Here is a 144,179-nt window from a genome sequence, read left to right as displayed (position 1 = left end):
CCTCACTGTCCACAACTCCTCCGACATTCGTATCATCCGCAAACTTGCTCACCCAACTTTCTAACCCCTCCTCCAGGTCATTTATAAAAATGACAAACAGCAATGGTCCCAAAACAGATCCTTGCGGAACACCGCTAGTGACGGCACTCCAAGATGAACCTTTGCCATCAACTACTACCCTCTGTCTTCTTCCAGCCAGCCAACTCCTAATCCAAACCTCCAACTCACCCTCAATGCCATACCTCCGCATTTTTTGCAGTAGTCTACCATGGGGAACCTTATCAAACGCCTTACTAAAATCCATATATACCACATCTACTGCTTTCCCCTCGTCCACCTCCTTAGGCACCTTCTCAAAGAACTCAATAAGGTTTGTGAGGCACGACCTGCCCTTCACAAAACCATGCTGACTATCCTTGATCACATTATTCCTATCCAGATGTTCATAAATCCTATCCCTTACAATTCTCTCTAAGAATTTGCCCACAACAGAAGTGAGACTCACCGGCCTATAGTTACTAGGGTTATCCCTACTCCCCTTCTTGAACAAGGGAACCACATTTGCTAGCCTCCAATCTTCTGGCACTACTCCTGTAGACAACGAGGACATAAAAATCAAGGCCAATGGCTCTGCAATCTCCTCCCTTGCTTCCCAGAGAATCCTAGGATAAATGCCATCAGGCCCAGGGGACTTATCTATTTTCACCCTTTCCAGAATTTCCAACACCTCTTCTCTACATACCTCAAAGCCATCCATTCTACTTAATTGTGACTCAGTACTCACATTGACAACAATGTCCTATTCCTGATTGAATACTGACGAAAAGTATTCATTCAGTGTCTCCCCAATCTCTTCAGCCTCCACACGCAACTTCCCACTACTATCCTTGACTGGACCTATTCTTACCCTAGTCATTCTTTTATTCCTGACATACCTATAGAAAGCCTTAGGGTTTTCCCTAATCCTACCAACTAAGGACCTTTCATGTCCCCTCCTTGCTGCTCTTAGCTCTCTCTTCAGGTCCTTCCTGGCTACCTTATAACTCTCAATCGCCACAAATTAACCTTCACGCCTCATCTTTACATAGGCTGCCCTCTTCCATTTAACAAGGGATTCCAATTCCTTATTAAACCACGGCTCCCTCACACGACCCTTTCCTCCCTGCCTGACGGGCACATACTTATCAAGGACACTCAATAGTTGCTCCTTGAACAAGCTCCACATATCAATTTCACCCTTGCCTTGAAGCTTACTTTTCCAGGCCACACATCCTACGTCATGCCTCACAGCATCATAATTTCCCTGCCCCCATCTATAACTCTTGCCCTGTAGTGCACACTTATCCCTCTCCATCACTAGAGTAAAGGTAATCGAATTGTGGTCACTGTCCCCAAAGTGCTCACCTACCTCTAATTCTAACACCTGGCCTGGTTCATTACCCAGAACCAAATCCAGTATGGCCTCACCTCTTGTTGGCCTATCTACATATTGTGTCAGGAAACCCTCCTGCACACATTGGACAAACACTGCCCCATCTAACGAACTTGAGCTATAGCTTTCCCAATTAATATCAGGAAAGTTAAAGTCCCCCATAACAACCACCCTATTACTTTCACTCTTCTCTTGAATCATCCTCGTAATCCTTTCTTCTACGTTTCTAGGACTATTAGGAGGCCTGTAAAAAACTCCTAACAGGGTGACCTCACCTTTCCTATTCCTAACCTCAGCCCAAACTACCTCAGATGGCGAGTCTTCATCCATCGTCCTTTCCACAGCTGTAATACTATCTTTGACAAGCAATGCCACACCTCCCCCTCTTTTACCCCCACCTCTGACCCTACTAAAACATTTAAACCCTGGAACCTGCAACAGCCAATCCTGTCCCTGTTCTACCCATGTCTCCGTAATAGCCACAACATCGAAGTCCCAGGTACCAACCCAAGCTGCAAGTTCACCGAGCTTATTTCGTATACTTCTTGCATTGAAGTATACACACTTCAAACCACTTTCCTGTTTACAGGCACCCTCCTTTGAAATTGATGCCATGTTCCTAACCTCCCTACACTCCAGGTCCTGCACCCTAAAGCTACAGTCTGGGTTCCCATGCCCCTGCAGAGTTAGTTTAACCCCCCCCCCCCCCCAAGAGCACTAGCAAACCTCCCACCAAGGATACTGGTGCCCCTCAGGTTCAGGTGTAGACCATCCTGTTTATAGAGGTCCCACCTTCCCCAGAAAGAACCCGAGTTATCCAAATACCGGAATCCCTCCCTCCTGCACCATCCCTGTAGCCAGGCATTTAACTGTTCTCTCTCCCTATTCCTCGACTCTCTATCACGTGGCACGGGTAACAAACCAGAGACAACAACTCTGTTCGTTCTAACTCTGAGCTTCCAACCTCTCTCCCTGAAAGCCTGCCTAACATCCTCAGCGCTCCTCCTACCTATGTCATTGGTGCCAATGTGGACCAGGACTTCGGGCTGCTCCCCCTCCCCCTTAAGGACCCGGAAAACACGATCAGAGACATCACGTACCCTTGCACCTGGGAGGCAACATACCAAACGTGAGTCTCTCTCGTTCCCACAAAACCTCCTATCTGTGCCCCGAACCATCGAGTCCCCAATTAGTATTGCTCTGCTCTTCTCCACCCTTCCCTTCTGAGTAACGGGGACAGGCTCCGTGCCAGAGGCCTGAGCCCCGTTACTTGCCCCTGGTAAGTCCTCCCCCCCCCCCCCCACAAGTATCCAAAACGGTATACTTGTTCTTGAGGGGAACGGCCGCAGGGGGTCCCTGCACTGGCTGCTTTCTCCCAGTCCCCCTCACTGTCACCCATCTATCTGCCATCTTTGGAGTTACTACTCCCCTAAACCTCCGATCTATGACCCTTTCTGCCTCCCGAATGATCCTAAGTTCATCCAACTCCAGCTCCAGTTCCCTAACACGGTCTTGGAGGAGCTGGAGATGGGTGCACTTCCTGCAAGTGTTTTCAGCAGGGACGTCCATGGCATCCCTCACCTCAAACATGTTGCAAGAGGAATGGTATCAATTTATTATTAAAATATGGAAAATCCCCATTGGGATGATTAGAATGCAGTGAGACTGATATTAATCACAGTCACGGAACAAACATTTTCAACTGACGTAATTATCACTTCACTTTTCATCTCACAATAAATGAGAACATTTTCTCAGTCTGGAGTAAATGGACGTGTGTTGCTGAACGACCAAACATAAACACTCCAATGTTTTTTCATCTTTCTTCCTTATGTATGGGAGTAGTGCCAGGGATATGCAAGGTTGCATATGTTCCAACCTATTTGTAAAATAAAACAAGGATAAAATAATTGACCAGCTGCATAAAGTGACTGTACAGTACACTGGTTAGGCCACTTTTGTAACATTGTGTGGAATTGTGCTCTGCTTCCTATAGGAAAGATATGGAATTCGGAAAGTTACAGAAAAGAATATTGCCAGAGTTGAAGGGTTTGTGCTCTTGGGAAAATCTGAACAGGATGGCGCTGTTTTTATTGGAGGTTTGGTGGCTATAGACGATTATAAATCCAGGAAGGGCAATGATGTGGGCCATAGACATTGTCTTTTTGCTGGGAATGGCAAGTCCAGATCTGGAAGGGAACGATTTAAAAGGAACCGTTGGGACAACTTTTATCATGCAGAGGATGGGGCATGTATGAAGTCAGTTGACAGCGGAAGTCATGGCAACTGGGATAATTTTAAAATTTCACAATACATCTAGACGATTATATGAATAAGAAAGGAATTAGGAATATGAGCCAATTGCTGGAAGTTTGGACAGATAATAATATTTATTGTTCTTTGACTTTGTGTAATCCTGATCCTAGTTTTAAGAGAGATGTTATATTTGTTTTCACAAAGTTGAGACATCATTCAGAGGATTGCCACTGCTGCTCAATGACTAGAAAAAGCAATTATGTCCCCATGTGCCTGGTCCGGACGGATAGGAGGAGGTAATTCAGCCCACTGTCGCCTATTACTGCACCAGCTGAACAGACAGAAAGTTGGACTGTTGGCAAATATTTATATGGTAATATTGGAAAGATAAGGAAGAGATACTGCAGCTGCATGAGGTCTTAGTGAGACCGTACCTGGAGTACATAATCTTAGCGTTTTAGAGACCTACAGGAGATAGATAGAGCCTTTGGCCCAAGTATGTTGTATTATTTGCACTTTTTTTGTAACTGAGAAGGAAGGGAGCATCATCTGATACAATTTAAGGGTTATTCATAATGCGGGGTTGATGTGTCATTTATATGTATCGACCCTGTTACGTTTAGCGTCTTGAGTCTGTCACACAAAAATCAGAGGAGGCCGTTCAGCGCATTGAGAGTGTTACACGGGAAAAAGTGGGTTCCTTTAAGCCTGTTAATGGGAAGAGGAAGAGGTCATTCAGCCTGTCGAGTCTATTATATGGGCACATGAGAAGGTCATTCAGCCTCTCGTGCCTGTGACATAGGTATTGCAGGAGGGCATTCAGCCTACCTGCAATTATATTGGAACAGGAAATCATTTAGCCTACCAAAAATGTGAAACAGGAACACAGCCTGCCAACTCAACCTCTTGAGCCGAGTATGGGGAACAGGAAGAAGATATTCAGCCTCTCGAGTCTCTTACACACAGTAAGAAGGATGCTATTTGGTCTCTTCAGTCTGTTTCAGAAGGGCAGGAGGAAGCTTTCCAGGCGATCTAGTCTGTTACACAGCAACATGAGGAGGCCATTCAGTTTCCCAAATATTTCTCATGCATAGCCACTCAGCTTGCTTGCTCAATTACAGATAAAAGCTATCAAATACATTCTTCAAGTTTTGATGAAGTTTTGCAGAATAAAAATGAAAAGCTTTCACTAAATAGAAGCTCTAAGGCGAGGAAGCAATTCAGTTCATCAATTCCATTGCACAGCAGCAGGAGGAGACTACATAGCAATGTGAGCCTGTTACTCAGCAGTGGGAGGAGAACATCCATTTTCAACAACCAAGGGCACCGACTGCTCGGGATTGTTACAACCAAAGCCTCGAGGCCGGTGAGCCTCCATGGTCTTGTTGACCTGGAACTGAATGAGGATGCTCACTCCCCACAAGAAGAGATGTAGAATTGGCTTGTCACAAACAAATGTAAATGAATAACTTGCATAAGCAGACTATTTAATTCACCTTTCAGACCCAAGTAAATCAATAACAATCACTATGACTCATCCAAATTGGGTCACCGAAAGACCCTGCTTTTCCCGAATGTGCACAGTGGTTTTCAGCACGACAATCTGGAAATTATTGCCAATTTTATCAGAAAATCCAATAGCAGGACCAAGTCAAACAGCATTTAACTCCATGTTCGAAGACTGTCCGAATCAATAACACTTTCTCATGTTTTCCATAGAATGCAATCTCATGTTTTCCATAGAATGGAACAGGACATACGGCTCAATTGAGCCTCCAAAGAGCATCCCACACAGATCCATTTCCCGATCTGCTGCCCCGAATTTCCCATGCCTACCTCAGCTCATCTACACACCCATTAACATGATGTGATATTTAGCATTGCCAATCCACCTATCTTTTGCATCTTTTGGACGGTAGGAAAAAACCAGAGCACTAGGTAGAAACCTTATTGAGACACAGGGAGAGGATGCAACTACCACACAGTTGCTGGAGGCTGGAATAGATTAGATTAGATTAGATTACTTACAGTGTGGAAACAGGCCCTTCGGCCCAACAAGTCCACACCGACCCGCCGAAGCGCAACCCACCCATACCCCTACATCCACCCCTTTAACCTAACACTACGGGCAATTTAGCATGGCCAATTCACCTGACCCGCACATCTTTGGACTGTGGGAGGAAACCGGAGCACCCGGAGGAAACCCACGAAGACACGGGGAGAATGTGCAAACTCCACACAGTCAGTCGCCTGAGTCGGGAATTGAACCCGGGTCTACAGGCGCTGTGAGGCAGCAGTGCTAACCACTGGACCACCGTGCCGCCTACAAAGGGGTCCCTTTCCACGCCATGTTACAGAACAGGGAACAGGAGAATCGACGTTTCGGGCATAAGCCCTTATGCCCAAACGTCACTTTCGTCATTCCTGAAGAAGGGCGTATGCCCGAAACGTCGATTCTCCTGTTCCCTGGATGCTGCCTGACCTGCTGCGCTTCTCCAGCAATACATTTTCAGCTCTGATCTCCAGCATCTGCAGACCTCACTTTCTCCTCATGTTACAGAACACACCATCAGTCGAGAGACAAGCGTTCAGTCGGTCGGCGTAGAACAAGTTACAAGTGTGTCAAAGTTACTGACAACACTGTGTACCATATGAAGCAATGAGCAGGATAACACTAAATGAAAGGAAGAAAAAGCTATGTTTTGTTTTTGTTGTTTGAGCTCTCTTTTACAGTGGAAGCGGGTTCAACACCAAAGGCCAGAAAAGCATACAGGACAGTACAGGGCAATGGGCAACTATTCAATGGATAACAAACTGCAAATGTATGGGGTAGACAGCGAAATTCGACTAGCTGAAGGGGTTAGACTGTGGAGGGTCCAATCATAAGACTGAGAAAATAAAATAGAGGCATTGCCACATCAACTGAAGTGCTCAATTAGAACCATATCCTCAATCCATCTCATAGAGCCAATCCAGATACTAGGAAAGCCAGATAAAATAATTATTCACCACGGAAGCCTGCGCAGATCGGCCAAGTGTTTTAGTAAATACAACAGGCAATCTATCCAGAGTAGAACACTGTGGCAATTATACCAGTGCATTGATGTAAAAACCAAATAGCTGTCCAATATAAAGTGCTTTGCACAGCACAAGAATGTGTTAATCAACAAAACCAGACGAGATATTACACCATCTCAGGAGCTGCAGCAATCGCACGAGTGCATTTTTTGAGAAACACGCACGAGACACATTTCTAGTACCGGAAGATGTGTGGCCCAAGCAAGTGCATTGGTCAATAAACCTCGACTAGATACCTGACCAGCACTGGGAAGTATGCAGCATCCAGCGGTATAGCTCTGTGATGTCCTGGATCTGGGGGTATGAGACGGCGGCTGTGTGGAGCCTGATTGTTTTAAATTGTGCTGACTTTGCACATGGCCTGTACATTTGACAAGAGCCAGTGTAGTGAGAGGATCAATTTGTGTCTGAGTATGACTGTCCATGTACAGGGAATGTTTGATGTGAGAGGAGAGATGATGCTTCAATTTACATCGAATCTCGTGCTGAAACTGTTCTGAGAGTATTTGCAATGAATGAACTAAATTGGTGTGTATTTGTTGTCACGTGTACCGAGGCACAGTGAAAAGCTTTATCTTGCGAGCAATACAGGCAGAGCACATAGTTAAATAGCACAGATAAGTAAATAATATGCAAACAGCAGCAATAAACCAAAGGACAGGTACAGGCAAATGTTAACAGTTTGTGAGTTCATTCAGTATTCATAAGGACAATGCAGAAAGAGATAATAATCTGTACCTAAATCTGTCCTTCGCCTGTTAATGTGGACAGATCAAGTGATTATTTAATAATTACCCGATGTTGACCATGGGCTAAAAATGTTAATATGGCCTTCAACCCCTAACAATCTCTATAATCTATCTGTCCTGTGAGTGACTGACGAATGGGAGAAAGTGAGGACTGGAGATCAGAGCTTAAAAATGTGTTGCTAGAAAAGTGCAGCAGGTCAGGAAGCTTAACCCGGAAACGTCAATTCTCCTGTTCCTTTGATGCTGCCTGACCTGCTGCGCTTTTCAAGTGACTGACAAATGGCAATGTTGATAGAGATTGAATCTGCATCGAAACTTATATTGGGCCTGTACTGGGAATATTTGATGGGGATGAATGCAAGGATGCTTTAATTTGTATCTGACGCCGTACTGCATTTGTCCAAGGAGTGTTTGATGGGGGTACATTGCACGGATCTGTACTGTCAGCTTTAAACTGTTAAAAAAAAAGCAGTTTACATTTTCGTAAGAAGAGTGGCGGATGATTGACTTCCAGTTAGAAAGAGTAGAAGCTGAACATGACCTTGGGTTTGAAAAACACGACGTCACTGGCTGCTCGACTCTATACCTAACACGGCATTGTACTTTCCGTGAAGGACATAATGGGGTTTGATGCATAATGAGCTCCTCTCTCTGTCTACTAAGTTAGATTACTTACATTAACGAAACAAGCCGTTCGGCCCAACAATCCCCACCGACCATCCAAAGAGTAATCCACCCAGACGCATTCCCCTACATTTACCACTGACAAATGCCCATTACACTGGTCAATTTAGCATGGCCAATTCACCTGTCCTACAAATTATTGGATTGTGGGATAAACCGGAGCACATGGACAGGCACAGCGAGAATGCACAAACTCCACACAGACAGACAACCGCGATAGAGAATTGAACCTGGGTCCCTACTACTGTGATGCAGCAGTGCTAACCACTGAGCCAACGTGCCACCCCAGTTCGCATGCTGTATTGTCCCTCAGTGTTTGATGATGACAATGCAGATTTTTTTTTTCTGTATGTGATGTAGCACTGCAGCTGTTCAGAACTCTGTTGATGAGGACAGTGTTGGGTCTGATTTACGATGCTGAATATGTCTCGCGTATTTGAAAAGGACCAGAGTAGAGTGACCTTTACTCTGTATCGAACACTATGGTATGCCTATCATGGCAGTGTTTAATGGATCAGCTTGCAGAATCAGCATTCTGCTGTATCGAGCTACGTGCTTTACCTTTTCTGACGCTGTTCAATAAGAACACTATCGAGGGAGGTTTATTCTGTGTCGTGGGGACAGTGCAGACTAAGTTATATTCTGTATCTGACACAATGGTGTGACTATCCTTTCAGTATTTGACGGCAGAGATGTCAGAGAGAGCTTTATTCTGTATCTATTCCCGTGCTGTCCCTGTTATGAAATTGCTTGATGAAGAAATCGCACAGGGAAATTTACTCCAAGTTTGAAAGAGCAGAGGGACCTTAATTGTCTACCTAAATATGTCCCTGTCCTAATGCGTTACTTTTTTGCAATCAATATGGAGGGTGCTTTATTTAAGTTTACTTTAAGTTTAAAAGAATGGCGGTTGTGTCCCATGCTGTCTAATCCCTTGCAGTCTCTACCATGCCAGTGTCTAATAGGAGTAATACCGAAGGAAATTTACTTTCATTAGAAGATTAGAGGGCGATTAGTTCCTTCGTACCTTGTGCTATATATGGGAATGTAGGATGGAAACAATCTGTCGCATGATTTGGCAAATATTTAATTTCATGTTGAAATAGATCTGTCAATTTGTAAACAACTAATGCAGAGATATCTTCAGCTGTAAGTATATACATGCTACATCTATTATATCGTGTTTGATGTGGACAGCAAGTAGGAAGGTATTTTTTCCCACTTATTTTTACTTTAAAAGAGAAGGATGTTTACTCTCTACCTAACAATATGCTTCCACTGACCTTGAGGTGTTCTTTGGAGAACAGTGTAGATGAAACAGTGTAGATGTTCTGTGCCTGTCCTGAAACTGTTTGATGGCGATAGTGTACAAGGACATTTACTCTTCATCTAACCCTATGTTTCACTTGCCCTTCAGTGTTTGGTGGGGATTGTGCAGTGTGACTTTCAATCTGTGTCTGATGCTGCAATTAAATTGCTGTAAGAATTCCTGATGTCGCAAAATTTAGATAGTATTTTAACTTGTATCTTTTTCTGTCCTGTACTTGCCCTTCAGTGACTGATGTGTGCAATACGGGGGCTGATTAAATCAATATATAACCCCATGCTTTGCATAGATCGGAAATTTGAGAAGTGCTGGTCTGGTGAAATATTCACTCTGGATCTAATCCCGTGCTGTTCCTGCCTTTCAGTGGTAATTGATCTACTGAATATCTTAAACCATGCTGAAAGTGCACTTGAAATTTGAAAAGGTCTAATATACAATTAACTTTATTTTGTGTGTAAACTCGTACTGTCCCTATCTTGGAAAGACAATGGGGGCAGTGGAGTGTGAGAATTATTCTGCATTTAACTCTTTACTGTACTTGTTCCGTTTGCCTGTATCAATGCAGCTTTATCTCTCAACAAACGACACTCAATTGCAGTAATGTCTACTATCTACAAGAGCCCTGCAGAACTTACCGAGGGGCATTTTTGCAGTACTTTTCCAATTAACAGCAATCGAGAAGGGCATGGACAGCAGATACATTGGATCACCCACATGTTCAATTTTGTTCCAAACCACTAGTCATTGCAATTTGCAAACCTGTCGCCGTTTATTCAGTGTCACTGTTTCAAAGTGTCGTCCAATCACTCTGTAGGACTTCCTTAACACAGAGAGATAAATGTACAAGAAGGCAATTCACCAACACCTTCACAAAAGATTCGAAGAAATGGTAAAGGAATCCTAGCCTAACTAGAGATATACACATTTTATAAATGCTTTTAATCCCATATGAAAATTTGGCACGAAGTGTTGGGTTTTGTTAGAGCAGGCTGGTTGGGTCCAGTCATTGTTTTGCTTATTGTCAGCAGGTGAAGGGATGTGTTATTTGAAACAACGTTAGTTTTTCAGAGGCATGGACCATACCGCTAACGTGACAAGGCCACCGACATTCACATACTACACCACTCAGTTGTGAATAAGGCAGGATAATTCAAAACATCCTCGTATCTGGATTTTAGAAATGTCGATACATTTTTGGTCTTGGGAGGAAAATGATTGCATGTGAATCTTTGCATACAATGTTCGTGCAAGGGAAATTATTGTATATTTTCAAAGACCTTGCACTTAAGTATAGTTTTGTATTGAATGCAAAATCATATGAATCATTTCAATGTACTTTATTGTTATTCGTGCATTGTTTTCATCATGAGCCGATCATAAAACTACACAAAAGAAATGAGTGGATTCATGCTATTAGAAAATCAAAAAGTGGGTATTATCAAGCGATGACAAATCTGCAGGGATGAATATTTATTGTCAAACTTCAGAACAATGTTAAAAACAATTACAAGGTAGTTTCTATTTCGAATCATTCACAATCATAGCGGACTGCGTTCCTGCTGGCCATCAATGTAGATGCACAATTCTGTTCAAATACTGAAGATGTGGAGCTGACATTCACAGTGTATAGTGTATGAGGGATTTAAGGTAAGAGATCATGTGTTTCATGAGTCTATCAGCTTCATTCAGGATCGGGTCCAACGTGCAGAATACCGTTGCTTAGGTGGCACACAAGAAATCAATAGATCTTTGTGTGAGACATGTGTTCTTGACTGGGCCAGAGCACTCAAAACATTCTTAAGCAGGCAGGCCCAGACCATAATTTTGCAAATTACCCGGATTACGTTAGCTAGGTTGACTGCTAGATTTTAAAACAGACAAAATATATTCGCTAAATTACAAAATGAAACACAAAGAACAGAATAAAGAACCTGTACAGAACTCAGCCGACCCAGCTAGACTTAATTATGCTGTTCTGATTACACGCAACAGTCCCAATAAGCAAACTCCTTTAAAAAACCAGTATAAATGGAACACATGCTTACAGATTGAGTTTAGAAGGGCATAAAGCGAAGTGGTTTCCACACAGCTCCCTATTCAACTTCCGAGTTCAGAACTGAACTAAAACTGCTCAGCTCAGCTAGCAAAAGAGCTGACCAATCCCCTCTTTACACAGGTCACTTCTAAAGCATGACCACTTTAGCCTGAAGTCTAAACTGTTTACATACGAAAAAAAGGATTCTCAAAATCATTTTCATCTCTACCAAACCAGACTGATCAGAGCTTGGGCCGGTTTACTGCCCCTCCGAGATAATCAAGGGCAGAGTCTCCTTGAGCGAAGGAACAGCTTTTAGAAAAATGGACTTCTTGACACCTTCCACCTTAAAAATGAAAGAACCATCAATACCAAAAGATAGTTTCATTTTAACCCATCAAAACCCGCTAAGTAGCCTAAACAAGCATATGCACTAGAGTAACCATAAACTTGCGCAACCACATTCGAATTCAGGCCCCGGCACACCCGCCACTAAACACCTCTATACCACTTCAAGTCTTGATAACACATTGACAATCACATTTTTGTGAACTACCACATGCACAATTGTCAGATTGAATGTCTGCAACAACAAGCTCCATCTCAGCAGACTGGCATTTTTGTCCTTATATTTTTCCTCAAATGTCAATGAGTTGTGATCAGTGCATACGCTTATCTCAGATGCATTGCTGTTAACGTAAACTCTGACATGTTGTAAGGCCAACACCAAGTCTCTTTCGCCACCGTTGAATACTTCTGTTGATGAACGCTCCACTTCCTGGAAGAATACCACATGGGTCTTTCTCTCCCTTGGCCATCCACCTGCAGGAGCGCCGACACCCACATTACTGGCATCGATAGCCACCTTGAAATGCTTTGTGTAATCCAGTGTGGCGAATATTGGGGTAGTGGTCCACACAGTTTTTGAGGCTGTCAAATGCCTTTTGACAGCCCGCTGTCCACTGAAACTTGTTGCCCTATTTCAACAATTCGATGAGTGGAGCAGCCACAGTACTAAACTATTGGTAAAATCCATTGGCACAATCTATTGGTAAAATCCATTCAATCCCAGTAACCATAGTACCGCATTTTGCATTAATGGTACTCTTTCACTGTGTGCTTGGTACTTTGAAACGCTGTCTCGTCGACTCTCCAGCTCTATTTAATATTTTCCTAGAATTTGACACATGGTCCAAACAGGTGGTCGCTGAATTCTGACTTATTAATTTCTGCTTTCAATCAATTGTAACTGTCATCTTACATCATGACACAAAATTAATTCAATCGTATTGAATTTGTCGATTTATTTGGTGCATCTCTGAACGCAAAAGTTACAAACGGAACTCCTTCATTCCAATTATCTGGATAATCCTGATCATAAGTCCTCAACATGGTTTTTCGTGTCTGATGCCCAGTACTACCTGTGATTCCGGATTGTACGCAGCAGATTTGAATAGCTTTATTTCCAAGTTAACCATTATCTCCTTGAATAGTTTGGATGTGAGCTTTGATCCTTTATCGGACTGGATTGGTAGTCCGTATTAAGTAAAAATGAATAAGTAATTCTGCTCTAAACCTTTCAGCAGTGATGTTGCATAATGAGGTTCCATCTGGAAATCTAGTCGACACATACATTATTGTTAATAAATGGTTATTACCACGTTTTGTATGTGGTAGGTGGCCAACACAATCAATCAAGACTCTTGCGCAAGTTTCCTCAAATGTTGGAATAGGTGTTAAAGGTGCAGCTTTTATTACTGCCTGTGATTTTCCAATTAGCTGACGTGAATGACACATCTGCCAAAATTTAACTACATCTTGGTGTAGTCCAGGCCATTAAAAATGTCTTTGCATTTTAGCCTGTGTTTTCCTCAACTCTATTTGACCTCCAAGTGGTAGCTCATGTGCCACTCGCAGCATCTCCTTCCTGTACCCGACTGGCAAACAATTTGATGAATCTCCGCCCATGTCTCATCTGCTTGAATGTGTGATAGTCTCCATTTCCTCTTTTAGACATCATTTGATATGTAATAACACACAAAGGTGCATTCACATTCTTTGTTTTTAAAAATGCATTTTGATGTTTCAGTTCCTCATCTTTCTGCTCTATTTCAATCTACTGATCAGAGCAAAAGATGCCTGCTTGCTTAGCGATTTGCTCCTTCTCTGTTCCACTTAAGTGATCAAAGCCGGTTTTGGATTACACTGCGTCAGCTTCCTTATCTCTGCGTTTTGGTCTCTCCTGATTCAACTTGTGCCTCTATTATCTTGTGATCATACAATCACGGAAAATTCCTGGATAGACATTCTCCAGTTCTTCAGCTGCCTGTGTCACCATTGGCTTTTCAACGCGAATATGTAGCAAACCTATTGGTAAATCATTTATGACATTTGCAAGGACAAGCAATCCTACCACAAATTCTCCACTCTTCTCTGGACTTTCCAACCTCACTTCACATAATTGAGTACGTTTTTGTCTCGCCATGAATTTCTGTTAACAGTACTTTCTATGGCAATAATCTGTCAGGGGTACGTATCTCATGATCCTTCAGCACTACACAGTGAGAGGATCCTGTGTCCCTTCATATTATAACCCCCTTAATTGCTGCTCCTGGCATACGTGAAGAAACTCTACCCTTGCATTTATATTTTTGAGCAGATTTGACATTTCCTCCTTAATCAACCTTTAATCATCTTGTGCACTCTGAGACAGTTAAACCGACTTTGAATTTTCCTTAATCCTGTTTGCCAAAGAGATTTCCTGATACCTTTTCGCCCTAACTCCTTGGTTACATTTCCCTGTTTAGTTTTTGTGTTTTTAAGGCATTCCAATGCCGTAAGTTTCTAAACTCTGACATGAATATCCTTTTTCTCTTTGTTTGAGCTCACAATTTCTCTTGTCATCAAAGGTTCGCAAAACTTTCAATCGTTACTACCCTCGAGTATGTGGCGCTGGAAAAGCACAGCAGGTCAGGTAACATTCGAACAGCAGGAGATTCGACGTCTTGGGCATAGGCCTTTCGTCAGGAAACGCCCCAAAAATTGATTCCCCTGCTCCTCGAATGCTGCCTCACCTGCTGGCCTTTTCCAGCACCTCACTCGCTCCTCGGATCGCCAGCATTTGCAGTCCTGACTTTCTCCATCGTTGCCACCCTGTCTCGGCGACGAGATCTCATTGTTGTGGTTCTGTTCGCCGAGCTGGGAATTTGTGTTGCAGACGTTTTGTCCCCTGTCTAGGTGACATCCTCAGTGCTTGGGAGCCTCCTGTGAAGCGCTTCTGTGACGTTTCCTCTCTTCTCAGCTTAATAGTGCTATCACGATAAATGCAGGAGGAAACATCACAGAAGCGCTTCACATGAGGCTCCCAAGCATTGAGGATGTCATCTAGACAGGGCACGAAACGTCTGCAACACAAATTCCCATCTCGGCGAACAGAACCACAACAACGAGCATCCGAGCTACAAATCTTCTCCCACACTTTGGACTTGATCTCATATTCTTAAATTCAGTAACATTGAGAATGGTCTTTTGAGTTTCTCAGACAGTTCTCCCCAGATTCATCAGAATAAGCCAGACTGCTGAGGTCTCTTTCAGTTTCAATCCAAATTCAGAACCATAACAAATCTTCACATGTGGTTTCTATTGTTTGCCTTTTATATTCCGAACTCATTTTCTTTCTCTGTATTGAAAAACAACCTGCTAAAGATCGCCTGATATTTCTTGCCATTATCATTTCGCACATACTGTTTGCTTTCTAATTTCATTTTTTGTCTCACCCCTCCACAGACCACACTCCTCTCGGGATTCTGTAGTATTGAATTGGCACTGTCTGATGTAACATTTCCTGTTCTATGTGTTCCTAGATTTCCAGGAATTATGGATTTAGCAGCCTGACCCTTTTTTTTTTACTTTTGGGAACGTTTTGTCTGAGCCATAATAATCTCCCTCAGAATATCTGTCACCCTCAGATTCTGAGTTATGTTGTCATTATTGTCTCCGATTCAATTGAATGAATCTCTTCTCAGCTTAATGAAACATGACAGGGCCATACAAAGACTCAAGCTCTTAGTCTAACTGTCTCTTCACAATACGTATATTCAAATTAAATGAATTATGATCAATATTCCGTAAGTACTGCTCTTTTACTTCCAGATTGAATTGAATTGCAATTATTTTCACGTGTACCAAGGCGAGTAATACAGGCAGATCACAAAATTAAGTAGTATGGATATGTAAATAATAGGTAAACAGCGGCAGAACAAAATACAGGTACAGGCGAAAGTTAATAGTTTGTGAGTCATTCAGTGCTGCAAAGCAGTGGAGTTGCGACTGTTTCGAAACCGACAGGTACGTGTGTTCAGGCTTATATACTTTATCCCCGAGGATAGAAGTTGTAGAAAAACATCTCCAGGGCGGGATGGATCTTTGAGAATGCAGCGGCCTTTCCTTGATGGATAGGATCTATACATGTGAGGTCGGCCTTTGTGTTTGTCTGGGCCGAGTTCCCCACTCTCTGTAACCGTCTCCAGTCTCCATCTCCAACTCTAATGGTAATGAGTGTGTTAATGAAGGTAGAAGATGCTGTCTAAGGAGTAAGTGAGGACTGCAGAAGGGCTCATGCACGAAACTTCGATTCTCCTGCTTCTTGGATGCTGCCTGACCTGCTGCGCTTTTCCAGCAACACTTTTTCAGTGCCATTCTCAAACCTTTTTGCTGAGTGTCGGTCCTGGAGGGCGAGAGTGATTGTGGATTGGGATCATTCAAGTGGGCTGCTTCGTCATTAATCGTGTCAAACTCTTTGAGTACTGTTGAAGCTGCAATTATTCATAAAAGTGGGGATTATTCAATCATATTTTGAATTGAACCTCAGAGATAGTAGACAGTCAATTGAAAGGCAGGAGAAAAGTCACTAGCAACAGAATAACTAACTTCTGACCTGATGTTGCAACCATCGCAGCTACATGTTCTGAGAGAAACCTGATAATGTTGTTGCCAATGGATTCATCAATAGTGATGTGTTTGGATACTGAATAACGGTGAGATGGCAGATGATGGCCCTTGTATGATATTCGTGTGACACGAATGTTACTTACCACTTTTCAGCCACCGAGATTGGCTGTTGTCCAGGTCTTGCTACACTTGGACCGATTTTGTGATCTGAAGAGTTGAGAATTGTGAACTCATGAGCAAACATCATCACATCTGACCATATAATGAAGCCAGTTCGTAAGTTTTCCAAAGTACCCGCCTGTCTGTTCTTCTCGATGCAGTCGGTTTTGATGGTGCCGCCTGATAAGACATAGCAGTGAATCTTGTAGATGGTATACACTGCTACTGCTGAGCATCAGTGATGGAGGAGATAGATGTTCGTGGAAGTGATAATAATTAAATGGGCTCATTGTGTGCTGGCTTATTCCTGGCATGCAATCCATCACAGGCTTTGGGGAATCAGCAGGTGAGTTACTGACTGCAGAATTCCTAGCCTCCGAATGGCTCTTGAAGACAGTGTTGCAAATGTAGCCTGTCCAGGGAAATGTTTGGTCAATGATAGCACCAAGGATGCTGATGAACACCGTACTGGGACTTCCTGACGGTCATGCTATTTAAAATCAAGAAAGATGTTTTAATCCTTCATAGTCTTATTTGTCGAATATTTATGTGGCGTGAACATTACTTGCCATTTGTAAGACTGAGCTGGCAATGTGATCAGGAGCTGTGTGAGGTTGACGGGACACTAACTGCACATCCCTTTCTGGTTATTGCTGACCAAAGGTATTGTTGTATTTGAATATGGACTCTTTCAGGAATGGTATAATTAAAGAACATTCACACTTCTCGCCTGATTATTGAAAGAAGGCCATTGCAGCACCTGGAAAAGGTTGAGCGTTGAACATTCTCGATCCTGAGAAATAGCTGCAGAGTTCCAATTACTGACACTGACAACAATAATCATTTTACTGGTTACAATTCCAACCAGGAGAGTACCTCCCCTACATTCCAACTCATTAAAATTTTATTCGGGATACTACTGAGGATGTTAGGCAGGCTTTCAGGGAGCTAGGTTGGAAGCTCAGAGTCGGAACGAACAGAGTTGTTGTCTCTGGTTTGTTAGCCGTGCCACGTGATAGAGAGTTGAGGAATAGGGAGAGAGAACAGTTAAATGCGTGTCTACAGGGATGGTGCAGGAGGGAGGGATTCCGGTATTTGGATAACTGGGGTTCTTTCTGTGGAAAGTGGGACCTCTATAAACAGGATGGTCTGCACCTGAACCTGAGGGGCACCAGTATCCTTGGTGGGAGGTATGCTAGTGCTCTTGTCGGGGGGGGGGAGGGGTTAAACTAACTCTGCAGGGGCATGGGAACCCACACTGTAGCTTTAGGGTGCAGGACCTCGAGTGTAGGGAGGTTAGGAACCTGGCATCAATTTCAAAGGAGTGTGCCTATAAAGAGGAAAGTGGCTTGAAGTGTGTATACTTCAATGCCAGAAGTATACGAAATAAGGTAGGTGAATTTGCAGCTTGGGTGGTACCTGGGACTTCGATATTGTGGCTATTACAGAGACATGGGTAGAACAGGGACAGGATTGGCTGTTGCAGGTCCCAGGGTTTAAATGTTTTAGTAGGGTCAGAGGTGGGTGTAAAAGAGGGGGAGGTGTGGAATTGCTTGCCAAAGATCGTATTACAGCGGTGGAAAGGACGATGGATGAAGACTCGCCATCTGAGGTAGTTTGGGCTGAGGTTAGGAATAGGAAAGGTGAGCTCACCCTGTTAGGAGTCTTTTACAAGCCTCCTAATAGTCCTAAAATCGTAGAAGAAAGGATTGCGAGGATCATTCAAGAGAAGAGTGAAAGTAATAGGGTGGTTGTAATAGGGGACTTTAACTTTCCTGATATTGATTGGGAAAGCTATGGCTCAAGTTCGTTAGATGGGTCAGTGTTTCTCCAATGTGTGCAGGAGAGTTTCCTGACACAATATGTAGATAGGCCAACAAGAGGTGAGGCCATAGTGGATTTGGTTCTGGGTAACGAACCAGGCCAGGTGTTAGAATTAGAGGTAGATGAGCACTTTGGGGACAGTGACCTCAATTCGGAGACTTTTACTCTAGTGATGGAGAGGGATAAGTGCACTACAGGGCAAGTGTTATAGCTGGGGGCAGGGAAATTATGATACGGTGAGGCATGACTTAGGATGTGTGGCTTGGAAAAGTAAGCTTCAAGGCAAGGGCGTAATTGATATGTGGAGCTTATTCAAGGAGCAACTATTGAATGTCCTTGATAAGTATGTACCCGTCAGGCAGGGAGGAAAGGGTCGTGTGAGGGAGCCGTGATTTAATAAGGAATTAGAATCCCTTGTTAAATGGAAGAGGGCGGTCTATGTAAAGATGAGGCGTGAAGGTTCAATTGGGGCGATTGAGAGTTATAAGGTAGCCAGGAAGGACCTGAAGAGAGAGGTAAGAGCAGCAAGGAGGGGACATGAAAGGTCCTTAGTTGGTAGGATTACGGAAGCCCCTAAGGCTTTCTATAGGTATGTCAGGAATAAAAGAATGACTAGGGTAGGAATAGGTGCAGTCAAAGATAGTCGTGGGAAGTTGCGTGTGGAGGCTGAAGAGATTGGGGAGACACTGAATGAATAATTTTCGTCAGTATTCACTCAGGAACAGGACATTGTTGTCGATGTGAATACTGAGTCACAATTAAGTAGAATAGATCGCTTTGAGGTATGTAGAGAAGAGCTGTTGGAAATTCTGGAAAGGGTGAAAATAGATAAGTCACCTGGGCCAGATGGCATTTATCCTAGGATTCTCTGGGAAGCAAGGGAGGAGATTGCAGAGCCATTGGCCTTGATTTTTATGTCTTCGTTGTCTACAGGAATAGTGCCAGAAGACTGGAGGCTAGCAAATGTGGTTCCCTTGTTCAAGAAGGGGAGTAGGGATAACCCTAGTAACTATAGGCCGGTGAGTCTCACTTCTGTTGTGGGCAAAGTGTTAGTGAGAATTGTAAGGGATAGGATTTACCGAACATCTGGATAGGAATAATGTGATCAAGGATAGTCAGCATGGTTTTGTGAAGGGCAGGTCGTGCCACACAAACCTTATTGAATTCTTTGAGAAGGTGACTGAGGGGAAAGCGGTAGATGTGGTGTATATGGATTTTAGTAAGGCGTTTGATAAGGTTCCCCATCGTACTCTACTGCAAAAAATACGGAGGTATGGCATTGAGGGTGAGTTGGAGGTTTGGATTAGGAGTTGGCTGGCTGGAAGAAGACAGAGGGTTATCGTTGATGGCAAAGGTTCATCTTGGAGTGCCGTCACTAGCGGTGTTCCGCAAGGATCTGTTTTGGGACCATTGCTGTTTGTCATTTTTATAAATGACCTGGAGGAGGGGTTAGAAGGTTGGGTGAGCAAGTTTGCGGATGATACGAAAGTCGGAGGAGTGGTAGACAGTGATGAAGGATGTGGCAGGTTACAGCGGGATATAGATAAGCTGCAGAGCTGGGCAGAAAGGTGGCAAATGGAGTTCAATGTAGCTAAGTGTGAGGGGATTCACTTTGGTTACAGTTACAAAAAGATGGGGTATTGGGCTAATGGTCGGATACTTGGTAGTGTGAATGAGCAGAGGGATCTTGGTGTCCATGTACACAGATCTTTGAAAGTTGCCACCCAGGTAAATAGTGCGGTGAAGAAGGCATATGGCGTAATGGCTTTTATTGGTTGAGGAATTGAGTTCCGGAGTCCTGAGGTCATGTTGCAGTTGTATAAGACTCTGGTGCGGCCGCATCTTGAGTATTGTGTGCAGTTTTGGTCGCCATACTATAGGAAAGATGTGGAGGCACTGGAACGGGTGCAGAGGAGGTTTACCAGGATGTTGCCTGGTATGGTAGGAAGATCGTATGAGGAAAGGCTGAGGCACTTGGGGCTGTTTTCATTGGAGAAAAGAAGGTTTAGGGGTGACTTGATAGAGGTGTACAAGATGATTAGGGGTTTAGATAGGGTTGACAGTGAGAATATTTTTCCACTTAAGGAGTCAGCTATTACAAGGGGGCACAGCTTCAAATTAAGGGCGGGGGGTAGGTATAGGACAGATGTTAGGGGTAGGTTCTTTACTTCGCGAGTCGTGAGTTCATGGAATGCCCTGCCAGTAGCAGTGGTGGACTCTCCCTCATTCTGGGCATTTAAGCGTGCACTGGATAGGCATATGGAGGATAGTGGGCTAGTGTAGGTGAGTTTGGCTTGGATCGGCGCAACATCTAGGGCCGAAGGGCCTGTACTGCGCTGTATTCTTCTATGTTCTATGTTCTATGTACTGTCACACACTGTTCAATGATTCCTCGGTGTTAATAGTAATTACTCCCACTGCTCCTTTGTAATTCCTCTGTTTCGAACTGAGCTGGCAACGTGGTCAGTAGCTATGTGAGCTTCCCAGGAGACCAACTGAACACCCCTGAGTAGGTTTTTAATGATTGATTACATTACTGCTGACACCTTGCTTCACATTTACACGGTCGACCATACCTCGATGTGTCAATGACTGACTGCAATGCAAGGCGTCCTACTTTTGTTTACAGGACATAGTTGGGCCGTTTCTCAAATTGTTAGTAGGTGTCAGTGTTCTTGATGGAATGGAACATCTAGAGATGTGTCAATCTCTGGAATTCAGTCCCAGTTTCAAGTGTCTCGAGCCATTTCTTGATTTCGAATGGATTGAACCGATTTGTCTGAGGATTGGGGTCTCTGGGTCCTACTGAATGAGGCCGAAATGGATTATCTGCTCAATCCTTCTGCCTGAAGGTTGAGATTTTTTCTTTTATTCAGGCGAGGCAGCATTTCTTGCCAATCGCTAATTGCCCAGAGTAAGAGTCAACCACCTTTCTGTGTGTCTGGGGTCACATGTAGGCCGAACAGGGAAGCATGGCATTTTCCTTCCCTAAATGACATTCGTCGCCCAGATGGTATTTTTCTGACAATAGACAACGGTCCATTTTAGACACTTCATGCCAGATTCTTATTGAATTCAAAGTCCACCATCTGCCCAGGTGAGATTCAAAACTGCATCCCCAGAACATTAGTGTGGTTTCTTGATGATAATACCGCGAGGTCATCACCGTCCTTATGTTGTAAATGCAACAATTTTATTTGTTCCCTGACGTCCCCCCATAAGCGGACATTCCCTTGATGGAGAGAAGCCTCCTCCTCCAATGTCCATTATATTTTATGACTACATGAGGCAAGAACACAGATCTGAACCATTGTTTGTGGGATCACTGAGCTCTGTCCAACACTTGCTGCTTATGCTTTTTAGCATGCATGTCAGCCTATTTTGTAGGTGAAGACAATAAGAGTTTTTCCAGTTTTACCCCACATCTCAAGGTCTGGCTGGTGCTGCTCCCGGCACGTCCTTCTGAATTCTTCACTGACCCACAGTGGATCAGTGGCTTAACGGTTGCCGCAGAGCGGGAGGTATGCTGAGCTGTGAGGTTTCAGACTGTATGAGTTGTGCATCGCACAATTTAGCTGCTTGGCGATATATTAAATGGAGAGTTGTACCTACAGCAGAACAATTGGTTATGGTGCGGTCAAATATATGTTTTCTTTTTACTGATTCCCCCATAATCTGCCTCAGAGCAGTCCAGCAACTACAAGGTCCAGCATCAATGCTGAGAACTTTATTGACTACGTACCAAAGAGCTGCCTCCCTCTGTCTGGCTGCGTCTTGTCAGTGGGACAAATCCGACCAGAGAGGGTGGTGCTGTTGTCTGGGACATAGTCCTGCTCACAGAATCGTGTATTACAAACAATGTCTGACTGTTGATTGATTGGTCTGTGGGAAATATATGTCAGGTCACCTTTACACTTTTTACAATGAAGAGATAATATTACATTATTTCTTATGTATATTAAAATAAATCAAACATCATTGTTTTCGGACAAAAATGGTTGAATTGTACAATAATTAAATTACCACAATACACAACTAGCTATGACAGAATTCCTACTATTACACCACTCAGTGACTGTAATAAACAGCTGATTTAGGTTCAGGTCAGAGAACACACCATCTTGCAGTCAGCAAAGCTGTTGAAAATGGCATTGAGGAAAGCATCAATTAAGACACAGTGCCACTGAGCCTCACCACGACATCTATGTGACCATCTCCAATACCTGTCCAAACAACTTTCAATCTGGAGCTGGACAGTTATTCACATAATCCCTCAATATTTTTTATGACCATAATATGATGAAAGTCGTGTACAAATCACAGTGAGGGCCTTTCAAATGATGGGTCTCGTTGTCACACCCAAGAGCAAATTATTATTAAGTGCAAGGACTTTGAAAATATACAAATATTTTGTTGTACTAATATTGTGTGTTAATAGTCACACAAACATTTTCACATAACAGCACCACTGTGTGTTTGAACATTCTACAGTCGCATACGAATACATTTTCAAATGATTCTATCCCTTTCACAACTCAGTAATATTAGATTAGATTACATACAGTGTGGAAACAGGCCCTTTGGCCCAAATAGTCCACACCGAACCTCCAAAGACCAACCCACCAAGACACATCTCTCTCTGACTAATGCAACAAACACGACGGTCAATTTAGCATGGCCAATTCACCTGACCTGCACATCTTTGGACTTTGGGAGGAACCCCATGCAGACACAGGACGAACGTGCAAAGTCCACACAAACAGTCCCCAAGGCAGGAATTGAACCTGGGACACTGGTTCTGTGAGGCAGCAGTGCTCATCACTGAGCCACTATGCCAGTCAATATGACATGTGAATGTCAGTGTCTGTGTGATGCTCAGTATGCAAGCCATGCCTCTGAACAATTGACAGATTGTTTCAAACAGAATATCACTTCATCAATTCACAATAGGCAAGGCACTGACTGGACCCAACCATCCTCCGCTCACAAAAAGCAAAACTTAGTGTCCAGAATTGATCATGTTTATGCAACATTTTTCATTCTGATTAATCGTGGAAGGTTATTGGGCCAGTATTTACTACCTGCCCCTTGTTGCCCTAGAGAAAGTGGAGTTGAGCTGACACGTTGAGCCGCTGCATGTGCTTTCGGCATGAAGTTGAAATAATGACACTGAAAGGACAGCAATGTACTTCCAAGTCAGCGTGTTGGGTGGCTTGGAATGGAACTTCTATATAGCTGCTGCCCTTGTCCAATTATGATGGTCTTGGTTTCTGGGGACGTTGTAAGAAGCCTTGGTAAATTTCTGCAGATTACCACGGAGATGGCAGGCACTGCTGCTACTGAGTGTCAGTGGATGAGGGGCGAACCTGCACTCAGCCAGGCAAATGGGGGATTGTGTATTAACACACGCATTCAACTTGTGTCTTAGAGATGGTGGGCAGGCTTTTGAAAATCATGATGTACGTTATTCCGGCCGAATGCCTAGCCCCTGGCATTTTGTTGTTACCAATGAATGTATATAGATCAAAATGTGTCGTGCTGGAAAAGCACAGCATCCAAGGTTCAGGAGGGTCGACGTTTCTGAGATAAACCCTTCACAGACATGGGGAATTAGTTCATCTAGTCAGTCCAGTTCTGGTTAACATTAATCCCCGGGGTATTGGTAATGGATGATGATTCAGTTCTGTATCGTGTGTAATGTCGATGTTACTTGTCACTTTTGTGCACACGCTTACATGTTTTGCATACAAGCATAATCGCGAACATTGTCAAATCGTGAACATTGCGCAATCATTGGCGAACACCCACACTTGTTTATTGTAGATGGATGGCTATTTATGAAACACTTGAAATCTGCTGTGCCGAGGACAGAGAACACTCTTATATCTCACTGATAGTGTCCCTCCATCAAAGCGAGGAAGCTCTTTTTTAAAATTTCCCTACACTGTGGAAACAGGCCCTTTGGCACAACAAGTCCGCACTGATCCTCCGATGAGTAACCCATCCAGACCCATTTCCCTCTGACTAATGCACCTAACACCTAACACCATGGGCAATTTAGCATGGCCAATCCACCTAACCTGCACATCTTTGGACTGTGGGAGGAAACTGGAGCACCCAGAGGAAACCCACGCAGAAACCGGGCGAATATACTAACGCCACACAGACAGTCGCCCGAGGCTGGAAGCGAACCCGGGTCTCTGGTACTGTATGGCGGCAGTGCTAACCACTGAACCACCGTGCTTGCTTCATGTTCAATTTGCTCCAAAGCTGTATAATGGCATTTCTGAACAGATTAATATTCAATTATCTACCCGAAGGAGCTGAGTGGGGACTTGATTAGTTCAATCAGGTAGATGTCTAGTTTGTCTTGCAGGTAAATGCCAAGACTGTGGATTCAATTACTGCATTAACTGAGATAACGATAAGGACTGTCCTACTCAACCTTTCCCTTACTTGAGCATGATGACTTCCAGTTAAACATGGTCTCTGTCAAACGAAAGAGCAACCGTAACTCCCCAGAAGAGTATGGTGCCTTACTTTTCCATTTTAGTTCTACAGGCGCACTCAGAAACACCGCTCCTGGGAAACTCCTGCAGAGGTGTCCTAGAGATGAGATGGCTGCTCTCCACCAAACCCTACCATCTTCTTTTATGCAGCGTATATATTCAGCCAGTGCAGAGGAATCTCTGGATTACCATTTGCTCTTAATCCTTGATGCCACAGTTGGTCAAATGCAATTATGATGATGTTAAGTGCAGTGACTCTTGCCTCACCTCCAGAATGCAGCTGTGTGTTTTCTTGCTGTCCGTCTTTAAATCAAAGCTTCAATGGAGTCACAGGATGAGTGGCCCTTGCAGAACACACACTGCGCTTCAGTGAGCAGGCTAGTGATGAGGAATTGCTGATCATGTCACTGTAGATGGCATCTTCCATCAGTTTACAAATGTGGATGAGGATAGGGCAGTTAACGTGGTATATATGGTAGGCTGTTGTAGAACATGCAGAGACATGGAATTGAGGGTGATTTACCAGTTTGGATTAGCATCTGGCTTTCTGAAAGAAGGCAGTAAGTGGTGGTTAATGGATAATATTCAGTCTGGAGTCCAGTTACTAGTGGGGAGCCATTAGGATCTGTTTTGGTAACACTGCTATTTGTCATTTGTATAAATGACTTAGACGCAGGCATACGTGGATGGATTAGTAAATTTGCAGATGACACTAAAGTCGGTGGAGTAGTGGACAGTTTGGAAGAATATTATAGGTTGCAGGGGAGTTGGATCAACTGCAGAATTGAGCTGAGAGGTGGCAAATGGAGTTCAATGCAGCTAAAGGTGAGGTGATGGACATTGGGAAGAATAACAGGAAGGCAGAGTACTGGGTCAATGGAAAGATTCTTGGTAGTGTGGATGTGCAGAGTGATCTTGGAGTCCATGTGCATTGATCCCTGAAAGTTGCCATGCTGGTGCATAGTGCTGTTAAGAAGGCATATGGTGTGTTAGGTTTCATTGGTAGAGGGATTGAGTTCTGGAACCGCAATATCATGCTGCAACTGTACAAAGTGTGGTGCGGCCACACTTGGAATATTGTATACGGTTCTGGTCGCCCCATTACAGGTGCGGAGGAGATTTACCAGGAGGTTGCCTGGTCTGGAGGGAAGGCTTTATGAGGAAAGGCTGAGATTCTTGGGTCTATTCTAATTGGAAAAAGAAGGCTAAGTGGATATTTGACAGAGACATACAAGACGATCAGAGGATTAGATAAGGGAGACAGTGAAATACCTTTTCCTCGGATGATGACGTCAGCTTGTACGAGAGGGCATAACTACAAATTGAGGGGTGATAGATTTAAGACAGATGTCAGAGGCAGGTTTTATACGCAGAGAGTGGTAAGGGCGTAGAATGCCCTACCTGCTAATGTAGTCAACTCAGCCATATTAGGGTAATTTAAACAATCCTGACATAAGCTCATGGATGATTTTGGGATAGTATTGGGGAGGACAGGCGAGCTGAGAATAGTTCACAGATCGGCGCAACAAGGAGGGCTGAAGGGCGTGTTCTGTGCTGTATTGCTCTATGTTCTATGTTCTAAACCAATGGGACAGTCATTGATTGTCTGATGTTCTGTCTCTGTGTGTCCAGTTTCCCACATTGTCACCAAGGTCCAGTGCTGTAGCCTAGCAAGAACAGCTTGAATGGAATGTTTTCAGGGACCAGAGCCTTTGCATTCTCCAATCTTTCCAACCGCTTGCAGACACCATGCAAACTTAATCGATTCAGCTGAAGATTGTCATTTGCAGGAGACTAAAATATGTAAGTGCATCGACACTTCTGTCTGAATATTTTTGTGAATGTTTCAGTACATTTTTTATATTGTTGTGCTGGGCTGTTCCACCATTGAGGAAGGCAATATTTGTGTGTCCACTTCCTCGAATGAGTTGCTTGATTGTCCACTACTGTTCACCTGACTGCATGAGACAGGATTGCAGAGATTAGGTGTGATTGGTTGGCTAAATCTTTGTATCACTTGCAGCTTACGCGATTTGGTGAGTATGTGGTCCTGTTTGGTAAATTCAGCTCATTTTTAGATGTACCTGGTACTGCTTTGACAGGCCCTCCTGTATTCTCCTTTGACCGAGGGTTTATGCCCTCGCTAAATGGTCAGTGTAAAGTGCAGCATATGCCAGGCAGTGGTGGTCAAAGTTGTGCTGGAGTCCAAATCTGCTGCTGTTGGTACTGACCCGAATCATCACATACAGCCAAGAGTTGAGTTACTAGATCTACTCGAAATCTGCCCCGTTCAGCACAGTGAAAGTGTCATATAATGAAAGAGTGTATTTATAATGTAAAAGTGGGACTTTGTCTCGATAAATACTGTTTGTGGTAGTCACTGTTATCAATATGGTCACTGAACAATGTGTCTGCAGCCGGTAGATTGAGGTCAAAGATGTTTCCCCCTCTTTGTCTTTCCCTCACATCCAGTCGGTAAAAGCAATGACTGCAGATGCTGGAAACCAGATTCTAGATTAGGGTGGTGCTGGAAAAGCACAGCAGTTCAGGCAGCATCCGAGAAGCAGTACAATCGACATTTCGGGCAAAGGATGAAGGGCCTTTGCCCAAAACGTCGATTTTACTGCTCCTCGGATGCTGCCTGAACTGTTGTGCTTTTACAGCACCACTCTAATCTAGAACCTCCCAATCTGGTGCAGACCGAATCTAAAAGCTATGTTCTTTTGGAAACCAAACATTTCGATCAGCAATACTGCTGCTGAACACCTCTTGGTGGTGGTTTTGAAATGGCCAACCCAGTATACAGTTTCCACTTTCGCTACTCTCTCAGTGCTTCCCGAAAGTGTTTTTCAATATGAAGGAACACGGATCTTTCAGTTGAGGGAGGGGAGTCAGCAAGAGTTTCTGTGTCGCTGTTTGATCTGAAACCGTGAAGCTGAGGGAGCGGAGTCAGCAGGAGTTTTATGTGTCAGTGTTTGATCTGACACATGAGGCTGAGGGAGGGGAGTCAATAGGATCTTTCCGTGTCAGTGTTTGTTCTGACATCGTGAGGCTGAGGCAAGTGAGTGAGCAGCGGTTTTCCGGGTCAGTGTTTGATCTAGCACCGTGAGGCTCAGGAAGGGGAGTCAGCAGGAGGTCTCCGTGTCAGTGTTTAATCTGACACCAAGGGACTGAGGGAGAGGGGTTTCCAGGAGGTTTCCGGGTCAGTGTTTGATCTGACGCCATGAGGCTGAGGGAGAGATTCAGCAGGAGGTTTCCATGCCAGTGTTTGATCTGACATCGTGAGGCTGAGGGAGGGGTTTCAGGAGGAGGTTTCTGTGTCAGTGTTTGAACTGACACAATGAGGCTTCCTTATGGCACACTGTTGCTTGAACAGTCTGTGGGGCAGCTCTCCCAATTCTGGCCCGAGCACACAGACGTTGGGAAGGAGGGCTTTGAGGTGTAGGAACGGCTTTTTACATTTTACTTTAACTGAATGGCCTCGCCTGTGTTGTGTGACATTGAATCTATGACTCCTGTGATTGGACCCTCTTTCAGTTACTAACAGTCCCTTGTCTGTTAAACAGATGTGTACAATTTGTTCTCCATTGAGTCATTGTGGAATTCTGTTTTTAAGCTTCCTACCTGGCGATCTGTATCTTTGTTTGCCATTGCCACCAGTGGTTATATCTATCTCTATCTCAGCAACCCAACTTACCTCCACAATATTCATCATCTACCCCAGACCTATCGATTATCGGAAATTCCTCCAACATTTACACTCTTCTCTAAATCTCCTCCCACCACCCTGGTGTTGCACACTTTCATGTCTTTCTAACTTCGTCCAATCTCTTTACAACTTACATCTCTCTGACACCCTCAGGCCCCTTTCGCCTTCCCTACATTTCTAACCACCTCGAGGCCCTATACCTGTCCCAATCTCTGCCACCTCTTCCAGACCCTAAACCACTCCCTCTTTACTTTACATCCTCCAGCCCCTACACTCATCGCTATCTCACTAAACTCTTTCCTGCCCTTCCATTTGCCCCTATCTCTGTCACCTCTAATAGGTCCACGACCCTCCCTATCTTTGTAACCTGTTCCAGCCACTATGACCCTCACGATGCACAAACTCCTTCAAGGCGGACCTCCTCTAGGTCCGACAAGCCTGCCTGCATGTGTCACTTCCTGCAGCTCCTACACCAATCCCTATCCCTTTCTGTCAGCTTTACAAGTCCCTACGTTCATACCTATCTCTCTCACCTCCGACCTATCTCTTTCAGCTTTTACAGAACATACACTACTCCCTATCTCTCTCACCTCCATGCAACCTCTGTCAGTTTTCCAGCCCGTAAAGCACTCCATATCTCTCTCACTTCCTCCCTACCTCTGTCAGCTTTTCCAGCCTCTACACTCCCTAGCTGTCTAACTTCTCACCCGTATACTCACTCCAGATCTCTGTCCCTTCCAGCCAGTACACCCCCTTCTTAACTCAGTAAACTCTATTCCCTACACCCCTCCTTTTCTCTGCAACCACCTCCGACCCTTACACCCCCTCCCTACCTCCATAACCCCCTCCATCCACTACACCTTCTCCCTATCTCTGTAAACCCCTCCAGACTTTACAACCTCTCCTTATCTCTGTAAACCCCTTCAACACCAACACACCCTCCCTTTCACTAATCCCCTCCAGCCTGACACCCCGACCAATCTCTGTAACCCCCAGCACCTTCACCCACTCCCTATCTCTGTAAGCTCCTCCAGCTCCTAAACATCCTCGCTATCTCGCATTCCCCTCCAGTCCCTCCACTAATTAGCTCTCTCTGTAACCCCCTCAAGCCGCACACCCCCTGTCTATCTCTGGAACTCCTTGCAGCCACCACAACCCCCATCTCTGTTACTCCCTCCAGCCCTCACACCCCCGCCCTATCGCTATAACCTCCTCCAGCTCCTACACTGCTCCTCATCTCTGTAACCCCCTCCAGCCCCTACATATCTTCCCTATCTCTGTAATCCCCTTTAGCCCCTGCACCCCTCTCTATCTCTGTAACCTCGATCCTCTACACCCCTCCCGTTCTCTGTAACATCTAGCCCCTATACCCCAGTCCCTCCCATTTCTCTAACCTCTTTAGTTTCATTGTCACAAAGCTGGTCCGTTTTTTTTCTAACAGCCGTTCCCTTTCTGACACATACAGTGATTTTGATGCTTTTCGTGGTGTCGTTTAAAAAGTTCGGGCTTCGAATCGACTGATTTGGAACAGAGTTAGAAGGGTTTACAGAGATGCCTTTTTGTTTATATGTGAACGGATGAAACTTTTGGCAAAAGCTTTCGTGTTTTATGACTCAACTGTACAATGAAAGGGGAGTGGTCAGTCCTAAAAGCTGAAGTCTTTTTGAAGTTAGTTCAGCAATGTAGCTCTTTGAGACTCCCACTCTGCTTCTCCCTTTCTAACTTTGACTGGAAGTCGTTTCTTCATTTTGACTTTGTGTTTAAGGGGGTTTGGTTTTTCGACTGTTGTATATTTCAGGAACAGCATAATTAAGTCTACTTTGGAAAGAAACTGTTCTTTAAACGGTTCGTTATGTTTCATTCAGTAATTTTGTGAATAAACATTTAAATAAACATTTAAACCTAATGTGAGGAATGATGAGATGATTTCAGCAGTAGCTCAGCGTTTAAATTTGCTTCAAACACCATCAGAAAATGTTAAGATTACAATAATTCAACTGCAAATAAAGCGGTTTGAGTTAGAGATGAGAGAGAAGGAAACGGCCGCAGAAAATAACCCGTTTAAGTGACGGTTAAAAGCAGAAGAGAAAGAAAAAACCACAAAGAGCTTTCACAGAAGAGATAGAAAAAAGAGGGACTTTGAAATTCAAAAATTGACGCTTCGAAAGGAAAATGCGCTTCAAAATATTGAGAAGAAGACTGAAGGCAACTCTAGTGAGGAAGAGAATGGGGCTCAGCAAATCCATGGTGGCCGAAAATCTGATGGAAAACTGTTTATGTGTGTTCAATCATTGCGTAAATTTGATGGGAAGGATGCCGAGACCTATGTTAACATATTTGAAAGAATGGCGAAACAAATGCAGTGGACATTGACTACGTGGACTTTGTTGATCCAAGCAATACATGTCGATCGCGTTAATTATGTCTTCGCATTGCGATCAGACGATGCATCTGGCGAGTATGAGCAGGTGGAAAAGGCCACTAAAAGTACGTATTAGCTTGCACCAGAAGCCTATAGACAACGTTTCAGGAATCTAAGGAAGGTCTCTGTACAAACCTATACTGGGTTTAAAAGGATGGAACAGACTAATTTCAAGTGATGGATTAGAGCTTTAAAAACAGAGCAAATCTATGATGCCCTTGGAGAAGTAATTATTTTGGAGGAATTCAAAATTTCACTGCCTGAAAAGCGTCAACTCATGTGGAAGAGCAGACAGTTAAAATAGCAAGGTTAGCAGCAGAAGTGCAGATGATTATGAGCTGGTCCATAAAACACGGTTTGGCTTCCAGAATCAATTTCAGTCCATGAGGGACAGAAACTGGGGTAAAGAGAAATCCTCAAGTGGAAAAGGAAAGGTCGATCTCAGTGAAGATCATAAGGATAACTTACCACAGGGAAAAAATTAAACGCTTGAATAGGATAAAGAACGTAAAAAGCTCTGGTGTTTTCATTGCAATAAAGTCGGTCACACGAAATCACAATGCTGGGTTGGGTAGGAGAAAGTAAAATGTCGGAAAACCAAACACGACTGGAAGTTTAGTTGGACTAATACCAAAAAGCACAACGGAAGTTAAACAACTGTGTCAGAGTGGGCAGGATGGTCAGAGGTTGATTAAGGAGGAAGTGTCAGATCTGCTCAAAACATGCATGCAAGGGTCGAGTTTTTCACATAGGCCAAGAGCAGTAGGTAAGGAGGTTATAACACAGCATCCTCTCACTCTGTGATGCTGAAGAACGATAAGATACTAAGTCCTGAATGATTATTGCCAGAAAAGATATTGGTAAGTGGAATTCATGGTGAGACATAAAGCGCTCAATTATGTGAAATGAGGCCAGAGAATCTAGAGAAGAGTGGAAAATTTGTGGTAGGAGTCCTGGACATGTTCTCAGATCTACGAATACAATTTGTCCTTGCAAATGATAAAACGCATTCAGCAGTAGGTGTGATGCCTACTCTCATTGAAAAGCCAGTGGAGATGCAGGCAACTGAAGACCTGGAGAGTGTTTATACAGGAATTATCCTGATTGTGTGATCACAAGATCACAGAGGCATAAATTGAAGCAGGAGTGGATAAAAGGCACAAATAAGCAAACTGACGTCGTGTTATCCAAAACCTGTTTTGATCACTTAATTGGAATAGAGAAGGAGCAAACCGGTTAACATACAAGCATCTTTTGCTTTTCTAACCTGATTGAATTACAGCAGCAAGATGCAGGGTTAGAACACTTATATCAAAACGCATTTACCTAAGAAAGAAAACGAATGCATTCCTGTCTGCTCTTACGTAAAATATGATATTTTAATGAGGAAATGGAGACAATCATGCATTCAAGAAAATGATAATAGACAGACATTTATCAAATCGTTTTGCCAGTAGGGTATAGAAAGAAGTTGCTGCTAGTGCTGCATGCGCTACCACTTGAAGAAAGCACAGGCTAAAATACAATGACATTTATACCGGCCTGCACGACACAAGGATGTAGTTGCATTTTGCCAAGTATTTCATCCTTGTCAGATAATCGGAATACCACAGGCAGAAATATAATCTGAACGTTTTAAACTTATTCCAGCATTTGGGTAACCTTTCACACAGTCTTGATTGAGTTTTTTGAAGCAGTCACAAAGAGGACTAATGAGGGCAAAGCAGTAGACGTGATCTATATGGAGTTCAGTAAGGCATTTGACAATATTCCCAATGGGAGACTGGTTAACAAGATTAGATCTCACAGAATACATGGAGAACTAGCCATTTGGATACAGAACTGGCTTAAAGATAGAAGACAGAGAGTGCTGGTGAAAGGTTGTTTTTCAGACAGGGGGACTGTGACCATTGGAGTGCCACAAGGATCGCTGTGGGGTCCTCTACATTTTGTCATTTGCATAAACGATTCGGATGCGAGCATAAGAGTAATCTTTGGTAAGTTTGCAGATGACATCAACATTGGACGTGTGGTGGACAGCGAAGAACGATATCACAGATTACAACGGGGTCATGATCGGATGGGCCAAAGGGCTGACAAGTGGCAGATGGAGTTTAATTCAGATAAATGCGATGTCTGTATTTTGGGAAAGCAAATCTTAGCAAGACGCATACACTTAATTTTAAGGTCCTAGGGAATGTTGCACAACAAATAGACATTGGAGTACAGGTTCCTAGCTCCTTGAAAGTGGAGTTGCATGTAGATAGGATAGTGAAGACGGCGTTTGGTATGCTTTCCCTTATTCGTCAGAGTCTTGAGCCCTGGAGATGGGAGGTCATGTTAAGCACATTGGTTAGGCCACTTTTGGAATATTGCATGCCATTCTGGTCTCCTTCCTATCTGAAAGATGATGGGAAACTTGAAAGAGTTCAGAAAAGATTTACAAGGATGTTGCCAGCGTTAGAGGATTTGAGATATAGGGAGAGGCTGAGCAGGCTGTGGCTGTTTGCCCTGGACCGTCGGAGGCTGAGGCGTGACCTTATAGAGGTTTACAAAATTATGAGGGGCTTGGATATGATAAATAGACAAAGTCTTTTCCCTGGGATCGGGGAAACCAGAACTGGAGAGTATAGGTTTCGGGTGTGAGCGGAAAGATATAAAGAAGACTTAAGGGGCAACCTTTTCACGCAGAGGGTGGTGCATGCATGGAATGATCTGCCAGAGGATGTGGTGGAGGCGAGTACAATTGCAAAGCCTAAAAGGCATCTGGGTGTATTTTGAATAGGAAGGGTTGGAGGGCTATGGGCTGGGTGCTGCAGGTGGAAGTAGATTTGGTTAGGATATCTAGACGACATGGACCGAAAGGTCTGTTTCCATGCTATACATCACTATGACTCTATGGCCTCCCGTTCCAGCTGACTGTTCCAAAAGCTCGCATTCTCTCTTGTTATATCTCCCTGTCTCTATCTATTTCTAATCATCACTTGTGGCATGTGGCATCAAGTAGGGCATCAGTTAAAGGACCTTAAAATGAATCTACAGCAGTTATCCAGAATGCCCGTGGCATTCTCTGTATCATTGCAGGAGGATTTGTACAAAAATAAGTAACAATGTTCTGCTCTCTGTTACATTACCCTGATTCTCTCTTTAAACCTCTCGCTGATCGCAGAGTTTACTACAACGCTGGGAAAGGGATAAAAAGTAAAGTAACATTGACTTTCCCATGCATGACTTTGAAATGTGAATTCTTGACTTTCCCGATGTCTCTAATATGACGGGCGTTATTCCAAGTAACAGATCTCAAGCTGGGCCCACTGACACTGCACAGAGAATGTTTCACCCAAAGTCCAATTCCTGACTTGCACCCTAACTTTACCCCTTTCAGTTTCCGCATTGCGGTTGGGCACCTTGCGTGTGATTATGGGAAAGGACGTTTCGCCTTCCTGCTGGCTTTACCTGCTTCCTCGTGGAGAAAGACCTACTTAGATGTAGAGCTGAACTCCCGCATATCAATACATGTTTTTATTACCTCCGATGTGAAAATGTTCCTGAACTACGCAGGTGGAAATGACCTCGCTGCCTTCCCGAACAGCGGCAGTCGTTGCCCAGAAAGTAAATTGCTGAACCACGTCCAGATCGACATGAACCGCACCATGGCTAAGCTTTTCCCAACTCTGCTGAATAACAGAACCCAGCCCAATAACCAGCCAGTGGGTTGTATCATTCTCTATACCACCTACAGCCCATGTCTGGATCACTGCTTCAGTAACACGGGGAATTGTCAGATCATCCCTGCCTTGCAAAGTTCTCCATTTCGGGACATATGGATTGAACCAGACAATCACAAGTATTTTGTCTTCAGTAAAATATTTGCACATGATGCGGATTTGAGCTGACATCAGGAAATCCGGGAAAAGCTGGCTGCAGTGGAGAATACCGGGTTTCATGTGAGAAGGTGTGATGTGGAATGTCCAATCAGGTGTAGAGTATGCTCCGCACTGGTATACTGCATCGAACAGGTTCCAAGAATTGATTTAACATGTTAAATGATCTAGGAATTTCTGTAAATGGGTGCCGTGCCTATTCAAATATATCTATCATATTTCACTTCACTGAAAAGAAGTTAGTGAAATACATTGATGTTGTTTCTGCTGATCGGTAGGAGATGTCATCAGAGAAAAAAAAGTCAGTTATCGACTCAATAAATTCAAAATCAATTCCATTCACAAGGTCGTCTTTTGCCCATCAACACATCCGTAAATACAACACAATACTGATCCCACATTCTTAGTGTCAGTCTTATTCTGACCCTGCTGATCACTGCAGACAGAGATAGAACATAGATACAAAATGTTTGAGCGACTGAACTACCTTACAGGGATAGGGTGTGTTAGTACATAGAACAACACAGTGCAGTACAGGCTCTTCGGTCCTCGATATTGTGCCGACCTGTGAAATCAATCTGAAGCCCATCTAACCTATGCTATTCGATTATCATCCATATGTTTATCCAGTGACAATTTAAATGCCCTTAAATTTAGCGAATCCTCTACTGATGCAGGCAGGGCATTTCATGCCCTTCCTACTCTCGGAGTAAAGAATCTATCTCTGGTATCTGTCCTATATGCATCCCCCGTCAGTTTAAACTATGCCCCTTCGTGCTAGCAATCACCATCCAAGGAAAAAGGCTCTCACTGTCTGCCCTAGTTATTCCTCTGATCATCTTGTGTGCCTCTGTCAAGTCACCTTTTTACCTTGTTATCTCTAAGGAAAACAACATTAAGTCCCTCAAGTTTCTTCATAAGACCTTCCCTCCGTACCAGGCACCATCCTGGTAAATCTCCACTGCACCGTTTCTAAAGTTTCCATATCCTTCCGTTAATGGGGTTACCAGAACTGTGCGCAATCCTCCAAGTGCGGCCACACCAGAGTTCTGTACAGCAGCAACCGAACCTCATGGCTCCAAAAAGCAGTGCCTCTGCCAATAACAGTTAACATACTGTATGCCATCTTAACAATCCTTCAATCTGGGTGGAATCTAACTTGGACATCGAGATCTCTCTGCTCATCCACACTACCAAGAACCTTACCATTAGCCCAGTACCATTGCTGTTACTCCTTCCAAAGTGTATTACCTCACTCATTTCCACAATAAACACCATTTTTCACCTCTCAGCCCAGCTCTGCAACTTATTTATGTCCCTCTGTACCTGAAACAACCTTCAGCACTGTCCACAACTCCACCGACTTTAGTGTCATTCGCAAATTTACTAACCAAAATTCTACGCCCTTCTCCAGATAATTCATAAAAATGACAAACAGCAGCGGCCCGCAATTAGATCCTTGTGGTACATCACTATCTCCAGAATGAATAATTCCCATGAACCATCACGTTTCAGCTTTCAGCGTTGAGTCTTCTTTCAGCTCGCCAATTTCTGATATAAACAGCTAAATTACCCTCAATCCCATGCTTCTGTATATTCTGCAATAACCTACCATGCAGAACACTACCAAACGCTTTACTGAAACTGAGGTGTGTGACAACAATACTTGAAAGGGTTCAGAAAAGGTTGCCAAGGCTGTTGCCAGGGTTATGGGGTTTGAGCTATCAGGAGAGGCTGAATAGACTGTATTCCATGTGATCACACTTGATAACCGGCTTACCATGAGGAACCTTGTCAAAAGCCTCACTGAAGTCCATCCAGATCACACCCACCACTGTTAAAAATCATTTGGATGGGTATATGAATAGAAAGGAGTTTGAAGTATATGAGCCAAATGCTGGAAATGGCACTAAATTTATTTCGATATCTGGTGGCCATGGACGGTTTGGACCGAAAATTCTGTTTCTGTGCTGGAACTGTGTATGACCCTATGACTGTGACTCTAACAGGAAGGATACGCAGTAACTTTCAAGCACAGTGCTGGAGATGCACGTGAAATAACTGCACAAAGGCTGTTTTACTTCTCTTAGTCACACTTTATTTACACATGAACTGTCCTTGAATTTATTTCTGTCTCATACAGAGACCGCATCTCTGACAGTGACCCTTCTTATCTGTCAGCCAAGTCTCCCTACTTGGTCCAGATTAGCAGTCCTAATCAGGGAACTCATATTAGATTAGATTAGATGAGATTCACTACAGTGTGGAGACAGGTCCTACGGCCCAACAAGTCCACACCGACCCTCCGAACAGCAGCCCACTCAGACCCATTCCCCTGCATTCAACCCGAATCATGCACCTAAGACGACAGGCAATTTTAGCATGGCCAATTCATCTAACCTGCACATCATTGGTCTTTGGGAGGAAACCGGAGCACCCGGAGTAAACCCACGCAGACACGGGGAGAATGTGCAAACTCCACACAGATAATTGCCCGAGGCGGGAATTGAACCTGAGTCCCTTCTGCCCATATTCTATGACGTCCACCTGGCTGTCCTGGTCACAATCACCCGCAGTATACCCCTGAAAATAAAGCACAAGCCAAAGAGAAATAGTTACATACCAGGGGTAAGGAAGGCATAAGGTCATGCTGGGAAGGAAAGGGAGCCACACGTTTGGCGTGACCCAGAGAACGGCAGAAAATCGAATGGGAAGGAGTCCATTAAAGAATGAGGAAGACAGATTTAATGGCCTGAATGAAGCATTCCATTTGTGAAATGGTTTAAGAGTTTGGGTGCAGAGCATGTCTTCAGTTTCCCCTTAACTGACCTACACTTTGTGCATCATTTCCAAATGTTCTCTATCCAATGTTGTACTGTTGGAATAGTTTGAACAACAGAGATATCATTTCTTTGCACAGTTGAATTCAGTGAAAAGAGTTCCATGCATAACTACGCGTGATATTTCTGCTTCTATTATATACACATAGAATGAAGTTAATCGCACAATTGAACGGTAATCACCTTTCAGATGTATGATTTCCCTCATTCACCTGCCATCGATTACTGTCACTGAGTCGTGTTTCTGTTTTGTGAAGAAATAAGAATGAGCTGGAGAAGAAATGGCAGTGCCCATGGTGAGGATTCTACAACACTGCAGACAGATGGTGGGGTTAGGGAGGGAGGTGGGGTTCACAAGAACTATTCTGGAGGGAAAGGGAGAGCCTCGTGGTGTACGGAGAAGCACCAAGGTAGTGAGGAGAATGAAATGAGTCCAGGAGAGATCTCTGGCTGCAATCTCAAAGACAGGAGCTAAATGGAAGAGAATAAAAAACGTGACTCACAGGATAAGGCTAGGCTGACTTTGAAATAGGCAAGAGATATTGGGAAGTTACAGAGAGGAGTGTGAACAATTCAAGCTCACTGTGAGACTGTTTATAGTCACCATATAGTTACTGGGAGATATGTAGATGAGAGCAGGCTCACATACAGCAATACTCCTCTGAGACTAATTACCATGGACGCCCGGGGGGGCGTAAAAAAGTGAGAGGTTAGTTATCCTGCAGCAGCTCCCACTGCTGCTGGCGACCTCCAGACCGGTCATTCTGTCCAGAGTGTTCAATTGCATCATCGATGTGGATGGACCATCCGGAGGGGCTGACAGCGAACTGGACTCCACCGTCAGATTCCTGCTGGAAACAGTTAACGTCACCAAGCTGCACGATATCTTCAGCTCTCCCTGCAGGCGCAGCGCAAACTCGATACACCTGGTCACAACCAGCTGGGTCTATCCACTCAAGGATAGATTTCCTGTCCTGTGTACCACCCATTCTCGGTCAGATCCATTGTAGTCAACCATTGCTCTTCACTGACCACTACCTCTTGCTGGTCAACTGTCACCTGCAGGACGACCTGGGGCTGGCAAGGGAACGTGAAACTGCTGACCCCAGAAAATGTTGAGACGAAGAGGGATTGTACGGGTTGGAGAACCGTGACGGACATATGTAAGTCACAAGTGGACTGGTGGAAAACAGTCAAAGGGGACATCTGGAGGTGTTTTATCAGCAAAAGTGTTCAGAAGGTGGAGCAAATCACAGAAACCCATGCAGAACCTACTGCTGCTGTAGAAAATCGGGGTCTATGTCACCGAGGTAATGTGTTAGCAAGCCTCGCTCTTTACCTCGGAGTCCTTGAAGATACTTTTCCGGGCCAGATTGCCAACAATGGAGCAAGATGAGACATGCTGGCGTTTCCTCTTCCCGAAGGTGCACAAGGAGAGCTCTCTGCTCAACAGCCTGAAAGAAGATAATGGCTCAGTAACATCATCTCAGTCTGACATCCTGAGGAACAGCAAATGCTTTGATGCCAGTCTCTTTGACACGAAGCCCAGAGACAGTGCTGGCTCTCAGTCGTTCCTGTCCTCTATCACAGAAGTCTTACAAAGCAGCATGCGGGAGAAAACTGGACCAGCCGTTATCTCTGGATGGGCTGACAAAGGCCCTCTAGTCCTTTGAAAAGAATGATGCTTCGAGAAGAAACGCCTGAAATGCTGATCTGTATTCCATTCAGTGGGAAGTGATTGGCTAGGACATGCTAGAGGTGTACGACAGTATGCTTCTGGCATGTACAATAAGAAAATCGATGAGGAAAGGTAACATTTTCTTCATCGACAAGCGGAAGGTGGAGAGGTTGGAAATTAGAAATTGGCGACCAATGTAAACTGCAAACTCCTGCCTCAGGTTATTGCCTTACGCTCCTCAGGGATGCAATCACGTGACATTGAGCCTGCCTATTGTTTTAACTTCAAAAATATTCTTTATTCATACAAAATTACATTGTGTACATTGTCACAGAAACAGTTTGGTTCTGTGCAGCTGCATATCAAACTCCATTAGTTTTAAAACAGTGATATAAAATTTAAGACGGGATCTAAAATGTAAAGTTTTAAATTGGAGGAAGGCCACTTTTGATGGTATTTGGCAAGAACTTTCAAATGTTGCCTGGGGGCGGATATTTGCAGGTAAAGGGATGGCTGGAAAATGGAAAGCCTTCAAAAATGAGATAACGAGAATCCACAGATGGTATACTCCTGTTAGAGTGAATAGCAAGGCTGGTAGGTATCGGGAATTCTGGATGACTACACAAATTTTTGTTTTGGCAATAGCTTTGGCAAATGGGGTTCAGGAGAATCGAAATGGATTCGACAAATATATTAAGGACGAAATGGTAACGAAGGAGAGAATAGAGCGTATCAAAATTCAACCATGTGTGTGACTTAATAAAATGGGGTATTTTGGATCAGTGTTTACTGGGGGGAAGAATATGGAAGGTAGAAAGAGTGGGAAATAAGTAGCGACATATTGAAAATGTCCATATTAGAGAAGAAGTGGTGTTGGACATCTAAAAACACAAAATTGGTGGATAAACTCCCTGGACTCGATCTTGTGTACCCTCGAACTCTGTGAGAAGCTAAGGAAATAATTGTTAGGCCCCTCGCTGAGATATTTGTCACATCAAAAGCCACATGTGATGTGCTAGACGATTGGAAGTTGGCTGAGGAGGTGCTACTATTTAAGAAAAGCGTTAAGGAAAAACCAGGGAACAACAGATCATTGAGCATGACATCGTTGTTGGGCAAATTGTTGGAGGGAATCCTGAGGGATAGGATTTACATGTACTGAAAAGTCAAGGACTGATTAGGGACACTTAAAATGGCGTTGTGCATGGGAAAGTATGCGTCAAGAACTTGATTGATTTTTGTGAAGTAACAGAGCGCACTGATCAGGGCAGTGAAGTGGACTTAATCTTTATGGACGTCAGTAGGCGTTCAACATGTTTCCTCATGGTAGACAGGTTGGCAAGGTGAGATCACATGGAAAACAGGGGAACTAGCTTTTCAGATGCAGACCTGGCTCAAAGGGTGAAGACAGATTGTGGTGTTGGAAGAATGCTTCCCAGTCTGGAGGCCTGTTGCCAGCAATGTGCCAGAAGGATCCATGCTGGATCCACTCGTATTTGTCATTTATATAAATGATTTGGATGTCAACATCTGAGGTACGATGACCAAGTTTACAGATGACGCCAGATTTGGAAGAGTAATTGACAGCAAAGTAGCTTGGCTGAGAGTACAGAAGGATCTTGATTAGATGCGGCAATGGGCAGGAGAGTGGAAGATGGATTGAATTTAGATATATGTGAAGTGTTGCATTTTGGAAAGGCAAATCAGGGCACGATTTAGCACACTTAATGGGAAGGTCCTGGGGAGGGATGCTGAACATCGAGACCTTGGAATACAGGTTCATTGTTCTTTGAAAGTGGAATCACAGGCAGGTAGGATTGTGAAGAAGGCATTTAGTACGCTTGCTTTTATTGATCAGTGCATTAGGTACAGGAGTTGGGAGGTCACGTTTCAGCAGGACATTGGTTCAGTCTCTTTTGGCATATCGTGTGCATTTGTGGTCTGCCTGCAAAAGGCAGGATATTGTGAAACTTAAAAGTGTTCAGAAAAGATTTACAAGAATATTGGTAGGACTGGAGGGTTTGAGTTTTAGGGAGAGGTGAATAGGCTGGAGATGTTTCCCCGGTCCGTCAGGGTCTAAGCCGTGACCTTAAGGAGGTTTATAAAATCGTGAATCTCATGGATAGGGTAAATAGACAAAGTAAATTCCCCAGTGTGTGGAGTCCAAAATTAGAGTGTATGGGTTTAAATGGAGAGGAGAATGATTTAAAATGGACCGAAGGAACAAACATTTTCATGCTGAGGGTGATGCGTGTATGGAATGTGCTGCCAGAGGTAGTGGTGGAGGCTGGTACAATTACAGCATTTAAAAGGCATCCGGGTGGGTCTACGAATTGGAAGTATTTGGAGAGATATGGGCCAAATGCTGGCAAATGAAATTATATTAATTTAGGATATCTGGTTGGCAAGACGATTTGGAGTGGAGGATCTGTTTCTGTGCTGGACAACTCTATGATTCTGTATGATAATTGAGATAGACAGGATCGAAGAGGGTATAGGAGGGGACAGATAGGGAGTTGGAAGGACGGGAGAACTTTATAGAGAAACAGAGGGAACTAGGGAAGAGAGGTAGGTACAGTGATCGGGAGAATTTAGGGAGTTGCAGAGGTTTTGAAACTAATTCGTGGAGTCATGTCTGGAGGAGGTTATAGAGATAAGAAGACATGTATGAACTGAAGGAAGTGATAGAAGGAAAGGGTTGAAGGGACTGAAGAGTTTACATGGATATGGTAAGGACGAGGGACCATTACAATGTAGGGAGAATGAGAGTGTTGTAGAAATGGTGGACTTTATAGAAATTGTTCTTTATAAGTTAATAGATGGGACTGACATTCATAAGGAGAAGTGTCGGCAATTCTGGAAAGTGTAAAATTATATAAGTCCCCAGGGCCGGATGGAGTTTATCCTAGAATTCTCTGGGAAGCCTGGGAGGAGACTGCTGAGCCCTTGGCTTTGAGATTTATGTCCTCATTGTCTAGAGGAATAGTGTCAGAAGACTGGAGAATAGCAAATACTGTTCCCTTGTTGAAGATGGGGAGTAGAGACAACCCTGGCAATTATAGACCTGTGAGCCTGACTTTGTAGGTAAAGTGTTGGAAAACACTATAAGAGATAAGATTTATAATTATTTAGAAAGGAATAAGCTGATTAGGGATACGCAACATGATTTTGTGAAGGGTAGATTGTGCCTCTCAAATCTTATTCAGTTTTTACAGAAGGTATCCAAACAGGTGGATGAGGGGAAAGTAGTTGATGTCATAGAGTCATAGAGATGTACAGCATGGAAACCGACGCTTCAGTCCAACCCGTCCATGCCGACCAGATATCCCAATCCAGTCCCACCTGCCTGCGCCGGGCCCATATTCATCCAAACCCTTTCTACTCATATACCCATCCAAATGTTGCAATTGTACCAGCCTCCACAACTTCCTCTGGCAGCTCATTCCATACACGTACCACAATCTGCGAAAAAGTTGCCCTTGGATCTCTTTTTTGTCTTTCCCTTCTCACACTAAAGCTACGCCCTCTAGTTCTTAACTCCCCGACCACAGGGAAAAGACTTTGTGTTTTTACTCTATCCATGCTCCTCATAATTTATTAAACCTCCATAAGGTCATCCCTCGGCATCCGACACTCCAGGGAAACAGCCCCAGCCTATTCAGCCTCTGCCGATAGCACAAGTCTTCCAACACTGGCAACATCCTTGCAAAGATTTTCTGAACCCTTTCAAGTTTCACATCTTTCTGATAGGAAGGAGACCAGAATTGCATGCAATATTCCAACTGTCGCTTAATCAATGTTCTGTGCAGCCGCAACATTATCTCCCAACTCCTGTACTCAATACTCCGACCAATAAAAGAAAGTATACCAAACGCCTTCTTCACTATCCTATCTACCTGCGACTCCACTTTCGGGGAGCTATGAACCTGCACTCCAAGGTATCTTTGTTCAGCAACACTCCCTCAGACTTTAACATTAAGTATATGTCCTGCAAAGATATGCTTTCCCAAAATGCAGCACCGCGCATTTATCTGAATTAAACTCCATCTGCCAATTCTCAGCCCATTGGCCCATCTGGTCAAGATCCTGTTATGATATTCGGTAACCCTCCTCCCTGTCCACTACACCTTCAATTTTGGTGTCATCTGTAAACTTACAAATTGTACCTCTTATGCTCGCATCCAAATCATTTATGCAATTGACAAAAAGTAGAGGAAACAGCACCGATCCTTGTGGCATTCCATTGGTCAAAGGCCTCCAGTCTGAAAAACAAACCTCCACCACCACCCTCTGTCTTCTATCTTTGAGCCAGTTCTGTATCCAAATGGCGAGTTCTCACTGTATTCCATGAGATCTAACCTTGCTCACCAGTATCCTTCGGAGAACCTTATCGAATGCTTTACTGAAGTCCATATAGATCACATCAACCGCTCTGCCCTCATCAATCCTCTTTGTTACTTCTTCAAGAAACATTAATCACGTTTGTGAGACATGATTCCCCACGCACAAAGCAATGTTGACTATCCCTCATCAGTCCTTGCTATTCCAAATACATGTACATAATGTCCCTCAGGAATCCCTCCAAAACGTGCCCACCACCGACGTCAGGCTCACTGGTTTATAGTTCCCTGGCTTGTCCTTACCACTCTTCTTAAAGAGTGGTACCACATTAGAAAATCTCCAGTCTTTTGTCGCCCCACCTGTGACTATTAATGATACAAAAATCTCAGTAAGAGGCCCAACAATCACTCCACTAGCTTCCCACAGAGTTCTAGAATACACCTGATCAATTCCTGGGGATTTATCCACCTTCAGTAAGGCCTTTGGTAATGTTCTCCATGGTAAGCTATACACCGAGCACAGAGACATAGGACTCAGGTTGATTTAGCGGTTTGGATCAGAAATTGCCTTGCTGAAAGAAGACAGACTGTGGTGGTTTACAGAAAATGTTCCTACTGAAGTTCAGTTACTAGTGGTGTACTGCAAGGATCTGTTTAGGGTCAACTGTTGTTTGTCATTGTTATAAAGGACCTGGATGAGTGTGTAGAAGAACAGGTTCCTAAATTTACAGATAACACTAAGGTTGATCGAGTTGTGCATAGTATAGAAGCATGCCGTAGTTTACGGAAGGACACAGGTACGCTGCAGAGCTGGGCTGAGCAAATGCAATTTAAAGCGGAAAAGTGTGAGATGATTCACTTTGGAAGGGGCAGAAGGAATGCAGAGTACTGGGATAATGGTAAGATTCTTGATAGTGTAGATCAGCAGGGCGATCTCAGTGTCCATGTACAATGAACGTTGCTAGCCATGTTGATAGAGTTATTAAGAAGGCGAACGTTGTGTTAGCTTTTATTAGTAGAGGGTTTGAGTTTCAGAACCATGAGGTCATGCTGCAGCTGTAGAAGATAGGGACAATCAGGGATAGCGGAGGGAACTTGTGCGTGGAGTCTGAGCAGATAGGGGAAGACCTAAATGAGTTTTTTGGATTCGGTTTTCACCAAGGAAAGGGAGCTTGTTATAAATGAAAACTTAGAGGAGCCGGGATACAGTCATGACCAGATCAAGATTGATCAAGTTGATATGCTAGAAATTTTGGAAAACATTAAAATTGATAAGTCCCCAGGGCGAGACCAGATTTATCCCGGCTTCTCCGGGAAGTGAGGAAGGAGTTTGCTAAGCCACTGCCAAGGATATTTGCCTCCTCACGCTCCACGGGAGTCGTACCGGTGTATTGGAAGAAGGCGAATGGTGTTACTCTTTTCAAGAAGGATGAAAGCGAAATCGCTGGCAATTACAGACCAGTCAGTGTTACGTTTGTGGTTAGCAACATTTTGGAAAGTAACCTGAGGGATAGGATTTTTTATTATTTGGCAAAGCATAGTGTGATTAAAGGCATTCAGCGTGGCTGTGTGAGGAGCAGTCATGTCTCACGAATCTTGCTGAGTTATTTGAGGAGGTATCATGACAGGTCGACGATGGTCGAGCAGTGGATGTGGTTTATATCGATTTCAGCACAACATTCGATAGGATTCCACATGGAAGGCTCATTCATACATTCAGGAAGTATGGGATATAGTGAGAGTTGGCAATCTGGTTTCAGTATTGGCTGGCTGGCAGAAGGTTGTAGATGGAAAGCATTCTGCCTAGAGGGCAGTGTTGAATGGGGTCCCGCAGGGTGCTGTACTTGGGCCTCTGCTCTTTGTAGTTGGATGTGGAGGTTGAGAGGTGGGTTAGTAAATTTGCAGATGACAAAAAGGTCGGAGGTGTCGTTGATAGTATAGAGATCCATTGCAGGCTGCAGCGCGACACAGACAGTTTGCAGAGCTGGGCTGAGAAATGGCAGATTGAGTTCAACATGCATAAATGCAAGGTGATGTATTTTGGAATTTCGAGCTCGAATGCTAAATATACGATTAAAGACAGGATCCTTCGAAGAGTGGAGGAACAGACGGATCTGAGTGTGCGGTATATAGGTCCCTCAAGTGGCCACCCAACTGAGAGGGTTGTTAAGAAAGCATATGGTGTTTTGGCTTTTTTTCAACGGGGGGATAGCGTTTAAGAGCCGTGAGGTTTTGCTGCAGCTCTACAAGTTCTTGGTGATGCCACACTTGCAATATTGTGTCCAGGTCTGGTCGCCCAACTTTAGGAAAGATACAGAGCCTTTGGAGAGGGTGCAAAGAAGGTTTACCACAATGTTGCCTGGACTGGAGGGCTTGCCTTATGAAGAAATGTTGAATAGATTCGAACTTTTCTCTCTGGAGCGAAGGAGGAAGAGAGGAGACCTGATAGAGGTGTACAAAATAATGAGAGGAATTGATAGAGTCAATAACCATAAAGCTTTTCACCGGGCAGGACTGACTGATACAAGAAGTCATAGTTTGAAGATCATAGGAGGAATGTATCAAGGAGACGCCAGAGGTAGGTTTTTTACACAGAGAGGTGTGAGTACATGGAATGCGTTACCAGCGGCGGTGGGGGAAGCAGAATCATTGGGGAGATTTCAGCGACTGCTGGACATGCACATGGATCGCAGGGAGTTGAGGGTTGTGTAGGTTGTTACTATATTTTACATTAGGATTACATCTCGGCACAACATCGTGGGCCAAAGTGCCTGTTCCGTGCTGTACTTTTTTATGTTCTAATACTCTGGGCCAGTAGCACTTGGAATATTGCACGCAGCTCTGGTCATCGCGTTATAGGAAGAATGTGGAAGCTTTGGAAAGGGTTCAGAGTAGACTAACAAGGATGTTGCCTGATATGGAGGGAAGGTCTTATGATGGAAGGCTGCTTGTGTTTGAAAGAATATTGAAAAGTGACTTAATTGTGATATATAAGATAATCAGAGGGTTAATATGATGGACAGTGAGAGCCGTTTTCCTCGAATGGTGATGGCTAGCACAAAGGGGCATAACTTTAATTTGAGGGCCGACAGATATAGGACAGATGTTTCTTATCATTTCTTAACTCAGAGAGTGGTGGGCTGTGGAACGCACTGCCTGGCAACAATCGTATACTCGCCAACTTTAAGGGCTTTTAAATGGTCACTGGATGGATACATGGACGAAAATGGAATATCTTCTGTTTGATGGGATTCAGATTGTTTTAACAGGTTGGCGCACCATCGAGGGTTGAAAGGCTTGTACTGTGCTGTAATATTTGATGTTCTATGTTCTATTGTGAAGACATGGAGAGACTACATTTGATAGTAAAGGGAGTAACTTTGTGTGCTCTGTACAGTACACAGTGATGTGGAAAATTGAGGAGGTCAGCAAGGTATGCAGAGTTGTTGTGAAGGAGTTAGATTATATTGATAGTGGGGATTGTAAGCGATTAAGAAAGTTGAAAAGATTTTTCCGGACTGGGAAATGTTACACAAATAGGGACAGCTCAACGGAATGGAAAATTTTTCACAGGTAAGGTGAGTTCTAGGGGCTGAAGGAGAATACACATACAGGGACAGTTGTGTCGGGATGAAGGGTTTACAGAGTTAGGAATGATTGTATCGATGGGAGAAAGTTATTCTGATGCAGATTGTTTGAGAGACTGAAGTGATTCACAGGGATAGGATGTGTGTATGGATTAGAGAAGGATACAGACAGAGCAAAGTTTGGAGATTTGGGAAGAGATTACAGAGGTAATCATGGGAACAGTTTAAAATGATCATGAGGGTCGGGAGAGATGATAACATTATTGAGAAAGAGAATTTTGTAGGGACTGGGGAGAAGGTTACGGTCAAAGGGAGATTTGTACAAGTTAGATGAGTTTACAGAGATAGGGATAGTTGGAGAAGTTTGAGGAGGTAGCAGTGATGGGAAGTGTGGTAATGAATGGCCACTGTTAGTCATTAAGTATTTTCAGAATGGGAAGTCATATGGATTGTTGCAAGGAAAGGAGAAGGTTGCATTGACAAGGTGATTTTAGGGATGGTACAATTTACAGAGAGAATGAGGGTAGTATGACCTCGGCAGAGTAAAAGAGAGTCGAATGACAGGGCCAGAGGAAGATTAATTTAATTACGTTTTTTTAGAAAAGACTTCAAAATACATTCATTATGGTAGTGCAGTTGATGTAGTTGAAATGGACTTCCGACCTTTGACAAGGTTCCATATGGAAGTCTAATACAGAAGATAAGGGCCAAGGGGATCCAGAGCAAGTTGACAAAGTGGATTCAAAATTGCCTTAGAAAGGTGAGGCAAAGGGTGGTCTTAGTAACTTGAAAAATGTGATCAGCAGTGTACCACATTGTTCAGTTATAGGACTCATGGTTTTTGATATTTATATTATTGACTTGGATGTGAATGTAGAAGATAGAATAAGTAAGTTTGCTGAAGGCACAAAAATCTGTGGTGCTGTTCATAGCCAGGAGGATGGTCCCAAACTGATATTTATCAACTGATAAATTGGGTGGAACATTGGTAGAGTGAAATTAGGGACATACATAATGAATGCTGAAATCCTTGGAAGTATTTAAGGGACCTGATGTACAGTCTGTACATCCATAAAGGGGAAAGTGCAGGTAGACAGGTTGAGAAAGCTGACATCCTGGATACTTGACTTCATTATCAGAGATGTGAATGCGTGACTGAGCAAGATTCTGAAAACATTGGTGAGACAACATCTGGAATACTGTGTGCAGTCCTGTTTGCTAAAAAAAAAAGCATTGCAGAGAGTGAAAACAAAGAGATTCACCAGGATTTGGCCTGGGACGATAACGTTCAGTTGAGAGGGGAGATTGAAATGCTGAGTCTGGTTTCGTTGGATCAGAGGAGTCTGAGAGAGGGATGTGACTAACGTACACAAAATTATGGGAGGTATAGACAGAGTAGATCATGAGAATCTCTTCCCCATTGCATGCTGATTAACACAAGATGGCATAAGATTATCTTGAGGAGCAAGTGAATTGGAGGAGATTTGAGAAATACGCTTTTTTTTAAACCCAGAAGGTGGTAGACAGTTGGAACGCGCTGCCTGAGAGGGTGTGGAGAGAGATACTCTCAAAATATTGAAGAAGCCTCTGCATTAATACGTAAAATACCAGGGCTATGGACCAAGTTCCGGGAAATGAGCTTAATGTAATTTCCTGTTCGTTGTCTGCAGATACATGGTGGGGTGAAGGGCCTGTTTCTATGCAGTATGACACGAAGATACAAAGGTACATATTGGATGCGGTAACAGAGTTCACAACGGTGCAGGAACAGGAGGAGGAAGCAGAAATAGTATGTAATGTAGAAGGAAGTTAATTAAGTAGTGTTTATTGGAAATATGGAAAAAGGTTACAACAATGCAGATATTTCAAGTGATTAAAAATATAGAGGTGGTTGTCGACTGGACGACGTTAGTGATACTGAAGGTTGTGGACAATGGGCGAGTTTACACAGATAGAAATGGTTCGTCGGACTGAAGAGGTTTCAAAGAGACAGCTGTAGGGACTGGAGGTGGTTACATCCATCAAAAAAATGTTACAATGACATGGATAGTTTTAGCTGCTGGAGGAGATTTCAGCGTTAGGAAACCTAACAGTGACTGGAGGAAGGAGATAGAGGGAGCATTTTAGCAATTGGAGGAGGTCAGAGAGAGAGAAGGTTGTCGAGACTGGTGGAGGTAACAGACATGAGGACGGTCAAAGTGACTTAAGAGGTTCACACAAATGGCCAGGGTGGTAGAGACTGGAGCAGGTTACACAGGAAGGGAAAGTTGTAGCCACTGGACAACTTTAAGCAATTAGGGAGATTTGCATGAACAGTCGGAGATTATAGAGATGGTGCATTGTTGTTGAAGGGAAGAATCAGAGTTGCAGGGACTGGAGGAGGGTGTGCAGATGGGGAGCGTTTGAGGTGTTGGAGGAGGTTGCCAGATAGTGGAGGTGATGATAGAGATAGTGACTATGACAGTGACTGACATCGAGATTGCTGACATAAAGCATGCTGTAGAGACAGGAACACGTTACAAAGAAAGAAATTCAGGGTTTGGTTAAGAAAACGAAGGAAGCATATGTCAGGTATAGAGAGGATAGATCGAGTGAATCCTTAGAATTGTAGAAAGACAGTAGGGATATACTTAAGAGGGAAATCAGGAGGGCAAAAACGGGATATGAAATAGCTTTGACAAATAGAATTAAGGAGAATCCAAATCGGTTTTACAAATGCATTAAGGATAATAAGGTAACTAGGGAGAGAATAGGGCCCCTCAAAGACCAGCAAGGCAGTCTTTGTACGTAGCCACAGAAAAGAGGGTAGGTACTAAACGAGTATTTTGCACCATTATTTACTGTGGAAAATGACATGGAAGATAAGGACTGTAGGGAAATAGATGGTGAAATTTTGCAAAATGTTCATATTACAGAGGAGGAAATGCTTGTTAAAAGTGGATATATCCACAGGACCTGACCAGGTGTACCCTAGAAATCTGTGAGAAGTTGGGGAAGTGATTGTTGGGACTCTTACTGAGATATTTATACCATCGATACTCACAAGTGAGGTGCCAGAAGACTGGAGGTTGGCTAACGTGGTATCACTGTTTAACAAGAGTGGGAAAGGACAAGCCAGGGAACTAAAGACCAGTGAAGCTGACGTCTGTGGTTGGCAATTTGTTGGAGGGAATCGTGAGAGACAGGATGTACATGTGTTTGGAAAGGCAAGGACTGCTTAGGGATAGTCAACATGGCTTTGTGTGTGGGAAGTAATGTCTCAAAAACTTGATTGAGTTTTTTGAAGAAGTCACAAAGAGGATTAATGAGTGCAGAGCGGCAGATGTGATCTATATGGACGTCAGGAAGGCGTTCAACAAGGTTCCCCATGGGAGACTAGTGAGCAAGGTTCGATCTCATGGAATACAGTGAGATCTCACCATTTGGATTCAGAAGTGGTTCAAAGGTAGAAGACAGAGGGTGGTGGTGGAGCCTGTGACCAGTGGAGTGCCACAATGATCGTTGCTGGGTCCACTACTTTTCATCATTTATATAAATAACTTGGATGCGAGCATAAGATGTACAGTTAGTAAGTTTGCAGATTACACTAAAATTGGAGGTGTCGTGGAAAGCAAAGAAGGTCACCTTATATTTCAACGAGATCTTGACCAGATTGGCCAATGGGCTGAGAAGTGGCAGATGAAGTTTAATCAAGATAAATGTGAGGTGCTGCATTTTGGGAAAGCAAATCAGAGCAGGACTTATAAACTGAATGGTAAGGTCCTCGGGATTGTTGCTGAAAAACGAGACCTTGGAGTGTGTGCTTATAGCTCCTTGAATGTGGAGTCACAGGTAGATAGGATAGTGAAGAAGGCGTTTGGTATGCTTTCATTTATTGGTCAGAGTATTGAGTACAGGCGTTGGGAGGCCATGTTGCGGCTGTACAAGACATTCGTTCGGCCACTTCTGCAATACTGTGTGCGATTGTGGTCTCCTTTCTATCAGAAAGATGTTGTGAAACTTCACAGGGTTCAGAAAACGTTTACAATGATGTTGTCAGGGTTAGAAGATTTGATCTATAGGGAGAGGTTGAACAGGCTGTGGATATTTTCTCTGGAGCGTCGGAGGCTGACGGCTGAGATTTATAGAGATTTATAGAGATTTATAATATCATGAGAGACAGGGATAGCATAAATAGGCAAAGTATTTTCCCTGGGTTGGGGGAGTCCAGAACTAGAGGGCATAGGTTTAGTGTGAGAGCGGAAAGGTATAAACGAGACCTAAGGGCAACTGTTTCACTCAGAGGGTGGTAAATGTATGGAATGAGTTTCCAGAGGAAGCGGTGGAGGCTCGTACAATTGCAACATTTGAGTGGCATCTGGATGGATGTATGAATAGGAATAGCTTGGAGGGATATGGGCCAGGTGCTGGCAGATGGGACTAGATTGGGTTGGGATATCTCATTGGCGGAGACGTGTTGGACTGAAGCATCTGTTTCCTTGCTGTGCATTTCCATGATTCTGAGATAGTGATAATCATATGGACTCGAGAATGTTACGGAGATTGGTCTGTTATTGAAGTTAGAAAGATGAAACACACAGGATTTTAAGATGTGACATAATTATAATGTTGAAGAGAGAGAACAGAATAGAATACAAAGATATCAGGCTTAATTACCAGTCTCTCATGAAGGGCCTGCTTTTACCTTTGTTGAACTGAGTTTCATTAAAACAGCATGTGATCGTCCCAGTCATCAATTGTGGCCTGTGCTACATGAGTGAATCTCAGTAAAGCAGTGGTGAAAGCAGGCCTCTCATAAGAGGATGAGAATGGAGCCTTTGTGTTCCCATTTCAGCCCTCGAGCTATGTCACGTTTGTGGGTCTACAGCTTTGAGCTCTCTAATTCATCACCCGCTATATCCAATATGAGTGACCTTCCCTGCAGGATTTATTGAATGCTGTAGAATAGAATCGATTCCCTACAGTGTGGAAACTGGCCCTTTGGCCTAACAGATCCACAACGAACCTCCGAAGAGTAACCCACCCCTCTCGGACTAATGCACCTAACACTTTGGGCAATTTAGCGTGGCCAATTCACCTGACCTGCACATCTTTGGATCTCACTGTCTTTCTTCTTTCTGGCTGGTTGACTGTCTTCAATGTGGTACTGGATGATATATGAGATGGGAAGTTTGCTCCATCAAGAACTCCAAGTAGCGACAAGAGACAAAGATATAGGCAGACGCAGAAATTAAATTCATGTAGTAAGGATTGCACACGTAGAATGGTACTGTGTCTCAGGGAGATCTACAATATCTCTGTCTTCATTCCTGGCCTGTGCGACATCATCTCTCTGCTCTTCTCTCGAGAGTGGAGAATTTTGTTGGCTCAGGATCTCAGAGAAGCTACAACAGAAAGTAGCAGATAGGGGCAGCAGCTACACACACACAGTGATGAATACTACATGCAGCGATACTGAGCGATATCACCAGAGTGCAGGAAAATTGCACATTCAAACAATGGTGTAAGAAGATTCAATAGAAGTGGAGCTGGAGAAGCACAGCAGGTCAGACACTTGCATCACTACACAGGAAAAGTGAGGTATTCCATTGTGATGGATTACATGGGAACTGTGCGGGGACCAGTGTCAAGGCCAAACATATAAATATAATTTTGGGCAGTGGTTTAGACTGACAGAAGTGAGGCAGGAGCAAGGTTGAAGTGAAAGGATATTTTCAAATACAAAGAGAAAGTTTGAAACATGGAAGCAACATGACAATGTGGTTGAAGATAAGGAGAAAGGAACACGAAGGGACAAGTTTAATTTAAGTGTACATTGTTCAGTTAATTTGCGACAGGAAATAGTAATTAAAATGTAATTTATGTGTTCTTCATTTCAATGCACAAATTATCTGCAAGAAGGCATATTGACATAAAGAAGTGAATGACTTTGATCTAATCATTAGTCAGACTTGGTTATTATGAACAAAAGGTGGGACATGAATATTTGAGATTCCTCAGTTTTGCAGAATGGAATTCAGAGAGGAGGAACTTGTTAGTTAGAGATAACAAAATCAAGACTGCCAAATTACTTACCCTCAGAACATGAAAGCAATTTGAAAAGATGATGTGCCAGGAAATGCAAGTGGGAGAACAGTTTCTAGCCTGCCTAACAGCACTGTATTAAACAAGAAATTATAGGCATTAGTAAAAACAAAAAATAATAATTGTGGGGGTTTTCAATCTTCATGTAGTCGAGTCAAACGCATTCGCAAGAATGATCCTGAAGCAGAGTTTGTAGAATGTTTTTGTCAGGGTTTGTTGGAACAACAACATTGGTCAATGACTGCGGATGTACCTGTTTCAGATCCAGCATTGCATCATGAAGCGGAGTGAATGAGTCATGGCACAGTAAGAGATCCTCCAGCAAATTGGGAATAAGATGAAATTCAACGGCATGATGAAGTTCGAAAGTGATCCCCATAAATGACAAACAATAAATGGGGACCAGAAGCAGAGTGCCATGAGTTAAGTCTGAGAGGGAGCACTGCCCGAGATAAACAGGGAAACAGTGAAATGTCTGGCTGCAAATGATCAGGGACAAACATGGGAAGGAACAGCCTCAAATATACAACAAGAAGGCACATTCTTTAGTTCTGGGCACGCTCACCATCTGTTCCTTCGGTCTGCAACACAAAGCCCAGAATTTTCCAGCATCTCATTTCAGTTCTGAACAAGAGTTAGATCAGACTCTCGACATTAACTGTTTCTCTCTACACACAACATTCGTTAGCTATTCATTTCCCGCAGCTTACACTGTGTGGATGACATGACCCGTGCAGCCCTTGTAGCCAGCTCCTGCGAAGTAAGGGCCGGCTAATTTGGTATCCACAAGCTTGTGTCGCGTTGCATGATGGGAGTTGTAGTTCTGACAGACACTCACGAGCTCCTCGGCGCTGAACAACCAACGGCCGGGAGTTCCAAAGATAGCGAGCGGGAACCCCCGAATGGATGTAAGGTGGTGCATCAGGAATTGGGGGAGTGTCGTGGGGACGGGGTTTGTAGATCCATGGATCCAGGCTCCCGCCAAATCTGGAAGTGAGACAATAAGGAAATGGCACATATTGTAAATAAATATTTCCTCTTGCTTCATGAGGGATATAAAATAAAAATGTTGAATTGGGGAAACAAAGTGTCCTGTAACTTAATGCATGGAAAGACATCAAAAGATATAAAAGCAAGGAACAATCAAACTAACAGCGGTGGAGATCAGAATTATTAACTTAGTACTGGTAATCTCAACAGGCCTGGCAACATCTGTAGGACAGACTGGTCTAGAACCCCAAAGGAGCCAGGCCAATTCTCTGGTGACAGGGATTTGAATCTGAGCAGGTCATCTGGTGGAACTGGATGTAATTTTGACAATGCCATGAAGGAAAAAGCTAATCACAGTAATCGGGTCTATGAGTCACTCATTGAGAAACGTAACAACTGAGCAGGTTCATTCATGCCCTTTATGGAGGGAAATTTGCTGTCCTCATCTGGGATGGCTTACATGACACTCCAGCCCCACAGTGATTTAATTAACTCTTCGGGATGATGTGAACAAACATTTTCCTTCTGTCATCATGATAGTGCAAACAAAACAAATACCAGAAATAGCTGTAAACCAGGAGAATGGAATACCTGTCCCAGAGGAAGTACACTAAATGGTCAGACATTTTATCTCTTATTTTTCAATTTTCTGAAGTGCATGTCATTGGCTGGGCCAGCATTTTATTGCCCGTCGCTCATCACACTCGGGAAAAGTGCTGGTGAACCGCTCCCTTGAACTGTTGCAGTTCATCTGCTGTAGGTTGACCCATATTGCTGTTAGAGAAGGAAGGACAGGATATTGATTAAACGGCACTGAAGGAACGCCTGTGTATTTCCAATTCAGAATAGTGAGTGGCTTGGAGGTTAACTTATAGGGAGGATAGTACTCCCTTGGATCTGGATCTTTGGTGAACTTCTGCAATGCGTCTTGTAGATAGTACACACTGCTGCGACTGTGCATCAGTGATGAGGCAATTAATGTTTGTACACGTGGTGCCAATCATGCAGGCAGCTTTGTTTTAGATGGTGTCAAGCTTCTTGAGAGTTCTGGAGCTGCACTCATCCAGGCAAGCAGGGAATATTTCATCACACTCCTGACTTATGATTGGAGAAGTGGACAGCTTTGCGGGAGTCAGGACGTGAGATACGCAATTCAAAATTCCAACCTTCTGACCTATTTTTGCAACTTTATGTTACTAGTCCAGTTCGATTTCTCGTCAATAATGGCCTTTGGATGTTGATTGTAGAGAATTCAGTGACCGTAACGAATATCAATGTACAGTGGTTAGATTGTGCAAAAGTGAGGACTGCAGATGCTGGAAACCAGAGTAGAGATCAGACTGGTGCTGGAAAAGCACAGCAGGTCAGGAAGCATCCGAGGAGCAGGAAAATCGACGTTTCGGGCAAAAGCCCTTCATCAGGAATGCAGGCATGGAGCCTCAACGGTGGAGAGATAAAAACATAGTAAATAAATTAAAAAGTGGTTAGATTGTATCTTACTGGAAATGGGTATAGCCTGGTATCTGTGTGGCACGAATGTTAGTTGCCATTATTCAGTACAAGTTTGGATATTGTCCAGATCTTGCGAAATATAACATGGTCTACTTCAGTATCTGAGAAGTTGTTAATTGTGCAGAATATTGTGTCATTATCGTTGAACATCCCCACTTCTGGCCTTATCATGAAAGAAATCTCATCGACGAATTAGCTGGAAAGGGTTATGCCTTGGACACTATCGTTGGAAACTTGGGCTCTTGTGGTACAGTGGTAGTGCCTCTACCTCTGCTCTAGAATATTTCTGGTCAAGTCCCACATACTACAGGGGTGCATTATAACATTTCTGGATATGTTGATTAAAAACACTGACCATGAAACTGCTCCGGCAGAGTTGTCCTCGAGCGAAGTTTACTGACATGCAATATTCGCAACCATCTTCACTGTGCATCATCCTCCCTACCTGTGCTGATACGAGTGAGAACAAGTATGACAAAAGTGCCTTGATTCTCAAAGGATTTTACAGGATGAATATTGTTTTAAAAGCCACTCCCGACCCCAGGCTTAAAGAGTTACCATCAAATGAAATATTCACTGGTTTTATCTGCACAGATGCAGCCAGATTTGCAGAGTGGATCCAACAGTCACTCTGTGATTTTCCTAGATATATTTCAAACTCAGATCACGAGAAATGTAACATTAAATCATTGTGGCTCATTGAACATATGTGGCCGCCCACGAGGATTAAAGAAAACAGAAGCAGGAGTTGGCCATTCAGCCCAACAATGCCTGCTCAGCCATTTCATTTAAACATGGCTGATCATCCAACTCAGTCCCTTGTTCTAGTTTTACAACATCCGTTTCGCCCCAAGAACTGTATTTGTCTCTGTTCTGAAAGCTTTCAGTGCTATGTTCTCATCTATTTTCTGAGGCAGTGAATATCACAGGCTCAGTGCTCACTGGGTGAAGAGATTTCTCCTCATCTCAGTCCTAACTGATCCAGCCTGTTCCCTTAGATTGTTATCTCTGCTTCTGGACTGCCTGGTCATCAGGAACATCCTTCCTGTGTTTACACTTTCTAGTCAGGTGGGAAATTTGCACGCTATGATATCCAACTGCATTCTTCTCAACAGCAGTGAATATTGTCCTAACCAATATAATCTCTCTTCATAACCATCCGTGCCATCCCAGGCATCAATCTGGTAAACCGTTGTGCTCCCTAAGTAGCCAGAGAATCCTTTTCCAGATTAAGGAAACCGACACTGCACATAATACTCCACAGCGTGGGGGGGAGGGGGGGGTCTCACCAATGCCCTGTACAACAACAGCAAGCCCTCCATGCTCCTGTACCTGAATCCTCTCGCTATGCAGGCGAACATACCGTTTGCTTTCTTCACCGCCCGCTGACCCTGCCTGTGAGACTCACCGAATGGTGTACAAGGACAGTCAGCTCTGACTGATACGCCCTCCTCTTCCCAGTCGAGCATCTGTCAGTCAATAAACTGCCTTCCCAAAGGGGTCACACTCATATTTAACCACGTCTTCAGTCCCTGCTGCATGTTTATTTTCCCGGACTGGTGCACGAGGACACCCAGGTCTTTTTGTGCCTCACCACTTCCCAATCTCTCGCCATTCCGTGAATCATCCACTTTCCTGTTCTTGCTCCCAAAGTGGACAAACTGATATTTATCTCCTCTCTACATCACCTGTCATGCATTTACCCACTCACACAACTTGTCCCAGTCAGACTGAAGCATCTCTGTACCTTCCTCATAGCTCACCCTCCCACTCTGCGTTGTGTCATCTGCCAATTTTGAAGTTTTTACATCTAATTCCTTCCTCTAAATCGTGAACATATATTGTGAATAGCTGGGGGGCCCAAGCACTGATACCCACTGGCCGCCATTCAGGGAAAGACCCGTTCATTCTTACACTTTGTTTCCTGGCTGACAACCAGTTCTCTATCCGTGTCAGTGCACTACCCCAATTTCATCTGCTTTCATTTTCCTTTCTAACCTCTGACATGGTCCTCATTAGTCTTCGTATAATCCAAGTAAACCACATCCACTCGCTCCCCCGACCAGTTCAATATGCGAAATCCCAGGGTATTGCAGTAGTTTTGTCAAGCATGATTTCCCTTTTGTAAGTCCATGCTGATAGTGTCCAATTCTCACATTGTGTTCCAGTTGTTCTGCTGTTATATCTTAAATGATCGATTCCAGTACTTTTCCCACGTCTAATGTCAAACTAACCGGTCTGTCATTCCGTTCACTCCTTGCTTCAGTTTCTAAAGCAGTAGGATGCCGTAGCTGCTCGCCTAACCATGGGAACTGGTTGAGAGTCTACACTCCTGAAAGATGACCACAAATACATCCAATACTTCTAGGACCACTTCCATATGTCGTGCAGCACTGGAAAAGCACAGCAGGTCAGGAAATATCCGAGGAAAAGGAGAGTCGACATTTCTGGCAAAAGAAATGTGAAGAGGGAAGGAACCTGAGAGTTAATTAGAGGATGGATCTGGGTTGAAGGTGATAGGTGGGTGTAGGTGGAGGTAAGTCTGATCGGTGGGAAGGAAGATGAAGAGGGATGACCATGTCAAGTAGGCAGTCCGAGTTGGAAAGTTTGCTCTCGAATTAGGTGTGGGCGAGGAGAGATTTGGAAACGACTGAAGTCACTGTTGATGCTGTGTGGTTGGAAGGTCCCAAGGCGCAAGATGAGGTGTTCTTCCTCCAGTTCTTGGGTGGCATTGATTTGGCGGTGGAGGAGGCCCAGAACTTGCATGTCCTTGGCAGAATGGAAGGGGGAATTGAAATATTCGGCCACATGGCGGTTGGGTTGTGTGGTGCATGTGTCCCAAAGATGTTCTGTGAGACGTTCCGCGAGTTGGCATCCTGTCTCGCAGATATAGAGGAGACTACATTGACAGCAATGGACACAGTAGATGAGGTGTTTGAATGTGCAGGAAAATCTCTGCCCAATGTGAAAAGATATTTTGGTGTCTTGGATGTGAGGTGAGAGTGAAGATGTGGGCGCAGGTTTTACACCTCTTGCGACGACATTGGAAGGTGCCAGGAGCGGAGGGTGGATTGATGGGTAGCATGGACCTAACGACGGAATCACGGAAGGGACAGTCTCTGCGGAACGCAGATAGGGATAGGTAGGGAAATATATGTTTGGTGATTATAGGAAGTGGAAATGGCAGAGGATAATCCTCTGTAACCGGAGATTAGTGGGATGGAATTTGAGGACCAGTGGGATTCTATCCTTGCTGCAGTTGGAAGGATGAGTTTCAAGAGAGGAGGGAAATTGCGTCCTCTACCATGTGATCAACAATGCCCTCCAGCACATCTCCTTCACTTCCTGCATCTCTGCCCTTGAACCCCATCCACCCACCTCATCCATTGTGTCCAATGCTCTCGATGTGGTGTCCTTTATATCGGGGAGGCAGGACGCTAACTCGCAGCGCATTTCAGGGAACATGTCTGGGACACACGCACCAAACAACCCCACTGCCATGTAGGCAACCACTTCAACTCCCCCTCTCGCTCCCCCAAGGACCATCATTGAGCCAGAAAAAAGACAATTTCTTCTCGTGCTTCCGTGTGTGTGTGTGTGTTTGTGTGTGTGTGTTTGTGCATGTGTGTGTGTGTTTGCATGTGTGTGTGTGTGTGTTTGTGCACGTGTGTGTGTGTGTGTATGTGTGTGTGTGTGTGTGTGCGTGCGTATATCTTGGGGTCATTGAAAGGAAAACAATTTTTGACAGAAAATGCAGTGAGGAAATCAGCTTCAAAAAGAACAGCTGTCATGGAGGGACACTTTATACGTAGGCATGCTGATTTGCGTGAGAATATTCGAATAAACATTGTTCCTGACCAACAACAATAGGTTCACTGCTCACAGGAAAGATGGATTGATGGAATTTTCGTGTGAGCTCAGATACAAGACAAGGAATATCGAAACATATTTGCTTCCGCAGGTTTGGAGTTGTGAATGTCAGCTGCAGATATTTCACATCATTTAGGCTGTATTTCATACCTCAATGGCTAATTGGTGAGAGAATTGCCCAGTAAAATATACAATGGGAGCGTTAGTATGTATGATTAGGATTGGATGGGACATGATGTCAGGAACGAGCTCATGGCCACAGCTGAGTTTCGTCTGCTTCAGTCTTAGATATTGGCCATGGTCAGGATGGACTCAGAGGAAGGAAATGCAGTTTCTCACCAGAAGCGAAGATAGTGGCGTCCACGTTGCAAATATTTAATTAACACGGGCAGTCATGTAATGAATCGGGTTAACAGAGAGACCCAAGACGGGTAGTTTTAGAAAAAAAAAGAGGAATGCAAGAACGAGCAATTTGACTAATGCAGTTCGAAGGGCTTTCCAGCGTAAGTACTTAGATTCAGAGTGTGAACCGGCACGGGATCAACAGCAATGAGTGCAGAGAGTAGGTCAGTAATGCAGGTATACCTGGGTTTACAGAAAAAAAAAATCTGCACTTTGATTCTTACCAGGGACACCAATGATAGCCAGAATAGGAAAATAAATGTACTGAATAATGCGGAGTGCAGCAAAGATCCTCCATGATATTGACATCCGATCATCATTTTACGAAAGATGCCAAACTGCACCAGATAAACTCCTGGGCATTGCTGTTACATTCCAGTCTAATGCTCTCAGATTCAGATCTAATGTTGAAACATTCCAGTCTATCGTTCTCAGATTCTGATCCATTGCTGGGATATTCCAGTCGATTGTTCTCAGATTCTGAACTCTCCTGCCCCTCCCTCTGGAGCTGCTGATTCCTGTTAGTGAGACGACAGATTAAACGGCGCCCGTTTGTCATTGAAAAATGAAAACCCTGCACTGAAATAATTCGAATCCATGGAGACTGACATTAATCGCAATCACTGAACAAAGTTTCATTTAACCACTTCCTACATCACTTTTCACAACAAAAAATAAAACACGAGGAGACATTTATGTGATCTGCATGAAATCGGTGCAGGTTGCAGAGAGAAGGATCATAAATCCACCAACAAGTTTAATCTTTCTTCCTTGCAACAGTGAGTAGTGCGAGAACACTGCGGAATTGTATATGATCCATACTGGGATAAAATAACAGACCAGCTGCATAAAGGGACTGGTGGGGAAATTTGCAAAGAACGGAACCGGGAAAGCAATACTTATTATATGTTGATGTAATGTAATGGTGTTCCGAGTTTTAAACGACTGGTAATCAATTCCTTCCATCGAATTCAGACATCATTCAGAGTACTGAGATTGCTGCCGCAGAACGGGGGAAACATTTGTCCCAATGTTACTGTTACAGATGGATAGGAGAAAGCCATTCAGCCCACACGAGCCAAATTCCCACTTGAAAAGGTGAAAATCTGGAATGCACACACAGTCTGCAAAGGGAATCATTCAAAACATAGATCCATTTTACGACAGCTGCACGAGGTTTTACGCGAGTACACAACACAATGTGCTTGTGTTTCTGCAACTCAGAAGGGAAGGATTTCCAACGGATACATTTTACTGGCTGCGCAGTGCTCAGAGATTGCTCTGGCATTTCATGTCTCAAGCCTGTTACAGAGGGACAGAAGGCAGTCATTCAAGAGGAGGCCATTCAAACTCTTGGGTCTGTTACATTGGGACAGTATGAAACCATTAAGCCTCTCAGGTCTGTTAAAGAAGGAGAGGAGAAGGTCATTCAACCTCTCATCCGGGTACAGATGGTCAGTAGGATGTCATTCAGTCTCTGTAGCCTGGCACAGACAGATAGTAGGACAGTATGTTGGACATCTTACAGAGAGACAGGAGGATGCCAGTCAGCATCTCGGACGTGTGGCATGGTGATCGGCGGAGCAAATTGAACTTCTCAAGTCTGTCACCCAAAAGCACTGCCAGTCACTTGCTTGCTCATTTACTGATAGTCAAGAAAACACTGATCCATCATTCAGATTTTGATGATATTTACAGAAGCTTGAGAAAGGTTTTCAGTCAGTAGAAGCTATAAGAAATGTGAAGAGGTCATTCAATCCACAACAGGAGCATTCCATAGTAGCAATAGCAGAGTGCACAGTTATTGGAGCCTGTTACTCAGGAGCAGGAGGACGACAGCTATTTTCGAAAACCTGGTACACGAGTACAGGAAGCAGTCATTCAACTGCTCGAGACTGGTACACAGGGAAATCTGTAGACGAGTGAGCCCCCAGGATCCTGTTACCCAACAACAGGAAGAGGCCTTTTGAGTTTGGTCATTTGGGAGACAAGGGGAATTGGCAAATTACAAACAGGAGTCAATTAATTAGTTGCAATTTTTGAACATTTCTGCCACCCACAAGCATATCTCACGACGACAAATATATTTTCTTGCTTCACCGTTAACTGTGTTTTGCAGAGACCATTCCCTCGGTGATTCTCTTTTTAATTTTCTGCTCCCCCACCAACACCCCCCTACTCCCAGCACCTTCGATTGACACAAAAGGAGTATTAAAAATTGCGTCCAAACCTTTCCCTCACCAACATGCAAGGGCCCAAGCGATCCTTCCACATCTGATAGACTTTCCTGCAACGACAACACAACAACTACTGCTCCGCTGCTCTTGGTGTAGTCTCTTCTGCATTGGGAGACAGGATTTCAACTTCTGGAACGTTTCAGATAACATCGGTAGAACACAGGCACTAAACAACCCCAATGTCCTGTGGCTGGACACTTCAACATGCCCTCCCAGTTCCTATATGTCCTGGTCCTCCTCCACTGTCAAACCCTAACAACACGCCTGTTTGAAGAACACCTTATCTTCAACTTTGGGACTCTCCAACCACACGGTATCAACGTTAATTTCACTGGTTGCCTCATCTGCCCTGATCCCACCTAATCACAGATCCAACAAACCAACTCGGCAAAGCCATCTTGACCTGTCCTACCTTTCCATGGACTTCCAGCCTGACCGATCCACTCTCCACTCCGGCCTGTCACCATCATTTTGCTTCTTCATCTGCCCTTTACATTCCCAACTACCTTTACTTCCCAGCCCCACCCCCTTCCATTTATCTCTCAGCCCAGTTGGGCCTTCCGAATTCCTGATGAAGAGCTTTGGCTGGAAGCTTCACCTCTTCTACTCCTTGAATGCTACCTGAATATCTGTGCTGTTCCAGCGCCACAACTTTTGACACCCATGTAGCGAGTGTAATAATGATATGCTTTCAAGTGAGCAGATGAAATCTTGACTCACGTCCGGCAAATGACGATGCAAGAGAAATCCTGACAGGCTCACTTTTTTGGTATCATTGTATTAATATGTGTATCTGTGTGTGACAGGTTTGATAATCTCCGTGGTATTCGAAATAAAGCAATGCCAACCTCTTCCAACCTCTCCATGTCACCTCACAGGCGGCGAAGCAAGGTGAAGATCACAAGAGTTTCATTCGGAGAGAGGAGTGGGGAAGGAGAAACGTGTTCATGCAACACACGAAGACAGACAGACAGACAGGCAGACATACACATCCACTCACACACATGGTTTAGATGGGATTGCTCGGGGCCCACAGAGTGAACTGTGCTCAAGTGGAGAAATGCTGACGCACCGTGTGCAATGTGAAAACGCTTTGTCTTTGAGAAGTATAACTCACACACAGCGTACACATTAAAACGTGTTTCCAATGCAATAATATCCAGGCAACTGTGAGTGAACATGTCTTTCGTAAATCGATGAGATTAATTTTGTCACACTTTCTGTAACTTGCAAAGTTTTGGGATGCCCTCCTATGCGTTCACTGAAATGTCGAAACCATAGGAAAGCCTTTACTGCAAACCGGCAGAGTGGGAAATACAAGACAGTTATGGACTATCAAATTTAGACGTAAATTATACTGTAAATGGCAGAACCATTTGGAAAACTAGCTTACAGACATCGTGATGTCAGCAATTCCGTAAGAGTGGCAGGATACGTGGCAATGTGATTAATAAGCGACATGGCATACTTGTCTTCATCAGCCAGAGCATGGAGTACAAGAGTTACATAGAAAACTAAAGCACAGGACAGGCCCTTTGGCCAACGATGTTGCACGGAGATTTAATCCTAATGTAAATTATAGTAACTACCTACGCACCCCTCAACTCACTGCTATCCATGTGCATGTCCAGCATTCGCTTAAATGTCCCCACTGACTCTGCTTCCATCACCACCACTGGTAACGCATTCCATGCATTCACAACTCTCCATTTTAAAAAAAAAACTACCTCTGACGTCTCATTTTTCCCTTCCTCCTAATACCTTCCAACTATGACTTCTCGTAACAGTCAATCCTGCCCTTGGGGAAAGTCTATGGCTGTTGACACGATGAATTCCTCTCATTATTTTGTACATCTCTACCAGGTTTCTTCTCTTCCTCCTTCTCTCCAAAAAAAAGAGTCCAAGCCTATACAACCTTTATTCATTAGGCAAGCCTTCCAGTCCAGGCAGCATCCTGGTAAACCTTCTTTGCACCCTCTACAAAGCCTCTGTGTCTTTCTTGTGGTAGGGCGACCAGAACTGGACACAATGTTACAAGTTTGGTCTCACCAGGGACTTGTGGAGCTGAGCAAAACCTCACAGCTCTTAAACTCGATACCCCTCTTGATGAAAGCCAAAACACCATATGCTTTCTTAACAAACCTATCCACTTGGGTGACAACTTTGAGGGATCTGTGCACTTGCACACCCAGATCCATCTGTTCTCCACACTGCCATGAATTCTGTCTGTAATCCTATATTCAGCATTCGAGTTCGATCTTCCAAAAGGCATCACTTCACATTTATCAAGGTTGAACTCCATCTGCCATTTCTCAGCCCAGCTCTGCATTCTGTCTATGTTGCGCTGCAGCCCGCTGTAGCCCTCTACACTATCGACGACACCTCTAACCTTTGTGTCATCTGCAAATCTACTAACCCATCCCTCAACCTCATCAGCCAAGTCATTTATAAAAAATGCAAACAGCAGAGGCCCGAAAACAGAGTCGCGTGGGACCCCACCAACACTGTCCTCCAAGCAGTTAGCCAACCATACTTCCGTTCCAGAAAACCCTCGTTAGGCTTGAAGTTTTCTGTGCACAATCCGTAGGGCGTGGAATGTTTGGAGAGAGTACGGGGAATGTTCACCAGGATGCTTCCTGGTCTGGCTATGAGGCTATTGGCTATGAGGAAAGTTAAAATGACTCAGATTGTTTTCATGGTGAAGAGGACAACTGAGCAGAAACCATACAGACGCCTCCAAGGATATGAGAGACATGAATTGGGTGGATAGTCAAAGGCTTTGTTTTCAAATTTGTAGTTTCACTTACTCTGGGACATAGATTCAAGGTCGGTAGGGGAAATGCTTCAGAAAATGTTCGTGAATGTTTTTCACGCAGAGAAAAGAGGGGCTTGAAGCAGACAATTTGACAATATTTAAGAGACATCTGAATGGTTACCTGAACATGGAGATAATAGAGGAATACGGCCCAACAAATAGCAGAAGGATTTTTAGAAGAATTATTTAGGGCACGATGATCGATAGAGGTTTGGAGGGCCGAATGGCCTGTTCCTATGCCGTACTTCTCTTTGTTCGTTGTCCTTTGTGACATTGGATCACGTTAAAAGAAGTTCAGCTGGAGACAAAGAATGAAAGAGAGAAGGTTCATTGATTCACACCCACTGCACATAGATTAGGATACAGAGGTACAAATACATATCTGCTCGCTAATACAGGGACACAGATTAAAATCATTTGGAGATAGCCACAAACAGAGCGGCTTACTGACATACATAGTCACACAGAAATAGACACAAACAAGAAATAGACATGCAGATGCACACACAGACACACAAGCACACATAGTGTCATAGACTCATACAGTATAGAAGCAAACGTTTCAGTTCAAACAGTCTGTGCCAAATATAAACGTAAACTAAACTATTTCCACTTACCTATGCTTGTTTCCTGTCCCTCCAAACCTTTTCTTATTCACGTACTTATCTGAATGTATTTCAAACATTGCAATTTTACACCCATCCACCCCTGCATCTGGAACTTCATACACCATTCTTTGTAAACCAATTGCCCCTCGTGTCTTTTTAAAACCTTTCTCCTCTGACCTTAAAATACCCGCCGAGTCTGAAAACGCCTCAACCTCGAGTCTGAAAAACACCGACCCTCTATATGGTCACACCGCAACCTCTTACATTCCAATGTAATATATTGCAGGTGAAACAGTCTATTTTTATACCTCAACCTTTCCGTTCCTTGCAACATCCGGGTAAATCTTACTTTAAACCTCTCTGGCTGAATGAAATCCAACCGAATACAGGGCGACCAGAACTGGACACACTTCTCCAGAAAAATCCTCACCAATATCTCTGTCCAATCTCAACATGGCATCCGAAATCCTATTCTGAAAGTTATGAGCAGTGAAGGCAGCATGCTAAACGCATTTCCAACCACGTCAATGTGAAATCTTCAAAGATTTATGCTTGAAACACGAGGACTCTCTGTTCTACACCAATAACAAAGACCCTACGTTCAATTAGGTAAGTCCTGCCCTTGTTTGCTATTCCGAAGCGCAGTTCCACGCAGTTATCCAAGGTAAACTCCATAAGACACACATCGTCCCAATCTGTGAGACTAATGGGGAGAAGAGGCTGGAAAGTAATCAGCTGACTTGCATCATTTAATGGGTTCAGGAAGAAGGTAATAACACGTTAGCAGAGGAAATAGTAATCCGTTTTTTAATTGGTAGAAATTAGACTCTTTTATTCTCTCTGTTGTTCAATTATAATATCTATTCGATATCCTTCCTGGAGCAGAGTATGTCTGTGGAGTTAATTTAATAATATTATAGATAATAACCACTTAATCTAGAAATCATAGCCAAGAAATATAGAATGTTAATTATTTATTTCATGCACTCAACATCCTTTAGTTGAGGCAAAGAGGTTGCATTAGTTTTACAATGAAAACAAGAATTTAATACATGTATACTGAGGTGAAAAACGTAATGTGATGCAGAATGTGAATACTTTAGGTCATTAGTAATGGGTAGCGATTAATTCTCTGAGCCAGACTTTGCATGAGCTTTTAGATATTGAACTTGTGCTTGTGTCTGTATCTTGAGCCGAGGTCTGACTTTAAGTCCTGTCTGATGTGGAGGTCTGTTACAGCATGTCAGAACAGGCTGATGCACAAACACACAGGAGAATAACACTGCAGCTTTCGGGGCGATTGCCATGTTCTGGAAGTGTCCAAAACTTTGAGCCCAAAGATTTAGGTTCAACTACAACAAAGAGATAATTCAGAATACATCTGAACACGTTGATTGAAATGACTTTAAAACTGTAATTTGATCGAGAAGGAAGAGGTCTCATTATGTCATTTCGGAATGACTGAAAGGATTCATTTGTTTTGATTGAAGTCAAATGTGCAATTTATACTGATTTATAAAACCGAGAGGTGGATTGATGGGGTGAGAAGCCAATTTCATTTTTCCAGGCTAGAGGAGTCAAAACCCGAGTGTATAGGTTTATGTTGAGAGGGCAAAATATACATTGAAGATAAGGTGTGTAAACTTCACGCAAAAGTTTGATATATGTATGAAATGAGGAATTGGCGGTGACTGGTGCAGTTGTAATATTTAAAAGAAGTCTGGAGGCTGCCAGACCTGCTACGAATTTCCAGCAATTTCTGCATCTGTTCATAATGTTATGCATTCAAATGAACACAATAATTAGATCAGAGGACATAAAATATTTCAGCACAGTACGCGCCTTTGGGCCCTCGAAGTTGCGCCGACCAGTGGAACCAATGTGAAATCTTTCTACCATACACTATTCCCTTTTCAGCTACATTAATTGTCAAATGACCAATTAAATACACTTAACCTTGGCAAGTCCACTATTGTTGAAGGCAGGGTGTTCCCTTCCACTACTACACTCTGAGTGAAGAAATTAATAAATGTCCTGTAACTATCACCACTTAATTTAACTCGGTGCCCCGTCGTGCTCGCCATCATTATTCAAAACAAAAAGGTTCTCATTCGCAACCCTATCTAAAGCTCTGATTATCGTATACGTCTCAATGGAGACAACTCACAACCTTCTTCTCTCTAACGAAATCAGCCTCAAGTCACTCAGCCTTTCCATATAATACTTTCCCTCCATACCAGGCAGCATACTCGTAAATCGCCTTTGATACCTTGCCAAAGCTTCCAGATCCGTCCGATAATGTGCTGGCCAGAGTATGGAATACTTCACGTGCGGCCGCACCATAGTTTTGTCCAGGTGCAACATATCCTTCTGGCTCTGAAACTCAACACCGCTACCTAAAAAAAATCCTAATACACTGAGTGCCTTCTTGACAACTCTATCCACCTGTGTGGCCATTTCCAGGGATCGATATACATGGAAACCAAGAATACTCTACACATCTACACAACCAATAATCTTACCATAAACCCAACAGTCTTTATTCTTCTTGGTCCCGCCATTTGGCACCTCTCAGCCCAACTCTGCGTCTTATCTATTTCGCTATGTAACCTGAAACATCCTTCAGCATTAACCACAACTCCACCAACATTGGTGCCATCCGTAACATGACAAAAATATCCTACCCCGCCTTCAACCAGTAATTTATATTTTAAAAAATGACAAGCAACAGTGGCCTCAAAACAGAACTTTTCGGATCATCGCTCGTAACTAAACTCCAAGATGAACATTTCCCACCAGCTATCGCTTTCTGTCTTCTTTCATCCAGCCAGTTTCTGATCCAAACCGCTAAATTATCCTCAATCCCATGCCTCCGTATTTTGTGCATTATGATACCTTTGGGAACCTTATGAAACGCCTTCTTGAAATTCATAAACACCACATCAACTGCGTTCTCCACATCCACTTGATTTGTTAGTTTCTAAAATAACTCAATAAGATTTGTGAGGCACGAACTACCCTTGACAAAACCGGGTTAACTATCCCGAATTAACTTATTCCTAGAAACATCCTATTGCTCCCTTTATCTCCATGTTCTTCATTATATTAATGTGCGTAAGCTTAGAAAAGAAACACATTTAGCTTTACCATTCATGGAGGATTCTTGACGAGGATTCATTGGAATCTCGTCAGTGCCAAAGGCAAAGTGAATTCAGCCAGATCCAACTATTCCAGGAAGAAATCTCATTGCAAGCAGCTCAGACGAGCAGAATAACTTCAGCAACAGAACACCATTCGGGGCAATCTCTCATCTTTCCTTTGTGTTCAGTGCAAGTAATTTTAGTAAAGAGTGATTTCAAGTTAACAGTGCATGGATTTTGCTTTTTTGTCAGTCATACAACGTGTGTGTGTGTGTGTGTGTGTGTGTGTGTGTGTGTGTGTGTGTGTCTCTGCGTAGGTCTGTGTGTGTGTGCTTGCGAATGTGTGTATGTGTGTCCTTCAGCATTTTTAGAAAGGGAAATATCAATATTAATATTCGCATATCAACACGGTTTGTCATTGGTTTTCCGATTATGGCACAGTAATCGAGTTTGATCATAAATTTGTTATTTTAGTAGATGAAAGCAACTTGCCTGACACAGTGCGAGAATTGTATCTTCAGATATGTCAGTAATCTGCTTAAACCTAAATGTTCTGTGACTAGAGAAGGATTGGGAACGGAAAATGAAACGAAAACTTTAAAATCCAGGAACTCTGGACTGACAAACCTGACATCGGTGTTGGGGAATGTTGTGGAAGTGATTCTGAGGGATAGGACTAACCAGTCAGCAATAATTGACTGGTTTTACACAATGTCGATTTGTTCAATGTAAATCATGTCTCATTGAACTGACTGAGTGTTTTGAACAGGTGATGAAGAAGATTTATGAAGGCAGTGTTGCAGACCTTGTCCACACGGACTTCATGAAGGCGTTCGAAAAGAATCCAAATGGTAGGCCGATCAGTAATGTTAGTCCACCGGTGTGGTCTGTACCTGTCAATGGAATTTAAAATTAGCTTAAAGACCGGAGACAGAGTGATGAGGGAGCATTATTTTCCTCACCGGAGGCCTCCAACCACTGGTGTACCGCAAGCATTACAGTCCTTGTCATAGAAATGCACAACATAGAAACAGACCCTTCGGTCCAATGCATCCATGCTAAACAGATGTACTAATTAATTTAGTATCATTTACCAGCATTTGGCCGATATCCCTCTAAACAATTCCCATTCACGCAAACATCCAGGTGCCTCTTAAATGTTGTAATTGTACCAGCCTTCACAACTTCCACTGGCAGCTCATTCCACACAAGCACCACACTCTGCACGAAAACGTTGTCTCTCAGTTCCCTTTTACATCTGTCCCCGCTCATCATCAAACTGCGCCCTGTAGTTCTGGACTCCCCAACAACATGGAAAAGGATCTTGGCTGTTTATCCTATCCAAGGCCCTCATGATTTATAAACCAGTTTCAGGTCACACCTCAACCTCCAACAGACCAGGCAAACCAGCCCCAGAGTTTTTATCCTCTCCCGATGGCTCGAATATTCCAAACTTGCCAATATCATTGCAGCCTTTTTCTGAATAATTTCAAATTTCACAACATTCTTCCAATAGGAAGGAGAACATGGTGAGCCTGATACCACTGGTCTGAAGGTTTTGGAGGGAATCCTGAGGCATAAGATTTCCATGCATTTGGAATGGTAGAGACTGATTAGGGAACGTCTGCATGTTTGTTGCGCGGAAAGTTATGTCTTAAGAAAGTGATTTAGTTTTTGAAGATGTTACAAAGAGGATTGATGAATGCAGAGCGGTAGACATGATCTATGTGGACTTAAGTATGGCGTTCAATGAGGGTCCATATGCGAGACTGTTTTGCAAATTAGATCGTATGAAATACAAGGTTTTCCAACCATTTGGGTATAAAAATGGCTCAAAAGTAGAAGACAAATTGTGGTCGTGGAGAGTTGTTTTTCAGACGGAAGGCCTCTGTTCAATTGTGTGTCACAAGCATCACTGCTGGGTACACTACTTTCCATATGTTATAAAAATGATTTGGATATTAATGCCGGTGGTATGGTTAGTAAGTTTGCACCTAACATAAGAATTGATGGTGTAATGGCCAACGAAGAATGTCACCTCACATTCCAACGGGATCAGTGCTGAATCCACTACTTATCATTATTTTTACAAAGGATTGGATGTGAATATCAGAGGCATTGTTAGTAAGATAGCAGGTGTCATTAAAAAGATGGTGTAGTGAATAGTGAAGATGATTATCTCTAAGGTCATCACGACCTTCATCCGATGTGTCAATGGGTCAAGGAATGGCAGATGGATTCTTAATTCGTATAAATATGAGGTTTTTAACTTTGGTAAGGTAATGCAGGGCTGCATCTATTTCATTAATGGTTAGGTCCAAGGGAGTGTTTCTGGTCAAACGGACATGGTGCATAGTTCCGTGAAAGTGGAGTCCCGGGAAAACAGGGTGGTGAGGACGAATTTGGCATTTTTGACATAACTGGTCAGAGCATTGAGCATCGGAGTTAGGGTGGGAAGTTGTACCTGCACAAACTTGGGTGATGCTTTTTTTTAAAGAATAGGTCTGTTCCTATAAGGAAGGATGTTGTTAAACTTGACAGGTTGCAGAAAGGATTTGAAAGAATTTGAGCTATGAGGGGAGGTTGAATTGTTCTTTTTTTCCCCTGGAGTGTCAGAGATATCATGGAGAGTGATAAAATCATGATAGGCATAAATACTATGAAATGCCATTCACCCCCCCCCCCCACACACACACACACACACACACCCGATATGGGATTTCAAAGCAAGACGATATGCAATGAAGCTGAGTGCTAAAAAAATTCGAAGTCACGGAAGAGGCTACTTTTTCACTCAGAGTCTTGTGTGTGCAAGGAACGTGACGTCAGAGGAGGTAGGGAAGGCAAGTACAACGACACTTTTCAAATGTATCGGCATACTACATAAGTGGGAAGGATTTAGAGGGATATCAGCCAAATGCCTGAAATTGGTAGAAAATAAGATAAGGATATCTGGTCAGTGGGCATAACTGGGATGAAGGGTCCGTTGCCGTGCTGTATGACTGACTGCTTCTGGAAGTGCGATGAGGAGAAATACTAAAAGGTCCTTTTGAATGGGATATATCTTTGTTGTTTGTGCTGCCTCTGTGTTTACATTTAGTTAAAGCTGAGAAGGAGAAATATTTGACAGAGTAGGGAGTCATGGATCATGGGATACAGACAAGAAACTGTGGCAGAGATCACAACCAGTTCCGCCATGATCTTCGTGCCTCATGGATATACCACCAGTTGTCCAATGACCGATTCCTGCTCCTCAGTTCTCCATTCCTATGTTCCATTCAGCTTCTCAAATTTGGTAGATGGAAGCAGTTGGAGGCCACTACTCCGAAGACCTATTGCATGGTAACAGGAAAGACATTTCGACCCTTCATGAACGTCACACACTGTTCTTGGAGATTGACAAACTGTGATTGGAAATATTAAACTGGTATGAAAAAGGCTCCTCATTTATCTCGGTATACAGATTCCCCTCTCTCCAAATTTGCTTCGTTTGCTGGTCAAGTTTTAGGCACGGATTCACGTGATTCATCATCATCAAGTGATGATTCACGAGATCCTGTCGTCTCCCCAACTGCAACTTTCAGTGAAAGAATCTGCTAGAAAACAAAAGCCATTGACTTTCCAATGACTGAATGTGAGAGCATTTCATTTCATTCATGCCACCACACCACACCCATTCCACCGCAAGCCTGCCTTGCCCTTCATTAAGATCATGGTTAATCTGCTTTCCATCTCAAGTCATCGTGATTTCCCAATTTTTCACAGCCCTCTACTCTCTGGCAGATCAAATGAATTTTTTTTGAAAATGTTTTCATTGATCTGGGTGCCCCCAACACTTAAGGAGAGAGAATTACTGACATTCTCTGCTCCAACATTATTATGTACTGACAGAAAACGGGTGAACACAAAGGCTCAGGTAAGTGTGACGGGCCCTGACATTCAGGCAGAGCTTAACTGAGGATGACATCATGTAGCTGAACGGAACTTGTACTTAACAGAATCAGTGCAAACTGCCCACTTTTTGGAGTTATTTGTAGCACAAATGAAGATGTTGTGTTTCGTGGATGTGCATTATGTCAACCAATGGACATGTCTGCAAGAGATCATCAGGGTAGCTTCCTCAGCACAAACAGGTTCTGCTGCTTCATCAATATCTTGTTTCACCATCATAGGATCTGAAAGAGGGATGGTCACTCAACGTCACACAATGTTCAGAACGGTTTGTCACCTCATCGCTCCTGAAGCAGTCTGTGCCCCTATCCAATAGGAGCTGGGCAGCATCCAAGACTGTTCTGTCATAGTGCACGTTACATTCATGTAACATGACTACGAGACACATCTCAGTTCCACAAATAAAAATGAAGAGATTATTCTGTACCTCGCGCTGTCTTGACAGTAATATGCGAAAGCCATTGCGCCCATTGGAATGATTGGACGAGAACAGAGGTAGCATATTTAGTGCATCTAAACTGTTACACAGGAAAACTTGGAGTCTAGTCTTCTGGATCACAACTGAGGCTCTCGAAAATAGATCAAGGAGCTAACCTAAATCTTAACGTTTTCTTATTTTAAAAACAAGTGAATGTTAAATCGTCTGATCCAGATACGACGTGACTTGTAAAACTACTCGAGATTAAGCAAAACACAATTTGTTTCAAAAGTTTCGATAAAATGCAACCAAATGAAGAGGAATTTAGAATAACCTTACTCCGGTGGAAATCTTAACAGAATAATAATTGCAGTAATTATTACGAATTAACGGTTCCTGTCGAGTAGATTAGATTCCTTAAAATGTAGATACGAGCCCTCCGGCCCAACACGTCCACACTGATCGTTCAAAAAACAACTCACCCAGACCCATTTCTGTCTGATCAATGCACCTAACGCGTGGGCAATTTAGCATGAGCAACTGAACTAACCTGCACATCTTTGGACTCCATCATTCTCACAGTTTTAGCATCGTGCTGTAACTTATGATAGTTGGACCTTGTAATTACACAGTCTGTGAAAATAGCAGGGCATTTTTAATTTAACTTCTCAGTTTCCTGGTCCTTCTTTAGTTTCTCCACAACAATGGACGTTACTTCAATTTGGATACTGCTAGGCCATTTCCAAGAAATTGTAGATCTCGTTTAAGATATCTTCAACGAAACCCATGAGGGGGATAGAGAAGTTGAAAGGCTCCAGTGCTTTCACTACAAAAAAGTAGTCCAGATGTAGGAACATTGCTGTTGGATCAGAAAAATAAGTACTGGGAGGACGGGTGTAGGAAAACAGGATAACCCAGTTAAATGTGCTGAAGTGGTAAACGAAAGCACAGTTGAGTCTAAAAAGCTACATCAGAAGGTCCAAAGTTGGGGAAGGAACAAGTACGATTTATGCAAAAAGGTAAGTTTTACTGGCAGAGGCCTGCAAGAACAGGTTTCAGTATAGGTTAGACGGCATAATGTCAATTTTGATGTTGATATATGAGGAAATTTGTATCTCTGAAGGATTATTGACAGGAAAAAAATGTGCGACAACGTGGAATTTATGGTGAGAATCTTTTGCTCAGTTATGTAGAGTGAGGAGACAGTTTCAAGTGATAATTGGAGAACTGGTTGTCTGCGCATTGGAAGAACGCTCGGATAGGGTAATATATTCATATGTACAGGATGAATTTGCACAGATAGGCTGGATGGTGATATGTTGGAGGAAATAACCTGCTGCAGGATAGGCTGGACGAATGCTTTAAGGACTGGTGAAGGTTACAGTGATATGATGTAGAAGCTGGAGGAAGTGTTATGATGGGGAGGTTGATCGGGGCTCGGGAATGTGAAAGTCAGTGTGAGCTGTAGATAGTGAACAACGTGGCAGAGATAAGGACTTTCTAGTGTTTTGAGGGAAATTGACTGACAATAACTCTGTCAGCTTCAATGTCATTGTGGAACGAGATAAGGTTAGTTAATTGTCTAAAGTTGGGCAATGCCCCACGACATTAGATTACCAGTAACAGTTGGAACTAATACCAAAATAAGAAAGGATCGGGCAAAGATAGACGAGGGGAGGAGTTACCCGCAGTTGCGCCCATACTCCCAATTTGGGAGTATTTTAAAGTGAAACAGTAAGAATTCAGGCCCAGTTTGTTCCGTGAAGATTGAATGGAAAAGGCAGAAAATCCAGTGAATACTGACAACGCAATATCAGTAATTTGACAAAGAAAGTACAGTGTGATAAAAGCAGGCGACGCCCTTCAAAAATATGAAGAATTAAAGGAGCATAAAAATGAATGGCAAAGCAAGATTACGAAAAATCTGAGGCAGATACTATTGCAGAAAATCACCAGTTATTTAATAAGTATAGTTAGAGTAAGAGGATTCACAGGCAAATGCTGGGGCCTGTTACAAACCAAAGGGACGATCTGTGCATGGAGCCAGAAGAAGTAGTTGTGGTCTTAAATGAGTACTTCTCATCTGTTTTCATACAGGCGGTGGTTTCAGTTGGATGGTGAGGTTCCAGAACATTTTCAAATCAATAAGGAGGAGATATTAGATGCTTTCGCAGGCATAAACCTGGAGAAATCAACATTGCCCAATCAAACGTATCTCACGCTACGATGGGAGGTAACAGAAGAAATCACGAGGGTGCTGGCAGGTAAATTGACAACTTTTCTGGCCACAAGTAAAGTGCCATGTAGCTGGACGATAGCTAAAGTATATTTTTTGCTCAAGAAGGACAGCAGGGATAGACGAGGTAAGACTGACGACTGAGGGGGAAGACTATTGGAAAATATTCGGATGGACAGAATAAATGATTATTTGGAAAGGTAAGGAAAAATTCGAGGCAGCACGCATTTGTTGGAGAGAGTTCATGTTTGATGAATTCGGTTGACTATTTGAAATTATGTCTAAAATACATGAGGGCAATGCAAGATGATGTTGTTTGCATGGACTTCAGTAAGGCTTTTGACCGGTTCTCACATGGTATGCTGTTCCAAAAGTTAAGAGCCAATGGGATGTAAAGGGCCTTGGCAAACAGTACCTGTATTGGTGAACGGTTGTTTTTGAAATCGGAAACGTTCGACAAGCGGTGTATCACAAGGATCTGTGCAGGAACCATTACTGCTTATTACGTATATTAATAATTTGGCTATGAAAGCAGAATGTACCCTTAGTAGGTTTGAAGATGACGTGAAAGTTGGGATGTTGTCCATAGTGAGGCGGATGGTGTCAGGCTACAGTCTGATATCGATCAGATGAAAAACTGAGCAGAGTAATGGCAGACGGAATTTCATCCGTTGAGTTTGAGTTAATGCACCGTAGACGGTATGATAAGTTAGCGATTTACATAAGACGAGATTAGATTATTACAGTGTGGAAACAGGCCCTTTGGCCCAACAGGTCCACACCGATCCACCGAAGCGAACCCCTCCCAGACCCATTCCCCTACATTTACCCCTTCACCGAATTCTATGGGCAATCTAGCATTGACATTGCACCTAACATGCACGTTTTTGGATTGTGGGAGGAAACCGGATCACCAGGAGGAAACCCACGCAGACACCGTGAGAATGTGCAAACTCCACACAGTCAGTCGCCTGAGGCGGGAATTGAACGCGGGTCTCTGGCGCTGTGATGCAGCACTGCTAACCAATGTGCCACTGTGCCACCCGTGGACAGTAGGTCACTGAGGAGTTGATTATAGTGTTGCTGATAAAGCACAGCAGGTCAGGCAGCATCCGATGAGCAGGAAAATCGACGTTGCGGGCAGATGCCCTTCAACAGGAATACTGAGGAATACTGATGGACACAGGGAACTTGGTGGACAAGTTCACTGATCCCTGAAGGTGACAGCACAAATTGAGAGTATGCTGAAGACACCTGGACTGGGTGGACAGGGACTAACAACCTCATGAGGTGAACTTCCAGAGCAATGTGAGAGAACCTAACTAGTCTGGTAGGGGATTGGGACCCTAAGGAGTCATACGTCCAGAAAGAAGGTTGACTCGGTTATAGAAGTTCAAGAGGGCAATTTGAGTAGACAAGGCAGACAAGGACACAGCAGGCAATGAGGAAACCCGATTAATTAACTTACATTTGTTTCAATGCAAGAGATCTGACAGGTAAATCAGGTGAAATTAAGGCTTGAATGGGATTAGGATATCACAGGAATTATAGAAACACAATTAAGGGAGGGCCAGGACTGGCAGCTGAATGTTCCGGGGGCAGCTGCTATAGCAAGAAAACACTGGGAGGCAAATCACGAGAGGGAGTCATGGTTTTGATTAGGGAAAGCTTCAGAACAGTACTTTGAGAGCATATCCCTGCGGGGTCACCGAGTAAAGCTATATTATTGAAGTGGAATAATAAGAATGGGTCTTCACTTTAATACGTTTATACTACAGTTCTCCAATATTCTGTGGAAGATTATGATGCAAATATTTTGGATGTAGGGTCGCTGAGCTGAAAGCCTCATTTTCAGACGTTTCGTTACCTTACTAGGTCTCAGCTTCAGTGGACCTCATGTGAAACAATGCTGAAAATTTCTGCTTTATATTTAAATGTTTGGTTTCTTTAGGTTGGTTATGTCAATTGCTGTGGGTGATGTTATTTCCTGTAGTGAAGTCACTTCCTGTTCCTTTTCTCATGGGGTGGTAGATGGGGTCTAACTCGATGTGTTTGTTGATAGAGTTCCAGTTGGAATGCCATGCTTCTAGGAATTCTCGAAGTGGTGTCCTTCATCATCCATATGTGAGAATACCATTGTGACAGGGTCATGTCTTTTTGTGGCTCGTTGGTATTCATGTATTCTGGTGGCTAGTTTTCTACCCGTTTGTCCAATGTAGTGTTCGTTACAGTCCTCGTACAGTATTTTGTAAATGAAATTAGTTTTGATTATTGTCTGTATAGGCTCTCTCATATTCATTGGCTGCTGTTTTATTTTGTTTGTGGATTTGTGGGCTTCCATGATGCCAAAGGGTCTGAGTAGTCTGGCAGTCATTTACGAGATGTCATTGATGCAGGAGAGAGTGGCTCGGGTTTCTGGACGTGTATTGTCTGCTTATTTGGGATTGTTGCTGAGACTATTCAAAAAGAATGTGTACCCAATGAACACAGTCGGCCGGTTTCCCAGCAACAAAACCAAACCAGTAGTCAAAACACGTCCAGAAACGCTAGTCACTCTCCTCTACATCAAATACACCACGGAAATTACTGCCAGATTGCTCAGACCACTTGGCATCATGACAGTCCACAAACCCACCAACAGCAACGAATGAACTTGAAATAGCCCATACAGACAATGAGCAAAACTAATGTCATTTACAAAATGCCATGCAATGACTGTAACAAACACTACACTGGACAAACAGCAGAACAAAAAAAAGCACCAGGATCAACTAGTCATAAAAAAGACATGACCCTCTCTCACTAGTATCATCGGATGTGGAAGGACAACACTTCGACTGGGGCAATACATCCATTGTAGGACAAGCCAAACAAAAATACGCACGAGAATTCCTTGAAGCTTGGCATTTCAACCGGAACTCTATCAACAAACACATCGAGTTAGACCCCATTTCCCACCCCCTGATAAAAGGAACAGGAAGTGACTTCACTGCAGGAAATAGCATCACCGCAGAATAAGACATCACTAAACCAAAGAAACCCAAACATATGAAGAGAAAGCAAGTATTTTCAGCATTACTTCTCGTGAGGATCACTGAAGATGTTACCTTGTAAGATAAGGAAACGTCTGGAAATGAATCTTTCAGTTCAGCGAGCAAACCTACATGCAAAGCCTCAACGTGAGCTACAAATCTTCTCAAAACTCGCTATGGTGTAAATATGTCTGGAGATCTCAGCTACCCGTTCGAAAAATAGCGTTATAATGGAAGGGGATTATAACATGCCAAACCAAGATTGTGACTGCCATCGTTTTGAATGGGAGGATCGATTTTTGACTGTATTCCAACAACCTTTCTCAATCAAAATACAGATGTCTGGACTGGAGAATGAGCAAACCTTGATTTCCTCTTGGGAACCAAGATAAAGCAGGGGACTGAAGTATTCATGCGGAGTTGGTTTTCAAAGTGAGTTACATTTTATCGGTTTCAGTGTAGTTATGGAAATGGACACGTCTATTCCACAAGGTAAGGTTTTAAATTGTGGCACGACCAATCTTGATAGTATTAGACATTAACTTTCAACTGTAGATTGGTGAATCTACTTGGAGGTAAAGGGAAGTCTGGAATGTCGCAATGATAAAGACAGTGAGATAAAATAAGCATTCTGGGCCAGCATTTTCCTGATAATGTGAAGGTTAATGCTGGCAGAATTATAAAACGCTGGCTGTCTATTCAGGGTGTCGTAAGAAAAATGGGGAATTGTGAAGTATGAATCCCTCACGAACCTAGCGGCTGTAGGAATACACTTTTCATGGAAATCAGCCATACAAAAAGTGGACATGAAATACATTTTGTCAGGAAGGTGAAGGAGAAAACAAAGAGATTTGCAAGATTTTTCGGAACTAAAGAATAACTGAAGAGGAAATAGGGACCGTTAATAATCAACAACGTAATTGAAGCGTCGAACGACAAGACCCTAAACAAAAAAAATCACTTCAGAACGTACTGTAGTGAAAGCCTGGAAATCTCATGGAATTAAACAGTAAATGTTCAGACCACGATTGGACTACAGTGTGCAATATTGATCTCTCTGCCAGAGGAAAGATGTTGTGGAACACGAATATGTTCAGAAAAGATTATCAACGACGTTGGCAGGGTTGGAGCGTTTGACCTATAGGCAGAGGTTGATTAGTTTTTTTTTTAGATTACATTACAGCGTGGAAACAGGCCCTTCGGCCGAACAAGTCCACACCGACCCGCCACCCAGCCATGCCCTTACATTTACCCCTTACATAACACTACGGGCAATTTAGCAAGGCCAATTCACCTAACCTGCACATCTTTGGACTGTGTGAGGAAACCGGAGCACCCGGAGGAAACCCACGCAGACACGGGGAGAACGTGCAAACTCCACACAGTCAGTCGCCTGAGGCGGGAATTGAACCCGGGTCTCAGGCGCTGTGAGGCAGCAGTGCTAACCACTGTGCCACCCATAAGGTTGTGGATACTTTCATTGAAACTTTGGAGACTGAGGAGTTAGCTTATAAAGACTTTTTTTCTAAAATCGTAAGTGGGATGGTTGAATAAAGAGATATTTTTACAGGGTTTGGGGAGTCCAATAGAAGAAGGCAGAATCTTTAAGGTGAGAGGGGAAATATAGGAACGGTACCGAATGGACAATTACTTCAAGCAGAGAGTGGTGCATACATGGGATGTGCTGCCAGAGGAAGTCATGAAAGCTGATAGAAATACATTTAAAAGGAATCTACATCGGCCTATATATAGGAAGTGTTGAGAGAAGTATGGACACAATTCTGGCACATGGCACTGGATCAATGATTCTGATTCTGTGCTGTTGATCTCTGTGATTCTCTGCCTTGAAGTAAGTCCACGTTACGGAAGAGGAGATGTTGGAGCTTTTAAAACGCAAAAACATCGCCAGGACCTGATGAACGATATCTTAGGACATTGTGGGAAGCTAGAACAGAAAATGAGAGGTCTAATGAAGAAATATTTTTAATATTGACAGCCATGAGTGATGTGCTAGAAGACTGAAGAGTTACATGTTTGCTAACGAAGGAGGTTTTCTAACATGTTAAAGGTTTCATGATGAAATGGCTGGAAGTTCAATCTGGACAAATGGGAATTTTTCATTTTGTTACAATAAACATTGGTGGAATTCGAACAATTAATGGCAGAACCTTCAGTAGTGCTGTTGAATAGAGCGATCTTGGGGTTCAGGGGTATGCTTCTTTGAAGTTTTCATCATGAATAGACAGGTCAGTTAAAGACGTCCTGGGTAAGTTTAGCTTCATTGCTCATCCTATTGAATATAGGATGTTGGAAGTCGTGTTGAAATTGTTGACGTCACTTCTGGATTGATGTATCTGATCCTCGTCGCCCGGTTATAGGAAGGATATTTACTATGATGGAGAGGGTTCAGAAGAGATTTACCAGAATTTTGCTGGGCATGAAACATTTCCATTTTAAAGGATAATGGAGCACTCTTTCAATACCCGATAGGCTAGGAATCTTATAACAGTGTATATAATAATGGGGAATACAGACAGAGTTAATGATATTTGTCTTTTCTCGAGACTGGGCGAGTTTCGAGACAACAGGCCATGTTTTTTGTAAGGTTAGAAAACAGCGATTTAAGAGAAAAAGACATGGCGGGAAATTGTTACACAGAGGATGGTTGGTGTGTGCAATTAACTTCCCGAGGAAGGGGTGAATGTGGTTGCAATTATAACATTTAAGAGACATTAGTTAAGTGCGTGAATACGAAAAGTTTGGAGGGATATGGTACACAAACAGGCTGGTTGAAGGTGTTTAGTTTTAGATTGTAGTCGTCATCGACCAAATGGGTAGTTCTGCGCTATATGACTCGATGCATACGAATAAAATGTTGTGTGATTACTTAACTGAGGCTGCAATGAGAGCCAAGTACCGCAGACGTCAGTGATGGGTAAGTTGTTGGACACAAGAGCTGAGTGAATGATTAATTTCGCATTCAGAGATAATCCGAGAAACTATGAAATTCAAAGGAATAATTAAATTTTAAAGTGACGACACAAAGGACACGTCATATTTGGAAACATAAACAAAACCAAATGCACGCATTTGAGAGAAGAACTAACCAAGTTAAGGGGGTAAACAGACTGAGATTCTGTCTGTAAGTGATCACTCGAAAACATTTGAGGCAGCAGTGTATAACGTTCAAGAAAAGGAAACTGCAGAAACAGACAAAGCCTCAGCAAGAAAACTCCACCTGACCGTCACTCGGGTCAGGAAGGATCAGATTCGAAGTAGAAAGGCTCAGACGTTTTCTGGGAAAAAATAATGAAAAAGTCTGTTTTATTAACAGACGAAGCACTACAACCATATGAAAATAGACGTTAAAGGGATTGAAAGTGATCTCATAGCAGGACTAGGAAGAGGAAACGTTGTAGGAGTTTAATCCAATGTTTGGAACAGTGAGATTTGGAGATGCTGAAGATCGTGAGAGTTTTATAGGAAGTGGGAAGGCCCTGAACAATGTTACAAAGCCAGTGTGAATTGCTGCAGCTGGAGGTTTTCACAGACGTAGGGATGGAAATATGCACTTACGCATATTAATTCTTACAATGAGTATATTCCTGGATGGAGCAGCAAACATGGTTCACTACTAATTACCCAGCGGCGCCTCAGAGTCAGCCATGTTGTTGTTTGTCTGGAGTCACATGTAGGCTGTACAAAGTGAGAATGACATTTGCCATTCCCCAAAGGACAGAAGAGAACCGGTTGAACTTTTCCAGATAATCAACAGTGCCTTTATTGTGGTCTCACGAATGCCCTATACAGCCACAGAATGACGTCTGAACACTTATTCTTAATGCTCTGACCGATGAAGGCAAGGGTGCCAAATGCCTACTTCACCAAACTGTCTACTGATAACGCCACGGTCAGTAATCAATGTAACTACAGACCTCATCCTATGTGTCTGGCAGCACTAGGCAGAACCTTTCAATTAAGGATTTAAGCCTTGCTGTGATTTGTTTTTTTTTCTGTTCAGAATGCAACACCTCGCATTGATCTCAATTAAATTCCATTTGCTACGCCTCAGGCCACTCGCGCAGATCATCAGCATTCCTTGGAATCTTACATAACCTTCTCCACTATACACTACTCCTAATGAAATTTGCCGATCATGTCTCCGGTATTCCCATTGAAATTCTACCTATAAACTGGACCCTGCACTGATCCTGTTGAAAACCGTTGGCAATTGCCTTCAATCAGAAAAAAAACCTCTACCACCACCCTTGTCACCCTCTGGCAAGCCAGTTTTGTACAGCTCTCCACGGATCCCAAATGATGCAACTTCTCTAATCAGTCTGCCATGCTGAACCTTATGAAAGGCCTTACTACCTTCATCCATCGTTTGATCCCCCCTCATAAACTTTATCAGATTAATGAGACAGGATTTGCAATGCCGAAAATCATGCTGACTATCTCTAATCAATCCTTTCATTTCCGAATGTCTGTCGATCCTGTTTCTCAGTATCCCCCCCAAAACATAAAGTTGCTGAGGTCCGTTTTAAAGAAATGTAATTTTGTTCATTGCCTTGCTGCCATTAAGTGTTGGAATAACATTAGCTGCCCTCTACACTTTCACTACCTTACCCAGATTATCTATAATAAAGATATTGTTGCTAGGTATGCTGCAGTTTCTTCCGTTGTTTCTCACAATGTCCTGGGACACACCTGATCAGTGCCAGGGATTTTTCTGCGTCTATGTGTTTCATGGCCTTCGAAATATCCTGTTCTCTATTGCGGCCTCTTTTCAAAACATCGCTCCATTTTTATGCAAGTTCACGATCTTTAATATCATTCCCCACAACAAATACAATAGAAAATTATTTCTTCAGGACCGTACCCATCTCCTGTGGCCCCACACATAGACAGCCTTGTTGATGTATAAAGAAATGTATTGTTTTCCGAGTTATACTTTCGCCCTTGTTGAAACTTTTCCAAAAGCTTCTGAAACTTGAGATAAAACACCCCCCCGACCATCGCTTCCTTTCACCACCCTTGCCTTTTCTGCCATTTACATCCACACAAAAATACTTTTCACAGGTCCATTTAAAACAAATCATGTTTATAAAGAACATTCTCTTTTTCAAACTATCTATCGCCCATCTTTTCTCAAGGTTCAGCTATTGCCTAATGGCATAACAAATATACAGGGTGATTTTGGAGACTTGCTTGAGGAATACGTTTGTCATAGTAGGGGATTCTGATTTTCTGTATGGAGTCTGGGACTGCCAGAGAATTAAGGGATTAGGTGGGTTGTGGTTTGTTAATAGCGTTCAGGACGGTGTCCTCAAGCAATATCCAGAGGGTTCTACTCGGAAGGAGCAAAACGCGAGCTGTTCTTGGGAAATAGGGCGGATCGGGTGACTGATTTGAGAATGAGGGAGAACTTTGGGACGATTTACGACAGTTCTATTACATTTAAAATAGTTTTCGAGAGGGACAAAACAGCTCCACAGGTTCAAGTTTTAAAATTAGGTCAAGTAGATTTTTCATGGAATTTGACTGGAGCTTGGAAGGGGTTGATTACGCTGGTTTGTTTGCAAGGAAAGGGACCTCCGGCAAGTAGGTGGCATTTTGCTAACTAGAGTTCAACTTCTATATACCCCTCTGAGGCTGAAGAGCAAGGTTGGCAGGAACAGCGCACCAAAAATGGAAAGAGATATTGCGGTTTTGATCAGAAGAAAGAGGAGGCCTGGTTCAGGTACAGACAGCTGGGATCGAAGTAATTCCTGCAAATATAGAGTGGTTCCAGGACTTTATTGAAGAAGGAAATGCGGACGGCACAAAACCAACATGGGATAAACATGGCTGAGAAGATTTGCGGGAATCAAAAAATATTTTTCTTTTCGGTAAATTAAGAAAAAAGAATAACTAAAGAGAGAAAAATGACCCGTCAAGGACTAAAGTGAAGGCATATGTGTTGAACCGCAGGAGATAGACAATGCCCTCAATGAATATGTTTCCTCCGTATTTACCATGGGAACTTAGGAAAATGAGTGGTCATATCTTGGGGATAGTCCATATGAGTTATGAAGAGGTGAAGGACGTCTTAAGTGGATGACGTTTACTTGAGACAATTCTGAGATATAAGGTATACATGCATTTGGAAATACAGGGTTTAATTCGCTGTAGTCGGCTTGCCTTAGTGAGTAGGAGATCATGACTCACAAATTTGTTAGCGTTCTTTGTTGAAGTGTCCAACATGTGTGATGAAGATGGAGCATTAGACGGAGTCTATATGTATTTCACTGAAGTCCTTGCTACGGTTCCATCTGATAGGCTGTTGCGGAAGATTAGATCGTTTGGAATCGAGGGGGAGTTGGTAAATTGGATACGCAATTGGCTTAATGGTAGGAACCAGCGGGTAATATTGGAAGGAAGCCTGTGGGAGTCGAAGTCTGTGACTAGTTGTGCGTCTCGGGGTTCGTTTCTCGGCCCACAACTGTTTGTTATCTAAATCAATATTTTCAATGAGAACTTGCAAGGTAAGCTTGTAATTATTCAGAAGGCACTGAAATAGGTGGTTTTATGGACAGTGAGGAAGGTTATCAGAAATTGCAGCAGGACCTTAATGATTCGGGGAAGTGGGGCCAGAAATGATAATTGCTGTCTCACACAACTATGTCTGAGGTTTTGCATTTTGAAAATTCAAATCAAGTTCGGAGTTTCATGCTAAGTAGACAGGCTTTAAGGAGTGTAGTGGAACAGAGGCAACTTGGAGTTCTTTGAAACTGGAGTCAGGAAGACAGGAAAGTGAAGAAGGCTTTAGCGACTCTTTCCTTCATCAGTCACGGCATTGAATTTAGAAGCTGGGAAGTCAGGCATCAGTTATCCTGGATGTTGGTGATATCGCATTTGTTGCATTGTGTTCAGTTTTGGGCACCTTGCTGCATAAAATATGTTTTAAAAATGGACCGGGTGCAGACGAAATTTGCAAGGATGGTGGGGACTCAATGGTCTGAGGAGAAAGTGAGGTCTGCAGATGCTGGAGATCAAAGTTGAAACTTTATTGCTGGAACAGCACAGCAGGTCAGGCAGCATCCAGGGAACAGGAGATTCGACGTTTCGGGCACAGGCCCTTCTTCAGGAAAGAAGGGCCTGTGCCCGAAACGTCGAATCTCCTGTTCCCTGGATGCTGCCTGACCTGCTGTGCTGTTCCAGCAATAAAGTTTCAACTCAATGGTCTGAGATGCATGGAGAGATTGGACAAGCGAGGAGCTTTTTCTTTGGAGCGTATGAGACCGGGGCGGGGGGGTAATCATCGATAGACATAGGTAGTGTGATTTCACTCAGTCTTTTTCCCAATTTCGGAGAATCGAGGACGAGAGGGCATCTGTTTAAGGTTCGAGGGAAAAAAACACAAGGGAAACTGAGGGGCAACTTTTTCACACAGAGTGTGCTAAGCATACGGAATGGGATACGAATTGAAATGCTTGAGGCGAGTAGATTAACAACATTTGACGAATACATGAATAGTGAAGAATTCAAAGAATATAGGCCAAGTGCAGGGGAATAAGTTCGGCATAGATTGACATTTTGGATGACAGTTTGGGAAAAAGGGCCAGACGCTGTTGCATTGGACCAGGACTCTATCCTTTATAATACCTTATTGCATGTTCCCCACTTACTGCGAGGCTAACACTGTTTGTTTTCAGATTGACTGCACCAATTTATTTGGAGTTGTTGTGGGTCATCCTAAAAAAGTAAGCTGACCGGTTCAGCAGGTGATAGAGAAGGAAAGACAATTTGATTGCTAATAGAAGGGGGTCTAGCGCGGATTTAAAAGATTTTTAACTCTGGCTGAGTTTGCCCGCTGAGCTGGTAGGTGCATTTTCAGACGTTTCGTCACCATACTCGGTAATATCTTCGGTGAGGCAGCAGTAAAAGCACTGCTGATGTTTCCTGCTTTTTATTCATATGCATGGGTTTCGTTGTGCTGGTAATGCCATTGCCTGTGTAGATATCTCTCCGTGTTCTTTTTCTCAGGAATGCTAAATGCGGTCCAAGCTGAAAATGTGTTGCTGGAAAAGCGCAGTAGGTCAGGCAGCATCCAAGGAACAGGAGAATCGACGTTTCGGGCAGAAGCCCTTCTTCAGGAATGAGGAAAGTCAATTTGTTTGTTGATAGAGCTCCAGTTGGAATGCCATGCCTCCAGGATTCCTCGTGTATGTCTCTGTTTGTTTGATCCGAGGATAAATATGTTGTCCCAATCGAAGTGCTGTCCTTCTTTATCTCTATGCAGGGATACTAGTGAGAGAGGGTCATGTCGATTGTGGCTAATTGATGTTCATGTATGCTCATGGCTAGTTTTCAGCCAGTTTGTCTAATTTATTGGTTGCTACAGTTATTGCACAATATTTTGTAAATGACTGTAGTTTTGCTTGTTATCTGAATACAGTCTTTCAATGTTTTGATGTGCTTGTTAGTTTGTAGGCTACAATGATGACAAGCGGTCTGATTGTCTGGCAGTCTGGATACTCACTAAACACAGTTTGTCGATTTCTCAGCAACAAACCCAAACAAGCAGAAGCAAAGTGTCCAGAAACGCTAGCCACTCTCCCCGACATCAAAGACATCTCAGAAATCACTGCCAGCCTGACACCGATTGCTGCCCCTTGCTGTTTCTTGGCAACACCCAAATAGCCTCCAAATTCTGATCTTCAGATTTACTTGGTTGTCTCACCAACATATTAACTTCAGAGATTCCTCATAATGTTATGGGACATTGTTTGGCTTTTTGACTCTTCTGCTGAAATCCCGACAACAGATATATGTATTCACTTCCCATCCATGGTCCCTCTGCAACGTCAACCTCCTCATCACAGATCGGTCATATTTGTTCGCTTCAGTTAATGCTATCATTCCAACTATCTTGTCCCAAATGGAGGATGTGATAATTCCAGTGATAGTGAGTTTAAAAAATTGAGTCGAGGTCACGGAGATAGGAGAGTTCTCACGGCGGGAAGATGTTGCAGAGTTAAGGAGAGTTGCAGGAACTCCAGAATCCGCTCAAAAAGATCTCAGGTTGTGCATCTGCAACCCTAAGTTATTTTGGTGTTGAAATGCATGGTGTAAACTGTAAAATTATAATCAGTCGTTCAAGTATAACATCCGTCAGTTTCCATTCTCGTTCGCATCCTGCAAGCGCTATGATTCCTGCTCCCTATAACCTCCTGCGGGATCTACGTCGCTTCCAGGTTCTGCACTCATCCTACGTCCGTAATTTGGCTCGGGCCCTACAACGCTTCCTTCCTCTGCATTGATCTCCAGAAGTGCTTGAGAGAGTGGGGGACCTTTGCAGACCTTAGGAGGTTTTCAGTGGCAAAAGGAGGCTTTAGTAATTCTCAGGGCTCTTGGTGAAGAATGAAGGTGGAGGGTGAGAAATGTTTCTAGGGACATTCTATGTTTTCACTGTATGGATTTATTTTCGGGAATAGATGAGTTCACAGATTTACGTCGGATTTAAGGATTGGAACATTTCATTCAAAAATAGAAGGATTGCGAAAGCACGATGATGATTCAGGAAACTGGAGAGTTAGGGATCTGAACGAAGTAATACAAGTGAGAAGAGTTTGCAGCAATGGACGAAGTTGCGGAGGCAGCAATTGTCTGAATTAAAGCCGATAACGGAGGTTGGGAGGTCTGTGGGACTACGGATGATATCAAAGGGAGGAAGAACCGTAAAGCCACAGGAGGTCATGGAAATGTGGAGAGCTGTAGGGTCGTCAGGAGTTCATGGAGATAGAGAGTGATGTAGCAGTTTGCAGGGATAATGAGGTTTGTATGACAGGGCTGATTTACAGAGACAGGGAGTGTCTCATGGAACGGAGTAGATTATAGAGATAAAAAAAAGAGTTGTGTCGGCTGGAAGAACAAATAGACAAATAGAGAATAGTCATCACTGAAGAGGTTTAGTTATATAGAAAGCTTTTGGAGGTTAGTTAGATATGGGGTGTGTGGCATCTGGTAGATTTTCCCGGAGATAAGGACAGCAAACTTTGTTTCACTGGCAAGGGAACGTTGCACAAACTGGCGGATGTTTTGCGGTAATGTTGGTTCAAGAGGAGGGAGACGTTTACACAGATAGGAGAGAGAGCGAGAGAGCGTTATGGAGACTAGTAAATGAATGAGAGACTGGAATAACTTATATTGACTGGATGGGTGATAGCGACTGAAGGATTTTACATTGATAGTGAGTCTTGTAGGAAACGGATTAGGAAAGTCGCAGACATTGGACTGGGTTCGACAGATTGAGAGTATTACAGGGACTTGAGAGGACTACACAGATAGCAATGATTGTAGGGTGTCCAGAGACTAATGGTGTTTTTCGGACTGAACGAGGTTATGCAGATAGGGAGGGCAGTAGGAGCTGCAGCAATTTTTGGATACTTGAGGGGATGGAGAATATTATAGAGACAGAGCGGTTTCTCAGACAGGATTGGTTCCAGACAGTGAGGGTTGTGGTGCCTGGAAAATTCAAAGATGGGAAGGGTGATCGGTGAGGAACAGATTAAACTAAGAGGGACGTTTGGAGAGAGTGAAGTAGTTTACATGGAGAAGGTTACATAGTTAAGCAACTATGTCGCGACTGAAGGTGAGTACGCTGGCATGTAAGGTTATGTTGGTCAAATAAGCTTCAGGGATAGGAACTGCACTAAGGGTTTACCTGGTTAGGATACGTTGTATTTCCTGAAGAAGACCACACTGAGGCGGAATCTTGAAGAGTTCACAGCGAAACATATTATGGGGAGTGGAGGAAATTAGAAACACAAGATGGGCGGTAGGTCTGCGACGAGCTTATACAGATCATTCGTGTTTAAGGGTACAATGAGATTTGACAAGACGTCATTGTTTTTTGAGGTGGAGCAGATCGGACGACATGACTGTCAAAGGGAAGTTGAGACAATTCTGGTGAGTTTTTGCAGTGATATGAATGGTTCGAGGAGGAGCAGGTGATATCAGTGATAAAGAGTGTTTTAACGAATGGCGAAATTTAGAGTCATAGGCGGAATTCTAAGGAGGAAGTGAGGACTGAAGATACTAGAGATCAGAGCTGAAAATGTGTTGCTGGAAAAGCGCAGCAGGTCAGGCAGCATCCAAGGAGCAGAGAGAATTGAAGTTTCGGGCATGAGCCCTTCTTCAGGAAGAAGGGCTCATGCCCGAAACGTCGATTCTCCTGCTCGTTGGATGCTGCCTGACCTGCTGCGCCTTTCCAGCAACACACTTTCAGCGGCAGGATTCTAAGGCCAGGAAGAGGTGACAGTCAAGTCGAGCTTTGTAACGACTGGAAGAGCTGACATAAGCAAGTCTGTAGGCGTTTACTGAGATAATGAGAATATTGAGGAGCAGGCAAGAATATTTGATAGGACTTTCAGAAGATCTGAACAAAATCTCGATCGTGTTGATACAGGCCATTCGGGCCTCTGATGAAAACCCCAGCCAGACACAGTCCCCTACATATCCATGTAAACCTGCATTTCTCATCAATAACCCACCACTTCCACACGTCTTGAACACGATCGACAATACACACAATTGCACATTTGTGGGTGTTGAAGGAAATCAGCCCACCCAGCCGAAATCAACAGAGACATGGAGAGATCGTGCACAGTCCACGCAGACAGTTGCCCAAGACTGGAATCAAACTCAGGTTCCTGGCGCTGCGAGGCTGAACACTGAGCCACCGTGCAACCCTGTATCTGATGACGCAGGGATTGTACCAGATCGCAAAGTTCACGGGGGTTATCAGAACAGGAGGAGGAGGTAGGTAGAAACAGGAGAAAGCTACTTAGATGCTATTCACTAGAGGCAATGGAAGACGTTCCAACAGTAGGGAGGGCTGTGGAGTCTCTTGACAAAGACAGAGTTAGGGTCGGTTGCCGAGAATGAAAGAACTTAGTTATAGTCAGACCTGTAGCCCTTGGATGAGGTTACCGATCAGCAACGATTCTATAGATTGGCTAGGGTAGTTGAAGGAAATGGAAATTATTACATCAGTCAAGGAATGTTACAGCCACAGAGATTTTCGTGGCGACAGGATGTTCGAGAGCGAGGAAGGCGAGTAGTGACTGGAGGTGGTCAGTGGCAATGAAGATTGCAGAGGAGGGAAATGTCACGGAGATTGACAATTGTGCCGAGAGTGGTCAAGGTTACAGACGTAGGGAGGGTTCAAAGAGTTTCAGAAAGTTGCACAAAGCTACGGTTGACAGGAAAGGCTATAGCAACTGGAGGCCTTTGTACTGATGGGGAAGTGTGAATGGATGGGTAGAAGATGATATCGTGAGAAGTCAGAGTCAGTGCGCTCTGCGAAGAGTAAATGGCAAAGGCAGGAATCCTAATGACGACTGAACATGTGATATTGGGATTGATATTGGCAAAGAAATGGGTTGGTACCTGGGACTTCGATGTTGTGGCTATTACGGAGACATGGGTAGAACAGGGAGAGGATTGGCTGTTGCAGGTCCCAGGGTTTAAATGTTTTAGTAGGGTCAGAGGTGGGGGTAAAAGAGGGGGAGGTGTGGCATTGCTTGTCAAAGATAGTATTACAGCTGTGGAAAGGACGATGGATGAAGACTCGCCATCTGAGGTAGTTTGGGCTGAGGTTAGGAATAGGAAAGGTGAGCTCAGCCTGTTAGGAGTTTTTTACAGGCCTCCTAATAGTCCTAGAAACGTAGAAGAAAGGATTGCGAGGATGATTCAAGAGAAGAGTGAAAGTAATAGGGTGGTTGTTATGGGGGACTTTAACTTTCCTGATATTGATTGGGAAAGCTATATCTCAAGTTCGTTAGATGGGTCAGTGTTTGTCCAATGTGTTTGTCCAATTGTCCAATGTCAGGGTTTCCTGACACAATATGTAGATAGGCCAACAAGAGGTGAGGCCATACTGGATTTGGTTCTGTGTAATGAACCAGGCCAGGTGCTAGAATTAGAGGTAGGTGAGCAGTTTGGGGACAGTGACCACAATTCGGTGACTTTTACTCTAGTGATGGAGAGGGAGAAGTGTGCACTAAAGGGCAAGAGTTATAGCTGGGGGCAGGGAAAGTATGATGCGGTGAGGCATGACTTAGGATGTGTGGCTTGGAAAAGTAAGCTTCAAGGCAAGGGCGTAATTGATATGTGGAGCTTGTTCAAGGAGCAACTATTGAGTGTCCTTGATAAGTATGTACCCGTCAGGCAGGGAGGAAAGGGTCGTGTGAGGGAGCCGTGGTTTAATCAGGAATTGGAATCCCTTGTTAAATGGAAGAGGGCGGCCTCTGTAAAGATGAGGCGTGAAGGTTCAATTGGGGCTATTGAGAGTTATAAGGTAGCCAGGAAGGACCTGAAGAGAGAGCTAAGAGCAGCAAGGAGGGGACATGAAAGGTCCTTAGTCGGTAGGATTAGGGAAAACCCTAAGGCTTTCTATAGGTATGTCAGGAATAAAAGAATGACTAGGGTAGGAATAGGTCCAGTCAAGGATAGTAGTGGGAAGTTGCGTGTGGAGGTTGAAGAGATTGGGGAGACACTGAATGAATACTTTTCGTCAGTATTCAATCAGGAACAGGACATTATTGTCAATGTGAATACTGAGTCACAATTAAGTAGAATGGATGGCTTTGAGGTATGTAGAGAAGAGGTGTTGGAAATTCTGGAAAGGGTGAAAATAGATAAGTCCCCTGGGCCTGATGGCATTTATCCTAGGATTCTCTGGGAAGCAAGGGAGGAGATTGCAGAGCCATTAGCCTTGATTTTTAAGTCCTCGTTGTCTACAGAGATAGTGCCAGAAGATTGGAGGCTAGCAAATGTGGTTCCCTTGTTCAAGAAGGGGAGTAGGGATAACCCTAGTAACTATAGGCCCCTGAGTCTCACTTATGTTCTGGGCAAAGTCTTAGAGAGAATTGTAAGGGATAGGATTGATGAACATCTGGATAGGAATAATGTGATCAAGGATAGTCAGCATGGTTTTGTGAAGGGCAGGTCGTGCCTCACAAACCTTATTGAATTCTTTGAGAAGGTGACTAAGGAGGTGGACGAGGGGAAAGCGGTAGATGTGGTGTATATGGATTTTAGCAAGGCGTTTGATAAGGTTCCCCATGGTAGACTACTGCAAAAAATACGGAGGTATGGCATTGAGGGTGAGTTGGAGGTTTGGATTAGGAGTTGGCTGGCTGGAAGAAGACAGAGGGTAGTAGTTGATGGCAAAGGTTCATCTTGGAGTGCCGTCACTAGCGGTGTTCTGCAAGGATCTGTTTTGGGACCATTGCTGTTTGTCATTTTTATAAATGACCTGGAGGAGGGGTTAGAAGGTTGGGTGAGCATTTTTGCAGATAATACGAAAGTCGGAGGAGTTGTAGACAGTGAGGAAGGACGTGGCAGGTTACAGCGGGATATAGATAAGCTGCAGAACTGGGCAGAAAGGTGGCAATGGAGTTCAATGTAGCTAAGTGCGAGGTGATTCATTTTGGTAAGAGTAACAAAAAGATGGGGTACTGGGCTAATGGTCGGATACTTGGTAGTGTGGATGAGCAGAGGGATCTTGGTGTCCATGTACACAGATCTCTGAAAGTTGCCACCCAGGTAAATAGTGCGGTGAGGAAGGCATATGGCGTACTGGCTTTTATTGGTAGCGGAATTGAGTTCCGGAATCCTGAGGTCATGTTGCAGTTGTATAAGACTCTGGTGCATTGTGTGCAGTTTTGGTCGCCATTCTATAGGAAGGATGTGGAGGCGAAACTTTTCGAAAGTACAAAGAATGCAAGTGGGTTTTATAAATAATGGGCAAACAATGGCCATGGCCTTGGCAGATCATTTCATGAAAAGTCACAAGGTAATCGGTAAGGATATTTAGGGTAAGATGATTCGCACCTAAAGGGTGGGTCCTGTTCAGTATTCAACAAGTAAAAATGCATTATCTCCGCAATTCAGTTGGGATGGTGAGGTTCTGATCATGTTCAGATCAATAAGGAGGAGGTATTAAAGGTTTTCGCTGTCATAAATTTGGAGAAGTCTCCAGTGCCAAATGAAATGTGTCTGACGATGCTATTGGAGGTAAGGAGGCGATTTTTGAGGCGCTGGCAGATCCATTTAATAAGTTGCTGGCCACAGTTGGAGTGCAAAATGAATGGCGGTTCGCTAATGTGGTCCCTTTTTTCAAGAACAGAGATGGACCACGTAATTCCAAAGGAAGGTGCTATTTGATGAATTTAGTCGAGCTTTTCTTTTTAAAGTGGTGTCTAAAAATAATGATGAGGGCAATGCAAATGATGTGGTTTATGTCGATTTCCTTAAGGCCTTTACTAAGGTCCCAAATGGAATGACTGCCCAAAAGGGAGATGCCCATGGGATCCAGGGCAAGTCGGTAAATTGGATCCAAAATTGCCGTTTGAAATCCTTTCACCAACGGTGTACGACAGAAATCTGTTTTGAAACGATTCCCATTTTACTCTGTAACATATTAACTTGGACATGAAAGCTGAAGCTATAATTAGCATCTTTGCAGATAACCTGAATGATGAGTTTGTTATCCACAATGAGGCAGGTCGTCTCAGGCTACAGTCTGATATCGATCAGATGATAAACTCAACAGAGTAATGGCAGGTGAAGTTTAATTCTGGTCAGTGTGAGGTAATGAGCGATGGGAAATGTAATAAGCAAAGGATGGAATTCTTTAACGGTGTGTCAATGTTGCGTACTGAGGGACAAAGGGATATTGGTGAACAAGTCCTCAGGATCCTGAAGGTTCTGATGCGAATTAGCTGGCTGAGATCGAAGGTTCGTGTTCACATGTTTCGGCACCATGCTGGGAACATCATGAGTGAACCGCAAGTGAAGCACTGCTGTTAGTGACACGATTTCAATCTATGCGTTTACGTTTCCTTCGGTCGGTGATGTCATTTGGTGTGGTAATGCCAGTTCTTGAGGTGATGTCGTCTCCTGTACTTTTTCTCAGAGGGTTGTAAATGGAGTCTAATTCAATGTGCTTGTTGATGGAGTGCCTGTTGGGATGCCATGCTGATATGAATTCTCTGTGCGTGTCTCTGTCTTGTCCTCAGATAGATGTGGTCCCAGTCGAAGTGGTGTCGTTCAACTGTATGTAAGGAACTTAGTGAAAGTGTGTCAGGCCTTTTTGTGGCTAGTTGATTTTTATGTACCCTGGTGGCGAGTTTTCATCCTGTCGGTCCAATGTAGCGTCTGTTTCAGTTCTTGCAAGATATTTAGTAAATATCACGAGTTTGCTTGTCGACTGCATATTGTCTTTCAATTCATTAGCTGCTGGTTTAGTTTGTTGGTGGGTTTGTGGGCTACCATGCTGATAAGAGATCTGAGTATCCTGGCAGTTATTTCTGCCATGTCATTGATGTAGGGGAGAGAGGCAAACGTTTTCTGGACGCGTTTTGCCTGCTTGTGTGTTGCTGAGATATCCGTGGACTGTGTTCATTAGACCTAATTTTCCACACTCTGAAAGAGAAACTAACACAGGAAATTAGAAAACCACAGAAAATTACATAACCAGAGGAAACGACGTCGCCAACCGAAGGAAACCTAAACACATAAATAGAAACACAAGTGTTTCACCCGAGACTAACTGACGGTGTTACCTAGAATGGTGACGAAACAGCTAAAAGTTAAACTTCCACCTCAGCGAGCAAACCTTCATCCAGAACCTCAACCTGTACTATAAATTTTCGCGAAATTCGCTCAGCCCTGAAGGTGTTAACACAGGTAGCCAATGTGGAGAAGTCATTTTCTGTTAGGGCGAATTGCAAGAGCTACTCGAGAAGACTTTAACTGGTCTGGCAGGGCTGTGGGAACCAAAACAGTTGTGTATCCGAAAATAAATTGGAGGCTGGTACATAAGTTGTACCATAAGCTATGGTCTAACTACCTGACCAAGGTATAGCACGCCAGAAGATGTTACTTCCAAATAAAGTTGTTGGATTGTCACCTGCTGCAATGTGAGTTTTCACAGGCATTCAAGAGAGCAACCGGAAAAGACAAGACACGCAAGAGCACTGAAGGCTATGAGGGAAGTTGATTAATTAAATTGCATTTGTTTCAATGCAAGGGGCCTGACAGGCAGGCAGATGAACTTAGAGCATGAATCGGAACATGGGTTTGGGATTCTAGAACATAGAACATAGAAGAATACAGCGCAGTACAGGCCCTTCGGCCCTCGATGTTGCGCCGATCCAAGCCCACCTAACCTACACTAGCCCACTATCCTCCATATGCCTATCCAATGCCCACTTAAATGCCCATCATGAGGGAGAGTCCACCACTGCTACTGGCAGGGCATTCCATGAACTCACGACTCGCTGTGTAAAGAATCTACCCTTAACATCTGTCCTAAACCTTCCCCCCCTTAATTTAAAGCTATGCCCCCTTGTAATAGCTGACTCCATACGTGGAAAAAGATTCTCACTGTCGACCCTATCTAACCCCCTAATCATCTTGTACACCTCTATCAAGTCACCCCGAAACCTTCTTTTGTCCAATGAAAACAACCCCAAGTGCCTCAGCCTTTCCTCATACGATCTTTCTACCATACCAGGTAACATTCTGGTAAACCTCCTCTGCACCCGTTCCAGTGCCTCCACATCCTTCCTATAGTATGGCGACCAAAACTGAACACAATACTACAGGTGCGGCCGCACCAGAGTCTTATACAACTGCAACATGACCTCAGGACTCCGGAACTCAATTCCTCTACCAATAAAAGCCAGTATGCCATATGCCTTCTTCACCGCACTAATTACCTGGGTGGCAACTTTCAAAGTTCTGTGTACATGGACACCAAGATCCCTGTGCTCATCCACACTACCAAGTATCCGACCATTAGCCCAGTACCCCATCTTTTTATTTCTCTTACCAAAGTGAATCACCTCACACTTAGCTACATTGAACTCCATTTGTCACCTTTCTGCCCAGTTCTGCAGCTTATCTATATCCCGCTGTAACCTGCCACGTCCTTCCTCACTGTCTACCACTCCTCCGACTTTCGTATCAACCGCAAACTTGCTCACCCAACCTTCTAGCCCCTCCTCCAGGGCATTTATAAAAATGACAAACAGCAATGGTCCCAAAACAGATCCTTGCGGAACACCGCTAGTGACGGCACTCCAAGATGAACCTTTGCCATCAACTACTACCCTCTGTCTTCTTCCAGCCAGCCAACTCCTAATCCAAACCTCCAACTCACCCTCAATGCCGTACCTCCGTATTTTTTGCAGTAGTCTACCATGGGGAACCTTATCAAACGCCTTACTAAAATCCATATGCACCACATCTACGGCTTTCTATGTATGTTAGAGAAGCACAGCTGAGTAAGGACAGCACTGGCAGCTCAATGTCCCAACATACTGATGCTACTGGAAGGATAGAGCAGGAGGCAATATTAGGTCAAATATCACATTACTTCGAGAGTATATACATGCGGGATTGCCCAGCGAAGCTGTATTGATGGAACGAAAATATAAGATTAGCTCATCAGTGAGATGCGATTCATTGGAAACTGACCTCCACTTGGGAAACAATGTGGGAAATGTGCTGAGGTGTTAATGGGGGAGCACTTTGGCAAAGTGACTACGATTCTACTAGTTTGAAAACGACAGTGGAAAAGGACAGGTGTGGTACAAAAGTGAAAGTTATAAAATGGGAGAACACCAGTCTTGATAGTATTCGACTTGAACTTTCAAAAGTTGTTTGGGGAGGCTATTTGCAGTTAAAGCGAAGTCTGTCTCGTCGGCTTGATTGAAAAGTGAGATAAAATGAGCATTGATTGCAGCATGCTCTTATTGGAAAATAGGCTCATGCTGACAGAGTTAGGAAACGCTGCCAGACAATGTTTAACTCTGATGAAGAAAAACGAGGTACATATCAGGTATAGTTACATGGATCGAGTGAATCCGTTCAGCATCATCAGGGGTGTAGCAATACACGTCGGATGGAAATCATGAACGCAAAACGGCGTCATGAAATACCTTTAATAGAGAAGTTTAAAGAAGATCCAAAGAGATTCTCCAAGTAAATTGAGAACAAAGACGCAATTGGGAGAAGGTAGGGGACCTGAAAGATTAATGTGGCCATCGATATCTGGGACTACAGGAGATGTGTACGATCCTAAACAAGGATTTCACTTCTCAAAATACTGTGGAGAAGCATGAGGGAAGTCAGGGAAATAAACAGAGATTTGTGAGACCACTAACGGGATATTGTATGAAACTCAGGTCTCAGTATCTTGATCAGTTGGACGATTCGGCCAAGGACAGAAAATGGAGTATAATTCAGGTGTTCGATGTTGTTAAGACAAATCTAGGAGGAATAGCATAGTTAATAGTAGGGCCCTGAGCAACGTTGTGGAACGGAGAGAGAAACAAAGGGCACAGTTGCGATTTCCTTTTGACTTGATATCACATGTGAACAGTGCAGTGAAAGCGTATTTGTCACACGTGACTTCATTGGTCAGAGCATTGAGTACACGGAGATATTTCTAACATTATCCTGAGTAATTCCCTTTGCCAAATAGATCTACAGGTTGCCATCATAATGTTTATAAATCGATGCGGGACATTCGTAAAAGGATTTTCAAGGATAGGCCAGTCCAAAAATAGATGGCAAAATCTTGATTGAGAGTGCAAAGATTTAAAGAGGGGTCTGACGTGCAATATATTCCACAGAGCAAAGTACTTATATGGAAGGAACTGCCAGGCAAAATGGTAAAAACAAAAACAATTGCAAGATGTGAAAGACATTTGAGTAGGTGCGCAGAGAGGTAAACTTTCGAACGGATGTGGACCAAACGCTGGAAAATGCGACTCATTCAGTTTACTCAACCTGATCAGCATGGGCAAGTTGGGACGAATTGTCTGTTTCACTTCAGCATGGCTCCATGCCTCCTGTTACTGGAGGATGAGACTACCGAGGTAAGGCATGATGTAGAAACTGAAGCTAATTACAGGGATACGGATGGTCGTCTGGATTGGAGTATTTATCATGTATGTAGAGGGATTCTCGAGGGGGAGAGGTTTACAGATATAGGAACTGTTACAGGAGTTAGAATGATTGAAGAGTCTGATAGACGTGCCATCGATACAGTGCTGGAGAGGGAACACAGAACAGAAAGATCCCAGTGGTACCAACCTCTCGTGGCAGATCTGCTTTCACCTCTGTTGTACTGATCCTCCCAAAGTGAACATAAGCCTGGATTGATCACTGTGAACTACCTATACTGTCTTTGCACAACAAAACATAGTGGAAGTTTGGTGAATGAGTCTTGGAAATCTCTGTACTTTGCCCCTTTCCAGAATAGCAATTGTGGCATGCCTTCTGTTTCCATGTCCTGGACCCCTTACTTTGCTCTCTGCTCTATGTACTGAGAGTGAATTTATCCGCTGCGTGATTTAAAAAAGAAAAGTCTGCAGACCTCCAGCCCATCGTCTCTCCAGCGGAACATCCGTCTTCAATGAGGTGATGGACCTGACAGCTAGCAGTTCGCAAGACTAGTGAGTCGGCAACATCCCTTGAGGAAATAGAGAAATTAACAAACTAAGAAATAAGATGATGTAGTGAGTTTTACACATGCAAAATGAAAGTGAATTTGTCACTGATCTGGAAATTCCTAGTCTCCATCATTGGCCTCTGCTGCCTCATCTCACTAGAGTGGAGCATTCTGATTTCTCAGGATTGGAAGCAGCTTAGGAGGCAGTTTGACGGTAGCAGGAATTCGGCCCACACACTGAGGTATATCACGTGGGGAGATACTAAGGTCTATCACCAGAATGCAGGAGTATTTCTGGATCAAAACAGTTTGTGTGGGGAGAAGTGTATTGATTCACTGAGCACGGAACAAAGAACAAAGAAAACTTACTTCCCAGTAACAGGCCTTTCGGTCCTCCAAACCTGGGCTGATGAAAATGTACTGTCTAAACCGATAGGCCAATTTCTAAGCATCAGTATTATCTGCTCCCTACCGACTCCTGAATCTGTCCAGACACACCTTAAATTAATTTACCGTGTCTGACTCTACTATATTTGCTGGCAACGCGTCCCATGCACCTACCACCCTCTGTGTAAAGTATGCCGCATGCATACCCTTAAATTTTCCACCTCTCACATTGAAAGCGTGACCTCTCGTTATTTAATCCCTCACCCTGGGAATAACCTATCTCTATCCACCCTGTCCACACACTTCATGATTTAGTAGAGTTCAATTAACATCCCTCTTCAATCTCCTCTTTTCTAATGAAAACAATCCTAACCGACTCAACCTCTCTTCAAAGCTAGCACCGTCCATGCCAGGCAACAAAAACGTAAACCTTGACTGCTCCCTCTGCAAGAGGCCACAGCCTTTTGATAATGTGGCGACTAGAACTGTACACAGTATTCTAAATGAGGCTGAAATTAAGACTTGAACAATTTTAACATGACCTGCCAGATGTTATACACAATACCCGACCGATGAAGGCAAGCACATCATATGCCATCTTGAACACTCTATCCACCAGCACAGCCACCTTCAGGGTACAATGGACCTGATCTTCCAGATCTCTCTGTTCATCAACTCTTCCCAAGGCTCTTCCATTTGCAGCATGGTTCGCTCCAGAATTAGACTTTCCAAAATGCATCACCTCACATTTGCCCGGATTGAACTCCATCGTCTACATCTCCACCAAACTCTCCATTCTATCTACATTCTCCTGTATTTTTTAACAGTCGCCTGTGTTTCTGCTATGCCGCCACCGATTTTCCTGTCATCTTTAAACGTACTGAACAGACCAACAATGCTCGCTTCCAGATTATTTATGTCTTTCAGAAACAACAATGGCCCCAGCACTGATCCCTGTGGAACATCACTGATTATCTTTCGCCATTTCGACAAACTCCCTGCAACTACTACTCGGCTGTCTCCTCTTGTTCAAGCAGTTGTTTATCCACACAGCTGGAGCACCCGGCACACAGTGTGTCTTCACTTTCTCCATTAGTTTTCCGGAGGAACCTTATCAAACGCCTTATTTATGTCCATGTGTATGACATCTACAGACATTCCTTCTTCTATCAACTTGCTCACTCCCTGAAATAACTCGATTAAGTTGGTAAGGTACAATCTCTCCTGCACAAAACCATGGTGCCTATCAAGGATAAGCCCACTATTTTCCAAATATAAATATATATTATCCTTCAGTACGTTTTCCAGCAAATGTCCCACTACTGACATCGGGCTCACTGGTCTGTAGTTACCTGGAATGTCCCTACGATCATTCTTGTACAGGGGGACAACATGAGCAACTCGCCAATCTTCCAGCACATCACCTGTGTTTAAGGATTCGACCAACTAATCTGTCAGGGCCCCAACTATTACTCTCTCGACCTCCCCAGAAACCTGGGACAGGTCCCATCTGGTCCATGCGATTTGTCCACATTAATGTCCTTTCACTTATTCAACACACCTTCCCTGCTTATGACAACGTCATCCAGATTAAACGATTTTCTCTCTCTAATCTCAACATTCACCATGTCCCTCTTCTCAGTGAACACTGATGCAAAGTAATCATTGAGAATCTCAGCTATTTTCTCAGGTTCAACGCAAACCTTTCCTTACTTATCGTTTAGTGGAACTGCCCTTTTTCCCGTTACCGTCTTGCTTCAAATATATGAATAAAAGGCCTTGGGGTTCTCCTTAATTCTGCTCGCTAAAGTCATTTCATGACTCATTTCCACCCGCTTGAATCCTCAGTTCAGGTGGGCCCTACTCTGCTAATGTACCTCAAAGACCTGTTCTTTTCTTATCTGCCTGGTCCTTGCGTACGTTTCCCTGTTCTTCTTGGTTTGTCGCACGATTTCTCATGTCAACTACGTTTCACGAACCTTGCCTTTCCTATCCCTTTGGTCAAAGGGGCATGCCTATCCTCTATTTATCTTTGACCGCCTCCCGCATATCAAATATAGACTTCCCTTCAAATATCTGCGCCCAATACACTATTCGGAGCTCTTGCCGAATTTAGATGTAATTCGGCTTCGCCCAGTTTAGCACTCTTTCCTTCGATCCACTTTCACCTATGTCTACGAGTATTCTAAAACTTACAGAATTGTAGTCGCTATTGCAAAAGAAATCCCCCACTGCAAATTGTACCACCTCGCCTGGCTCATTCCATAACACCAGGTCCAATATGGCCCCTTCTCTTGTAGGGCTGTTGACATCCTGCTCTAGAAAACTTTAATGGACGCTCCTTTCAACTTCTGACTTTTCCAGACCGCTGACACGAATGTATTCCAGTCAATTTAGGAAATAAAATAGCATCTCCCAACCCCATCTCTCTGTTGTCTCGACACCATTCCATAATCTGTTCACCTATTTGTTCTTCTACTCCACGGCCAAAGTACGGGGACTTATAATATAGCCTGAACGATGTAACTGCACACTTCTTATTTCTCAGCACCACTCATATTGCCTCACTGCTCAAGCCCTTCATTGCGCCCTCCATTTGCACAGCCGTGATATCATCCCTGATCAGCAATGAAACTTTTCCACCCATTTTACTTCCCTCTCTGTCCTGTCTCTATCCTGGAACACTTCGTTACCAATTATGCCTTCCTTCAAACAAGTCTCTGTGATCGCAATAATGTCATAATCCCAGGCACCAATCCAAGCCCTAAGTTCATCGGCATTGCCCACAATGCTCCTTGCATTAAAGTGCTTGCACTTCAGGCCGCCAGTTCTTTTGCATTCATCTACTCTCTGCCTACTCTTTCGTTGGTAATGCTATCTCCATGATTCTAACATTCCCGAGTTTCCGCTTCATAGTTGAATAGTCTTCGCTTCTGATTCCATGTTGTGCCATTTGCTGAAAGATTGCAAAGAAAAACCTGGGAACTATAGAACTAAGGCCAACATCTGTTTTGGTTACTTTGCTTGAGAACATTCCAAGGGAAAAGAGATACATGTATTTGGAAAGACGGGGTTTGATTACGAGTTTGGCTTTGTGAGTGGGAGATCCCACCTCGCAAATGCGTAAGAGTTCTTTGTTGAAACTGACCAGGAAATGTGACAAGGGCCGGGCGGCGGTAATAGTCTGTACAGATCTTAGTCAGTGCTTTGATAAGGCTCCACGTGGTTAGCTCTGGAAGGTGATATCACATGAAATCCAGGGAGATTTGGAAACTTGTATACACGATTGGTTGAGGATAGATAGCAGAGTGTAATAGTGGAAGGGGTGGAAGCCTGTGAGTAGTGTAGTGCCTCAGGAGTCGGTGTGTGGCCAGTGCTATCGGTGGTCGATATCAATGATTCAGATGAAAATGTGTCACGAATGATTAGTAAGTTTGCAGACGATACTAAAATAGGTGGAATTGTGGACAGTGAGGAAGGTTGTCAGAAATTGCAGCAGGACCTTGTGCAAATGTAGAAGTGGGCTAAGAAATATAAAATAGAGTTTAATACAGATAAGTTTGAGGTATTGCATTTTGGAAAGAGTTTCAAATCAAGGGGGAAGTTTCATGGTGAATGGCGGGACTTTAATTAGCGTCGTGAAACGAAGGGACCTTCGTGTTCAGTCTCACAGGTCTCTGAAAGTGGAGTCACAGGTAGAATGGGCAGTGATGAAGGCTTTTGTCACACTGTCCTTCATCTGGCATGGCATTGAGTAAAGTAGTTGGGAAGTGCTTTATCAGTTATGCGGTACGTTGGTGAGGTCACACTTGGAATAACGAAACGAGTGCAGAAGAAATGTTGACAGGACTCAGTGGTCTGAGTTATGGAGAGAGATTGGACAATTTAGGACATATTTCTTTAGAGCATAGGAGAATTAGGAGAGCCTTATTCAGGTGCATAAAATCATGACAGACATGCATAGGACGAATGCAGTCAGACATTTTTTCCAATATTGGGGAATGGAGGAATTGAAGGTTAGAGGAAAAAGAATAAAAGGGAAACTGAGAAGCAACATATTTACACAGTGGGTGGTACGTTTCTGGCCTGACTTGTAAGCTGAAGTGGTTGATGCGGCGACATTCATAGCATTTAAAGAGAATTGGTTGAAAATTTGGATCGAGAAGGATTAAAAGTATATGGGACAAGTGCAAGGAAATTGGATGAGCGTGGGCACATATTTTCGTTGGGATGGACCTGCTTGGGGCAAAGGCTTTATCTATGAACTGTGGGTCTCTAACATTCTATGATTATCTAATCCAGGTATCGTCTCACTAAGACCTCATACATTTTCAGTAACTCTTCCTTATCTTTCAAATATTCCTTTTATAAAATGTACCAACATTCCAACTTTCTGCCTCTTCAGACGACGGCGAGCTGAATGGCTTCCTGTTATCCCTCTGTAACAGGCACATGGGGACATAATTGCTTCTTCCAGTCACTGTGCAGCAGTCTCAATGCTCTGAATGATGTCTCAAGATTGTGAAAACAAAATACATAACAGGGCTTTTAAATCAAGGAGCAGGATTGCATAAAGTTAAAGAACAATAAATTTTGTTGTCTTTCCAAACTTCCAGCAATTGGAATATATTCTGTAAAAATTTTCCAAGTCCTATAATCATCCAGATGTATTTTGACATTTTGAAATTATCCCAGTCTCCATGATTTCCTCTGTCAGCTTGTTTCATATATGTCCTATCCTCTTCATAGTTAAACTTGTCCCAAAGGCCCCTTTTAAATCGTTCCGCTTCAGATCCGGACTTGCCCTTCCCACAGAAATGGCCGTGTCTGTGGACCGTATGCTTGCCCTTTGTGATTTTTATAATAGTCTGTAGCCAGCGTTCCTCCAGGCAAAACAACCCAGCCTATTCAGAATCTCCCAAGCGCACATACCCTTCCACTCTGGCAATATTCTTCGAAATCATTTCTGAACCCTTCCAAATTCCACAACATGTCTCCTATAGGATGCAGAGAAGAATTGGACACAATATTACGCAAGTAGCCGAAACATTATCCTGTGTAGTCACTTTATGCAGCTGGTCAATTTTTTACTCCCGGTTTTATTTTACAGATGGGTTGAAACATGTGCATGTTCCTGACACTACTCCCATATACAAGGAAGGAAGATTGAAATACTTTGGAGTGTTTATGGTTGATTGTTCAGCAACACAAATCCATTCTATCCAGCGGGAGAAAATGCTGTGTTTTACTATGAGAAGAAAAGTGAAGTGACGAAGACGTTTGTCGAAAATGTTTGTTCAGTGACTGTGATTACTGTGAGTCTCAATGGATTCTAATCATCTCAGGGGAGAGTTTTCATATTTTAATCTAAATCGATTCCATTCAATGTGGAATCCCACAGTATGAGTGGACCATCACTGGCAGCTCTAGCAGGCATCAACAGCTCCAGAGGGAGGAAGAAGAGAAATCAGAGTCCGAGAGCAATAGATGTGAATGTAGAATCAATGGAGCAAACTCGAAGAAACGTTGATTGGAATGTTCAAACAATTACCAAAGGTTTATCTGACGTTGTTTGGTATCTTTCGACATATTATAATCAAGCTTTATTATTTTGTCGGATCAAAATGTCACTTCTGATTGTTCAACATTTTTATTATCCTATCCTGGCTGTCCCTGGTAAGTCTCACTGCCCATTATTATTTCGAGCAATCGGTTCTACATGTGTTACTGTTCTTTTAATTTACTCTACACTCGTTTCCATAGTTATTCCTGTTGAGACTTTGAGTTCAGTCATTCACTCTCCAAACCAATACAAACCACATTTGTGAAGTTGTTCATTAACACTCTCCCTCTTTGCTTCTGACACTGTCCATCGTGGGTCTCTGTTTTGACCGATACAGTTTCATCTTTGAATCATGATCCATTGTATCCCTGCTCTTGTTATTTAAATATTATTAGTCTGCAGGTAACTGCCTTCTGTTTTGGTTATAAACTGGCCTTCCTTCTCTAAATCCATTCCATGCCTAAGCAACATCTGCTGCTGAGATAAGCCGCAGCTGTGATGATCCCTTTGAAAATGAGCTGATTCCTGAAATCATATCTGGACCATTCATACTTTTAACTACAGCACCTCCATAATATATTTTACTGATTCATCCCATCTAATACTTGAACCTGGAGCTATGAAATACAGTCTTAATGACATCCATAACCTGCTCCTGACACTCCTAATCTCATCCTGAGTCAATACTCCACGTATTGCGTCCAAACTGACACAAAACTCCCATACATCCATAATTCCCATGTGCACTGATGTGTAATTTTATTGCAGTTGGCAAAGCCTTTCAGTTCGTATTCACAAGCACGTCATCACATCTGTCGGTGAAATGTCCCTCGGTCTCTGTTCGGAACAATCATGACTGTGAAGCACAACATGGCATTTCCAGTGCGAGCAGCAGCGAAGGTAAGACCGTTTGGTTTTAAAAGTGCTTACCGGTAGCGGGCAGCGGTGTTTTTTTTTTTCTCTTTCACTCTCTCTTCACAGAGCGGGAGCACCAGGGGGAAGTGGCGACGACCAGAGGGGCAGCCGAGACCCGGAAGCAGTTAGTGTAAACTTACCTGGGTAGGTTTTTTCCCCCTTTAAAAGCGCGAAGGAGAGGAACCCGAGGCACTACAAGGGTAGTGCCTCCCACTAGCCCTCCTCCTCTAACCTAATAATAACACCTGTTGTGGTAAGTAGGTAAGTGCTGAATTTTGCTTGTTGTATTCTTTAGACCCAGTTTTTTTTAAAATAAAAGTTAGCTTTCGAGGGATGGCAGTGAAGGCAGTGCAATGTTCCTCCTGCAACATGTATGAGGTGAGGGATGCCATCGACGTCCCTGCCGATTACACTTGCGGGAAGTGCACCCATCTCCAGCTCCTCCAAGACCGTGTTAGGGAACTGGAGCTGGTGTTGGATGAACTTCGGATCATTCGGGAGGCAGAGGGGGTCATAGATCAGAGTTATAGGGAAGTAGTAACTCCAAAGATGGCAGATAGATGGGTGACAGTGAGGGGGACTGGGAGGAAGCAGCCAGTGCAGGGACCCCCTGCGGCCGTTCCCCTCAAGAACAAGTATACCGTTTTGGATACTTGTGGGGGGGACGACGTACCAGGGGTAAGTAACGGGGCTCAGGTCTCTGGCACGGAGCCTGTCCCCGTTACTCAGAAGGGAAGGGTGAAGAAGAGCAGAACAGTAGTAATTGGGGACTCGATAGTTCGGGGCACAGATAGGCGGTTTTGTGGGAACGAGAGAGACTCACGTTTGGTATGTTGCCTCCCAGGTGCAAGGGTACATGATGTCTCTGATCGTGTTTTCCGGGTCCTGGAGGGGGAGGGGGAGCAGCCCGAAGTCGTGGTCCATATTGGCACCAACGACATAGGTAGGAGGAGTGCCGAGGATGTTAGACAGGCTTTCAGGGAGCTAGGTTGGAAGCTCAGAGTTAGAACGAACAGAGTTGTTGTCTCTGGTTTGTTACCCGTGCCACGTGATAGAGATTCGACGAATAGGGAAAGAGAACACTTAAATGCGTGGCTACAGGGATGGTGCAGGAGGGAGGGATTCCGGTTTTTGGATAACTGTGGTTCTTTCTGGGGACGGTGGGACCTCTATAAACCGGATGGTCTACACCTGAACCTGAGGGGCAACAGTATCCTTGGGGGGAGGTTTGCTAGTGCTCTTGGGGGGGTTTAAACTAACTCTGCAGGGGCATGGGAACACAGATTGTAGCTTCAGGGTGCAGGGCCTGGAGTGTAGAGAGGTTAGGAACATGGCATCAATTTCCAAGGAGGGTGCCTGAAAACAGGAAAGTGGCTTGAAGTGTGTATACTTCAATGCAAGAAGTATACGAAATAAGGTAGGTGAACTTGCAGCGTGGGTTGGTACCTGGGACTTCGATGTTGTGGCTATGACGGAGACATGGCTAGAACAGGGACAGGATTGGCTGTTGCAGGTTCCAGGATTTAAATGTTTTAGTAGGGTCAGAGGTGGGGGTAAAAGAGGGGGAGGTGTGGCATTGCTTGTCAAAGATAGTATTACAGTGGTGGAAAGGACGATGGATGAGGACTTGCCATCTGAGGTAGTTTGGGCTGAGGTTAGGAATAGGAAAGGTGAGGTCACCCTGTTAGGAGTCTTTTACAGGCCTCCTAATAGTCCAAGAATCATTGAAGAAAGGATAGGGAAGGTGATTCAGGAGATGAGTGACAGTAATAGGGTGGTTGTTATGGGGGACTTTAACGTTCCTGATATTGATTGGGAAAGCTATAGCTCAAGTTCGTTAGATGGGTCAGTGTTTGTTCAATGTGTGCAGGAGAGTTTCCTGACACAATATGTAGACAGGCCAACAAGAGGTGAGGCCATACTGGATTTGGTTCTGGGTAACGAACCAGGCGAGGTGTTAGAATTAGAGGTAGGTGAGCACTTTGGGGATCGTGACCATAATTCGGTGATTTTTTACTCTCATGATGGAGAGGGATAAGTGTGTACTACAGGGCAAGAGTTATAGCTTGGGTGAGGGAAATTATGATGCGGTGAGGCATGACTTAGGATGTGTGGCTTGGAAAAGGAGACTCCAAGGCAAGAGTGTAAATGATATGTGGAGCTTGTTCAAGGAGCAACTATTGAGTGTCCTTGATAATTATGTACCTGTCAGGCAGGGAGGAAAGGGTCGTGCGAGGGAGCCGTGGTTTAATAAGGAATTGGAATCCCTTGTTAAATGGAAGAGGGCGGCCTATCTCAAGATGAGACGTGAAGGTTCAATTGGGGCGATTGAGAGTTATAGGGTAGCCAGGAAGGACCTGAAGAGAGAGCTAAGAGCAGCAAGGAGGGGACATGAAAGGTCCTTAGTCGGTAGGATTAGGGAAAAACCTAAGGCTTTCTATAGGTATGTTAGGAATAAAAGAATGACTAGGGTAGGAATAGGTCCAGTCAAGGATAGTAGTGGGAAGTTGCGTGTGGAGGCGGAAGAGATTGGGGAGACACTGAATGAATACTTTTCTTCAGTATTTACTCAGGAACACGGCATTGTCGTCGATGTGAATACTGAGTCACAAATAAGTAGAACGGATGGCTTTGAGGTATGTAGAGAAGAGGTGTTGGAAATCCTGGAAAAGGTGAAAATAGATAAGTCCCCTGGGCCTGATGGCATTTATCCTAGGATTCTATGGGAAGCAAGGGAAGAGATTGCAGAGCCATTGGCCTTGATTTTTATGTCCTCTTTGTATACAGGAGTAGTGCCAGAAGACTGGAGGATAGCAAATGTGGTTCCCTTGTTCAAAAAGGGGAGTAGGGATAACCCTAGTAACTATAGGCCGGTGAGTCTCACTTCTGTTGTGGGCAAAGTCTTAGAGAGAATTGTAAGGGATAGGATTTATGCACATCTGGATAGGAATAATGTGATCAAGGATAGTCAGCATGGTTTTGTGAAGGGCAGGTCGTGCCTCACAAACCTTATTGAATTCTTTGAAAACGTGACGAAGGAGGTTGATGAGGGGAAAGCGGTAGATGTGGTATATATGGATTTTAGTATGGCGTTTGATAAGGTTCCCCATTGTAGGCTACTGCAGAAAATACGGAGATATGGCATTGAGGGTGAGTTGGAGGTTTGGATTAGGAATTGGCTGGATGGAAGAAGACAGAGGGTAGTAGTTGATGGCAAAGTTTCTTCATGGAGTGCCGTCACTAGCGGTGTTCCGCAAGGATCTGTTTTGGGACCATTGCTGTTTGTCATTTTTATAAATGACCTGGAAGAGGGGTTAGAAGGTTGGGTGAGCAAGTTTGCGGATGATACGAAAGTCGGAGGAGTTGTTGACAGTGAGGAAGGATGTGGCAGGTTACAGCAGGATATAGAGAAGCTGCAGAGCTGGGCAGAAAGGTGGCAAATGGAATTCAATGTAGCTAAGTGTGAGGTGATTCACTTTGGGAAGAATAACAAAAAGATGGGGTACTGGGCCAATGGTCGGATACTTGGTAGTGTGGATGAGCAGAGGGATCTTGGTGTCCATGTACACAGATCTCTGAAAGTTGCCACCCAGGTAAATAGTGCGGTGAGGAAGGCATATGGCGTACTGGCTTTTATTGGTAGAGGAATTGAGTTCCGGAGTCCTGAGGTCATGATGCAGTTGTATAAGACTCTGGTGCGGCCGCATCTGGAATATTGTGTGCAGTTTTGGTCGCCATACTATAGGAAGGATGTGAAGGCACTGGAACGGGTGCAGAGGAGGTTTACCAGGATGTTGCCTGGTATGGAAGGAAGATCGTATGAGGAAAGACTGAGACACTTGGGGCTGTTTTGATTAGAGAAAAGAAGGTTTAGGGGTGACTTGATTGAGGTGTACAAGATGATTAGGGGGTTAGATAGGGTTGACAGTGTGAACCTTTTCCCGCGTATGGAGTCAGCTATTACAAGGGGGCATAACTTTAAATTAAGGGGGGGTAGATATAGGACTGAAGTTAGGGGTAGGTTCTTCACTCAGCGAGTCGTAAGTTCATGGAATGCCCTGCCAGTAGCAGTGGTGGACTCTCCCTCTTTATGGGCATTTAAGTGGGCATTGGATAGGTATATGGAGGATAGTGGGTTAGTATAGGTTAGGTGGGCTTGGATCGGCGCAACATCGAGGGCCAAAGGGCCTGTACTGCGCTGTATTCTTCTATGTCTATGATTGATAGTTGCCAAGAGCTCATGCAGCAGAACATGTCTGATAGTAGATAGGGCGCGTAGATATAACATAAGAAGAACAATTGTATCTCTGTAACCTCAAGATCATCAGCAGTTTTTGGCGCACTAGACAAACAAAAGAACATTTCAAACTCTTTCGTTGTCTCCGCAAAATTAGTTAATCAATCTGTTACACTATGAAAAGTAAGTTTTAGTCAATATTTTTCAATGAATCATAGATTCCGAAATAGTTATTGTTCCACAATAAAAAAAACTTTAGAAGCATTAGACGAAAGGATTCAAATGAGTTTCAGACAGAAAGGACAATTATTAACCACTCCCTCATCACCACAGAAAGGAACAAACATAGAGATTAGCAGACATTGAAATATGGATTGAATGAACACACTGAGACACAATTTGTTAGCTAAAGAATTATAACATGAGATGTAACCACACCAATGTTTTGGGAATGAACAAAAATCAAATTCTTGAGAAAAGTAAAAAGGTTCCTGAAGCAGTGGGCAAGTATACAATTCATTGACAGTTAAGATGGTGCAAGTGCACATGGAAAATGTTACTTAAATATATTATTCATTGTGAAAAACCTCAAAACGAAAGATAGAAACATCTGGGAAACATTATGAAGACTGGGTGCCAACAAGCCTTGGATCTCAATGATCAGCAATTTTGAAATGAGTAGAATGACTTACCAGAGAGCCAATTACAAAAGGCTAATTAGGCACCGCATGCAACGCGAATCAAAGGGCCTGCCAAACGAATATTCATTGACCTAAGCTTTTTCTGTGTCCATTCGTTGTGAACTGTTTGGTGTCGATTTGACATGAAAGGCCCAGGATATAACATCAATGATTGCCTTCCCTCAGCTACATTGGTGTAGATGGTGGTGCATTCGAGTCCGTGCTTCCTGAAATTGATGATTAGCCCTTTAGTTTAGGTGTCAGGAAGGTAACAATTGTTCGATAGCATCACATCACAAAACACACCCGTTTTGTGTTCTGTCTCAGTATTACTTGATATCCAGCCTAAAAGTAACTTGTAGATGAAGTTCTAACAGAACTTGGCCACAGTCAGGATGATTCAGAGAATATAATAAAGAGCTAAGTGCATAACGTTGCCGGTGCCCACATGGTGGATTATCGTGGAGGAAGTGTCTTTGGCTCATTTTACTGCTTTTGGTCTGTGGTCAAGAATTGAGAATGCGATTGCAGATGGTCGAGCAGCCATCTCGGTCTCAGCGTTATGGTTAGAAGAATAGTGTTGTAAGGCAGTTCTGTATTCATAATGTAGAAGCTTGATGTAAATAATATTGATATTCAGATATCTCAGTGAATAGTGTAGGGCGTGGGAGATGGTATGTAACGCGAAACCTCTTGGGTCAGTCGGCAAATTGCTTGGGATAACGTCAGGCTTAGAAGCTATATTTGATATGAAACAGAAATAATTTCTCGGAGCTCTTCATAATTATGAAGGTTAGAGCCACAGGGTGTTATTAATTCAGAAACGTTGTATGTATTCTGTGTGATACCTGGATGATGCTGGCCTTCTTGAAGCAGGTGGGGACTTCCGATTGTTGCAAGGACAGGTTAAGAACCTTATGGAGCCACAGAAGGACGTCATTACATTTGTATCCAAGTGCTATCGACATAGGTGACAAGTTCATATCTGCCTTCCTAGTTACTGAATCAACCTGCAAATTTACCTTCAGCAAACCTTGGACAGGGACTCTCAATTCACTTTACGCTCCAGATTCCTGATAGCTTTTTTTTCCAGATAGAAAATTGTCTACCCCTCCATTATTCCGAATAAAATGAATGTGTAGTGGCAGTTATTTCATTTTGAACTTCTGCAATGCCTGTGATGTAGAGTGCTGTCTGGAGTGTGGATTTCAGCTCGCATGGCAGATAAGAGTGATGACATGTTTGTGTCACAAGTTCTGGGTCTGAGGAAGAGTAACTAATGAGGGTCTCCACGTTTGAGCACGAGGAGTTACTGATCAGGAGGCAGATCTCACCAACTCTTGCTTTACCGGAGATCACCACGCACTCCATGTGATACATTAAGAAACGTTCAGAACATAAAGCACAGTCAGGTACAGCAGGAATGAACTGTATCTCTTTAAAACAGATCATGCAGCAGTATCTCGGTTCCCTCTGGAAGACAGGTCTTGCTTTAAATTAAAGTATTTTATTCTCAATGGCTTTGACAATTGCTCGTATTTTGCTAGCCAGGGTAAAATTGAATCCACAACACCTTCATGCCGTCGGTGGCATGGTGACTCAGTGGTTAGCACTGCTGCCTCACAGCGGCAGAGACCGGGTTCAATTCCCACCTCGGGCATCTGTCTGTGTGGAGTTTGCGCATTCTCCCTGTGTCTGTGTGGGTTTCCTCTCACGGTTTAAGAATGTGCAGGTCAGGTGAATTGGCCATGCTAAATTGCCCACAGTGTTAGGTGAAGGGGTAAATGTAGGGGATTGGTCTGGCTGGGTTGCCCTTCGGAGGATCGGTGTGGACCTGTTGCCACACTGTAAATAATCTAATCTAACCTCATCATGTCTCCCTCTTTTTCTGGTAAAGTGACTGCTTCTGGTTGATCCCGGTTATCAGTGATGGAAATGTGCTGTTCCAGAAAATGAATATGAGTCCGATGGAGTCCAGTGTGCAGGCGATGGCCACGGGCAGTCCTGTGCTTCACAGGAACATTGCAGCAGCCCAGGCAAGAAATGTTGTCATGACAGCAAGGTCGGGTATTGAAACGGGAAGCAATGAGAAAGTCGGGGTTATTCCTACAGACAAAGGGGAAATGGTCCTCAAATCATGCTCTGCTTGGCTTTGCCAATGTAAATGAGGCTCAGTTGTGCGCAGCAATGAGAAGAGACTAGACTGCAATGGTACAAGTGAAATGCTGATTCACCTCGAAATTGTGTTTGGGGACTTGGACAGTGAAGAGCGCAAAGGTGAAGGGACATGTGCCAGCTTAGTAAATTGCATGGGAAGGTGCCATGGAGGAATGTGGAAGTCATAGATTCATAGAGATGTACAGCATGGAAACAGACTCTTCGGTCCAATCCGCCCATGCCGACCAGACATCCCAACCCAATCTAGTCCCACCTACCAGCAAACGATCATATCCCTCCAAACCCCTCCTATTCATATACCTATCGAAATGCCTCTGAAATCTTTCAATTATACCAGCCTCCACCATTTCCTCTGCCAGCTCATACCATTTGCGTACCACTGTCTTTGTGAAAACGTTGCCTGTTAGGTCTCTTTTATATCTTGCCCCTCTCACCCTAAACCTATGTCTTCCAGTTCTGGACACTCCGAACCCAGGGAAAAGACTTTGCCTATTTATCCTATCCATGCACTTCATAATTTTGTAAACCTCTATAAGGTCACCCCTCAGCCTCCAACGCTCCAGGGAAAACAGCCCCAGCCTGTTCAGCGTCTCACTATACCTCAAATCCTCCAACCCTGGCAACATTTTTGGAAATCTTTTCTGAACCTTTTCAAGTTTCACAACATCACTCCAATAGGACGGAGACCAGAATGTCACACAATATTCCAACAGTGGCCGAACCAGTGTCCTGTACAGCCACAACATGCCTTCCATCTCCTGTACTCAATACTCTGACCAATAAAAGAAAGCATACCAAACGCCTTCTTCACTATCCTATCCAACTGCGAATCCACCTTCAGGAAGCTATAAACCTTCACTCCAAGGTCTCTTTTTCGGCAACACTTCCTAGGACCTTACCATTAAGTGTGTAACTCCTGCTAAGATTTGCTTTCCCAAAATGCAGCACCTCGCAGTTATCTGAATTAATCTCCATCTGACATATGTCAGCCCATTGGCCCATCTAGTCAAGATCCTGTTGTAATCTGAGATAACCTTCTTCGCTGTCCACTACACCTCCAATTTTGGTGTCATCTGCAACTGACTAACTGTAACTCTTTTGCTCGCATCCACATCAGTTATGTAAATGGCAAAAAGTAGAAGACCCTGCACCGATCATTTTGGCACTCCACTGGTCACACCCCAGTCTGAAAAGCAACCCTCCACCCCTACCTTCTGTTTTCTAACTTTGAGATAGTTCTGTAACCAAATGGCTGGTTCTCCCTGTATTCCATGTTGGGGGTGTTGGAGGTTGTCACGGAGTGAATGGCCTCTGTGAAATGCTGACAACTGGAGGAATTTGCAGCGAGGAATGGTGTTGACATCTGTGTTTGATGATGCTGTCCCGATATAGGTGCTGGAAGTAACGGATTCTTTGTGGATTCAAGCACAGTGGAAATGAGGACAAGGGAAGATCTATAATTCTCCTGGTAATGAGGGAAAGAATGAGGGCTGAATAGCAGGAGATGTGTAATTTACACCAGAAGATTCTGTCCATCTCAGTTAGTGCTGTGGATCTCTTGATAGAGGGAAGAGGAGATCATCTCGGATGCTTCTCACTGGAATGTGACATAATTGGCACAAGAGTGACAGAAATCGAGAAATGTCAAGGATAGAGTCACACTCAGCTGATCATATGTTCATCAACAATTGGAATCTCCCAAGGAATAATTGACAAGAATCTCGCATCTAGATTGCACTTTTTGTCAGGTGCCTGTACTAAGCCGATTGTGATAATAGATCTGGGGGAAGTCAGGTGATGTACAATTGTACAGACATAAGGGGAGTTTTCATAGCTCCCAGAAATGGTTGTTTCTGTTCAAAGAAAGGCCTCGATAAGAAGACGAACCACCCACTTACCGCAGAAGCTGTTAAGGAGAGTATTCAATCACAAACTGAAGAATTCAAACTGGTAGAACTTGGACATAAGGAAGCTGAAAGAGAATAAAGGTAAGAACAGTGACTGGGTAAATGATTGGCAGGTGGTGTTTATTGCAAAATTAAAGTATGGGACCGTGGACCTTGACACAGAGAAAAACACAAGGCTAGATATTATTTAACGGAGCGGACTCTCCTCAAAAAAAACATTGCAGTTCAAAGGGATTGGGGTGTGCGTATGTATAAAATAGTGTTAGTATGCTGGAGCAGCAAGTAACTAGTTTCCTTCATTGGGCTGGTTCCTGGTGATAAAAATGTTGACTGATTAAGAAAAAAAAAACCTGAAAACGTTCGTCGATTACTCAATATGGCTGAAATGAATGAAGGGTAATATTTCTGAGAAATACAAGTAACAACAGGACTTGTCGAAGTAGATGTTGAGAAACAGTTTCAAATTCTGCATGTTGTCTTGAACGGAAAGAAATAGAAAGAGGGATTGGAGTGGAGTGTCGTACCAACCTTGGTTTTTCATGTTAGTTTTCCGACCTACAACTAACTACTGAAGTGTCCTCAATCTGCTCATGTGTAGCAGATCCGAAGATCTGAGTGCAACTTGAGAACATAGGACTGAAGGACGAAAAAGATTCAAAATACAATTTGACACTACTCAATGAGTAAATACGTGGCTCATCCCATTTATGTCACAGCTGCATTTTTCAGTCAATACCCCATGCTCCAGGATTCACCGGTCGACTGGAAATCAAGCAAAGCCGATCTCGATCTAATTGTCAAAAATTCTCGGAAAGAGAATTCGCACTGAATGATTTCCCACTATGCAAATTTCTCCTCATCCCGGTTGCGAATGCGTTTGGAGAGGTGGTTATTTTTTTTTACTCCCACTCCTACTAGTCACAACACGTTTTAAATGTAACCACTTTGGTGAAATGGACAATGATACAGGGCTCAGACTGGTTCAGTTTCAGTGACAGGGACAACGAAATCAGAATGCTTTAGTCAGCAGCAAATACTAGTCAGACCTACTGGGGTGGCATGATAGCTCTGTGGTGAGCACCGCTGCCTTCCAACAACAAAGGTACACTCAGTTGAAAGTCTTCGAGGAATATTCACACTGTCCCATATCTGTGTTGGTTTTCTCTGGGTGCTCTAATATCATCTCACCATTCAAACGTGTCGGATCGGTTGTTTAACGATGTGAAATGCAGGGTTTCAGGGTAAATATTGGGGAATGAACCGAGGTGGGATGACTTTGAGAGGGTCGGTGACGACTCGACAGTCTGAATGTCCTGAGACTTCGTTGTAGGAATTATAGGAAAATGATGACAAGTTTGAACAATGCAAAAACCCACTGAGTTTCCCCCTGTTACATTGTACTGAAGAGTTTTGATGGCTCAATGAGATCACCTCTAATTTAAAGGGTAGCCGGTTCAGCCTTTATAATATAAAACATTCAATCAAGGAGTAAGAGAAGTGAAACATCTGTGAACACCACCCAATGTAATAACATCCCTTATCAGGAAAGAATACAAAATAAGCCTTGATACACAAGCCTCTGGATGCGTTCTTATTCAGAATGAGTAGAGATATAGCAGTATTAACTCCAAACAAAGTTGATCGGAAGTACAGCTAGCGGGTAGATACAAAGTAATTTTTAAAAAATCTTCTATTTATTAAAGAGTTGAGGAGATTCTTCTTCTTTTCTCAGAATGTTGTTAGATTTTCGAAATCTCTTCCCTAGACAGCATTGGAGGCAGTGAAATTATAAATGTTTGTGGCACAGACAGATCAATTGATGGAATGTTAAGTGTTATCATGAAACTGGCAGCAATTTGCAGGGTGGAGAATTCGGACCGTAGACCAAAACGATAAATGTGGATGATCAGAACACCAAGAATACAATCGAAAAAATGCTAATGCAGAGAAAAGTACAAAATGATAACAGTTGAAGAATAATGTCAGTGTGTTCGCAGAGGACAATAGGGCTCATCTCTTATTAGAGAGAGATAAGGCGGTTCAACTTGAGGATCAGCATACCTCAGAGCAGAGGTCAGGTGGAGAAACCGAGTCCTTCGTGGTAACTACTGTCAGTGTGGGGAATTGATCGGACACTGTTAGTCTCCCTGTGCATCACAAACCAGACGTCCAGCCAACTGCGTGGGAGATTACATAACTGCGATGGACAGAAATAGTCAAACGCAAAAGACAATAGAAACATTTGACGATGCTACAAAAAAGATAACGGAACAGGATAATGGCCCAGAACAAAAACAAACTGCTAGAAATTGCTTTATAATGAGACAAGTGTTGAGATTTTGTTTTTGGCTGAATACAATAAGGCAAGAGAAGTGAAATAACCAGAAATACTAATTGTGTTTGGATATTAATATCTATGAAACAAGTGAGCAGTTATTGTTGGCGTGTATAAAGTGTTCGTATTATTGCATAAACGTATAAAGCTGATGGAATGCATTATATGGAAATTTTGTCTTCATTAGAAATGGATTTTGAAACCATTCTTGAAAGAAAAATCGATTAGAAAAGTATCCTCACATCGTTCAGTGAAGGATAGGAATCCAGAGTGTTGAATCTCTGAAAGTTCCTGCAAAATCTAGCCGGGAACACAATTCGAACAGCCAGATCTTATTGAATGGAGAAGCAGATTGGAAGGGATGAATGGTCTCATGGTGCAGTGTAATGCATGTGATTGGAAAAACAAAATAAAACTCTGCTCAGTCCGCTTGTGTGTTATGCACTGTGAGACTGACATTTTCCTGAACTTGGGAATTATTTGGAAAATTATCTGCAACATTTTATAGTCAACATCATCCAGAAAGCGACATTCTCCAGAACTGATATTCTGTGTAATTAGTCTTTAACTTTTCTCGTTACTGTGCAGGACATAGAGAGAAGGTGCTCCACGCAGCAGTGAAAGTGGTGGAGCATTAACCTTGTTCGACGATTATGCAATCAATGAGAGGGAGCAGGAAGTGCACTGTGATGGAGCGTGGAAGCTTATTGATGCTTGCCTGTATTCCTGGATAGTTCTTTAGACTGCAGATACTGCTCCAAGCTAGATGGTGAGCATAGACCTTGCTTGGTCTGGTTGGTGGTGTGGTCTCTCTGGGAAGAGAAAGGCCCTCCTGTGTACTAGCACATCCAACAGGGCCTTAGTACTGCTGTCGACAAATTGAGGTGTATTTGACCCTAACCTGCCATGTTCACCTATAACGTACAGGGCAAGTTTGACCTGAGAAGTTCAACTGTCGTCCATTGGGATTTTAAAGATGCCTTCAGCACAAGTGATCAGAGAATATCCAGGGGACAAATGGAGTATAATGCCGACAAGTATGAGGTGATCTACTTTTGAAAGAGTAACAGGAATGCAGAATCCTGAGATAATGACAAGATTTATGGAGGTGTTGATGAACACCGAGATATCGTTGTCCATGTACACAGGTTCCTGAAAGTTGCCATCCAGGTCGATCGGATTGTTCTGAAGGCATACGGTGTGTTAGCATTTCTTAGGAGTATGATTGTGTTTCGGGGCAGAGGTTATGCGGATATTCAAGCAGGCTACGTTGAGTGGCAGTCAATTTGTAGCAGAAGCGTGTAGACAGTTGTTCAGAAAAATAATGGAGGAAACAGGGCAGACTTATCTTCAATTCGAAAGAATTGAGCGTAGCAAGTTTTATAGACGGATTTAGAGTCATAGAGATGTACAGCATGGAAACAGACGCTTCGGTGCCAGCCAGATATCCCAACCCAATTTAGTCCCACCTGCCAGCACCCGGCCATATCCCTCCAAACCCTTCCTATTCATATACCCATCGAAATGCCTCTTAAATGTTGCAATTGTACCAGCCTCCACCACATCCTCTCGCAGCTTATTACATACACGTCGCACAGTCTGCGTGGAAAAAGTTGCCCCTTTGGTCTCTTTTATATCTTTCCCCTCTCACCCTAAACCTGTGGGCGGCACGGTGGCACAGTGGTTAGCACTGCTGCCTCACAGCGCCAGAGACCCGGGTTCAATTCCCGCCTCAGGCGACTGACTGTGTGGAGTTTGCACGTTCTCCCCGTGTCTGCGTGGGTTTCCTCCGGGTGCTCCGGTTTCCTCCCACAGTCCAAAGATGAGCAGGTCAGGTGAATTGGCCATGCCAAATTGCCCGTAGTGTTAGGTAAGGGGTAAATGTAGGCTTCGGCGGGGAAGTGTGGACTTGTTGGGCCGAAGGGCCTGTTTCCACACTGTAAGTAATCTAATCTAATCTAACCTATGACCTGGACTCCCTGACGCCAGGGAAAAGACTTTGCCTATTTATCCTATCCATGCTGCTCATAAATTTGGGAACCTCTATCAGGTCACCCCTCAACTCTGATGCTCCACGGAAACCAGTCCCAGCCTGTTCAGCCTCTCCCTGTAGCTCAGATCCTCCAACTCTGGCAATATTCTTGGAAATCTTTACTGATACATTTCAAGTTTCACAACATTTTCCGATAGGATGGAGACGAGAATTGGACGCAATATTCCAACAGTAGCCTAAGCAATATCCTGTATAGCCGCATCATGACCTCCCAAATCCTGTATTCAATACTCTGACCAAGAAAGGAAAGCATAACCAACGCCTTCTTCACTGTCCTATCTTCCTGCAAATTCACTTTCAAGGAGCTATGAACCTGCACGCCAAGGTCTCTTTGTTCAGCAGCACTCCCTAGGACCTTACCATTAAGTGTATAAGTCCCGCTAAGATTTGCTTTCCCAAGATGCAGCACGCCGCATTTATCCGAATTAAACTCCATCTGCCACTTCTCAGCCCATTGGCCCATCTGGTCCAGATCCGGTTGTAATATAAGGTAACCCTCTTCGCTGTCCACTACACATCCAGTTTTTGTGTCATCTGCAAACTTACTAACTGTACCTCTTATGCTCGCATCCACATCATTTATGTAAATGACAAAACGTAGAGGGCCCAGCACCGATCCTTGTGGCAGTCCACTGGTCACAGGCCTCCACTCTGAAGAACAACCCTACACCACCACCCTCTGTTTTCTACGTTTGAGCCAGATCTTAATCCAAATGGCTAGTTGTCCCTGTTTTCCATGAGGTCTAACCTTGCAAATCAGTCTCCCTTGGGGAACCTTGTCTAACACCTTGCAGAAGTCCACATAGATCACATCAACTGCTCTGCTGTCATCAATCCTCTTTGCTCCTTCTTCAAATTACTCAATCATATTTGTGAAAAATGATTTCCCACGCACAAAGCCATGATTACCTTGCCGAATCAGTCCTTGCATTTCCAAATACATGTACATCCTCTCCCTCAGGTGTCCCTTCAACAACTTGCCCACCACCGAGGTCAGGCTCACCTGTCTATAGTTCCCTGGCTTGTCTTTACCGCCCTTCTTAAACAGTGGCACCACGTTTGCCAACCTCCAGTCTTCTGGCACCTCACCTGCGACTATCGATGATACAAATATCTCAGCAAGAGGCCCAGCAATCACTTCTCTAGGTTCCCATAACGTCCTCGGGTACACCTGATCAGGTCCTGCAGGCGTAAACAAAGATGAGATAAGACATATGAAGTTGAAAAAGATGGTTCTGTTGCAGGAGTTTAGAAACGCATTTCCAGACATAACAACACATATGTGGATGAGCAGAAAGTTCAGGAAGTGAGAAGAACGGCAGAGAAGGCATATAAATATGCACTTGGGTCCAAGGCGAAATTGAAGTTCCATTAGGAATTTCATTCTCTGTAGACGTTTGGAGAAGGGGGTAACCTTCATTGCCAAGTAAAGAGTGAATCAAACCGGGAATAGTTTGCGACAGGTGAATAAAGAAGATCAAAATGCTGAAAAGGTGTTGAAAAGTCTCATGTATTAGCACTTTAATGGAGTGGAACACAACATTATATTGCCAATGGTTTAAGAAAGGCATTGGGAAAGGCACTGCTTTTCTTGCAGTCAGGTTTTCTCACCCAATGTCACAGTGCCTGTCGTTGAAGAAAGGCTCTATGGAAAAAGATGTGGTGAAAGAGTCAAAGCCAGTGGCGTTAGTGGAAATGATAAACAAAACAGAAGAAAACTCGAAGAGCAGCACGCGAGTGCACATCCTATACGATGCCTGGGTGTTGCATTAAAGCCTGATCTCGATCAAGAGTCAACTCTGTGGGCAATGTTTACTCAGAAACAATCAGGGACAGAAGGGAAATAATTTCAACTTTTAAGCGATGTAGTATCTGGTCAGTAACTAATACGGAGAGCTGAAAGTATTCGCACTCTTCCTGACAGGTTGCCTGAGACAATGGTATTTGGTGAAATAAATGGAAAGGAATTCAACTTTCCCCTTTGTAGGATCATGTTGGTGAGGCCAATCAAGTCTAATGAAGTAACAGTGCCAATGATTGACAGAGTGTGTATTCTGGAGTAAAGGTTGTTGTTGGAAACTACTTGACAAGATCCGAGGAGCGAGTGACGTACCTTGTGGTGCATAAGCCAAAGGAAGATCAGTGAATTGATGAGTTTGATGAAAAAATCCTGGAATTTGGCAGACTGTGAAATAGCAAAAGTCGTGAGTGTTGTGCTGGAAAAGCACAGCAGGGCAGGCAACATCGGAGGAGAACGATAATCTATGTTTGGGCCAAAGTCCCTCCATTAGGAATGCGACTGTGAGGTGAGGGTCCTGAGAGATAAATGGGAAGCGGTTGGGCTTGGGGCGAAGATAGTTAAGCGTGCAATAAGCAGATGGAAGTGGCGGTATTGGTGATATGTTACAGAGGAGGGTGGAGAGGATTTTTAGCAAGTAAGATGGACATCCAGGCAGTGCTGAGTCGAAAGTTGGGAACGAGGATAAAATGCGGGAGAGGAAATGAGGAAGCTGTAGTAGGAGGGTCCCAACGTTCTTCCTCCAAAAATTGGTTGGTTAGGGAGTGGGGATGGAGGAGGCCCAAGGCCTGCATGCCCTCGGAAGAGTTGGAAGGGGTGTTGAAATGTTTGGCTACGTGTCGGTGGGGTTGGTTGGTGCAGATGTCCCGATGATGTTCTCTGATGCGCCCTGCAAGTAGGCATCTTGTCTTCCGAGTGGAATGCAGGCCACATCAATTGCAATGGATAAAGTAAATGACGTATGTGTGTGGGAAGGTAAAACTCTGATGGACGTGGAAGACTGTTTTGGGGCCTTCGATGAAGATCAAGAGGAAGTGTAGGCGCGGGTTATCCAAGTTCTGTGCTAGCAGCACAAGGTGCTGCGTGTGGAGGGTGCGTTTGTGGGGGGCAGCGACCTGACTTGGCAGTCACGGAGGGAGTGATGTTCTGGAGAGCGGATAGGGGTACAAGGGAGATATATCTCTGTTGATGGAATCCGTTTGTACGTTGCGGACCTGGCAGAGGATGATACAGTGTACATGTCGGTTGGTGGGGTGGAAGCTGACAATCGAGGTGGAGAGGGTTTCTGCCCTTGTTGCAGTTTAGGGATAAGGTTCAAGGGCGAAGTTCCGGGAAGTGGAAAATATGCGCTAGATGCTATCATAACCATGTAGAGTCGAAATTGTTATCTTTGATGAAGAAGTTCATCTGGTTCATTCTGTGGTTGGACTGGTCCACCTGGGATCAGATGCGGTGGAGATGGAGAATTTTGGAATGAGGGATAGCGTTTTTAAAGGAGGCATGGTGGGAGGAGGTGCAGTCCAGGTAGCTGTTTGATAACGTGGTTTTGTAGAAGATATCAGTGTTGAGACCGTCACGGTTGGTGGAGACGGACAGGTCCAAAAGACGAGGTAGTTGACTGAGATGATCCAGGTGAACTTAAGATCCGGGTGGATTGCGTTGGTGAAGTTAATGAACAGTTTAACCTCCTCATGCGAGTACGAGCTGGCGCAGATGCAGTCACCAATTTAACAGAAAAGAAAGTGGGGATTGGTGCCGGTGTAACTGCAGAAGATAGACTGTTCCCTGTAACCAACAAAGTGATAGGCATGGCTCGAACCAATGCGGGTGTGCATGGCTATTCCTTTCATCTGGAGGAAGTGGGAGGATTCAAAGGAGACATTTTTGAGGGTGAGAACCAGTTCAGACAAATGTTGAAGAATGTCATTGGAAGAGTAACTGTGGGGACACCGGGACAGGAAGATGTGGAGGACTTTCGGCCATTTGTCTTTCCACCTCGTCGGCTCACAGGGTTAGTTCTGATGAAGGTAATTTGCCTGAAAAGTCTATTCTTTTACTCCTCAGACGCTGCCTGACCTGTTGTGTTTTTTTCCAAACCGCACTCGCGACTCTGATCTCTAGCATCTGCAGTCCACACTTTCTTCCTGTGCAGCAACAAAGTCTCACTGTTGCAAGCGACAGCACTAAGGTGGCTCAGTGGTTCGCACTGCTACCTCACATGGCAAGTTTGTTACCAACCTCGGGCGTTTGGCCGAGCAGCATGTACATGCTCTTCCCGTGTCTGTGTGGGTTTCCTCCAGTTGCTTTGTTTACTTCGAACAGTGCAAAGTTGTGCAGATTAGCTAAATTGACCATGCTCAATTTCCATAATGTTCAGGAATGCGTAGATTACGTGTATTCGTCATGGGAAATGCTGAGTTGTAAGGGAAGGGGGGTGGGTGAGATGTACTTCGCAGGGTCAGTTGGACTTGTTCTCCAGACTGGCTTGTTTCCACGGTGTAGGGATTCTACGGGATATTTTTTCTAATCTAAGGTATAGAAATATGAACGAGTTGAGGTTCAGTGAGCTTGGAGCTTGTTTGATATCATGATGCAGGAAATTCCTGAACAGGTAGCAGGTCAGACTTCGGTATTTAGTCCTGAAAGGCTGAAGGACTGACAGAAAAACATACGTAATATTAGTACATGCTCAGATGAGAATTCAGGATGTAATTCCGAATGTTATTATCTTTCAGAAAAAAATGCGAATACGCGAAGGGAGACCACGAAAAGTTATTGCAGAACGAAAACGGTTGAAATGCAACAGATTGTGTTGCCAAGAGAATACAGGCAGGGTGTAATATGAGTAGCACATGAATAACAAGTTGGAGGTCACCTTGTGTACTGAAGAATCAGGCTCAGGCCCAAAAGCGCTTCGATTGGTCTGGACTCCGTAAGAATGTGATTGGATGTTGCCGCTCATGTCAAATGTGCCAAATAGTAGCTTGCCCACAGGCAATAATAAAACCAGCACATTTGTTGCCAATTCCCGGATTCGAAGAACCTTTCAAGCTGGTTATGATAGATTGTTTAGGATGCTTTCCAAAAACTATTCGTCATAACCAGATTTGGTGACATTAATAGATGTGTCTGCCAGATTTCTGAAGGCAATTCCAAAATGGAGTATTAAAGCAAAATCTGTGTTGCAAGAAATAGTAGCTTTCACTACCAGACATGTAATACCCAATTAGATTGACTGAGACCAATTTTACTGCTCAATAATTAAAGGAAATCATGGATAGTTTAAGCATATAGAACTTGAAATCAAGTGCGTACAATCCTGAATGTCATGCAGCCTTGAAAAGAACGCATTAGACCCTGAAGACCTTGTTTAGATTATTCTATCAGGATTACCCAAATGATTGGATAAAATCATCCCGTTAATAGTATTTGCGACTTGGGATGTCCCAAACGAATCTGCTCAGTGTACTCCGTTTGAAATCATATTTGGATATGTCGTGATAGTGCTTTTCAAACGAATTAAAGAAACATACATCGGATTGAAGTCGGAGGTTAGGGTGTTGAATTAGCTCAACAGCACCAGAAAGGGGCACAACATAAAATTAACCAGGTGAGAGAGATCAAATTCCAATATTCGGATATTTTCACGAGGGAATGGCGTGAAAGTACTGTTCGCAGTGGTAAGACTTCCATACAAAGCCAAGTTTAGTTAACTCTAACAAAGTAACCGACCTCGTAAAGCTGCTGGATCGAACACTGTCTCGGGCATCATTCGGACGCTATTTGAAGATGTTATCTAGTATGGTGGAAACACGTCTGAAAATGAACCTTCTTGCTCGGCGAGCAAACCAACATCCAGCACTGTCTCGGGAATATCATGGAAATATAGCGAAACCTTGCCAAAATAGAGACAGGGGAATGGATAAACAGATGTTACTGACCGCAGAGTGACAAATCAAATCCAGAGGGTGTGGATTCTGATGTGCCTCAACATATGTTAAGTAATGATGAAGTACGTCAGGAGAGGGATTGTTTGGTGAGCTACCTATCTCAGAAGCAAAGAAACCACTTGGACGTTTTGTTGGGAAGGTAGGTGATTGTTATTTAAGAACCTACCTCGACGCCAACGTTCTTTTCGCATCAGAGAGCGGCGAGAGATGGGCGGAAGTGAAGGCAGAGCGCAAAGCTGGTCGGGATGGTAAGTGATTGTTATTTGAGTGGGTGTGTTCTAGACCCCATGTCCTACAAAGTAGGGCCTCCCTCCCTCCTCCTCTAACCTAAATTACAAGTCCGCAAACTTGCCCCAAAAAGAGGGTCCAAAGAAGCTCCTGTGGATTGAAGAGTGGGGCTTTAGCTCAGGAGTCTTTGACAAGGAGGTTGAGTGAAGTGATTCCGCCACAGTTGAAGAGGGTGAAGAAATGACTGCAAAGCTGGTTCAGTGCGCCACGTGCTTGATATGGGAGGTCAACGTCTCTGGTGTGTCTGGCTCAAATAAGTGTGGAAAGTGTGTGCACGTTCAGCTACTGACAGAGCATATTGCAGCACTGATGAAAGACCTCGAGGACCTTAGGCTCATCCGACAGAACGAGATAGAACATAGAAAAATATAGCGCAGTATAGGCCCTTTGGCCCTCGATGTTGCGCCGATCCAAGCCCACCTAACCTACACTTGCCCACTATCCTCCACATGCCTATCCAATGCCCGTTTAAATGCCCATAAAGAAGGAGAGTCCACCACTGCTACTGGCAGGGCATTCCATGAACTCACGACTCGCTGTGTAAAGAATCTACCCTTAACATCTGTCCTATACCTATGACCCCTTAATTTAAAGCTGTACCCCCTCGTAATAGCTGACTCCATACGTGGAAAAAAGTTCTCATGGTCAACCCTATCTAAACCCCTAATCATCTTGTACACCTCTATCAAGTCACCCCTAAACCTTCTATTCTCCAATGAAAATAGCCCCAAATGCCTCAGCCTTTCCTCATACGATCTTCCTACCATACCAGGCAACATCCTGGTAAACCTTCTCTGCAACCGTTGCAGTGCCTCCACATCCTTTCTATAGTATGGCGACCAAAACTGCACACAATACTCCAGACGCGGCCGCACCAGAGTCTTATACAACTGCAACATGACCTCAGGACTCCAGAACTCAATTCCTCTATCAATAAAAGCTAATACGCCATATGCCTTCTTCACAGCACTATTTACCTGGGTGGCAACTTTCAGAAATCTGTGTACATGGATACCAATATCCCTCTGCTCATCCACACTACCAAGTATCCGACCATTAGCCCAGTACCCCATCTTCCTGTTACACTTACTAAAGTGAATCACTTCACACTTACCTGCATGGAACTCCATTTGCCAACTTTCTGCCCAGCTCTGCAGCTTATCTATATCCCGCTGTAACCTGCCACATCCTTCCTCACTGTCAACAACTCCACCGACTTTCGTATCATCCGCAAACTTGCTCACCCAACCTTCTAACCTCTCTTCCAGGTCATTTATAAAATGGCAAACAGCAATGGTCCCAAAACAGATCCTTGCGGAACACTGCAAGTAACTGCACTCCAAGATGAATCTTTACCATGAACTACTACCCTCTGTCTTCTTCCAGCCAGCCAATTCCTAATCCAAACCTCCAACTCACCCTCAATGCCATACCTCCGTATTTTTTGCAGTAGCCTACCATGGGGAATCTTTTCAATATGCTTACTAAAATCCATATATATCACATCTACCGCTTTACCCTCGTCCACCTCTTAGTCACCTTCTCAAAGAATACAATAAGTTTCGTGAGGCACGACCTGCCCTTCACAAAACCATGCTAACTATCCTTGATCACATTATAACTCTCCAGATGTTCATAAATCCTATCCCTTGCAATTATCTCTAAGACCTTGCCCACAACAGAAGTGAGACTCACCGGCCTATAGTTACTAGGTTTATCCCTACTCCATTTCTTGAACAAGGGAACCACATTTGCTATCCTCCAGTCTTCTGGCACTATTCCTGTAGACAATGTGGACATAAAAGTCAAGGCCAATGGCTCTGCAATCTCCTCCCTTGCTTCCCCGAGAATCCTAGGTTAAATGCCATCAGGTCCAGGGGCTTATCTATTTTCACCCTTTCCAGAATTTCCAACACCTCTTCCCTACATACGTCAAAGCCATCCATTCTAATTAATTGTGACTCAGTAGTCACATCGGCAACAATGTCCTGTTCCTGAGTGAATACTGACGAAAAGTTTTCATTCAGTGTCTCCCCAATCTCTTCAGCCTCCACACGCAACTTCCCACTACTATCCTTGACTGGACCTATTCCTACCCTAGTCATTCTTTTATTCCTAACATACCAATAGAAAGCCTTAGTGTTTCCCTAATCTTACCAACTAAGGACTTTTCATGTCCCCTCCTTGCTGCTCTTAGCTCTCTCTTCAGATCTTTCCTGGCTACCTTATAACTCTCAATCGCCCCAATTGAACCTTCACGCCTCATCTTTACATAGGCCGCTCTCTTCCGTTTAACAAGGGATTCCAATTCCTTATTAAACCACGCTCCCTCACACGACCCTTTCCTCCCTGCCTGACAGGTACATATTTATCAAGGACACTCAATCGTTGCTCCTTGAACAAGCTCCACATATCAATTGCGCCCTTCCCTTGAAGCCGACTTTTCCAAGCCACGCATCCTAAGTCGTGCCTCACCGCATCATAATTACCCTGCCCCCAGCTATAACTCTTTCCCTTCAGTGCACACTTATCCCTCTCCATGACGAGAGATATTTCTGGACAAGACCTTCAGCGAGGTTATTACACCAATTGTACCAGAAGAGAACAGACGATGAGGAAGGCAGAGAGGAGACAGGTACAAAAGTCCCCGGGGGAAGTACCTGTCAGGAACAAGCTGAATCTTTTGGAAATAGTAGAGACAGATGACCCTGCCAGTCTGCGAGGCGGCCAGGTCTGTCAATTAAAAGTTGGCGTGGAGACAGAGCAGATCAGTCGGACATAGCATAGAGCAGTGGTAATAGAGGACTCCATAGTGAGAGGAACTGACCGGGTTTTTTGTGGCAGCAGACGGGACTTAAGGATGGTATGTTGCCTTCCTGGTGCCAGGGTTAAAGACATCACAGACATAGTGCAGGAAATCCTCAAGGACGAAGGTGAAGAGCCAGAGGTGATGGTACATGTCAGCACAAATGATGTCGGGAAGAAGAGGAGGAATATACTACAGCGGACTTCGGAGAACTAGGAAGAAGGCTGAAAAGCAGGACGTCCAAGGTGATTATCTCCTGTTTGCTTCCAGTTCCTCGGGCTGGTGAGGCTAGAAACAGGGAGATAATGGGCTTGAACGTATGGCTGGGGAACTGGTGCAGGAAGCAAGGATTTAAATTCTTGGATCACTGGGATATGTTTTGTGGTAAAGATAGATTGTAGAAGAGAGACGGTTTGCACCTTAATTAGTTCGGGACCAGCATTCTGGCGGACAGGTTTGCTACTGCAACACAGCTACGTTTAAACTTAGTAGCGGGAGGGGGAAGGGACAAACTGGATGTTTAAGAAGGAAATTGGAGGGAAAGTTAGAACAAGGGAAGTCAAGAAAGACAACTATATCAATGAGGCAGTAAACTCAGAGAGGGATCATGAAGGTTGAGTGAAATAGGAGTTGATGGGAAGGGTGAGGGCCGTAACAAATTAAAAATACTCTACATGAATGCACGAAGCATTAGAAATAAGATGGATGAGGTCGGGACTCTTTTGGAAATTAGCAGCTACAATATTGTGGGGATAACTGAGACGTGGCTTCAAGTGGACAGGGCCTGAGAAATGAATATTCAAGGCTACACGTGCTATCGTAAGGACAGACTGACGGGCAGAGGGGGTGCGTTGGCCATATTGGTAAGGGGGGACCTAGAATCAGGGGATGTAGAGTCAGTGTGGATAGAGCTGAGAAATAGTAAGGGTCAAAAGACCCTCTTGGGAGTTTCTACAGCCCCCCAAACAGTAGTCTGAATGTCGGATGTAATTTAGATCAGGAGCTGAAATTAGCCTGTCGCAAAGATGTTACTCCAGTTGTTATGGGGGAATTCAACATGCAGGTAGACTGGGAGAATCAGGATGGTATTGGACCTCAAGAAAGAAACTTTGTGGAGTGCCTCAGAGATGGATTTTTACAACAGCTGGTGTTGGGGCCGACCAGGGAGAAGGCAATTCTGGATCTGGTATTGTGCAACTAACCAGAATTGGTCAGGGACCTCGAAGTGAAGGAGCCATCGGGTAGTTTTGACCATAATACAATATGCTTCAATCTGCAATTTGAGAGGGAGAGAGTACATTCGGAAGTGACAACTTTGCAGTTGAATAAAGGGAACTATGGAGTTATGAGGGAGGATCAGGCCAAAGTTCAGTGGTGCAATACCTAAGCAGGGATGCCAGTGGAGGGACAATGGCGGATATTTCTGTGTATAATGCAGAAAATGCAGAATCAGTTCATTCCAAAAAGGAAGAAAGATCCTAGGAGGAGGCATGGGTGGCCGGGGCTGACGAGGGAAGTTAAGAAACATATAAAGTTAAAAGAGAAAAAGTATAACATAGCAAAGATAAGTGGGAAAACTGAGGACTGGGGAACTTTTAAAGAACAACAGGGGATTACTACGAAGAAAATACGCAGAAGAAAAATGAGGTACGAAGGTAAACTGTCCAATAATATAAAGGAGGATAGTAAACTTTTTGTTTAGGTATGTGAAAGGCAAAAAAAAGATTAAGACTAAAATTAGGCCCTTGAAGACAGAAACAGTGCAATATATTACGGGGAACTAAGAAATGGCAGATGAATTGAATTGGTACCTCAGATCTGTGTTCACTGGGGAAAACACTAGCAATCTCCCTGAGGTAACAGTCGCTGAAGGACCTGAACTGAAGGGAATTTATATTTGCCAGGAATTGGTGTTGGAGAGACTGTTAGTTCTGAAGGTTGATAAGTCCCCGGGGCCTGATGGTCCACATCCCAGGGTACTGAAGGAGGTGGCTCGAGAAATCGTGGATGTGTTCGTGATTACTTTCCAGAGTTTGATAGATTCGGGATCGGTTCCTGCGGATTGAAGGGTTGCTAATGTTCTGCCACTTTTTAAGAAAGGTGGGAGAGAGAAAGCAGAAAATTATAGACCATTTAGTCTGACCTCAGTGGTGGGAAAGATGCTGGGGTCTATTATAAATGACGGAAGTAGGACACGTCTGGATAGTAGTAACGGGATAGTTCAGAATCAGCATGGATTTATGAAGGGGAAATCATGCTTGACTAAAAACTTCTGGAAGTTTTTGAGGATGTAACTCTGAAGATGGACGAGGGAGATCCAGTAGATTTAGTGTACTTGGACATTCAGAAAGCTTTTGATAACGTCCCACATAGGAGGTTAGTGAGCAAAATTAGGGCGCATTGTACAGGGGGCAAAGTACTAACTTGGACTGAAAGTTGGTTGGCTGATAGGAAACAAAGTGTAGTGTTAAACGGCTCCATTTCCGAATGGCAGGCAGTGACCAGTCGGGTACCGCAGGGATCATGGCTGGGACCGCAGCTTTTTACAATATATGTTAATGATATAGAAGATGGTATTAGTAACAACATTAGCAAATTTGCTGATGATACTAAGCTGGGTGGCAGGGTAGAATGTGATGAGGATATTAGGAGATTACAGGGTGACCTGAACAAGTTAGGTGAGTGGTCAGATGCATGGCAGATGCTGTTTAATGTGGATAAATGTATGGTTATCCACTTTGGTGGCAAGAAAAGGAAAGCAGATTACGACGTAAATGGAATCAATTTAGGTAAAGGGGCAGAACAGAGAGATCTGGGTGTTCTTGTACACCAGTCAATGAAGGTAAGCATGCATGTACAGCAGGTAGTGAGGAAGGTTAATAGCATGCTGGCCTTCATAACAAGAGTGATTGAGCATACAACAAAGAGGTTCTTCTGCAGCTGTACAGGGCCCTGGGGAGACCACACCTGGAGTACTGTGTGCAGTTCTGGTCTCCAAATTTGAGGAAAGATTCTGGCTATTGAGGGAGTGCAGCGTAGGTTCACGAGGTCAATTCCTGGAATGGCGGGATTACCTTACACTGAAAGACTGGAGCGACTGGGGGTTGGACACCCTTGAGTTCAGAAGACCGAGAGGGGATATGATTGAGACATATAGGATTATGAAAGGATTGGACACTCTGGAGGCAGGAAACATGTTTCCGCTGATGGGTGAGTGCCGAACCAGAGGACACAGATTAAAAATACGGGGTAGACCATTTCGGACAGAGATGAGGAGAAACTTCTTCACACAGAGAGTGATGGCTGTGTGGCATGCTCTGCCCCAGAGGGCAGTGGAGGCCCAGTCTCTGGATTAATTTAAGAAAAACTTGGATAGAGCTCTTTCGGATAGTGGAATCAAGGGTTATGGAGATAAGGCAGGAACAGGATACTGATTAAGGATGAACATCCATGATCATATTGAATGGTGGTGCAGGCTCGAAGGGCAGAATGGCCTACTCCTGCACCTATTGTCTATTGTTGCACCACCACGAGGATACATACAGGAATAGAATAGAAAGGACTAATACTATGCTCTGAGTTGATATTCGGAACGCTGCTTCGGTAAAACAATACCCCTACACTCTTCATCCTCACAAAATCACATAAGCCCAGAAGGAAGTGGATGCGATGCTCAACGAAGATATCTTTGAACTGGGTCGGAGTGAATGCGTTTTTCGATTGTGGTAGTTCCAAAACCTGACGGGACCAACAATTTTGAGTAGACTATCGGAAGTTCAATGCCATAACTTAATGAGAGTCCTACCTAGTACCTAAATTGGAGGAGTGTGTAGATAAAGTTTGATCAGCCACTTCCATAATGGAACATGAATTGCCGCATGATTATTCTCAGTTAACCTTTTTCAGTGTAGGCATATGAGGTTTCTGCTTGTCATTAGAAATGGGCTACATCATGACAAAATGTTGCCTTTTGGAAAGAAAACTCACCAGCCACATTCCAAGGACACATGAGCAGAGTTGAGGCTAGATTAAAGATTTGTGCATTTAACCACGACGACGTCATGATCTTTCGCCATTCATGAATAGATCACATGGTACTTTTGGAACAGCTGATAATAATTACAGAAAGCAAAACTGGTTGAAAAATGTTAAAGAACATTTCATTCGCAAAGGCAGAAGTGACGTTCTTTGCACATAACATTGGACGTGGCAGGCTGACCACAAGGACGGTGAAGAAGAAGGCCATCGAAGAATTTCCACGACCATACCCGAGGAAAGATGATCTTCGAATATTGGAAAAGATCGAATTCTATGGAAATATTGCATCAAACTTCGGCAAGGTGTTAGCACCGTTGAGGGGTTTACAACAGAAGGACACAAACTTTGGTGGACAGAACAATGCCAGGAGACATTTGGGAATTTATAAGCCATATGAACCACCGCAACAGTTTTAGTTGAACCAAGTTTTTTGAAACCGTTCAAATTTAGAATCGACGCAAGTGATGCACGGGTTGGAGTTGCACTGATGCCGGAAGAAGTTGATGGAATTTGTGACGATGCTGCTTCTTTAACAATGCTCTATTGTCCTTGGTATTATTTTCAGACGGTTCACAAAGTTCTATGTTGCGAAAGTTGTGGGGTTATCTCTCAAGAATGTTTTAAAGTCTTTCCTTTAATACACGTGTACATTGAAACGGGAGTGGCTAGTTCCCCCAGTTCGGGTTTATTTTAATTTAGTTTAGTTTGGTGGAATTATTTTGACGTCAGCTTTTCAGGATATTGGTTAAAGAAACAGCCTCATGTTAATCGTCTGTCTCTCTCTCCCTCTCTGACATCTCTTGTAAGCACCTTTGTAACATTTTACCTTTCTCGCAGGATTTTTTTATGGAGATGTTACAAGTATTTGGAACAGCATCATTCAGTTGCTGTTGTCTCGATTTGATTTTCAATAATTTACATCATAGTAAAGTAGGCTTTGTTTTGTTGTTGTGTGAAGTAAATTAAATTTTGATTGAAACTGAGTGGATGGGCCAGCTGGATCCCTCCTGGAATATCAAACTTACACCTACCTCAAACAGCTAGAACATGTTACGGTCTGGACTACCTTCTAGTAATCTTTTAAGGGGGTCTAGCTTAATCTGTAACATATTTGAAGTTCGTTGTGGGAGTCCTTCTCTAGTTCAGATTTGGGTTTGTGATTTCTGGATTCAAAGGCAGCGAATGTGGGTGACCTTTCTTCCGGCAGTTGAGATCGGTTGTTTTGAACAGCACTTGATGTATTAATTTGCCCTTGAGTTTTTGAGATGGAAGAACTGACTTTGAGGCTTTTACAAAAGACGAACGAGGAAAAGCTGCTGGAATTGGCAGTTAAGCTGAAGTTAGAGTCATTTACGTTCGTAAGAAACGGAGATTAATTACAGCCGTAGCTAAGCATTTAACTTTGCTGGGAAGGTCAGCGGAATACTTACAGAATGGCTAAACTTCAATTGAGAAAGAATGAGCTTAAGGGAAAGGCAAAAGAAAAAGAAAGAGTAAAACAAATAGTTTAAATGTTGATTAAAACTGAACAGAAAGAGAAAAATGTATTGCGATGGCAGAATAAAAAGAAAGACAGAGGGAAAAAAGCGAAAATGAGAGAGGTTTAACTTCTAAAAATGACTGTTAGTCAGGAGAGTCAGCTTAACTGTATGGGATGAGCAAAGCCGTGACAGACAAAGGCCTTGTCTGGATATGCCTAAAAGGAATAAAATGTTGCCTAATTTTGATCAGAAGGACGTAGGGGCCTTTTCCATCTCATTCGAAAAGGAGGTTAAGCAAGTACAGTGACCAGAGGCCATGAGTCCTTTGTGGATTCAAATGAAATTTATCGTTCTAGCTAGTGAAGTATTAGCTCACTGTCACAGAAAGTAACAGGGCTTAAGAGGTGGTGAAGGATGTCATCTAAAATGCGGGTAACCTTCTAACACTAAAAATTACAGACAAAATTTAGGGAATCAAAGGAGGGATCATGGTCATTCCTACATTGAATACGAAAGAATACAACAAAGTAGCATTGATAGGTGGATAATGGCTTTTAAAATAGAGCAAACCGAGGATGCTCTCACTGAGAAGATTACTTAGGATGAGTTCTCAAATTCGCATCCTGAAATAACGAGAAGTCATTTGGAAGAGCAGAGAGTTAAAAGCACAAGATCAGCAGTTGAAATGGCTAACGACTATGGCTTGGCTCATTAATGAAAATTTGGCTTCTAACTTCAGTTTCAGTCTGCAAGGGGAGAAGTTGGGGAAAAGAGACATTCTGATGTGGTAAGGGAGTGTTTGATATCAGTGAAGATCATACTGATAACTTACCACAGATTTTAAAAAGTGAAGGGAACATAGAATTTAAAAGGCTCCGTTGTTTTTACTCCATTAAATTTGGCCACATGAATTGCAGTATTTATGGATTAAGAAAAGTATTGGAAAATATTGCGAAGCCAGATATACGAAACCATAATATGCGAGTGAATATTGTTGGAGTGCTAATGCAAAGCACAGTGGAGGCTAAAACGCCGCCCTGAATAGCCAAAATTGTTGGGGGTTGGTTAATGAGGAAGAGCCAAACGGTTTGAAACGATACCCTTGAGAAAGTAGAGTTTGCAGTCATTCCAGGAGCAGCAAGTACAGAGGTGAAACTATTCACGATACTATAATATCCCTGTTGAAGTGGTCTCCTTCCTCATTCGTGTGTAACGATACGAGTGAGAGTGGGTCATGTCTCACCAAACCAAGGAAACCACAACACAGAAATAGAAAGCGGGTTTAGCTACCAGGGCATCATATGGAGGCTCACTGATGGTGTTACCTAATATGGTTACGAAACGTCTGGAAACGAACCTTCCAGATCAGCGAGTGAACCTGAATCCACAACCTCAACCTGAGCTACAAGTCTTCTCAAAGCTCACTCATTCAAATAATTGTCAAAACAGCAATGAAAATTCATGTATCCTTTAAACAGTTAACTGTTCGATAGATCTATTTTGGATCAGCTCGTCTCTCAGACTTTCCATTCGTGCAGCTGAGCCTGCACTTTAAGCTTGCCTCTAAGTCCAGAAAATCCCCTCCGTTTTATCTGAACATACATGTTTCTGAATTACCAACATCTCGCCCTTAAGAAAAAAAGTGAACAATCGTAATACAAACATATCTTCATTTTTTCTCTCTGAATCTTAGCACCATTATTATGAAATACATGTGACATTTATCTAAGTGATCTATTTCGTAATAATTCGACGTCCACAGAAAATATTGAATCGATATGGTTCGTAAGGAACAATGGAACAGATGCTCTATGTAATTCGGAAGAGGAACTTTATGAGAAAATAACCGATCAGGAAAATATTTAAAGGGTTGCAGGCCCATTTAAAAGGTTGAACATTTTGTTAAATCATTTGTGTGAATTGCACAACTTGGTGTATTGTCATATAGCAATTAAACGATGTTCACTGTCAATGTTAGAACGATTGCGATGGTGTGTGTGCATGCACTAAACATCCGATTGATTGGGGATTTGATTCCGAAACTATAACTTTGTAACTAAATGCGTGATGTGCACATGAAGAACTGACAACCCATTTCCAACTTACAGTATGTTTAATTGCGATCGCACAGAACAATTGGCAGACATTTTCACAAAAACGTTGAAAATGGAAAGAAGAGCTGAGGGAGAGAAAGAGAGATTGAAACCGATAGTCTGCTTGATATTGCTCTCACTGGACTGAGTGTACATTTATTCATTCGTGGTGACACGTGGTCCTATGTAATCTTAGTTTTCTTTCTGCCCAGAACTCGAGATCCGGAAATGCTTTCATTTATGTCTGCGTGTTGGAAATCTGTGATTATTTTAAACTGTTGTCTATACCTTTTTTAGTTTCGATCTTGCAAGGTAAATGTCAATCCCCTTTGAGGGACTTTCTGTACTCAATAAAATCTATATTTGTCAGGAATGGTTCATTAAACAAAAACATTAGGTTGTTAAGGTTGGTTAAATTTATCTCTTCGAACTTGAATTTATCACGTTTGGAATTTTATTTTCTGGACATATTACGTTTTAACATTTGAGCTAATATTTTATTCCAGACACGAAAAGTCTTTCATTGTGCATGCACTTTGTGAGACTTGGCATTTTGGAAATGTAGGATTTGAATTCTCAGACAACTAATCAAGATGTGTGGATGATGTTGAATGATATTCAAGTCTTAAAGGAGATGCAGAAGCCCTTTCCCTTCTAAGTGCCATTGTGAACAGGTAAGTGGATATATGAAATGACTGCTGTCTGCCCTCTCTGGAGATCAGGAAGTGAGGGACTTGTGATATGACCTCTTCTGAACACGCAGTAAACCGAATTTGGGATAGAATTATGGGAAAAATACTGACATTCTCAATTAACGAATGGGAGGAAAAACAGATATCGAATGGACAGATACTTTATTGGTCAGTTGGAGGAATACCGCATGTGCTGGGGGACACACGAATATAGAGCAGATAGAACTCCCATCTGATGTTAAAGTCTGAGTTCTGAGTGGTACACAGAAGGGGAAAAAGGAAACAAAAAAAAACGTGAATTGATCAGTGATACTGGCCGTTCCCTTATTCAGACTGCAATAGTCACATCTTGCAAACTCAAACCCTACATCTCGGAAATAGCCGAGGTTCCGTTTTGGGACTGGTCAACCTTTACAAGCAGTGGCTTTCAAACATTCCAAATCACTCTAAAGAGAACACTCCATATTCCTCTTCGAAAGTTGCCTTTACGTTTCACCTGTCTAATTTGGCGAAACAATCATGTTTTGTCCTCAAAAACGCCTTGGCTGCAGCCCCAGCGATCGGGCGTCCACTGTACGACAGAGCTTCTCAGTTGTATGTTAATGTACAAGATAAACTGGCGCTGCTGTCCTAACGCAGCAGCATGACGACCTTGACAAATTATTCAAATAAATGTCATCTAATGGCCAGTGGATTCCTTCCCTGCATCGAAATCCTTACTGCTGTCCATTTTAGTGCAGGCGCCTTCTAAGTTGACCTTCCACTAGCCCGTACAAGTATACACCTCACACTCTCTTTTGGTCTTTCTTACCTCTAAGTAGACCAATTTTGAATACTTCAGTTCAAAATTAACCTTATTCGTATGAAGAATAGCAAGGGTAAAGGAATTAAAAGTCCTTCCGGGACTATCCCGTGCCAGATGGTCCTTTTGCGTGCTTGCAAATTGATTTTATTCAATAATTAAGGTACAATGTTATAAATGCTGTTTAGTATTGTCGATGTATTTAGCAAATGAATTTAAGCCTTCCCCAGCATTAGTTTTACTGCACATATAGTACTGAAAATATTGTTGACTGAACTTCAGCCCCACTTCGGGTGAAATAAAATGATAAGCACAGACAATAAATCAGATTATATGGCTCAAAACAAAGGTCACTTGTGTGACTCAGTATCAATTCAATGGCAACAGCACTGCGCTCACACCCGCAGGCAACAGGGATTGTGGAACAGTCCAAAGGTATTTTCAAAGAGAGATTATTAAACTTAGTTCAATAATCATGTTAAATTGATTTAATGTAGTTCCGTTGGCACTACTTCACATGCGAGTTTCTGTATTTTCGTGGACGGGACAGTCAGCTGCTGAAAAAGCTTATGGTCGGCTAAAAAGAACTCAGTGGGATAGTAATAATAAATGTCTTGAAGGAGTGTATTTCCACGAAATGGGTGAGCAAATTCAGAACTATTTGAAACAGTTAACACTTTCCCGGAAGTGTCGATCATAGAATACGGTTCATAGAACATTCAAGTGCAGGAAGAGCCCTTTGGCCCACGATGTTGCACCATCCAATTTAACTAATCTGAAGCACGTATAAATTACAATATTCCTTTTTGATCCGTATGACAATCTACTGACCATTTAAATGCCCTTAAATTTATCGATTCTACTGCTGTGGCAGGTAGGGTGGTCAACACTCCTGTTGCTCTCTCGTAAAAAAACTACCTCTTTCATCCCTGCTATGTGTATCACCATTCAATTGGAAGCAATGCCCCCTCGTGTTAATCATCACCATCTGAGGAAAAAAGCTGTCACTGGCCATCCTCTGATTTCCTTATATGTCTCAATTAAGTCACCTCTCAAGCTTCTTCTGTCCAATGAAAAGAGCCTCAAGTCCCTCAGCCTTTCCTCGTAAGACCGTCCCTCCAAACTGGTCAATATCCAAAGAAATCTCCTCTGAACCCTTTTCAAAGCTTCCACACCCTTGGCATCATGGTTGCCCTCAAACCGATCAACATACTAAAGCAGAAGCTAATCAGTTCAAAATCCCCATGTTGAGAACAAGCAAAACAAAACCGTCATTTCCTAAACTACCTTTCAAGAACAATAACAAACACTGCTTTGGACAAACAGGCAGAAAACTCGCCAGGAAGATACGTGGACATCAACTGGCCAGAAAAAGGCATGACCCACTATCACTAGTATCTTTACATACTGATGAGGGAGAATACACATTTGACTGGGACAACACAGCCGAGGACAAGCCAAACAGAGACGCACGAGAATTCTAGAACCATAGCATTCCAGCTGGAATGTTGTTAGCAAACACATGGAGTTGGACGCCATCTACACCCTCTGAGAAGAAGAACTGGAAAGGACATCACCATCCATAGGAAAACGAAACACGGAAATAGTAGGTAGGGCATAAGATCGTGGCTTCACTGGAGGCTGACTGATGACGTTATCAAGTTGTATGACAAAACATCATAAATTGTACCACTCAGCTCAGCGAGCAAACTTACATCTAGTAGCTCAACCTCATCTAGAAATCTTCTCATAACTCGCTAACTGACTGGCCTTTAATTCCAAGGATTAACCTATTTCCTTTCTTGAACAAGAGAAGAACTTTTGGGACCCTCCAGCTTTCTGGAACTATTGGGCAGATGGATTTCAATTCAGATAAAATGTGAGTGAATGCATTCAGGTAAGACTGCTTTTGGAGCGACTTACATAATGAACGGATGAGACTTGATAGGCAGAGTGATCTGGAAGTGCAATCCATTGTACTCTGAAGGTTACTGCACATGAGTATAAAGTGGTCAAGAAGGCATATAATATGCTTGCCTCCATTCTACGGGGTATTGAGTATAAGAGCTGACAAGTCATGTAAACATTGTAAAGGACATTGGTTCAGCCACATTTAGAATACTGTGTACAGTTCAGATCACCACATCAGCAAGAGGATATGGACGCTTTGGAGAGGGTGCAGAGAAGGTTTAAGAGGATGTTGCCTGCTATGGAAGTTGCTAGGTATGAAGAAAGGTTGAGTAGGTTAGTGTTATTTTCATGGGAAAAAGGGAGATTGAGGGGGGGACCAGATTGAGGTTCATGAAATCATGAAGAATATTAACAGGATGGATAGAAACAAGCCCTTTTCCAAGGGTGAAGAATTTAATAACGAGAGGGCACGCTTTCAAGATGAGAAGTGAAAAGCTCAAGGTGTATACAAGCGGCAAGAACGGTGAGTGTTTGGAATGCTTTGCCAGCAGAGATGGTAGACAAGCACGGTAGATTTATTTAAGATGCGTCTGGATAAATGCAGGAGTAGGTGGAGAGTAGAGGGATACCGATGCTTAGTAATTGATCGACAGGTCAAGGCAGTACATTTGGATCGGCTCAGGTTTGAAGGTCCGAAGTGCCTGTACCTGGGCTGTAAATGTTCGTTGCTCTTTGTTCTTTGTTTATCCAGTAGGCACTCAGAATGCAAAGATCACTGCCAAAGGCGCACCAATCTCTTCCCTCAATTCCTCTAGTAACTGAGGGGATATCCCTTATGGCCCAGGCGATTTATCTGTCCGGATGCTTTACCAAATTGTCAGCGCAGCCTCCTTCCTCACGTCAAACGTTTTTACATATCAGTCTGTTTCAGCCTGTCCTCAGAAACATCAATGTTCCTTTCAATAGTGAATTCTGAAGCACAGTGTTCATTAAGAACTTCGCCTACTTCCTCCGTCACAATGTACACGTTCTTCCACTATCCCTGATCGGCCCTATCCTCACTCTGACTATCCACCTATTCCTCACGTAAGTGTAGACTGCCTCAGTATTTTCCTTAATCCTACCCGCTGAATCTTTTTCATACCCCCTTCTTGATCTCCTACGTCCATTCTTCAGTTGCTTCCTAGCTACATTTTATCGCTTGAAACCTTACCTTCTCAAACTTAAGTATCTTCCTTCTTCCTCTTGAATTGGTGTTCCACATCCTTTGTCACACAGAATCATTTCAAAATACCATCCCACCTTTGCCCCACTGGAACAAGCCTATACAGCACCATTAGCAAATGCTTCGAAAACAATCTCCAAAAGTCTGTCGTGCGTTTCCATGAGCACATCTGTTCCCAATTTCGGAGCCCGAGTTCCAGAAGAATAGCATTGAAATCGCCCCTTCCTCAGTTAAATATTTCCCATATAATCTGCTCTTATCCCTCTCCATGAGTATAGCAAATAACTATCATCGAAATGCTGTTCTGCCGAGAGATTGACAACTGGCATGGTTTATTGCCAAGCAGTACATCCGACATGGCCTCCCCCTACTCGAACTATCTGCATAATGCGTCAGAAACGCTGGAATAAATATAAATATCATGAATACAATTACACATGTTTCATAGAAATAAAAACTGGACAATATGAATTCCCTGGGCTACCAACAATAGCCAGGATTGGATAATAAGACTATCGAATAGTGTAATGTGCATATTTGATCCTCTTTGATAACGATAAACGATCATAATAAGTAGAAAAATATCAGGCATTCTCAGCTATTACCGTGTATATCATTGGAACATTTCAGTTTAATGATCGCAGAGTCTGAACTCTCCTTCCCCTCTCCCTGCAACTGTTGATTCCAGCTCGTGCGATCGATGATACTTCCACTTATATTATGGGATAACACATTGAACGGAGCCTATTTTGCAGTGAACGATGGAAACACTACACTGCGATAATGACAATCCATGGAAACAGGCATTAATCAAAGCCACAGAACAAGCAGATTCAGTTAACCTGTTCCTCATATCACTTTTCATATGACAGGAAAAGAACAATTCCTCGCTTTGGATGGAATGTATGATGGTCGCTCACGCATGGACCATATATCTTTCCATCTTTTAAATCTTGCTTCCGTATATGTGGGAGCAGTGCCAGAAGATTACAGCATTGTATATGGTCCACACTCTTTCCAAAAGGAGACAGAGAAAAAATAACAAACCGGCTGCCTGCAATGGCTGTTGGGTAACTTTCTGGAGAGCAGAATTCAGAATAAGCGCATTTATTGTTCAACGGTCTTCTGTAATGTTACCCTCTTCGCATGTGTGCCGTGATCAAGCCTTTTTTAATCTTGACACAGCATTTAGAACATTGAGACTATTGTTCAGAAACAGGGGGAAGTAATTCAGTCCCCATTTACCGGTTACAGAGAAATCCGAAGTAGCCATTAAGTCCTCATTAGCTGAGTACCACTAGAAGAGGCAAAGAGGTGTAATATTGGCACATAGAGAAATGATTTTAGATTAGATTACTTACAGTGTGGAAACAGGTCCTTAGGCCGAACAAGTCCATACCGAACCTCCGAAGTACAAAGCCCCAGACCCATTCCTCTACATTTACCCCTTCACCTAACACTACGGGCAAATCAGCATGGCCAATTCACCTAACCTGCCCATATTTGGACTATGGGAGGAAACCGGAGCATTTGGAGGAAACCCATGCCGACACAGGCAGATTGTGCAAACTCCACACAGAAGGTCGCCCGACGGTGGAATCGGATCCAGCTTCCTTCTGCTGGGAGGTAACAGCGCTAACCACTTGCTTGGTCAGCTTGCGTGTTTAATCAGAGAGCAAAGAAAAGCATAAACTCCATCAGTCATTTTTTGACAATGATTTCCAAAAACAGCAGAAATGTTTTCCGTCAATAGTTGATAAAAAGACTACGAAAAGGCCATACAGTGCCTCAATTCTTATTCACAAGAGAGGAATGAGAACACTTGTTTTTTTGGGGTATCTTCCAGTCAGGAGCGGGAAGAGGACATTTCTTTTGCCAAACCTGGTACTGAGGAATAGATGGCAGTTATTAAACCTCACTAAATTGTTACTCAGGAAATTCTGGAGATTCTGTTACCCAGGATGAGGAGGAGATGGCTCACACCCCATGAGTATGGTACACACGGAGAGAAGGACAATTAATTTGTGGGTCAGCACAGCTTTCGACTCATTGAGCTGAATCTAACAATAATTGGATTCAGCATCATTTTCGCTTAGTGTGACAGAGGGAGCGGATCTAGTTTTCTCGTGCCTGTTTATCGAACTCACCTCATTAGCAACATGCCCCACTCCTTTGTGTCGCTCTCAATTATTGCCAGACTGATTCCGCCACCCTTCATGGCTGGATGTAGTCACGATCGACCAGGTGCCATTGGATTTTATATGATCACTGTTTCTTTCCCCAACTGGAAATGTTAATGGGGACATATGTCAGCTTTCTCAGTTCAGAGTCGCTACTGATGTAAGAGCTAGTACTGAAGAGGGCCATTCTCTCCCCAGTGGAGGCCAGACCACTAGACTCACCGTGCATCGTCTGAGTTCACCAAGCATTTCAGTGAAGCATCTGCGGTCTGAAGCAATGTCCAGCATCAATAAACTTCGCCAATTTGCAAGGATAAGTGTCACCTCCATTTCCTTTTAGCTCCCTCATGCTCACTGTATGTCTATCAAAGCATCTACCCTGAAAAAAGCTCATGTTCCATCACTATCACTTTTGGATTCAGGACCTTCCTCTCTCTCGCTCTGTGCCTCCAAGATAGCCCTGGATTCAGAACTGTGTGCTGACGCCTTCCAGACAACTCACCATTTCTCCCCAACTACATCACTACATCGAATATAGAACATAAGCAAATCCTAAATGGACATTTACACTTAATGGAAAGGCAGTGTTACTGAACAAAGTGACCTTGGAATACAGGCTTATAGCTCCTTGAAATTAGAGTCCCAGATAGATAGGATGGTGAAGAAGACGCTTGGTGTGCTTTATTTTATTTGTCAGAGTATTGAGGATTGTAGTTGGGAGGTCATGTGGAGGCTGTACACGCCATTGGTCGGCCACCGTTAGAATATCGCGTGCAATTATTTTCTCCTTCCTATCGGAAAGATGTTCTGAAACTTAAAAAATGGTTAGAAAAGAATCATAAGGATGTTCCCAGGATTTGAGCTATAGCGAAAGGTTGGATACGCTCAGGCTATTTTACATGGAGCGTCGGAGGCTGACGGGTGATCTCATCGAGGTTTATAAAATCATGAGGTGTGAGGGCATGGATAGGATAAACATACAAAGTCTTTTCCCTGTGGTTGGGGAGTCCAGAACTAGAGGGCACAGTCTTAGGGTCAGAGGGGAAGGATGTAAAAGGGACCTACCGAGCAGCTTTTTCACGCAGATCGTGGTACGTGCATGGAATGAGCTGACAAAGAAAGTAGTGGAGGTTGGTGAAATTGCAGCATTTAAACGGCATTTGGAGGTGTATATGAATAGGTAGAGGTTGAAGGAATATGGGCCGGGTGCTGGCAATTGGGACTAGATTGGGTTGGCATATCTGGTCGACATGGACAAATTGGACCGAATGATCTGTTTCTGTACTGTACATCTCTATGATTCTATGACCCTAATATCATGCCCTTCAGCAAACCTATGGAGTTATTCTGATGCTCATCTGCCATACACTATTACATTTACATCCAT

This window comes from Chiloscyllium plagiosum, unplaced genomic scaffold (assembly GCF_037043375.1).
Source record: "Chiloscyllium plagiosum isolate Xiang-an unplaced genomic scaffold, Cpla_swu_hap1 HiC_scaffold_37, whole genome shotgun sequence".
Classification (NCBI taxonomy): Eukaryota; Metazoa; Chordata; class Chondrichthyes; order Orectolobiformes; family Hemiscylliidae; genus Chiloscyllium; species Chiloscyllium plagiosum.
This window is presented reverse-complemented; position numbering follows the sequence as displayed.